Consider the following 144179-nt stretch of genomic DNA (forward strand, 5'->3'; position numbering starts at 1 on the left):
ATACTATCATTCTACCGCCTATGCTAGGCTTTTAGACATGATGCGAACTGATACCTCCAAATCCTGGGTACACATTGCGCGAGACTCTTCCTCTTGTTCTCTAATAGTACTCCCCTGGCTGGTAGGCACTCCACGCTCTACCTCTCCCACATTGTCTTTCACGGCCCACCATACTTTTGCGATACTAGCGTCCATTAGCCGTCACACCTCTCTTATTGACCCTAAAGGCCCCGTTGTCCCAATTACTGATCATCCGCGTTTCGCTCCAGGACACTTCCCCTCTTCTTTTCTCCAAGGCACGAAAACTCACCCACTCAGGTTCTGTCATGTCCTCTCAGGATCCTCCCTCACACCTCTTTCTACTGTTGGAGACTCCCAACCCATCAGCACGAAACTCTTTTGAATACCTACAACTCCAGAACTTCTACTCTTCTATACACAAGACCCACACACTAACCTCTCGCCATTCAAACAGTTATGCACGGCCCCAATAGCGATATTTAGAAATATATCAACTATATACAAGTAACTACTTCATCAACGCTCTTCACACCTCCCTCCCTTCTGCCAAGCCTGGGAACGTGATTTTGGTATACACCTCACCCCCTCTCAGTGGAACAGGAGCTTCCTTGTGACGGGCATCCCTGTACCAAATTGCCCTGAATCTCTCCTATTATTTGTGCTTGACCTTAACATCCCTGCCTATAAGAACTCACTTCTTAAGTACATGATTCAAGCAGCAAAAGCAGTTATTTCATGACACTGGAAATCCCCCTCCCCACCCTCACTAGAGGAATGGTTCGAGGAGAACACTTTGTATCAGCGAATAGAAGACCTAATTATCCTAACCCCCCTCAGACTCCTCGAGATTTCTGAAAACCTGGAGTTCATGGGACACGTTTCGCTCCTCAGAGACATTCCAGAACCTGCAGATGTGAGTCATGTGAGGTAGAGAGCTTTCTACCTCTCTCTACCGCCCCCCCACCCCCCCTTTGGCTTCCCCTCTCCTACCTTCTTTTTGTTTCTTTTCCTCTACTTTCTTTTTTCCTTTTAAGTCACTCAATCAGTTGTTATGTTTTATATTTGATCATTTGCCCTCATCCATGCTTGTTGCATGGTTTGGTACTTTTGGATGCAGGAGGCTATATATGTGTTCACTCTTATTATATGTCTATACCAAGATTGTATTATTTGCTGATGAAAAGAAAATACTATACTAAAAACCCCAATAAAATACTTAAATGAGAAAAAATGTAATAAAAACCTTAGAAAAAAAAAATCTACATTTTCTTTGCATCACCATTTTCTGACAGCCACAACTTCTTTATATTTTGGTCAACAGAGCTGTATTTGTTTTTTTGCGGAACAAACTGTAGTTGTATTGGTACTATTTATTGTAGTATGTATAACTTTTTTGATCATTTTTATTCAATTTGGGGGGGGGGGGGGGTGTAAGGTGACTAATAAATGGTGAATCGTGTGGTTTTCTTTCCGTTACAGCATTCACCAGGAATGAAAATTTTCTAAATATTTTACTAGTTCAGACATACCTAATATGTTTATTTTTTTTATATTTCATATATTTTTATTTGGTGTTTTTTTTAAAAACTTTTTATTTAACAACTACAGGGAGTGCAGAATTATTAGGCAAGTTATATTTTTGAGGATTAATTTTATTATTGAACAACAACCATGTTCTCAATGAACCCAAAAAACTCATTAATATCAAAGCTGAATATTTTTGGAAGTAGTTTTTAGTTTGTTTTTAGTTTTAGCTATTTTAGGGGGATATCTGTGTGTGCAGGTGACTATTACTGTGCATAATTATTAGGTAACTTAACAAAAAACAAATATATACCCATTTCAATTATTTATTTTTACCAGTGAAACCAATATAACATCTCAACATTCACAAATATACATTTCTGACATTCAAAAACAAAACAAAAACAAATCAGTGACCAATATAGCCACCTATCTTTGCAAGGACACTCAAAAGCCTGCCATCCATGGATTCTGGCAGTGTTTTGATCTGTTCACCATCAACATTGCGTGCAGCAGCAACCACAGCCTCCCAGACACTGTTCAGAGAGGTGCACTGTTTTCCCTCCTTGTAAATCTCACATTTGATGATGGACCACAGGTTCTCAATGGGGTTCAGATCAGGTGAACAAGGAGGCCATGTCATTAGATTTTCTTCTTTTATACCCTTTCTTGCCAGCCACGCTGTGGAGTACTTGGACGCGTGTGATGGAGCATTGTCCTACATGAAAATCATGTTTTTCTTGAAGGATGCAGACTTCTTCCTGTACCACTGCTTGAAGGTGTCTTCCAGAAACTGGCAGTAGGACTGGGAGTTGAGCTTGACTCCATCCTCAACCCGAAAAGGCCCCACAAGCTCATCTTTGATGATACCAGCCCAAACCAGTACTCCACCTCCACCTTGCTGGCGTCTGAGTCGGACTGGAGCTCTCTGCCCTTTACCAATCCAGCCACGGGCCCATCCATCTGGCCCATCAAGACTCACTCTCATTTCATCAGTCCATAAAACCTTAGAAAAATCAGTCTTGAGATATTTCTTGGCCCAGTCTTGACGTTTCAGCTTGTGTGTCTTGTTCAGTGGTGGTCGTCTTTCAGCCTTTCTTACCTTGGCCATGTCTCTGAGTATTGCACACCTTGTGCTTTTGGGCACTCCAGTGATGTTGCAGCTCTGAAATATGGCCAAACTGGTGGCAAGTGGCATCTTGGCAGCTGCACGCTTGACTTTTCTCAGTTCATGGGCAGTTATTTTGTGCCTTGGTTTTTCCACACGCTTCTTGCGACCCTGTTGACTATTTTGAATGAACCGCTTGATTGTTCGATGATCACGCTTCAGAAGCTTTGCAATTTTAAGAGTGCTGCATCCCTCTGCAAGATATCTCACTATTTTTGACTTTTCTGAGCCTGTCAAGTCCTTCTTTTGACCCATTTTGCCAAAGGAAAGGAAGTTGCCTAATAATTATGCACACCTAATATAGGGTGTTGATGTCATTAGACCACACCCCTTCTCATTACAGAGATGCACATCACCTAATATGCTTAATTGGTAGTAGGCTTTCGAGCCTATACAGCTTGGAGTAAGACAAAATGCATAAAGAGGATGATGTGGTCAAAATACTCATTTGCCTAATAATTCTGCACGCAGTGTATTAGCCCCCTTAGAGGGCTAGAACCTGGGATCAATTGATACATTCTCTTATTCACTCTAATAGAGATCTATTAGGATGAATAGGATTTTGTTGTGTTGTCATGGTTACTGATCAGATCAATTTCACTGCAGGGGCTCCGATTGGAAGGCAGAGGGATCCGCATCCCTCTGCCTTACCATAGATGCCATGATTGGTGTTGATTGCAGCATCTGAGAGGTTAAATGACAGGGTTTGGCATGATTGCTGTTCCCCGTCATTGAGGCCGGGTGCCTGTTGTATTATACAGCCAGCACTCACTGCGTAATGAGCAGGCTCCAGGCAGCAGCCCGTTCCATACAATTGCAGGTGCACAATGCCGTACATGTACGGCATTATGCGTTAAGGAGTTGTGCACTGGTTTTTTATATTGATGATTTATCCTCAGGATAAGTCATCAATATCTGATCGGCGGGGTCCAACTCCCAGCACCACCGACAATCAGCTGTTTCAGTTTGTGAGTGCCGCCTCCTCTTCATTACACTACTTGTTGCCTCCCCTGTATCGGTGGCACGGTGTAATTACAAGTACTCTCTTCATTCAAGTGAATGGAGCGAGCACTGGTAATTACACTCACTTCCAAGACAACGGAATCTGAGGCCAAAAGAAGGAAGTGAGGCCATAAACCACCAGGGGTTCGTCAACTGGCCAACACACTACAATTCGGCCATTAACTCTTTGAAACACTTAGCATGAATATAAGAAACACACAGTCTATTATAAATGTACAATTGTCACACGCTTGAAAAAAAAACAATAACTGAAAAACGCCACTCCAAAAACACATGAATTGTACAAGTTTTTTTTACAAGCCATAAACATAATAAAACAACATTTATTTAAATGTCCTGCAAAACAGGGGCTTTTCAACTTTTTAGGCTCACTTGCACAAAAATTTTGCAACATTTTCGGGCATTTTTTACACCACTCATTCCAGGTTTGAGTAGTGGGTGGGAAAGGGTGCATGGTTCACTATGTTAATTACGTTCACTCCAAATATATTGCTGCAACAAAGTCAAACGCACTCCTGTAGGGTGCTACCCCATGTAGCTGGATGGGATTTATACATCACACAGAAACGGCCCTTTTCAGATGTATGGAACGGATTTTTCAGTCTGTAACAAATTTGGCATGTGTGAATACACCCTAATAGTCCAAAGCTGCAAATGACTACAAGATGCAGTGTATTTTCAAAGGTGCTAAACTAGAGCTCAGATGAGAGCATTAATTTCATTAAATATTTTCTTTCCATGATCTTCAGATGCTTTGATCACATTGTTTGTGCTGGCACAGATATTCTCAGCAAGAGCTAAGCTGCTGCTTCATGGGTGGCCGGCGGTGACTGGGAAGAAGCTGAAGATGTTAAAAATGGTTTATGATCAGAGGAGGTATTCTGAGCTGAACACAACACTAGAAGCTTTGAATAGATCAATGTCTCAGACAGGTCCAAATTCACGATCAGCCACCATGCCAATGTCTCCTAATATAATAACCCCGTGGCTCATGCCTGCCTTGTCTTTCATGGTCCTGGGCTGGCTGTACTGACCACTTAGGTTCTATATGACAAAGATTTGGCAGACTAACCAGCAGTAGCTTCCACACTGTGCTGGTTGTGTCTATAACCTGCTAATACATAAGCAACTCCTCTTCACGTGGCCAGAAGAAAGTGGTCAAAAGAAAATATCCTGATCACGTCAACCTGAGGGTGCATTCACACGTCAGTATTTTTACCTTTCCAGATAAACGTTCCTGTTTTTTGCGGATCCGAAAATCTGGATGACATGAGGATGCTTTTAGCATGTCATCCGCATTTTTGACAGATCCATTGACTAGAATGGGATGACGGAACGCAAAATCGGACAAATAGTAGGACAGGGTATATTTTTTTTCCAGGATCCGAATAACGGAACGGAATCACGGAATCGGAGAGCACCATTAGTGCTGTCCGATTATTTGCGGATTCCATTGAAAATGAATGGATCCGCATAACGTTCCGTTTTTAATCGGAACGGATGCAGAACACCAAAACGGACGTGTGAATGGACCCTGAATCTGATGGAAAACTCAGCTTTGTGTGCCTGCATGGGTTGCCTACTTGCAAGGAAGCGCCAAATCGGTAGAAGCTTCTGTATTTGGAGCATATAAGTCAAAAGCATGGATAGATTTCCCCTCCTCACTCCAAAATCTTACCAATATGTAAACTGGGTAAAGATAGTAAGTTAAAAGGGTTATCCTAGAAATGATAATGATTACCTATCCTCATTATCACGTTGGCGGGGGTCCAAATCCCAGCACCCCCGCCGATTAGCTGTTTCATGAAGCCGCGGCGCTCACTGGAGCTCTGGTGAGTGCTGTGTTTGGTATTGCAGTTCAACCCCATTAACTTAAATAGCGCTGCGCTGTGCCTAGGCCATGTGACCGATGCACAATGACATCACTGAGTGCCGCGGTCGCTTCCTAAGACATAGAGTGCCCACTTAACAGTGTCTGTACCCTCCCCTCGATTGAGATTGGGGTTTAATATGCTGGAGTAAACCCGATTGAAGGTAGGCCATTAAAGCATATTTACGCCCGTTAAGGTGTAGCTTTGTGCCATAACCGACACCAGTTACTGGTGCAAGTTATGGTAAATCTGTTTGTATGATGGCGACCACACACCCTCATCTATACTCCATCCACCTACTGCATCACTTTTCAAAAGTGATAAGAGAAGCACAGAATGGCAATTAATTGGCACAAATGTGGCTTGCGCCTAAAGGTTCCCCTTTTATTGACATAAAACTGGCATGCAGCCATTGATACATTACCCAGATTGCCTGCAGCGGCATAACCTGAAGCTCTTGGGCCCCAAATGCTAAATCTGTAGCCACACCGGTGATATGTGAAAGAAGGTTTTGGGACTCCAAAGACACCATGGCCTGGGTAGGACCACTGATAGCGTGGAGCTTTACCTCCGTTAAATCCTATGTGCTCCTTTTTTACAGTGATGAACCCATTCTTTACAGTAAACTGACCTTTCAGGAAGTTAAGTGGCAGCTTGTGACAACTTAACAAGCTAATTGATGTCATTATATTCGGCATGGCATAACAGAGCTGAAGCTGGGAGGGAAATATCCATATAATTGGTAGCTTAAGCACAGGTCTTATATAAGTTAAGTGCCCCCATCCTAATAGCGCTTTCTTCAAATACAGGTCAAACACTCTGAATACTGGCAAGATTAGTACCAGGGACCACAGTCGAGATGAGCTGAGGGCAGCTAATTGCTGCTACTGGATATACAGAGGAGCAGGGGTCAGATGCTGCTCATTCCACTTTCTGTTCAGTGCTCCATGGGGTCTTAGCTAATTATGGTGCAAGGCTCCAGTCTGGACCCCAGCTTCTCTACTTGGCGCAGAGACATACAGCAGACATTACACATGCTGCCAGCAGTTTACACTAACATCATGACATCTCCCTATTCTCATGTTTCAATCACAAAGATATATAGTCCAGAAAGGGGAGTTAATAAAAGCTGGTCTATAACACGACAGGGAATTTTAGTACAGGAGCGCTTATTTTCTGCCTACGGAACAGTAGCAGTCACGAAGAGTCTGTTATTAGAAGTGTCAAATTCTGTAGCTGAAAAAACACAGGCACGTAGATTGTATTATTAGCTCTGCGCCCAAGTAAGCAGACTCCACTCCAGATTATACTAGTCGGCAATAACCTGGTTAGTTAGGCTACACAGATAAATACATGAAAGCCAAGTTTAGTTTTGTTTTTTTCTTTTCAAGTTCAAATCAAGTTTTATCATGACCCCTTAGTGATCACTAATACGCCTTTTTACTGACGTAAACAAAGGGGGTTTTAGCTAAACAGCTGGCTTTAATCAATCATTACATGTACTTAAAATGGTGCATTAAAAACTATAACTTGTCCTGCAAAAAATAAGACCTCATACAAGTACATTGATGAAAAAACAAAAAAGTAATAGCTCTTAGAATGCAATTTTTTTAAAATGTGCGTGGTCACTAAGGGTTTGTCCAGCTTAAAAACAGTTTTCAGCAACCCCCCCCTCCTACTTTCTTCCGCCAAGGATGGGCTGGCCATAGACCTTTCCCGGTGGGCCGATGTCCAGGGGGCAGCCTAGGCCCTCGACACGGCCGGCCAGTAGAAGTTTTTTCGGGATGTATTTTGTGATGGACTGTGGTATTTGGCTCAGTTGGGGTGGTATAATGTGCCACAATATGGTATTGCTGGACCAGACTACAAAATGGGGCCACTTTTAGTATATATATATATTTTTTTTTCCAGGGCCACTTTCAGTTCCTAGTCTGGTTTCTTGCTTGTCAACTTCAAGAGAGGATGGGGTCCACAGGATAGGCCATCAATATCTGATCGTCGGTGGTCCGAGACCTTGCATCCCCACTGATCAGCTGTTTCAGAGCAGCTCTGGAACTACACAGATCTGTCCATTGTGTAGTGGATGGAGCTGGTAATTGTAGTGCTACTCCCATTAACTACACAATGGATGGAGCTACTCTGGAGCACCTGATCACAGGGTGCCAATCCTGGACAACCCTTTTAAGCTCTAGGTGGGCAGAGATTACGTTTAGTTTTTACGAATACACTGGACTCAAAACACTGATTTTAATATCAGATGAGAAAATGTTCAAAGGATCTATACAGCCATAATGACCTGGATTTTTAAAGTGAAGTCACCGGGTGCTGAAGTAAGTCCTAGCTTTTAATGTATTGCTCAGTGCAGAGATCCAAACTGCCTCTGGACACCAACACAAAAAATGTGCAGTGGGAGCTTTATGAAATGGTTTCAATGATTGAACAGATGCACAAAAGCCTAAGGTCCCTTGCAGAAGAGCGTGCTCGGATGCGTTGCGAATGCGTTCAGTGAAAAATGCACGATTTTGCAGGCAAAGTCATTCAGTTTTGCCTGCGATCGCGTTCAGTTGTTTAGTTTTTATAGCGCGGGTAACAATGTGTTTTGATGCGTTTTGCACGCGCATGATGAAAAAAAACTAAATGTATACAAACAACATCTCTTAGCAACCAACCGTATCAAACGCATCGTATCCGCACTTTCTTGGGGATGCGATTTTCACGCAGCTCCATTCACTTCTATGGGGCCAGCTTTGCGTGAAAATCGCATAATATAGAACATGCTGCTATTTTCACGCAACGCACAAGTGATGCGTGAAAACCAACGCACATGTACACAGCCCCATTGAAATTAATGGGTCCAGGTTCCGTGCAGGCGCAATGCGTTCATGCATTGCACCCACGCCGAATACTCGCTCGTGTGAAAGGGGCTTAAGATCTCCATGTACAATGCTAATTAAAGGCTGGAATGGTAAAGAAAACACTGCTACTGGACTGAAGTGATGAATCGGGATTTACTATTTGGCAGATCAATGGATAATCTGGGTTTGGTGGATGCCCAGAGCACACTACCTACCTGAATGTATACCACCTGCTGTATAAATTTGGTTTTGGAAGGATAGTGTTAGGAGATTGCTTTTTGGGGGTTGGGGCTAGGTCCCTTATTTCCAGTAGAGTATCTGTAGTGTCCCACTCCAGTTAGATGGGAACACTCCAAATTGCTGTTTCATTTCATGCCATTTGATGCATTTCCTTTGTCACAGCTGCTAAGAGTCCTATTTCAGGCTGGTGAATGCATTAGATACGTCCAACACTAGAGGTCTCTGTAACACCATTTATATAGGTCAGCCACAGGAAGTTAGTGGGAGAGTTTAGGAGTGAAGAGTTAGGAGGAGAGGAGACAGACTTGTCTCTGTTTTCCTGGGCCTAGCCCAGGGTACCATACTACTGCCTGCAACCTTTGTAGTCCAAGACTAGGACTTACTGATCCTCTACTGTAATACCCTTTCCAGGGGTTAAGAGCATAATTACAGCATCTTGTGCAACCTTTTCAAAGAATGGAGCAGAGAGTTTGCCTGCCATGAGGGAGACCGCCCTTGGGTTGCCAAATTACTGATACACTGAATATTGCTGAATTGCTAAGTGCAGAATAGAACTTACAGAGGATCCAAACTATTAATGAAAGGCTGAGTAACCAGAGCAAGATCAGGAACCAAGTACAGTAAGATAATCACTCCTATACAGTTGAGCTGGAACCTACATACACCACCTCACTGAGCCCGTTATTAGGATTTACAGCTTTACCATCCATATTTATGACAAAGTGCTGCTATTGGACGATACTTATTGCAAGACTACAATTTACAAGTAAAGTTCCTATTTGGTTCAACTACTGCCTCTCTCATCATTCAACTATCTCCTAATTGCACCTTACAGTGCTGGCGTTACGAACAACACAGGGGCCCAGTCACCAAAGCACCCTAAGCAAACCCACTACCATCAAGGGCACATAGACTTCCATCTGGCTGGTGTTCCCTGCAACAGAGTGCCCCCGGAGGATTTTGTGCTGTCTTCCCTTCCACTGCAAGGCCGTCCAAAGGAGCTACGGCAAAAGGAAGTACAACTACTACACCCATTCGGCACACCGTTACACTCGCATATCGCCCTTGTGGTCTGGCACGTTGTATATCGTTGATTCTTCAGCATAGAAAGATATTTTACACTATTGTATGCTTCTAACAATGTGGCAACTGTTTGGACAAGGCCCTTACCAGTTACAGCATGACTGATCTCCTATGCACAAAGCAAAGTTTATGAAAACATGGTGTGATGAGTTTGTTGTGGAGGAACTCAAGTGGCTGCACAAAGCCCTGACCTCAACCCCATCCAACACCTTTGGGATGAATCTGAACACAGACCACAAGCCAGGCCTTCTCATCCTAGAACAGTGTCTAACCTCACAAACACTCCTTTTGCTGAATGGGCATAAATTCCCACAGACACACCAAAATCTTTTGGGAAGCCTTCCCACAAGCGTAGAAGCTATATTGAGGGAGCCCTAACTTCATATTAACTCATGATTAATGTAATAATAATAATGTATATATATAAGGGCTAGAACAGCCCTGTACCTCACGTGGATCCATTGCTCCCTTTTAAATACAAACTCACACTAAGTGGCATCACACTGCTTCATCCACAAAGACACATGCAAACATTGGAAACATGGGTTAATCTGAATTGCATTACTGGCATACTTACTATTCATGAAAATTAGAAGCTCATTGTCCACATTTTTTTTTAAATCAAAATTGTATCGGGCCCATCTACCAATGGCAAGGTGGCTTCTGCAGATGGGCCCTAGACTGTCAGTCTTGCTTCTTCTGGGCCTAGGCCTACAAAATTCAGGCTAAAACAGGCGTAGAAAATGGTAAATGAGACAGGTCTGCCGGCCCGTCCCCTTCCACGCCCCCAATTTTAGGCCCGGCATGAGCGGGGCGAAGTCGCAGATAGCAGCGCAACTAACCATTGTCAATCAGCGCATGTTATTTTTCCATGAAATGTAAATGAAATAATATAGGGAGAAAAATTATTTCATTGAAGCTAGGCATGGTTCACACTACTGTTTTTCTTTGCCCTGATGACAGACTGGAGAAACCAATATCAAACTCTTGACATCTGTTTGGTAAAAGCGGTTTACCCTACTGCAATGACTGGTTGCCGCAGGCAAGGAGTTTTCAGGAGGTTGTGACAATCCTTTGCGCATAAGGAGAGACATAAAAGAAGCTACTGAATGTGGCTATGTCTCAAAATCCCAGGTCTGAGGCGAGATCTCTCAATTCATGTGCCTACTCACACCAAGTTATTTTTCATTTCGTCTCTGTTTGTCTTTCTTATTGATGAACAGGAAGTTATCGTTGTCATTTTACAAATCTAGTCAAAAGCCGCAGCTGGTACTGGTCAAAGTTTTTACAGGTCACATCCTTCCTGGTTGAATCAGTGCTGATGCTGCAGTGATCACAGGACTTTACATATTAATTGTTTAAGATGCTGAAGTTATTTTAGCTTTCCATACACTGGTATCTAGCGTTTACTCAACTTTGAGAATGTTAAGGGCTATAGTGAAGGGGTATTCTGGGCTTTAAAAATTAAATGGCCTATTTTAGGATACGCCATCAATATCTTGATCATGAGGTCTGTTCCAGGGCTGCAGTCTCTTTATTGATTACATTGGTCCAGACACTGGTACATACTGCAGGATGCCACAATTGTAGCAGTAGCTAAGGGTTTGCAACTTTGCCCAAACCATTTGCCCCCCTTTAAGTCTTCTAATATATAAAAACCTAATATTTTGACCTGTACAACTCCTTTCCCATAACGGCCCATCTCGTCATTTCCTGCTGCTCTTTGTAAATCTACCAGATGTTCATGATGACAGGCCACAGTCGTTATGTGATGGGGTATCAAAGTTTTGGAGATGTTCAAAGCAAAACATTTCTTTGGGATGCAGTTGTGAAGAAACTTATACTGTGAGCTCTGAATGGGACAGCAAGTGATGATAATGTCTGTGAAGCGCTGCGGAATAGAGTAGTGCTATATAAGTGCATAAAATAAATAAAGTGCAGAAAATGGTGCATATTTAGGCCTCATGAACACGGCCGTTGCCTGGACATGCCCAAATTGCTGCCTGCAAACAAATATACAGGCACCAGCCATGAACACACCAATTCACAGATGCGGACCCGTTCAAGTGAAGCAGCGGTGCGGAACGGAAACACTACGGAGTTCTTCCGTGGGGTTTCTGTCCGTGCCTCCGCACAAAAAAAAAAAAGAACATATGTGGACAGATCACGGACCAATTCAAGTTAAACGGTTCTGCATCCGTCTGCAGCATCTGCACGGATTGTGCCTGTGCATTGGGGAACGCAAATTGCTGACCCCAATGCACGGAACACATTTGTGTGCATGAGGCCTTATGCAGTGTTTGGTGCGGATTTTCTGTTTATTAAAAAAAAAAAACATGTACATGTAAACGTGAGCGGTCAACTATCATTCACTTTGCTGCTACTGTATTACTCTGCATAATCCGGACGTGCACCCAATTTTGCCAGTTTCAGAAAGAGTGCTGTGGTCTATTAGTTTTGAAATTACTGAAGATTATTCCACCACTGAACCACGTGCACCATCTCTGGATTTTCCTAAATGTCGTTCCTCAACTCGAATACGCAACGCGACAATAGTGGAGTGTTCTCGGAGGAGGACACAAGAAGAATAACCTCTTCTGTCACAGCTTCAAATGAGTTCCTATCTAATACCAACCCGAGGGTATCTGTGAACTCGTTAGAAAAAACGTACAGAAAATCGATTTCTTTGGAGCTATACATGGTCACCTTGGCGGAGTATTATAAGAAGAAAATCATACCACGAGGCCTCTAATCTACGACCAACTCTCTTTTCAGAAGACCCTGAGTTCTATCTTCAATTTGAGAGGATACTTAATGAAGCATCATTTGACATTATTCTTTTAACTTTGGAGTGCTAGCAAGGAGATCAAGAAGACAAAGGAGAAAATTACAGTTCTGGAACAAAATTTGTTCCAGGAAGTATCTACGGAAGAAGCAACATCTATCCGAAGCAACCTTACCCAAAAGAATAACCATTTTAGACGTAATTTAGAAGAACGTAAAAAAATAAAAATTTCCAGAGATATCCAGGATTGTACCACAAATCAGGTCTACCGTACGGTTCCCCAGAACTATCCCACCTCAGGTACTGCCACTGTACAAACCTCGGGCTCATCAAGTGCCAGCGACGTTGATTTTTTTAGACAGAGGTACTGTCAGAAACAGAGGTAGAGGCCGCCAAGGAGGGCGGGGAAGAAGCATAGGAAGGAGGACAGAATTACCGTTCGCAATCACAGGAACCGATCCAGACCAGATCAACATACAGGAATTAAGCAGGTATCCCACATATTCCGAGGACCTAACTATTAATTTGTCAAATAAATTCCTCACGACGGATGAAGTTTCTGCCCTGAACCTAGGATTAGGCTTCGTCCCGACTAATTTTACGAATCCTTACTTATTGGATAAAGAAATGTCACGATTTTTTCGCTCTATCAGATTACGGGCATATCTAGACATTGAGAAACCCTCCTGGATGAACGACCAACAACCTACATCCTCACCATTTCAAGAATGGACCAAGAGATGCAGACCACCAAGCAAGTATATGCCACCAAAGAAATATGATATGGTGGAGAAATACATATCGAAGGTCCAATATGATTTGAACAGTCTTGAGAAAAAGATGTCTCCTAAAAAGGGGAGATATCATTTGTCTAAGGGACAACAATAAGCTTTAAAAAAAAAAAAAATGTATCTGCTGACAGAAGCATAGTGATAAAGCCGGCGGATAAAGGCTCGGGGGTTGTAATAATGGACCGTACTAATTACAAAAATGAAATCATGGGACAACTCAGGAATCATGGGACTTATCTACCCCTAGATCATGATCCCACCAGGGAGTTCCTCACTGAATTATCCGAGATTGTAGGGAATGCCCATACAAATTGAATTCTTACCACAAAGATGGTGGAATATTTGACTCCACAACATCCCCGCATACCTGTAATCTATACCCTACCTAAGGTCCACAAAAACAGGGAAAACCCCCCTGGTAGGCCCATCGTTTCAGGTTGTGACTCTGTGTTCCAATCAGCAGCTAAAATGCTCGATAACCTCCTCAGACCCTATGCCCAAAATGGTAAATCCTTCATCCAGGATACTATGGATTTCCTTAAGAAAATCCAAAAGGTTAACTTAGGCGGCAATTACCCTTTTTTAGTCACTATGGACGTAACCAGTCTGTATACCAACATCCCCACGGATGCAGGTATTAAGTGTGTTAAAATCTCTCTACAACAGCAGGCGGAATTCTCTCTAATTGGACAAGAATTTATTTTGTCCCTTTTATCCTTTGTCCTCAAACAGAATAATTTTTAGTTTGAGGATCAATTTTATCTACAAATAGCCGGGACAGCGATGGGTTGTAATGTAGCGCCCACGTTTGCTGTTATTTACATAAATATTTTGGAGGAAAAAGTGGTCTATCCCCATGCCATTTTCAATGAATATGTTTGTTGTTGGGTTCGATACATTGACTGTTTTGCATCTGGCAGGGTACACAGGAAGACCTTCTCGCCTTCCATCAGGTTATCAATTCCAGCGTTTCCTCCATCTCTCTCTCTCTGAACTTCAGTCGGTCGGAAATCTCTTTCCTGGATGTCTGCCTCAAGGTAAGAGACAATATTATTACAACTGACCTATACACAAAACAGACGGACAAAAATAGCTTCCTCGGGTTTAACAGCTTTCATCCCCCGGGCCTCATTTGGTCGTTACCACAATCACAATTCATGAGTTAAGCGTATTGTCTCAGACCCATCCATTGTTGAAGCTAGATTGAATGAAATGTCACAAAAATTCCTTGCGAGGGTTTTCCGGCCCATATCCTTCGTACACACACTCAAAGTAGCAGATATTCCAAGAGGTAATTTGCCGACGCCTAAATCACTAACTAAAAAACCTATTCAGAAACGTATCCCGTGTTACAACATTTTCACAGAGTATGGACATTAAAAAGATTGTGTATAAACACGGACACATCCTGACTAGCAATTTCCCCAATATTTTCCATGAAATGCCACTGATGTCCTATAAGAGGGGTAAAAATATCAGGGATATGCTTGTTAAATCGGACCTTGGGACTAGTAAGGTCAACACTATTCAGACCACCATCATAGGCTCCTCCATTAGAGGCACATATCCATGTCTCTCATGTGCTCAATGTAGTATTGTCACTAAGGGCCCGACCTTTACCCATCCCACTTCAGGGAAAACCTAATATCCAGGGTCACTTTTCATGCCAAACTAATTATGTGATCTACCTAATCAAATGCCCTTGTGGCCTTGGTTATGTGGGCCAGACCATTCAAAAAAATTAAAATAAATCAAGGAGCGCATTTGTCAGAATAAGTCAAATATTTGGACTAAAAAGAATAACGCCCTCCTAGTTGAGCATTTTATTTTACAAAAACATGCCATTAGCCAACTACGGTTTCAAGTGATTGACTGGATTCCTCCCCCGACAAGAGAAGGTGACCGTCAAGTGTTGTTACGAGAGAGAGATTATGTGGATTCGCAACCTATTGGATTCGATAGGGATTATCTTTTGGATGAATAATGTTGTTAATACCCCTTTGAGAATCTCTAATGTTTGTTATCTTGTAATTTTTTTTCCTTCTCTTTTTTTACCTTGTAAGACCGGAACCGTCCAGTAGCGGGTGGAGACATCCGCCAGGCACGTTCTACGGTCCATCTGCTATGACCCCCAGCACCCTATGCGTCTCATATGGGTGACCTATTGTCTATTACGGATGTAAAGTACAATGCAAGTGTGGTGCGATGCATTTGTTATATCTACCTAAACATATCTATGGTTCTTTGTTAATTGGGGATAGTTCTTTGATTTATATATGGCTATTCTGTCACTCTCTATTCATTAGGACTATTTAGTCACTTTCTACTTCTTTATACACAGCTATATGATAGATCCCCTTTGGTCCCCTTACTTTGCCATCTTCCAAGATGTCTGCTGATAGATTATCTTTGTTTTGATTATCTTTGTTTTGCGCATGCGCCATTATGTGACGTTCGCGTCACTGTTTCCACTTGTACTGGCGCTGCAGTAGCGCTCTTTTTCTCTTACTCAGCGCTTGCTTATTGGGGCCATAAAGTTAATTACGCCGATCAGTGCGTTTTATATCCTTTTTTGGGCCCTTTTCTAGCTGACCAGACGGCGCGATTATGTGACGTGTGCGTCACACATCTAATTTGCATGCACGCTTACACGCCCACTGAGATAGTCCAGCAGGATGGAATACTTCCTGTGTGCCAAGCCTCACTTTCTAATGGTTCCGCCCACTTGGGAGGACATGTGACGTCTGGCCACCAATTAAGGACCCCTGAAATGGTATTTAATATGGCGCCCCGCATTGTGCCGGCAACACTTGGTATGTGGTCCTGTTAGTGGTAAGTGTTTGAGCCTATGGCTCCACCATACTATTCTTATTTCTACTATAGGGCATTATGTACAGTGTTTGCTCTTCTCTATAGCTGTAATGCTTTCCACTGTTGCTTTTGAAACTCTTCCACTATTGCCTCTGCCACCTGTTTAGGTGGCTATCACTTTCAGCCTGTCCGCAGTCATTTAATATGGTACTTGGATCAAATCCTTGATGGTCTCCATCACATATCTGATCTGACTATCATACCACACTTACTTACTATTTGCATGGGCTGTAGTTTGGATATTTTTATTCACTCCAGCCCCATGTTAATGTATTGTTCATATGCCATGAAGCATGTCATCATGTATATGTTATGTAACATGTCATGTCTTGTACAACTAATCATGTCTATTTAAACATTATATATGGCTTTGTTTTATGTATAAATCATGTTCATATTGTATACGAATCATGTAAAAGTGGTATTTTAGTAATATTAATGCACATCTTACAGATATGTCAATTTATTATTTTTCTGTCAGCCTGATGAAGGGCTTATGTTAGCCCGAAACGTTGCAAGCAACTTGTGTACCACTGTACCTGGCTGAAATGATATGAAATAAAATTATCACGTATCATCATCACGGAGTGCTGTCTAAAAATGTGTGTGATATCTACAGTTCTTGGTGGCGCTATAGAACATAATCCGGACGTGCACCCAATTTTGACTGTTTCAGAAAGCGTGCTGTGGTCTATTAGTTTTGAAATTACTGTATTACTCTGCTGTTTTTCCTGCACGAAATCCACACCGAAAAATCAACTCGTAATCTGCATAGTGTAGACATCTTAAAAGGGGTGGTTTAGTCTTAAGCAACGTTTAATTACTGGTATGACTATAGTTGTTTGTTTCTGTTCCTTACAATTTGGAAGATCTCTGCTTGCCGTCAGTATTAAAGTTTAATCATTCAGTAATGAGGTTTTCCAATTTTCCATATCATTTATTCTTTATGACCTGTCATGTGATAGGCACAAAGATGCAGGACTCATGACAACACAGACTCCAACTAAACTGTAACAAGCCCTGCATCAGTGTGATCATATTGAATCTGCTGGTAATTTCAACCTTTGCCCCATTTAGAGATAGGATCATTTCCAGAGTTAAGTTTCATTCACACGTCCATGTTCAAATCCGTGAGAAGGTGGTCAGTGATGCATCCGTGCTAAAACACTGATGTCTGAATACACGCATTGAAATGAATGGGGATGTGTGCTGTCTGTGGAGAACACGTACAGAACACGTCTGTCGAACACAGGTGTGTGAATGGGGCTTTAGGTGATAGAATGCTGAATAACTAAAGGATGGGATGTGAGGCGCTGTACATGTTTTGTGCAATGCACATGGACAGAAAACCAAACAACAGGAATTTCCCCACAAACTAAGTTTATTATAATTTATATATTAATCCAGTTCGGAACCAATGAACACATAAACTTGTAGTATATCTCAAAGGAGTGTAGATAAGCATAGTTGTGGACACCACACAGTCCAAACCCTGCGTATAACTGAAGACACGGTTATTACCTAAACTAAAAAAACAGAACAAGCACCAAGCTGATAAGTCTACACGATAAAGCTTTGCCACCCCAAGGACTATATACTACATAGTAAGATCACATGGAACAGAGTTCAGGCCAGCTGACCGATTCCACAGAACAGGCACGTGAATCAAAATATCCATACAAAATATATATATATATAAATATATCTATCTCTATATACTGGGAGTGTAAACGTATATTGGAAAGTGTAAACTGGCATAAGAAGATCTAACGTCTCTTTAAAAAGCGTAGATTCTGAACCTGGCCAGCCAAGTCCATACCTTGGGTGACAGAAAGGTAACTGAACATGCTGCTCTGCTAAACGACATCCTTACAAGTCTCTAACGTAACTTCTTTAATCAACCTCAAATTTATACAGTTTCTATTTTTCAGATCCATTGATTTCTAGTCAAATGTCTCAGCTAACACAGGCAGATAGGAGACATGACAGATTGCTGACCTTACAAGGCCGGGCTTACAGAAACAGCTGTTTCCGTAGCTTCCATTGTAGTGAATAGGAGCGCCGGACAGCTTGGCTGTTTCCGTAAACCCAGCCACCTAAGGCCGTTTCCGTAAACCCAGCCACCTAAGGCCGTTTCCGTAAACCCAGCTACCTAAGGCCGGCAAGATGGAACAAAGCCTTTAAGAAAAAAAGAAAAATTACCTAGATAAAAAAGTTAAATAACCCTGTAAATGCGGTGCCTTACTTAAAGGGGTTGTACTGGATTAGAAAAACACAGCTCCTTTCTTCCAGTTGTGGTTGGGTCTTAACCTGCAGCTCAGTCTCACTGACATGAAATGAACGGTGCTAAGCTGCAGTACTATACACAATCTGTGGACAGGTATGGCATCATTTAAGCAGACATTTTTCTAATCCTGTACAACCAATGCAGATCACTGCCTGAATCCAGGGTAGCATTCACAACATGGCCGGCTTCAGAACTTCAATCTCAAATCATTCAGTGCTGGCACAATGTGCACAAAATGAGCTGGTAATGGCACCATGTACTGTACAGAAATCTGATGTAGGAGAAGCAGACTGTCCCACGGCATTATCAGGAGCTCATTAAAGCTGCTGGGGAAGGACGATCTGGAGAATACCACAGGCTGGAATTTGGGACCAGTACACGAAAAGTTATGGAAAGTATTCACAGAGTTACTGAACTTTTTATGCAGATTATATCTAAACTGGTGCTTAAAAGTTGCACATAGTCTTTCAAACACTATAAGAAGCCTTTCAGCGGGAACCTCCATTTTCAACTTCACAGGCCCCTAAGACTTATTTAGTTGCTGCTGTAATACATATAAAATTATTCACATTGCCTTGTATTTTCCACTACATTACTATCCAGCCTGCCAGTGTCCACACTCTGCCTCACCAGAGCCCAGTACTCAGTCTCTCTTATTCGACACTTACAACATATCTTCCATCTTTGACACTTGCTCGTCTTTCTTCATATCCTTAGGTCTCATCTTCTATCAACTTTGATTGGCCACTTCCATGTTCCTTCACAACCAACATTGCCATTACCCTCTCAAAATCTAACGTTCACATCCTCCTACCTCACTTTCCCTTTTCTCTATCGTATTCATACTTCTCTTATTACATACGTTAACTTTCCAGCCCCTATCCAGTGTATATCTCATTCCACACTTGTGTATGCAGTGTGTGGGTATCAACTTCCACCATGATTATAATGTGTAAGGTGTCCTGCAATAGCTTTATTGCCCACTACCCCACCAAATCATAGACTGTTCATTGATGGGATATCAGCAGACAAGTTCTTGTCGCATGTGTATGATCTGTAGTAATGCATCTTGTACATCTGCATCCATATGACCCTGTGAAAAAAAAAAAACAACAATGCTTTATCATCAGTAACTCAAAGGACTGTATGTCACACAATATAATGCATGCCTGACACATAATATGTAAGCAAGGTTTCCATTTTACTATGTGACACGGACACAAGGAACACATTATAATCTGTTTCCTCTGCTTACCTGCACCGCATTCAGAAGATGTGCACGATAGATGGAAATAATCTCCTGGTGTCTCCGATGCGTCTCCTGTAACAAATAATTATGGTGACATAAGGATTACAGATAGAAGAAGCTACTAGACACAAGAACATGTAAAGCTGACCAAAAATATATAAAAAATAAATAAATGTTTTAACCATTGTATTTGTGAGTTACAAAAACCAGCCGGGGAAATCTGAGTAATTAGAGGTGGCGGGCGGGCCGGGGGATAGTCTTCTTTCAAAATCCCCATCCCTTGGCCACAGTGGAGAGCAGTTACAAAGAGCTTCTCTCACTCTGCCTTATTTAGGCTACTTTCACACTGGCGTTTTGGCTTTCCGTTTGCGAGATCCGTTCAGGGCTCTTAAAAGTGGTCCAAAACGGATCAGTTTTGCCCTAATGTATTCTGAATGGAAAAGGATCCGCTCAGAATGCATCAGTTTTGCCTCCGTTCAGTCACCATTCCGCTCTGGAGGCGGACACCAAAACGCTGCCTGCAGCGTTTTTTTTGCTGTTCGCCTGACGAAGCTGAGCCAAACGGCCTGGCACACAATGTAAGTCAATGGGGACGGATCCGTTTTCTCGGACACAATAGAAAACGGATCCGTCCACATTGACTTTAAATGGAGTTCATGATGGATGACATAATGCAACCGGATCCGTTCATGACGGATGCATGCGGTTGTATTATTGTAACGGAAGCGTTTTTGCAGATCCATGACGGATCCGCAAAAAAAGCTAGTGTGAAAGTAGCCTTAGCTGAATGGGCAATGTGTAATGCTTAATTTCTCCTGTGGTGGTGCTCCAGGAAAATTAAACACTTACTCCCTACAAATTACAGCTGGTTGCTGGGGTCCCAGCAGGGGGAACACTTTGGAATCTGTTTATTGTAAAGAGGCCCCACTAACATGTAGGGATTTTTCAAAGCAGGCTATCCATTTTACTATGAGATTTAATGATAAGAGTCATATTATAGAACTTACGTCTAATTGGCACTGTAGAGACCTGATCTGATTCTGCAGGGCCTCCTCAGACTGCATCTTCTCAGGGAGCAGGGACAAACTGTGCTTCAACCTGTCCACATCATTAAGGAGAGATTGGATCTGGCCACAGGGGAAGAAACAGAACATCAAACTCTTGCAATTTAATATTCATTTTAACATTTTATAATTTTTTTTCCCATAAAGGTTTTCATAATTTTAACAGGATATCGTAAGCGATACATGTAAAAATGTATTGACTCCATTACCTCGGAAACCATTTGACGTACATTTAACATCACTACTATGTGCTCCTAGCATAGCAAGTGTATACTTTAATAGGAACATATAATATGCCTAGAAATTTCCTTCCTCACCTGCTTGTCTTTGCTTTCCAGATCTTCTGCTGATCGCTGGATGTTCTCCTTCAGTCCCTCGATTGTAGACAACGATTGTTTGTGCCTCTCCATGAGTTTACCGATCTCTTGTTCTTGACTGCTGCTCTTTTGCCTTAACTTCTCGCTCTGACGCAGAGCCTCTTGAAGGTCCTGAGCTGCTCGTTTGCTGTCCTCTCTGAACCTGTTGCTGGCCTCCTCAAGCTGAGCCACTCTCTGTTCAAGAGCTGTCCTAATCACACTAAAATCGGATTTTTCCCTATTGCTGTAACGCTCCAGTTCTTCTAGATTTTGATGTGCCTTCTTTAATTCCTCATGAAGTCTATTCATCTCCTGCTCAGCCGTCCGCCATTTCTCCTCTTTTTCCCTTAACTTCAGTTCTGCTGCTGCAGCACTCCTCTGCCAGACCTCCTTTTCTTTGGCGTGCTGGGTGTTGGAAACAGAACCGGCTTTCAGGTTCTCCAGTTCTTGTTCTAAGTTTCGGACTTTTTCTTGCATCTTCTCAAATAAGTTTACTTTGGCTTCAAGCTCAGCCTCTAGAATTGCCTTAGTGTTCTTCAATGTGGATTGCAAGTCATTATGTCTTTCTATAGGAATGTATTGACTGCTGAGACTTTCCTGCATTTCCTTGAGTTTCATTGTGGCCTCGAGATTATCTTTCTGCAACGCAACATGTATCTCTTTGGAGTCTTTCTGTGACTTCTGTAACTGCTGTAAGCAGCATCGCAGTTCCTCCAACTCAGCAAGCATTGCACTTTCTTCTCCCTTTCGAGACATACGTTCTTCAGCAAGGCTACGTTCCGCAATCTCTAGGTCTTTCTTAAGATTTAAAGTTTCCTGCTTCTGCTTGGAGAGATCATCTCGTGTTGCCTGAGTTATGAGATGTTGTTTCTGTAGCTCAGACTCCATCTCATTCCTTATTGTCTGGAAGTCTTTCTCCTTTTCCCTGATGCTGGTCAGAGGAGCATATTTTTCAGTAATGCAGTGCTGCAATGTGTCTAATTCGGCTCTCTGTTCTTTGAGCGCTGCCTGTAGCTTCCCAGCCTCCTCTTTTTCCCGCTTATAACTGGCATGTGCCTGCAAATACTGTTGCTCAATCTGTTTGTTGCATTTCTGCAGCTCTGCCACTTTCTCAGCATGTTCCTTTTGCGTCACATAATCAGAACCCAACTGTTTCTTCGTATTCTGCAGCAGTGTCTGCAATTCTGCTCGGGTAGTGGCCTCCTTGGCTGCTTGATCACGCAATTCTGCACTCTTCTCCGTCTCACACTTCAGCTTTTCTTGCATTTCAGTTTGCTTTGCAACCTCATTCTTCAGCTGTTTCTGCAAGTCAGACTTCAGTGCAGACTCTCTGTCGAGCTGTGCTTGCAACGCTGTTTGCTTAGCAACAAGTCTCTCTAGCTCTGTCCGGACCATTGTCATGTCTTTTGTCTCACTTTCCAGCTGTTTCCTGATCGAGGCCACCTCGACTTTAGATTTCTCTAACTCTGCAGTCAGTGAAGCCGAAGTCTGCAAATGTGTAGTCAGGGGTATGTGGTTTTCTCGTAGATTAACATTTTCTGCCAGAAAAGCGTTTGCTTTCTTTGCCGCCTCTTCACATTTCTTTGACATGTCTGCCAGCTGCTTCTCCAGTTCTCTGATCCGTAGCTGCTTATCATTCATATTTTTCTCATGCTCTTCTCGAGGTGTAGTGGATGACTGGAGAAGCATCATACCCTCCTTCAATGTTTTCCTCTCCTCTAGCAACCTCCCCTGCTCCTGCTCTGCCTTCCTGTGACTTGCCTCAGACTCTGCTAATTTCTGACTCAGGAGAGCAATGGTTTCCTCGCAGGCTCTCTTGGTCTCTGCGTGCAGTTGTGCTGGGACATGTTGACTTCTTAGCTCTCCTTTTAACTCTTCAATTTGTCTTTGCAGAAGAATCTTCTCAGTCTGCAGCTTTTCAGCTTCCCTACTGAGAATGCTATTCTTTACCTTAAGTTCATCCAACTCCTTCTTGAGCATGTCCCACTTTGCCTCTGACCTCCTCTTTTCTTTATTAGCATTTTCAAGATCATCCCTAACCTTGGTCAGCTCCTGCTTAGCCTCTTCCAAGCTCCGTGACTTTTCATTTACGTCATTTGTCAGAAGACATCTCATGTTCTCAAACTTGTCTGTGGTGACAGCAAGAGCCAGTTGCTCTCCAGCCTCCTGGGCCCTTCGTTCTGCGCGTTCTTTTTCTTCCTCACACACAGCTAGCCCATCCTGTAGGCACCGATTCTCCTTACGCATGCGTCCATCTTCTCTGCGCAGCTCCTGCACCAGAAGCTCATTGTGCCGCAGCTGGTTGCGTAGCTTCCCAACTTCAGCAGATGCGCCTTCATATTTGCTTTTCATCTCTCTCAGCTGTTCCTGTAATTCCTCTGCACGAGAGGAGCCATTCAGAGCTTCTTGCGTTAGGTGATCTTTCAGTGCCAGGAAATGTGTTTGCATCTGCTTCACTTTACTTTCAGAGTCCAGCATGCGCTTCTGGACATCACGCAGCGCTTCTTCTAGCTGACGGATCTGCTTGTCTGAATCAGCTTTAATCCGATCTCTCTCAGATACTAGAGCTACACACTCTGAAGATCTCCTTGAAAGCTCCTGCTGCAGCCTCAACGTCTCCTCCCTGGCCATTTCATAGTATCTGCGGATGGTTTCTATTTCGTGGCGCTGGTCAGCATTTTCCCCAGGAAGTTCCAGAGGTCGCAGCTGAGACCTGGCCGGCAGGTGAGCTGCAAGCTAAAAGAGTAATAGAGATACAACGTGTAAATACAGTGGCCAACACTCATTTATACTGTCTAATAGATAGTGTAACCTTAGACCACAGTCTAAAACTCTGCCGGATTTATCAAAGTGGTGATGTCACATGCCAAATCTTGTGCACCTCTAGACTGGCACATTTTCTGGTGCTCTGTTGCATAAAAAGTACATTTTTGGACGCGTCGGAAAAGGCATCTAAAACCATTAAGAATTGTCATTTTGATAAATTAATTACCATGAGGGATATTCATTAATTTCATATAAAAGTAAACAAAAGTTGTCACACAACTTATCATTTATCTGTCAAATAGTAGCCGTGTACAAATAATCCCACCAGCAACAGACTAAAAACTGTGACTTGGGAGTCAGTTTAAAAAATAAAAAAAAATGACTCCCTTGTCCTTGAGAACAATGGAAAATGATCGGCCAAATTCAGCAAATCATGCCATAAAAATGCAGTTTCGTGTGACTACATCAGAGAATTTTCTAGCATAGCAAATTGCATTTTTGGCAGACAAGAGTTTGCCATTGGCCATTGAAAATAGTTGTTCATGATAGTTTTTCAAACGGCAGTCGGTCGAATCTTTCTGGCCAACTTTTATCACTTGTGTGGCCAGCAAAAAAAGGGGTTGTCCAGCTTTTACTAAGTGATGGCCTATCCTCAGGATAGGCCATTATTAGCCGATTGGTGGCGGTCTAACACTTCGCATCCTTGTTGATAGCTGTGCTGAAAGTCAATAGGAGCAGTGCTGCAGTGATCAACTGTCTACTACACAGATCACAGCCCTATGTACTTCCAGCACCAGAGGAAAAAAAGAGACAATGAAGCAGCACTCTGCAAATCAGATTTGCAGAGTGCTGCTGCATTGTCTCTTTTTTTTCCTCTAGGTCTTTGCCATGGCAGCGTGCACCTGCACACTGGGAGGTGCTGACTGACCCCTTTTTTTTTTTTGCAGACTTCCAGCACCAGAGCTACACCCAGTTCGGATGTGGGGTGTTGGGACTCCTGCCAATCAGCTAATGATGGCCTATCCTTAGGATAATCCATTGTTTAGTAAAAGCTGGACAACCACTTTAATGAATAATGTGGAAGGATAACTACAAGAAGCACTGTAGGTTCCAATCAAAATCCTTTAAAAATTAAGCAATCGAAAAAGAACGATTAAGGAATAAAAATTGTGAAGTATCTAGCTAATAAATCAAATATCTCCCAACTCCAGCATAACATCTTTGTATGAAATTGGCTGTAATATACAAGCTATATATTGTAACCAGGAGGCTGAGTCCATCTAAACTTAAAGGGGTTCTCCGGGCTTTTAATATTGATGACCTATCCTCAGGATAGCCCGGAGAACCTCTGTAAAAGGGCATGATTACATAATGACTACCATTTATCCCACTCCAGTTTTTTTTTTAACACATTTCCAAGGACTACCATTATGCTGTCAGAAAACAAACAGTTGTCATTAAACATTCCTTCCTTCACTCCTCACCTGTGGATCAGCGCTAAGAACAAGATTTTGCTTCATTACTAGGTCTTCTCTACCTAGAACACAAATAAAGAATTAGAGAAGGAGGATTACATGAGGACTACCAGTATGCTGGGCGTACAAGCAAATACTCACCATTGCTGAAAGGGCTGTTAGGGGCAGAGGAATTTTTCTGCTGGAACAAAGTTAGAAAAACCTGTCAGTTAAATACCATTTTTTAAGTTTGCCCTTTTAGATTTATACCTCTTAACTACCATTGCCTTTCCCACAGCCATCTGACCTAGCTGGTCCTATTACCAGCTTAGAAAATGGTAAATAAAAAAGGCTGACCTCTGCCTACGATACCAAAATGATCAGCTTTGTTATAGAAAACAGACTGTCGGCAGATGAGAACCATTTGGCCCATCTAGTCTGCCCAATATACTGAATACTATGAATAGCCCCTGGCCCTATCTTATATGAAGGATGGCCTTATGCCTATCCCATGCATGCTTAAACTCCTTCACTGTATTTGCAGCTACCACTTCTGCAGGAAGGCTATTCCATGCATCCACTACTCTCTCAGTAAAGTAATACTTCCTGATATTACTTTTAAACCTTTGCCCCTCTAATTTAAAACTATGTCCTCTTGTATTCAAACAAAAAAAATGCCTAATGTTTAGATTATTATTAGATTAATATTGTCACGTGGGTTTTTGAGTATATCGCTATTCAGAATAAGTGACTTTTAAAAATACCTTTAATGGTGATACAGTGGGTATAGGTATGTAAATACCGACAGTGAGTACTACAATTTCAAAAGGTTATATATAAATTTCTTTTGACAGGGGAGTAGTAACCCCTAACTGAGAACATGTGCTAGTGATACAAAAACTATTAATAGACTTACGGTGGTTCGAGGATCAAAATTGAAAATTATTATATAAGTACGATAGGGTCTGAGGAAAAAAGGGCAGGGCAGACTGGATGCTTACCCTAAATGCCCTAAATACTGCTCAGCCCAGGGTAACCCCCTGATGGTGGAGGTTCCCTGTCCCCGAACCTATACCTGTCAACTCCCTAGTTTGACCCTAGCCAGGGAATAATGATAGGTAAACAACAATAATATCAAGATATAACAGGGGAAAAGGCAGGTGGCTCAGGTGATCAGAGTCACCACCCGTCCTCTCCGAGATTCAAATAAACATATACAGAAAGAAGGAGTGGGGAGGGATCCAGATACTCAGGAAATCACCAATCCTCTCAGATAAATAATACGCACGTTTTAAAATATGCACATCTTGTTACACAGACCTCAACGCGTTTCACCTGTATAGAATCAGGCTCATCAGGAGGTAGGTAGAAAAGGACAGAGTCCAGTAAAGATACAGATGTGACCAATGATAGCGTTAATATAGATGGAACGATACTTAGCTATAGATGTTCATAGGAGGAGGCGTAGATATAGTATTACCAGATGGCAAGATAGCTACATCAATACGTGATACCTGAAAAAAGTGTATATACAAAAGGGACACTTCAGTATAGATTAACATTACTCACAGCTCTATAAATAACTCTTGCAGATTCAAGTAGCATAAAGAACTTACATGGTGTTGATGCTGGCCATTGGCTCCCCCAGTAGCCTGCTTTGGGCCCAGGTGGAGTGCAAGTGGAAATAAAACCCATTTATAGGGTCTGATAAATGCGTCCGGACGCCGGAAACCACTTCCGGTCTCCTGGAGCGCATGGTGAAACGCACCAAGCTTCCGGCCAGCGTCACTTCCGGTGCCATGGAACGCATCGTGAGCCGCATAGGGCCCGATGCCGGCACCGGAAGATAACAAGGGCCATGTTAACCATGCAGAAGTGAACGCATGGGGATTAATAAAGGGGCCAGTAGGTATAAGCTGAGGGCCCGGGTGGAGTGCCAGTAGAGATAAATATCCATTTATGATGTCTAAAAAATGCGTCCGGACGTCAGAAAACACTTCCGGTCTCCTGGAGCGCATGGTGGAACGCACAGGACTTCCGCAGGCCGGAAGTGGTTTCCGTGCGCTCCAGGAGACCGGAAGTGGTTTCCGGCGTCCGGACGCATTTATCAGACCCTATAAATGGGTTTTATTTCCACTTGCACTCCACCTGGGCCCAAAGCAGGCTACTGGGGGAGCCAATGGCCAGCATCAACACCATGTAAGTTCTTTATGCTACTTGAATCTGCAAGAGTTATTTATAGAGCTGTGAGTAATGTTAATATATACTGAAGTGTCCCTTTGTATATACACTTTTTTCAGGTATCACGTATTGATGTAGCTATCTTGCCATCTGGTAATACTATATCTACGCCTCCTCCTATGAACATCTATAGCTAAGTATCGTTCCATCTATATTAACGCTATCATTGGTCACATCTGTATCTTTACTGGACTCTGTCCTTTTCTACCTACCTCCTGATGAGCCTGATTCTATACAGGTGAAACGCGTTGAGGTCTGTGTAACAAGATGTGCATATTTTAAAACGTGCGTATTATTTATCTGAGAGGATTGGTGATTTCCTGAGTATCTGGATCCCTCCCCACTCCTTCTTTCTGTATATGTTTATTTGAATCTCGGAGAGGACGGGTGGTGACTCTGATCACCTGAGCCACCTGCCTTTTCCCCTGTTATATCTTGATATTATTGTTGTTTACCTATCATTATTCCCTGGCTAGGGTCAAACTAGGGAGTTGACAGGTATAGGTTCGGGGACAGGGAACCTCCACCATCAGGGGGTTACCCTGGGCTGAGCAGTATTTAGGGCATTTAGGGTAAGCATCCAGTCTGCCCTGCCCTTTTTTCCTCAGACCCTATCGTACTTATATAATAATTTTCGATTTTGATCCTCGAACCACCGTAAGTCTATTAATAGTTTTTGTATCACTAGCACATGTTCTCAGTTAGGGGTTACTACTCCCCTGTCAAAAGAAATTTATATATAACCTTTTGAAATTGTAGTACTCACTGTCGGTATTTACATACCTATACCCACTGTATCACCATTAAAGGTATTTTTAAAAGTCACTTATTCTGAATAGCGATATGTCCTCTTGTAGCAGTTTTTCTTCTTTTAAATATTCTCTCCTCTTTTACCTTGTTGATTCCCTTTATGTATTTAGCAGTTTCTATCATATCTCCTCTGTCTCGTCTTTCTTCCAAGCTATACATGTTAAGGTCCTTTAATCTTTCCTGGTAAGTTTTGTCCTGCAATCCATGTACCAGTTTAGTAGCTCTTCTCTGAACTCTCTCCAAAGTATCAATAATATTATATTGATTAGTTATTAATGTGTGACATTGTAATTAGTTTAATAGTGTATAATATTACAATTTAGTCCATAGACAACTCCATGTACTACTGTTCCTGAGATCTCTCATTGGGGACTGCATTGCTATTGCAAGCGGATCAGAAAGCTCCTATGCCATACACGCTGAATTAGCTGCAATAACACAGAGGATCCATGTAACAACAACATTTACTTCCGCATGTCCGACACCTGTCAGATTCAGATTAACCATTTACACACACAGACTGAGTGTAAAATTTGAAGTCAGTTTGCCATACTTTGTGCCAAATTTATAAAATGTCACGTTGCTTGCTTAAATTTGGAGCATCTTTAAACCTAACCTAACCATTTGGAGCATCTTTAAATCTAACCCTACTGGGATGGCTTTGGGACTTTTACGGTGAAATCTGGAGTGAAACTCATTAACATAGATAACCACATCCACTTTTCAAAACTGGAGAGAGTGGTGTAAAAATGAAAAAAAAAAAAAAAAAAGGCTAAACATATTTGAGATCGTAACCTCAAAAAGTCGCTGTTTTGTGGACTTTTTGAAGACAGAATTATGGAGCGCAAGGCTTGATCATTCAACCTTCTATATCAATTCTCGCCACCAGCCAGCACCAGCTCACCTCATAATATCTCAGTTTCCCTCGCAGGTTCTCCATAGTTCGCAGGCTCTCCTCAAGTTCCTTTTCCTTCGCTTCCAATAGTGACTTCAGCTCCTCTTTCTAATATTTTAATATTGGAGATGGAAAAAAAAAAATATATAAAAAATGTTCAGTGATGTGCAAGTAAAAAGGTATCATGATTTATTCTACACCCCAAACATAATGCTACCTCATTCTCCAGGTCATCAGTCATCATCTGCTCCTGCAATATGAAGTAAATTTAAGTCTCCTTGTACGATACAATAGGCCAGTTCCTTTTCTTTATTGCTCACGGCTCTCGGACACAGACCCGAACTGGAAACCCCACCTAGTTCCCTGCATACAGTCCACCCTGCCCCCCCAATCCAGCTATTTCCTGTCTCCGGTGCACTTGTTCATAGCTTTTATTCCCCTCTTGCTCCTGTTTTTCTATGTTAAAGAGAGTATTGTAACATTAATTCTCCATTTTCAGTATATCTCTGAATGGCATTTGCAATACAGTTAATGCCATGACAGTACTTCTGCTCTGAACACATCTCATCATAGACACACACCCATGACGCTGTATAAACTGACAATTTAATAAGCTATTATAAAATGCCTTACACACACCTGACAATGAATGCTAATTATACACTAGAAGCCTTATTCAGATGGCCGTCTATCTGCCCGGTTATAAATGACTGGGAGACACTGGACCCCACCTGGCCGAGCTGGTGCTGTAAGCCCCCCACTTTATCCAGCAGTGCTCTGTGCTCATGCTGTATTTTTCTCAGTCTATCACGGAGATCTTCATTTTCATTTTCTAAGTCCTAAAGGAGGAATGGTGAAGAGGATTGAAGCATTTTACCATCTCAGCATGTCCACGTATCATTGCCAATAATGGGAATAACAGGCTCACACACATACCTGTGCCTGATCTTTTGATTTTACGGAGGAATCTTCCTTGGAACTCTGCTTTGCCCATTTCTGAGGAAAGGACACACACAGAACCATTTATAGACCGTGCCAGTCATAGCAAGAATGCCAAAAACACATTAACTGTAGGACTTTTATTCTAAAATGCAAGCTCCCTCCCATAACATCTGACCAGCTTAGAGTCCCATCACTGTCAATGGTTTGTGGAAGTCACAGGTTGTGTGGGAACGAACAAATGGCTGACATTAATAAGAGAAGAGTGGAAACTGCCTGATTTATTCCATTTTGGATAGAGTTCATGCACTAGAGACAGGGTAATGTCAAGTTATTGGCATGCCGTAAGAGGAAACTTGCAATTATGCTACGATGGATCATGACTTTATATATTTAACATACATGCAGTAACACCATGAGGTAAACTGCAAAAAAAAAAAAAAATTCCATCCAGGCAGTGTTCCATCAGCCTGACAGAATTGAATGGAGGACAGACATACTCCTACCACTCCAATCAGAGAGGGGGCTAGGAGAACCAGTGTTCTCAGGATAGCTGAGGACTGATGGTCAGACACCCCCACGCCCCTCGTGTGGAGAGGACCCCTTTTATGATTCACTGCTTTACAATCCTCAAGGTACACAAAATTTAACAGACTAATAAAACCTAATATACAAGGTTCAACCTATCATAAAGAGTGTCTATGGCCATTCACTCACATGTACGTCACTGTTTCTGGAGTTTGTCAGAACAAGAAATGGAAATTAAATTAGTGATCAGAGGGCAGACATTTTCCTGGACATCCAGTCATTAACAGTTGAAAAACTCTACACCGCTCCCTGCCCAAAATGGATCATGGTGTACTAAATAACAGGAATTATTCTAATGCATAAGCAAAAGATACATTTTAGGTTTTGCGTTACCACCACTACCAAAGGAAGAGGGGGAGGAAGGTGTAGAAGAAACAAACACTAGGACTTTTTGTTCTTGATAGCAAAACCCAACGCCTTAATGTGGTGGCCAGTTTAATCTTTGCAGAGGAATGTGATTCAGTAATTTTAATGTTTTAAAATGAAATGTTCTTTGAAGGGGGTTTTCCAATCCGACAAAGTGATGTTATATCACTGTAATATGTCCCCCACACAGTGGGTGGCCAAGCGTCATGCAAAACAGGTGAAAAAACATTGGAGAACACAGCGGTGCTGCAGCCACTTCATTTTCCTAATTGGTGGAGTCCCAGAGGTCAAAGAATCACTAATCATAAAATGATGATTTGAGCTAGCGATATGGCATCACTTTATCAGGAGGGAATAGCCTTTTTAGGTTACACTCAGATATAATGAGCTTTGTAAAAAAAATTCAATAGCACTCACAGAGCGTAAAGAAACCATGCTTCTTACAGGTTCTGGCCCTGTGGGAATATACAAAACAGGTTAAGATTACACTTCTGGATAATAATCCCATAGGCAAGAAATTACAACCACCAGAGAGAAGATCACCTCGTGGAGAGCTCTCAACTGCGGTCCTGATAAGAGACAAGATCTCCAGGTTGTCCCCAATTCTGCTATAATAGGTACAGTCATGTCCCAAAGAGTCGACCAGTGTAACGTCAGCCCCTGCTCTCAGCAGGATTTCCACAGCTTCCCGGCATCCGTACTCACAGCCCAGCATGAGCGGAGTCCTAAGGGATGGAGAAAGTATCAACGCATGTACAGCCCCTCAATAGCAAGTCTCAGTAAATAAATACATATACCAGGGGGATACTATATCTCCTTATGGAGGGCAACTAGTTAGCATGAGGAGACTCGTAGGCCATACATGCTCCCCTGGAATTCTGGGAAGAAGGGATGCAAATTAGCTCTTAACAAGCTCTGCCTCTTATGCTACCAGATAAGTTAAAGTGCAACCTTTTAAACAGGCCTTGAGACATGACTTAGATAATTAAGCCAGCACCTCATCTGCTGTTTCAGGGTAATCACTCTTCATTAGGGTGCCTTCACATGTGGCAGAATTTCTGCGACTGCAAATCCGTTCCAGAACAGATTCTGACACAATCCCCAACGCTCTGCGTGAACGAGGCCTTCGTGTACAGCAGAGAAAACTTGCTCAACCAGGTTAGAGTCATAAGTCATGATTCGGGGGATTGTTTATCCCCTTATGGAGCTAGCCGGCATGAGGAGTGTTATAGGCCAGGCAACGCTCCTCTGGTATTCTGGGAAGAGGGTATGCAAATCAACTCTTAACAAGCTGAGCCTCTAATGCCACACTGACCAGGCACTCTCCATAAGGAGATCTAGTATCCCCCAAATCCTGACCTAGGCTTCTCACCCAGTTAAGCCAGTGCTCTTTGCTGGAGACTGATGAGGGGCAATCACCTCAAAACAGCTGTCTGCAGATGAGATGCTGGTCTCAAGGCCTGTATAAAAGGTTGAACTTATGACAGCTACCTTACATCTGGTGGCATTAGAAGCTCAGCTTAAGATCTGCGTTGCATACCTTCTTCCTTGAATATATACACACACAATTATGCTAAAATCTCAAGATACCACTTACTTGTTCTGTTTGTCCCGGGAATTTATATCGGCGCCTTTCTCTATCAGCAGTTGGCATATAGCTGGGCGACACATCTGTGTGGCCAATGCCAGTGGGGTCCTCCCATCCTAGAGTACAGAAAAAGAAAAACTGGAGGTAACTACCATTCCAATCCTTGACTTACAGAAAACTAAACAGAGCCGCAACACTGAGTGAGGTGTTGGAAACCAGATCAACGATGGAGGAAACATCCTCTGCGTTTGGAGGAAAGAAGGTTTGTAGACAAACATAGAAGAGGATCTTTCCGGTAAGAGCGGTGAGACTATGGAACTCTCTGCCTGAGGAGGTGGTGATGGTGAGTACAATAAAGGAATTCAAGTGGGGCCTGGATGTATTTCTGGAGTGTAATAATATTACAGGCTATAGCTACTAGAGAGGGGTCGTTGATCCAGGGAGTTATTCCGATTGCCTGATTGGAGTCGGGAAGGAATTTTTTATTCCCCTAAAGTGAGGAAAATTGGCTTCTACCTCACAGGGTTTTTTTGCCTTCCTCTGGATCAACTTGCAGGATGACAGGCCGAACTGGATGGACAGATGTCTTTTTTCGGCCTTATGTACTATGTTACTATATGTAACGATGTAGAATGTAAAGCTGAAATTCTCACCAAGTCTTTGGCATTTACCGAAGCCCCATGATCGCACAGAAGCTGCGCACTGGAACAGCAATCAGACATGGCTGCACAGAAGAAAACACCACAGATTCAGACATTGGCGACAGATAACGGGCGGGAGACACTGATCAGACATTTCAGCACTCTCCTCTCACCTGCATCGTGCAGCGCTGTCCTGCCTTGTAGATCCACATTCTCGGTTGGACAGTTAAACTGGGGATAAAAACACAAAACTAAATACAATTATTGTATTCACATATTCGCATAAAAGATCTTCCCCTCATCAGAAAATATTAACCATTATAGACCTAAAGGGTCTGTGTCATTCAGCAATGTGTAAAGGGCACCTGTCAGCAGATTTGTACCTATGACACTGGCTGACCTGTTACATGTGCGCTTGGCAGCTGAAGACATCTGTGTTGGTCCCATGTTCATATGTGCCCACATTGCTGATAAAAAAAATGAAGTTTTAATATATGCAAATTGGCCTCTAGGAGCAACAGGGGCGTTGCCGTTACACCTAGAGGCTCTGCTCTCTCTGCATCTGTCGCGCTGTCTGAGCTTTGACAGGGTCAGGCAGTGAGAATGTCTGGCCCTGTCGTCAATCAAAATGGAGAGGGCACGGTAGTTGTAGAGAGAGCAGAGCCTCTAGGTGTAATGACAACGCCCCTGTTGCTCCTAGAGGCTCATTTACATGTAGTAAAACATCATTTTCCTCAGCAATGCGGACACATATGAACATGGGACCAACACAGATGTCTTCAGCTGCCAAGTGCACATGTAACAGGTCAGTCAGTGTCATAGGTACAAATCTGCTGACAGGTGCCCTTTAATATCCTACCTAGGCACGAGGGTCACATAGCACCCACTATCATGCCCATAGGATTGCTGCAATGTGTGGAACCCTACGTGACCTATTGCAGAACATGTATCTAAGGGTACCTTCACACTAGCGTTTTTGTTTTTCCGGTATTAAGTCCTGTCACAGGAGCTCAATACCAGAAAAAAACCTGATCAGTTTTATCCTAATGCATTCTGAATGGAGGGCATTCCGTTCAGAAGGCATCAGTTCAGTCCCTCTTACGTTTTTTGGACGGAGAAAATACCGCAGCATGCTGCAGTTTCATCTCCGGACAAAATTCCTTAACATTTGCCGGAATGCCGGATCCGGCATTAATTTCCATTGAAATGTACTAGTGCCGGATTAAAAGGGAACCTGTCACCTCTACTATGCTACCCTCAATGAGCGTTTCTAAATGTTCATTGTGTTACCCATAACATATAAATTACACTTTTAATTTCATTTGCAGACGAATTCAATAAGTATTATGCATTTTTGTCATATCTTACTTGTGTGACCAGAGAAGAGTTAGATTTTCAAGCTCTGACTCATCTCAGGTTAATTTGCATATGTATCAAATCGTTTTTTCACACAATAAAAGCACACAGAGCTATGGGGACTGGATATTGCGGATGTGCTAGCGGCCATCTAGCAACCCATGTCCTCAGCTCTATACACAAAAAAACAGGTGACAGGTTCCCTTTAAGTGTTCTGGCAAAACAGATGCGATTTTTTTTCCAGATGACACCGGAGAGACGGATCCGGTATTTCAATGTATTTGTCAGACGGATCCGCATCCCGATCCGCCTGACAAACGCCATCCGTTTGCGACGGAACTGCCTGCCGGAATCCTCTGCCACAAGTGTGAAAGTACGCTAAGGCAGGATACTGTCTCTCCTTAAGGAGGCCAGCTGTATAAGGAGAGTTTTTAGCAGTGCTTCATGGTATGGAGACTTATTGGCTGGAGATCCCTCTTTGCAGAACATTTACCAGTAGCTTCCATGTGCACTCGAAACGCAAATTTCAATTAAAAAAGAAATTTCACATTATAATAATTCGTTTGGGAGTTTCCTACGGTAATTTTTTCATTACCGTGCTGAGCAGCCCGAGGCATTTCTAACCTGTTTTACGTGGACAACCGTCTATAATTAAGTGGAGAATACCGGGCGTCCTGACTGAACTTCCTAGACAGACCTCTTTGTTTCAACTGCACTAACTATGTATAGCCGAAAGACTGTGTAAACTTTTAAAGGGGTCTTGTCCTTGGTAATTGAAAACCACTGGAGGCCAAGGTGCGATGCAAACATCCACAAGTTAGCCCTAAACCTCCATAAACATTACCCTACATACAATTTGTGTTTCAAATGCAATTATTTTTTAATATTTAAAGGGCTTGTGCCAAGTTTTGAAGTTATAATAGGAGAAAACGAATTGGTTGTTAGAGGTCAAACCAACGAGACCCTGACTGATCCTAAGAACAGGGTCTTGTTCCCCTGATGTGATGTGCCTTGATTGGATGATACAGCTGTCACTCAGTAGAGGGGAGGGGCTGTGAAACAACTCAATGCATTGAGCCATTCACAGAGAAGCCCCACCCCTGGGCACTTGCAGCAGCTGAATCTGGCAGAATAAATCTCCATATTCACACTACTTCTGGTAATAAAAGTTCTACAAGCAATGTTTGTACTGCTCTCTCCAGCTCCTAGCTACTGCTGTCAGCAGTTTATCATGGTCGAAACTGAAAATAGACTCCCTTTAAGTAGTTTCAACTTGATTAAAATCTTTCCCTAAGAAGATCCAACAGAAAGACACATCATCCATCTTGGTGCTGTGCCACCTACCTGCAGAAGCTTCTGCAGACAAAGGGAGTGTCCATACTTTGCTGACAGATGCAAGGCATTTCTCCCTGACAGTAGAAAGAAAACAGAAATAGATGAAGATAACATGTGAGAAATGCAGGATTTTCACGCCCCAGCTATACAACAGTTCTAGGGTGGCAGAAGGAGCAGTTAAAGGGCAGCCGTCATCAGCGACCCCTCTATCCGACTGGAACGGAGCGCCGGAACAACAAAAGAAAAAACAGCATTTTAGAGTTATGATGCTTATTTGCATATTTAGAAAAAGTCTATGGTGCAATGAGGGTGTCACCATTGCTCTTGTTGCACCCAAGCTCTGCTCCTCTGTGGCAGCACCTCCCTTGCTGCTTTGCCGCTGCCTGGCCCTGTCAGTCAAAGGAGCCAGGGAGGAGCTGGTCACAGAAATGAGGAGCTTGGGTGCTACAAGAGCAAAGGTGACACCTTCATTGCACCAAAGCCTAATTTGCATATTACCAGCGTTTTAACCTGGTGAACCACAGCTATGTGTCTATGTTTGATAGGGAGGTCGCTGGTGACAGATTACCTTTAAATAAAATGACTAGGGGAGGACCTAGCTTGCCTGTTCTCAACTGCAAGCCAGTTGGTTGGGAAGGTATCTGCCAAAGCAAGCTGCACCCCAGCTAGACCAAAAACTGCCTGAGCTCCATTAGCACTCGAGGACATGAACAGACATGTCATCTCTAATGGTGCATTTAAAGGCCCAGTCACAACATACCTGCAGCATCAGGGGCTGTAAGATCGACCCCATGTAGGAGGACGGCATTCAGACATTCCAGGTGACCCTTCGAAGCAACAACATGGAATCTGAAAATAGGCAAAAAATACAATTCAAAAAAGCTACACAACAGTCGATAAAACCTGATGATGCAAATAAGTGCTCCTCCGCTCCCATGATGAAATATCTGTCAATGAGGATGTACGCGGCTTTCAAGCCATTAAAAAGAAACAAAAACATAGGTATACATCCTGCCCAGGCTTATGGGCTTGGCCAGCGAACGTGACTTTGAAATGAGTAATGCATGTGTCAGAACAAACTATGTAGGACACCTACACACAGGTCTAGAGCCAGCCATACAAAGGAAAGCTGTGCATGTCCATCTCCCCCGACTCCCCCATAAGCAATCATACTCGGCAGATTGCACATGTCTATCACTGGTGAAAGGTGCCCAGCAGTTACTTGTCTGCCACAGGACAGGGCATGTGAAAATCCAACTCACCCCATCCATCTTTCCTCCGGACATGTTCGGGGGTCTGAAGTAGAATTGCTGCTTCCTCATTCTCTCTTCAGAGGCTAAATGCAGCACATCTGGCTTAAAGGGGTTGTCCGGGCTTTTATTACTGATGACCTATCCTCAGGATAGGCACCCCGCGGATCACGGCTTGCGCAGTGTCCACATGCAGTCAACCTTCTCTCTTCCTGTCCACTGCGGCTTTGCCATAGACATACAGCAGCGGACAGGAAGACGGCACATGCGCACTGCGCGTGCGCCGCCTCATACTGCTGATCAGTGGGGTGCCTATCCTGAGGATAGGTCAATAGTAAAAGCCCGGACAACCCCTTTAAAGAGGACCTGTCGTCTCTCCTGACTTGTCTGTTTTAGTAACTACTTTCAATAATTCTGGAGAATCGTTTATGACTGTGTTGTACTGCTCTTCTTATTCCTGCTAGAAGTGTATGGATAAAAAGGTACAGATGGGTGTTACCAGTTGAGGGCATGTCCCTGCTAGTGTTGAACGAATTGGGTTTAGATTGCTGTATCCGAACCAGATTAGTTTGAAAACTTTGTTAACAATATAGCCTCCTTCCTACTGTAAAATGTACAAGTTCTGTGGAGGTCTTTGCGAACTTGCAGCAAATATCGCAAGACTTGCTACGATAAAACACTTTGTTTATTCGCATAAATTACACAGTGTCAAAATGCAAAGCTAAACTCGACTTCGTTCATGAGGCAGGAAGCAGAGTTCAGCTTTGGGATTTTGACACTAATTTATGTGAATAAACGAAGCGTCACGTCAGATATGCGAGACGAAGCAAGTCTTGAGATATTTTCCGCAAAGGCCTCTGCAGAGCCCATGCATTTTACGGTAGGACAGAGGCTATATTGTTAATGAAGTTTTCGAACGAATCGGATTCTGCCAGACTGTGCAGGGACACACTCCAACTGGTAACTCCCATCTGTACCTTGATCCATAAACTTGTAGAAAGAATAGAAGAATAATGGCAAAACAGTCATAAGAATAAATGGCCCAGAATTGTCATTTCATATTCTTACGGAATACAATTGATTACTAAGAGAAATGTGTCAGGACCTCTTAAAAGTCTCTTTACAAGGTCCAATTATTAGGAGTGAACTTTAGTAAGAGGAAACGCTCATGGATCAGGTGAAATCATAGTTTCTGGGCAGCAGATTGTCCCATGTACGCAGCGATCTGCTCCACCAAAACAACAAATCTGTGTGGAGATGAACAATCGCTGAAGCATGTAAATACAGTTCTCATCTCCTCTGACGAGCAAGCAATGATCAGGAACAAACTGTTCATTCCCAATAATTGCCGGAACAGTGAGCCCATGTAAAGGGGCCTTTATGTTAGGTGCTGCCACATTATGATCACCAGCACCATATACAACAATGTGGAGCATGAGTCTACCAACTGATTTTCTTTAGCTGCTGCTCATGGGTTAAATGATCAGATTTACACCTTTCTGCTGCCACTGCCAAACATTCATGTCTCCATAAATGGCCAAGACATTCACGCTAGCAAGCAAACGTTAGGAAGACAAAGAAAATATTCTTTGGCAGAACTCGATACCCTGGCAAGAAGGTAAATGTGACTTTCTATAGAATTCAGGCGAGTCCATGGATAAATAAGTGTGCCACCAGGGAGACATAGATTTATGAAACTGTCTTAAAGGGGTTCTCGGGGATTTTGATATTGATGACCTATCCTCATGATAGGTCAAATATCTGATCTGTAGGGGCCCGACTCCTGGGACCAACACCGATCAGCTGTTTGAAGAGTCCATGGCACTCTGGTGAGTGGTGCAGCCTCTTCCTAGGCCAGTGATGTCATTTACATTGGTTACATGGCCGAGGTGCAGCTCAGTTTTACTCAAGTGAATGGCGGGGAGATGCGCTACTAAGCACAGCCGCTATCTAATGTACTTTGTGAGCTGTGAGGAGGCCACGGTGCTCACCAGAGATCCAAGGACCGCCGTGGCTTCCTCAAACAGTTGATCGCCAGGGGCACTGGGAGTTGGACCCATGCTGACCTCATACTGGTGACCTATCCTGATAGGCCATCAATATGAAAATCCTAGAGAACCCCCTTAAGGAAGTCAGCCAATTACACAGCAGCTTTCAATTCATATTCTGCCTTGGTAAAATTGTGTTGTGATTGGTTAGAAGGGGCAAGAAAGACAGTTTTTAATGAAAACAGTTAAATCGCCCCTCGTCTCTCCTGCCAATGCCCCTCTCAAAAGTTCTACCACCACACTGTTCATGAATTATCTTCTCTGAGGACCAGATGTATTCACCATCCTATCGGCATTTCTGTACTAGAGGTGAATATGCCAGACCTAAAATGAGACTGTGTACAGTCTGGTCATCTCTACTTAGCATGTGTGAATTGGGCTTAAACTTTACTAGGCAGGCAGTTTTGTGGCCATCTTTGTTATGTTTGCAAAAATTACAGTGTATTTTTTCACTGTTTTGCAGTAAAGGACGTGTAATTGAGACCTTAAAGACATTGTCACATGAAAAATATTGTACAGTTTTCAAACCAGCACCTGGATCTGAAAACTTTTGTAACGGCATGTAATTAAAAATTTTGTATAGCCGCTGAGTTATTCAATAAAATGCATCTGTGTAGCGCCACCTGCTGTTTGTTGTTCTTATTTCTTTGTCCTGCTCACTGAGATGGCCGCACATGCTCAGTTTCATCCTTCAACTGCCTCCTGAGCTTTGATAGGGCGAGAGCTTCAGAAGAAAGACACGCCCCCTGAGAAAGGACACTCCCCTTGAGCTGCCAGCTTGATATAAAAGTAGCAGAACAATTGGAACAATGAATGGGGAGATCTCTGGATCCATGTGAGGTACAGGGCAGGTTCTAGCTTTGTTAGAAAGATATTGTCATGATCATTTTTTACATGAATCCTAGGACGCCCTAATGAATATCTACAACCTAAGCACTCCAGCTTCCACTGCCGTTCCCTTCTAAAAGTTTATTTCTATTTTTCCCCACACAAAGAATGTTTGCACATTACATATATTTTGAGGTAGGCCTGACCTACTCTTTTCCTTGCACATCTTTTTCCTGGTTTTCTTTTCACCAGGAAACAATTTCCAGTGCAGTCTCGTGCTTCATAAGTCTGTGCAGCATAAAAAGGCAGTTTGCTGTACAGCAGGTAGACCCCTTTGGAATAAGTAAAACTGCATCCAATGTTGGTCTCCCAGACAAAAGCTCAAACAATACTAACGACACGATTGGTAGTAGAACTTACGCTGAGCGTCCTTCCAGGTCCAGCTTACTGGGACTGACGCCCTTCTTGTTAAGAGTGTGTGAGATTTTATCGACATCTCCCCTCTCAGCCGATCTCATCAAGCGGTCATCATATTTATTCCAGTCAGCAGTTTGCTAGAAAACGGAAAGAAAATATTAGATTCAATATTATCAGACAATAAATATGTGCTATACAATAATTCTAAGAGGACAACCGAACAAACAAGTCACTGGGATGGATGGTAATGATCATTAGGCCTCAGGCACACGACCGTATGTATTTTGCAGTCCCTTCAGCAGTCACATGAGATGTTTGGCGGGACAAGACGATGATCTAATGTATATCAGGGTGTTCTAAATATAAAGCCTGCTCACTGAATTGCCTGGGCTTTTTAGGAAACCTGAAATTGCCCCAGATTTAGTTTCCAGAAGTAATTCCATTCTTATTAGAGAACTGATTTTAAGCAAGGGGTGATCAAGACACTCTAGAGATCCGTCTGTAGGGCCACTCCAGCAGCCAAGATGATTTTTTTTTTTATTTTTTTTTTTTAAGGGTACAGGCATTTTAAAGACCTCAGTAGGAAACACTTCAAAAAGTGGTAGATTTCTAAGCATAGTCACTAGGCTCTTGGAACTTTTCCCTTCACCTGGCTTTTGACATGTAAATAACTCCCATTTCATAGTCCGCTTTGTCTCCACCATCTCAAAGATGCCTGAGGAAGAGACCTGAATAGTCTTGAAAGCTTGCAATTTCTTCATCTTTTCAGTTACCAACCACTGAGGAATCTCATTTTTCATCTTCAGGGAACATAACTAGTAATCCCAAAAAGTAAAAACGAATAAACCCCCCCTCAAATACTTTCACACTAGCGTTTTTCTTTTCCGGCATAGAGTTACGTCCTAGGGGCTCAATACCGGAAAAGAACTGATCAGTAATCTGTTCAGGATGCATCAGGATGTCTTCAGTTCAGTTATTTTGACTGATCAGGCAAAAAGATAAAACCGTAGCATGCTACGGTTTTATCTCCGGCGGAAAAAACTGAAGACTTGCCTGAATGCCGGCATCCGGCATTTTTCCCCATAGCAATGTATTAGTGCATTTAAAATACTGGAATGCCGGATACGTCCTTCCGGTCTGCGCATGCGCAGATCGGTAAAAAAAGATACAAGACGGATCCAGATACGTCTGTCCGCATGACAAGCGGAGAGACGGATCAGTTCTTGCAATGCATTTGTGAGACGGATCCGGATGCGTCTCACAAATGCTTTCAGTCACACCCAGATCGGTGGATCCGACGACGGAACTGCTTGCCGGATCACACTGCCGCAAGTGTGAAAGTAGCCCAACTCTCCAAATATCAAAAGTTTGTCAGGAAGGTTAGTGGTGGACAAGAATAGTCACAATTATGTGAAGAGATGTTCACACATCTTCACTTTATATTACTGGGTATTGACAGTTTATCAATTACTTCACGTCAGATTACACAACCTCAGCTTATGTTTGTCATCACACCCAAAATCTACTTGTGGGCAAACAACTGTCAGAAGTGGTCTAGATGCTTCCAATGTAATGAATCACGTACTGAAATGGCCTTCTCCGTGTCATAACAAAAAGAAAAAAGCTCCACGAGATTGATCTGCTTCATTAAGGGTACATGCACACGGTCAGGATTCATGTGCGGAGCATCCGCACTGAAATCCGCAGGTGTTCGCAGGCAAATCTGTGCGGTCAATCCGCATCAATTCGTGCAGATTTTCCGCATGCAGATTTTACTAAGTGAATGAAGAAAATCCTGTCAGGAAAAATAAAATAAATTTACATGCTGCGGATTTTAAAATCCGCACCGCAGATCAAAATCTGTGCGGAAAAAAATCTGCATCGTGTGCACTGAGAATTTCTAATTCTCATAGAATAAAATGTACTTGACCTACAGTGCAGATTTTCCGCACGCAATCCTGATCGTGTGCATTTCTTAAAGCTCACAAAGGCCACAATACAAGCAGATTTTACAGCCACGAAGCCCAGCCAGGGTTCCGGATGATCCAAGGCTAGTCAGGAGCTCCAGGTAATGCAACCGCAATACACAATGTGTGCAATTGCTCTCCTTCTGAAGAATTCTGAAGACATGCTAAGGTAATGATTTTGGCTCAATATTAAATAAAAGAAAATCAAATGATATAAGAATATCAATCTGATCATGGCTGACAGAGAAACATGAGGCCGGCAGAACAAGAGCATATAAAAACAGAAACAAACACTTGGCAGCGCACCATCATGGCTTTAAAATAATACTAATGTACCTAAATAATGTTTAAATAATTCCAACGTACATAAAAATAAAAATAATGGATCATTCCCGTTATAAGGCTACTTTCACATCTGCGCTTTTTGCTGGATCCATCATGGATCAGCAAAAACGCTTCCACTAGCATAATACAACCAGCTGCATCCGTTATGAATGGATCCGGTTGTATTATCTCTAAAATAGCCATGGCAATGCAAATCAATGGTGCTGGATCAGTTTTCTCGGACACCAAAGAAAACTAATCCGGCGCCCATTGACTTACATTGGTTTTAGTGCCCGGATCAGTTTGCTTTTGTGCCCGAGAAAACGGATCCAGCACCATCGACTTACATTGTGTGTCATGACTGATCCGTCTTCTCCGCATCCCATGTCTAGCATGGGAACGCAATCCCACAAATATGTCACAATTACAGTTACGCTCCATACGTTTGGAACAGTCGTCCTCTGACTTTATTGACCTGCATTGCTAGCTAGTCTAAGTGGCCTTGCCCGCACAAAAAGATTGCATATTAAATTAATACAAGCTAAAGAGCTGACAATAGAAGCCAATTAACAATATGACTTTGTACTGTATATAGATAGGAGTTACCCACATGACGGTAGCATTGTGGTCCGCACCAGACCTCCCCCCCCACCATACAGGTGCATTGCTCTGCCAATAATGCCCTGGCCACAATACAATAGGAAAAGTGCCTGATTCTCTTTCAGTGGGCACATAACTGTATATATAGCTGGGGTATTGCGCTGGAATATTCCCACTATACACATTGAAGGAGACACCACTACTAATTAAAATGAAGAGACTAAAAAGGTGGTGATTAATGAGAAAAACTTCACACAATGTCTCAGTACACAACCCATTCACATCGAAGACAATACTCCCACACACAGAGTTGCTAAGTGCCCCAAGAAAGGCGCTATTCTGGTCACTGCAGACATACTACTTGGTGCTATTGTAATACGGGAAGTATCACATCTCGGACGGACTTACCTTGTGCTTGGAAGAACAGGTAAACCAGGGTGTCATCCTGGTCCTCCCAAGCTTCAAAGCAGAGTAAGCAGGTTACAAGGTGATTGCTGGGAGCCCACACTGGTGCACCGCACCGTCGGCACCTGTTCAGGTCCTGAACGCAGTATGCCAACATCCATCTGCCCTAAGGATAGGTGCCCCCCCTCCTGCCCAGAGACAGGGGAGCGCAAGCAGTCATATCCCAGTCATTTCTTGCCTGCTTCCTCGTCTCTGTGGGACTTGGAAGTTCTTTGTGATGTTAGGTCCCCCTCCTCCGCCTCAGCACTGCGCCCCTCGCTCTACTCTTGGAGGATCAGCTCTTCACACAAATAGTGGCTTCTCCTAAATCGCGCCCCTTGTAAACACGGTGTCTCTGGCCTCTGTCCCAGGGGGAGGGCTGCTCTATTTTTTGCCTTGGAGGAGGTTAACAGCTGAGATAGTGAGGAGGATCTGTACACACATGCCCTGCATTCCCATGCACTGAGCCATCCGGCCGGCCTCATAACTCAGGGCAGAGAGCATTAGAATAACAATTACAGCATTGACACCAGGCTTTGCGGTACAATGGCTAAATGTCCCTGTCACCGACTGAATGACAGCTCTTGTATGTCCCTCAACATCAGACGGATATTATATTTTAAGGGAATGTATATACTTAAAAGGAGACACTGCGTTCACACATGGCTTACCTGGCCCACTTTATACTTGGGACCCAACCACAATCAACTAATTATACAAAGTACTGGACATTTAGCACCAGATTATTGACTTTCCATGTAAGGAAAAGCTCTGGGTTGCCACTGGACTAGAGATGAGGGAATCCATTCTAAAATGTAGAAATTTAAACCAAATTTATCTAAAAGTGCAGATTCTACCAGACCAGACTTGTGTGTCAAGAGGAGAAGAGAGACAAAACTAGAGAGACTTTTCTCTCTTACAATTTAGGTCTAATTTAACAAATCAGACAAGTCCGACCAAAACGGACCAAGATTGATTTTTAAGAACTTTACTAATCTCTACATTGGCACTAAGGGTCCATTCACACGGATCCGCAAAACACCGGGTCTGCACCCCAATAGAAATACCTATTCTTGTCCACAGCTGTCCAGAAATTTCTGGGCAGTTAGCATCCCAAACCATTTCCAAGTGGGACCATGGGCAGAACTACTCTGGTTGGCCCTCATCTGCACCTGCTATAGCATTTTGGCACACAACCTGAAAAACACCTAGGTGAAACAGGTACACATTTAACAAAAATTGATAAATAGGCAGCTCACTGGATGAGACAAGCATGAGACCCACTGACCACCGGCTAACTGGACACTAACAATGACTATTAGGCTCGAGACACGAAACTCATTTTCCACCAGGCACTACTAACTCATTTTTATAAACTTTATCATCACACATCCACAGTTATGTTAAAATGGTTAAAAATGAAGCAAATGGGTTAAGGAAAAATAAAAAATGAAAGTAGTGTCCATCCCAAACTTTGTCAATAAAACCCATCAAATACAGTTCTAGCCCTGCCACCCCAAATCCACTGGATACACAAAAAGGATAACCAGCAGAATATGGAGGAAAAATTCTGGGATTTTTTTGTACCACTGCCGATTGGTGTCTCTTTTGGGGCTCCATCACTTGATGACAACAGTGAGTAGGCAGTGGAAACCTTGATGGAGCACAAGGTGGTCCTCCGGCACCATATACATATACATATATATATATATATATATATATACATACATACATATACACACACACACATACACACACACACACAGCAGATCTAGTACAATGTCATGGCTTCTGTTTTGAACAGAAGCCATGGGATCTCATGTGAACATAGACTTATATGATCAGCTTGTTCTACAGGAACATAGGTCCACGGCAGCAATGATGTCCTGCACTTCACACGACCGGCCAAACGAGAGGAAAACCTCCCCCAACATTACAGCTTTATCTTAAATAGTGTATATCTGCAAGTACCGGAAACAGTTATTCCTTCATTTCCAGAGCCCGACTGGAAAAATATCCTCCTCCAGATTTCTTGACTGCTGAGCTGAAGTGTAAATTATAAGGATGTTCTGGGAACCTTCACCAGCCACAAATCCCAATATGGAGTATGGTTAAACTAGACAGCGGCTATGCACATTGTCTTCAGCTCATGGATCTGTGCTTGGTCCCCATAATGACGTAGTTTTACAGATCTGCATATCCAATCGATTCATACCACAATGATAAGGTCCTGTGCCGGCCATTCATAAAATATCACTGTGTCCCAGTCATCACAGCAAATAGAGGAAAAAGAATTCCAAAAGTATATGGCAATGTTTTTAAAGGGGTTATCCTGGTAAAGATAACGATGACTTATCCTCAGGATAGGTCATCATCACATCAGTGGTGTCCAAGTCCCAGAACCTCCACCGATCAGCTGCTTCAGGGAGCCGGCGCGCTCACCGGAGCTCGGGTAAGCGATGCCGGATCCCAGCATCGTATAGTGGCAGTGTTTGGTACTGCAGCTCAGCCACATTGACTTGAATGGGGCTGAGCTGCAACTAGGCCATGTGACCGATGTACAGTGATGAAGAGGCCTCTAACATCTGATCAGAGGGGGTCCCGGGTGTCACACCCCCTTAAGCCTGATACTAATGCCCTATCCTGAGGACAAGTCAAATATATTTTCCTGGATAACCCCTTTGAGTTATTTTTAACACATTAAAACTTTTGAAAATCTATTCTGGACACCCCATTAATGCCCATTACAGACGAGCAAATCTAGTCATTCATCATATAGAATTATTGAGAAGTGAGAGGCCATCCTCTCTCCTCCTGCTTGATTGACAAAGCTGGACATCTTGCCTGGTCCTGTCAATCTCACGCCTGGGCCGCTGCTCCACTGTAGCGGCGTAAGCGCAGAGGCTCTGCAGATGCCATCGCAGCAGCAATTGTGTATATGCCGCTACACTTCCGCGTAGCATCACATGTACAGTCACTGCTATGGTATCAGCCTGTGAGCTTATCCCGGTACACGGAGGCAGCGGCACAGGCGCAAGATATCCGGCCCTGTCAAAGAGGAGGAGGAGGGAGCCTCTCGCCGCTCAATAGTTCTGCCTCAATCAATTCTCTCACCTCTACTGCCTATTACGTAATATACCACATTTAGAGTGCTTCCACACCCGGCGGTTTTCTGTACTTTAGCCTTTTTTGCAGTAAAAACACCACCCCACAGATGAAGGTCTAAGGCAAATATGAAATGCAGGACACACAAGTTTTTTTTTTTCTATTGGCATTTTTATCAATTAGGAGGCATTTTTTGTCTTTCCGGCTTTCCCTAAAACAAGCAGCATGCTGCGGTTCTTGGCTTTTTTTACACAAACCTTCTCTTTGGGGGGGGGGGGGGAAGACATTAAAAAATTGCTAGTGGGCTAACACATGGTTTGCTAAAATAAAAAAATAAATAAAAAAAACACCTGAAAAAAAAAAAACATAGCAAAATACATGTGACCAAAGAACATGGCATGCGGTTATTCTGGTGTATTTACAGCTCAGTGTAAAATTGTACATGTAAAGACCTCTCATTATCTTCTTAAAGAACCAGTCTGCCCTCCTCGCAGCCAAGCAGAAGGCATACACAAGGTATACCGCCATATAGTCCACATCCGACACACAACAGAAGGAGTGCGTGTCAAACTATTTTCTTTGTCCCTGAAGTGTCAATTTCTGCTCACGATATGAACCCAGGCATCATCTCATTTTTCTACTTCTGAATCTTCCTATACCCGAGCCCCAGAGACAGGCAATGGCGCATTTCACTGGCTAGATTTTAGCTTTACAAAAAGACACCAGAGAGCCCCTTTCAGGGGGCACAAAAAGAAGAAGTGAAAGGATCCAGAGACGCGCCGTGAATACCAAGCATATATAACGTACATGAATATTAATGCTCTCTTCCCCCGGGCCAATGTTTGACAATAACGTCACCTTTTTTGTCACTAAAATATTATTTCCATTCAGCAAGCGTGAGAAAAATGAAAGCTGGGAGACCGGGACGCCGCGGGTGAATGGACATTGTGCTGCGGTGGAAGTGGACAGAGCGAATACAGACGACAGGGAGGACTGCTCTGCCAATCACCATCCCCCCTCCCAAAATCTCTGCGGTGGAACAATAGGCACTACATGGTCTGATAAAAAGAAAAAATAAATAAATCAGATTAAAGAGCCAGGAAACCGCAGCAGTAATTCCCATGGCCCCAGAACAGGCTACTCCTCTGTACCGCTACACAGAAGTGAGCGTACAAAGCCAGATCCATCATGGAAACATCACGTGGAAGACATTTTGTGAAATAGTTTAAGAAACAGCACAAAGCAGGAACCGATCGATCTATAAAGCCGCAAGATGTTCACGAAACTAGCGGGTGCTGCACTTACCATCTGTCAGCTGAAGCACATGTCTGTTTGGCGACTCCATGGTGCTGATGGCGTCCAGACTGATAGATTTTACGGATACTTCAACAAACTAGTGTCAAATCCACAGACTGAACAGAACAGGTCGACAAAGTTAGACGTTTGGTAGTTACAACACTTAAAGTCAGGAGCCGAAATTCAACGCCCGATCATTTTAATCTCAAGGGAAGCAAGCTGCCAGCAGGTGTCTATCCAGCTTAGGGTGGATTTACACGTATCAATGAGCATAGATTGTCAGCAAGAAGCGTTCCTACTGCTCGTTCAGTGGAGGAGAAGCTCTGCATTTACAGGCGACCATCACCTCCACAGTATGAGAACGAGCGATGGCCGTCCTCATACAGCTGCATTGTTTCTGGGCAGCAGATCGCTGTTCAGACCACACCATCTGCTGCCCAGAAACTACAATTTAGGCGCCTGCAAGAAAGACAGGATCACCCGATGAATAAGCATTTCTCTCGTTCATCTTTTGATCTGCTGCAGCTTTACACGGGCAACGTTGGTTCCCGATAAACTGCCCGTCTAAGGGTCCATTCACACATCCGTGTGTGTTTTGTGGATCCACAAGACACAGAAACCGGCAATGTGCGTTCTGCCTTTTGCAGACCGCACATCGCCGGCACTAATAGAATATGCCTATTCTTGTCCGCTATTGCGGACAAGAATAGGACATGTTCTATTTTCTTCGGGATCGGAATTGCGGGTCCGCAATGAATAGGTCCGCAGTTTCGTTCCGCAAAGTGCGGAACGGAATTGCGGATGTGTGAATGGAACCTAAATCCACCTTTTACTCTCCTTTCCCCACAAAGGACACATGCACACTCCGCGGAGGGGAGCGTGCATGTGTACAAGGGAGGAGGATGGGAAGAATAGTTGTTGGCCACCAGGGGCGGACTGGGAACCTAAAGTGGTCCTGGAAAAAATACTAAAAGTTTTGTATTCGTGTCAAAATTGATGGAAAGCAGAGCCAGCAATACCATATTGTGGCACATTATACCACCCCAACAGAGCCAGATAGCACAGTGCATCACAAAATACATCCCGAAAAACTCCCAATGACCGGCATGAGGGCTCAGGCGACCCCCTGAGCATCGGCCCACCGGGAAATTTCCCTGTAAGGTCTATGGCCAATCCGCCCCTGTTGGCCACCAACTTATGAAGGTGTAAGGGCACATTTAATTCAGGAGGACTTTGCAATGGAAATGTGACATCAGAAAATGGCTTATTGATTAAATCACTTTTGTTAAAACCTTTTTTTATTTTTAGATTTTTCATTTTTTTTTATTCTCCATGTCAATATCTATAATTAAAAAAGTATAAAATCCTGCAATTTTCGCACAGGCAGTTAGGTCTAATAGGTCATGATTTCCTGTTCTGTACAGGTAACTTCTCAGTATCCATTATCATCACAGTTAGGATTAAAATGACAAGTAACACCTCTGTATAGATAAGACACCACAGCTTATCAGCTCCCTCCTTACCTCTGCACAGGTCACAATACATGCCTAGGAAACAGTCCCATAGAAGTCAATGGGGTCCACTCCTGACCATTGTGTCAATGGTCCATGTAGCTGCCCAGTGTGAAAACTGTTGGATTTTATATATATTATACATTTTTTATGAATTTTTTTAAGTATAGATAACAATGGAAATTTTTTTTAAAAAAGACATTCACCCCAAAAAAAAAATCCATTTTGACATTACCACAATCACTGGCCATGGTGGTGACAGATTCTCCTGCCCTCTGCACTTTGACTTTAGGAGAAGTCAGGACCAGGTATGATGACATTTTCACTGCCTGGTCCTGTCAATCAAAGTGCAGGGGGGGGGCAGTAGAGCAGAGAGAGCTGACCCTCTAGGTGTAAGGCTGGGTTCACACTTGAGCGTTTTACAGCGCGTTCAAACGCGCTGTAAAACGCTCAACACATGAAAACCAATGCTTCCCTATGGCCCTGGTTCTCACTTGAGCGTTTTACGAAAAACGCCCTACGCTCAAAAAAGTTCTTGAGCTTCTTTGGGGCGTTTTGTCCCGCGTTTGCAGCCATAGGACACTGCTGTTAATCACACAAACGCGCGTAATACGCGTGTTGACTATGGACAAAAACGAGCGACACAAACGCGCGTTAAACGCGCATATCAAATACGCTCAGGTCTGAACCCAGCCTAATGGTAACACCCCTGTTGCTCCTAAAGACTCATTTGCATATAATAAAACAGCAATGAGGACACATATGAACACGGGACCAACACAGATGCCTTCAGCTGCAAAGTGCACATGTAACAGGTCAGTCAGTGTCATAGGTACAAATCTGCTGACAGATGCCTTTAACTCCTTTGTAGGACTTAGACCCTGGCACAGTGTTCTGGCTTCTATTAAGAACAAAAGTCACTCCACAAATGTGAACAGAGCCTTATTAGTGGAGAAGAGTCTATGCATGTGTATTTTATTCTCAAACGTTAATGAACAAAAGTTAAACTTAGGAGAAATACTGGGGGGGATTCACAAGAGATGACGGCTGTAGCCTGCCAGGCAGAAGGGGCACAGGGCCCGGCACATGACTGACTTAGGGCTCAAGCACGTATTCCCCCCCCCCCCCCCCCATGTCCGTTTGGTTCGGCAAACGGGCCGCAGAATAACCGTTCACTTCAACGAGTCCGCAAAAAATATAGAACATGTCATATTCTTGTCCATTTAGAGGCATTGTTACGGTAGATCTGCAAAAGAAACGGATGCAATACAGACGTCATCCGTATATTATTATTTTTTTGCGGATCTGTGTTCTGCGGACCACAAAATACATACATCCGTGTGCATCAGCCCTTAATGGGCAACTCCTCAATTATTTTCTTAGTCTTTCTTACATAACTTCTTCCAGTATTTTTGTCCCCAACTCCTGAACATTACTTGGGCAACTAAGAAACAAAACTGTCCATCAGTACAAGAGAACCAGTCAGCTCTCCCAACGTGCGTTTCAGTAAATACTGTTCTATAATGTCCTTTGTGAATTGTACCGTACCTCTGTTATTCTCCCAAGAAATGTATAAATTGGTGTTACCATTTGCTTTCTCAAAGAGAGAGGTCTCCCTACACAGTTCGCACTGATTGGACTAGGTCAGAGCGTGCACGGACACCCCCCAAGTGGTAACATCCAGTTGTCAAATTATTTTAAATGTTCAGTAGGAATAATAGAGAACCAGCACAACACAGATTTAAGAGAACATGCTCCAAGAGATGTTAGAATATGGTGGAAATACTTATTTACTAAATCAATATGACCTCAATGACACACAACCCTCTTTTCCACACATAGGTCCCCAATAAAACTATCCTCGGTAACCAATTGGTAAGTTCTGAAGCAAAAACGCAATTTATAGAAGAAAATATATCTGATAACTCAACTGGAGTAGCAGGGTGGCTACACTTGTCTATGATGACAGCCATAGATCAGGGGCATCTTTAAAAAGACTGCCTTATAAATAAAATAACAGAGGCGCATCTGACTGACAGCCGTCCTGATTTACAGCAGACAGTCTATAACTGCCCAGCGTCACCAAATGTCTCGTCTCAGAACAGACTGGAAATATCATTTCTTTTGGGCACCTCGAAGCTCCGAATAAACTTCAAGAGCGCGGAGAGGTATAAAAAGACACTGTGTTTAAAGGTCCCACAAGGTGACACATTAGAGAGCATTACCGGGGACACACAGCAGGAATGTCCCAGGAATCTGCCCTCGCTGGAAAGCTTTTTCTGGTTTTCTGACCTCTTCCAGACAATCTAAACCCGGCTGTGCTCCAGGCCGGTGGTCTGAGGGGCTAACTGCCGGAGCAGCATGCCGAGGTCGTGAAGTGCTGTTCAATAAAATGCCAGGAGCATCATACATCAAGCCGATTTATATCAGTGGATTTATACATTATATATTTTTAAAAAATTTTGCGCGTATCACAGCCAGGGCTCGCGCACACCGGCGTATCACAGCCAGGGCTCGCGCACACCGGCGTATCACAGCCAGGGCTCGCGCACACCGGCGTATCACAGCCAGGGCTCGCGCACACCGGCGCATCACAGCCAGGGCTCGCGCACACCGGCGTATCACAGCCAGGGCTCGCGCACACCGGCGTATCACAGCCAGGGCTCGCGCACACCGGCGTATCACAGCCAGGGCTCGCGCACACCGGCGTATCACAGCCAGGGCTCGCGCACACTGGCGCATCACAGCCAGGGCTCGCGCACACCGGCGCATCACAGGCAGGGCTCGCGCACACCGGCGCATCACAGCCAGGGCTCGCGCACACCGGCGCATCACAGCCAGGGCAGAGATACCGCGCCTGTGCACTGCCTCGCTGGAGCATGCGCACTATGATGCACCGGCAAACACCACATTGCCGCTGGTATCGCGCTGTTCACAGGCGCATGCGCAGTAATTAAAGCGATGCTGTGCCAAAAATGGGCATCGCAGTGTGTATGCCCCGGCCCGGCGAGGCAAGGTGCAGGATCTAGGCCGGACCGAAGAATGACGCAAGAGTATAGGAGGGCAGGCATAGGCAGTAGCTGCGGCGGGGACACAATGAAAAAAGGCAGAGCAGCCTGGGCTCCAACACAGTGAACGTCGCCCCTGGGCCCCCCGAGTGCTCATTTGCATATGAATTAAACGTAGTTTTTCCAGCTTCTGCAAGTCTAAAGAAAATAACAAAAGGTACCATTACATTCATGTATAGGTGTGCTACAGAGCCATGTAAGCACTGTATTTGGCCATATGGAGGTGACAAACTCCCTTTAATATAAGATTTCACATGACAAACTAGGTACTTTAGCAATTTACCACCTGGTACAAAATGCTCCTGGTGTTTATTCCGTATAGTAATATGCATGTCCACCTAACAAGGTGGTCGCATATGCTCGGTTTCCTCTTTCTACTGCCACCAGCCAGATCTGCTGTAAGAAGCTGTGACAGTTACGGCTCTTTCACGTAAGCAAGTTTTCTACCTGGATGCGATGCGTCTAGTGAACGCATAGCATTCGGACCGAATCCTGACCCTTTCATTTCTGTAGATCTGTGCACATGAGCGTCGTTTTTCACGCATCATCTCTGCATTCAGGAAAAATCTATATTGTGCATTTATCACGTAGCCCTGGCCCCATAAAACTGAATGAAAGGCATCTGGATGCGATGCATTTTTCACTCATTGTTGCTGGGCGATGGAGATTGTTATTCTTCAGTTTTTTTACCACACACATAAAAAACATGCAATTCGGATGGGGAAGAGAAAAAAAAAAAAAAAACGCACACTGAACGCGATTTCAGACAAAACGGATTGAACTTGTGTGAAAACGCATTGGTTTTGTCCTGAACAGATCCTGACAATCCGTATCACTCGTGTGAAAGATACTTTACAGGGAGAGAACCCCCGAGCTCTGAACAGAGACATGTGAAGTGCCCCCAGCTCAGCAGTACGGCTCAGTCATGTGAATGTCTATGCTATGAGACCTGAAGGCAAGTAAGGCGGCTTCGTTCACATCAGCGTTCAGCCTTTCTGTTCTCCTGCTCTGGAGAGGAGACCGATGTCTAATCAGAAGTAGTGCTGAGCGAACTTGTGTTTTCAAGTTCGGGTTATCTAAGAATTCCGTTATGGATTCCGCTACCACAGACCGTAACTTATGGTCCGTGGTAGCGGAATCCATAACTCAAATCTCAGATAACCCGAACCTTGGACGCTGAACTTGAAAACAGAAGTTCGCTCATCCCTAATCAGACGGTCACAGCCATGTATATACTCTACACCTTGCTGCCACCCATGGGAGACGCACACTACAGAAGGGTGCAGCAAGCTCCGACAAGATCCCACAGTAATCAAAGCCAGGGAATAAGAACAGAAACATGGACGCCGCCGTCAATGACACATCCTCCGAGCAAGCAATACATCAAGGCAATAGACATCCTGTATACAAAAAATATAAATAAATGCAGAGGTGCAGACCAAGGTGCCAGCCACAATAACTGGCGTGGTTTTCTTGAAAGCGTGGGAAAGTGCAGATAAATGAGTTGTGCTCAGCACTACAGATATATTAAAAATGTGAGCCACCCGCCACACGCCACACCAGGCACAGAGTGCAAAACTGCAACTTGTGCCGTATCCACACCTGCATATTGGTCCTGGTTATCTGACACTCCGGCACCACAGGTGGTAGACGTAGACCTGAGGTAAAACCTGCTCAAGTTAGAATTTAGGGAGACTTCTATGTCAAAAGTCTCTGCATGGCCACACTCCTAGACGGGTTCCTACACATACAGTTTTATCTTTTTGGCGTTTTTATTTTTTATAAAACTTTTTTTATTATTTTTTTGGGGGGGGGGGGGGGGGACGTAGACAAAAATGCCATTTTGGGGGGAAAAAATAATGCAAATAATGCAAGTGAAAAAAAACTACACAAAAAACACCCTCATTTTGTTGCATGTTTCATAATTTCCTACTGATCGCTAACATCATCAAATTTTTTTAAAAAAAAATTGATATACAGTTGTGTTCAAAATAATAGCAGTCAGACATCACTAACCTGATCAATCACTGTTTTTGGTAGAAATGATACTTCTACATGGCAAATAATTTACTAGCAGGTGTAGTAGAGTAATAGAAATCCAACAGACCCAACAGTCATGACCTGAATGCTGCTGATTCTGTGTAAATTCTTTGAAAAACAGGTGGCAATTATTGCACATGCTGGTTACAGTGCATTTCTCTTTGAAATTCTGAGGCAAATGGGTGGTTCCAGACATTGTTCAGAAGAACAGCGTACCTTGATTAACAAGTTGATTGGAGAGGGGAAAACATATAAAGAAGTGCAGAAAATGATAGGCTGCTCAGCTAAGGGCTCTTTCACACTTGCGTTCTTGTCTTCCGGCATAGAGTTCCGTCGTCGGGGCTCTATGCCGGAAGAATCCTGATCAGGATTATCCTAATGCATTCTGAATGGAGAGAAATCCGTTCAGGATGCATCAGGATGTCTTCAGTTCCGGAACGGAACGTTTTTTGGCCGGAGAAAATACCGCAGCATGCTGCGCTTTTTGCTCCGGCCAAAAATCCGGAACACTTGCCGCAAGGCCGGATCCGGAATTAATGCCCATTGAAAAGCATTGATCCGGATCCGGCCTTAAGCTAAACGTCGTTTCGGCGCATTGCCGGAGCCGACATTTAGCTTTTTCAGAGTGGTTACCATGGCTGCCGGGACGCTAAAGTCCTGGCAGCCATGGTAAAGTGTAGCGGGGAGCGGGGGAGCAGTATACTTACCGTCCGTGCGGCTCCCCGGGCGCTCCAGAGTGACGTCAGGGCGCCCCAAGCGCATGGATCATGTGATCACATGGATCACGTCATCCATGCGCATGGGGCGCTCTGACGTCACTCTGGAGCGCCCCGGGAGCCGCACGGACTGTAAGTATGCTGCTCCCCCGCTCCCCACTACTACTATGGCAACCAGGACTTTAATAGCGTCCTGGGTGCCATAGTAACACTGAACGCATTTGGAAGACGGTTCCGTCTTCAAATGCTTTCAGTACACTTGCGTTTTTCCGGATCCGGCGTGTAATTCCGGCAAGTGGAGTACACGCCGGATCCGGACAACGCAAGTGTGAAAGAGGCCTAAAATGATCACAAATGCTTTAAAATGGCAACCAAAACCTGAAAGACGTGGAAGAAGGTGAAAAACTAACATTAAAATGGATAGAAGAATAGCCAAAATGGCAAGGACTCAGCCAACAATCAGCTCCAGGAAGATCAAAGAAGGTCTAAAGTTACCTGTGAGTACTGTTACAATTAGAAGACGCCTATGTGAAGCCAAGCTATCTGCAAGAAGCCCCCGCAAAGTCCTACTGTGGAAAAATAGACATGTTCTGAAGAGGTTACAATTTTCCAAAGAGCACATTGACCGGCCTAAAGAGACATTCTGTGGACTGATGAAAGTAAGATTTTTCTTTTTGGGTCTAGTGGCCGGAGACAGTTTGTCAGACGACCCCCAAACACTGAATTCAAGCCACAGTACACTGTGAAGACAGTGAAGCATGGTGGAGCAAGCATCATGATATGGGGATGTTTCTCATACTACGGTGTTGGCCCTATTTATCGCATACCAGGGATCATGGATCAGTTTGAATACATCAGAATACTTGAAGAGGTCATGCTGCCTTATGCTGAAGAGGAAATGCCCTTGAAATGAGTGTTCCAACAAGACAACGACCCCAAACACACCAGTAAACGTGCAACATCTTGGTTCCAGACCAACAAGATTGACGTTATGGAGTGGCCAGCCCAATCCCCAGATCTTAATCCAATAGAAAACTTGTGGGGCGACATAAAAAAATGCAGTTTGAGGCAAAACCAAGAAATAGAGAAGAACTGTGGAATGTAGTCCAATCATCCCGGGCTGGAATACCTGTTCACAGGGGCCACAAGTTGGTTGACTCCATGCAACACAGATGTACAGCAGTTCTCAGAAACAGCGGTTATACAACTAAATATTAGTTAAAGGGGTTCTGCACTTTGTTTAAACTGATGAGCTATCCTCTGGCTAGATCATCAGCATCTGACCGGCGGGGGTCCGACACCCGGGACCCCCGCTATCCAGAGGATAGATCAGTTAAAACAAACTGTAGAACCCCTTTAAGAGATTCAAAGGAAAGCTAAATCTTCAAACATTTTTCAGTTTATATAGTGAATGTTTGGGTTTGTAAAGAAGAATACAAACACTGGTATTATTTTGAACAGTCTAATATTCACTTTTCTTAAATTATTGTTTTTTTAGAGGGACAACACAAATTTGATTTGGAATAGAATGTGTATTGTTCCCAATGCATTTGTGTGTATGGAAATAAAAGCTATTAGAAGGATTTTGAGCTTTATTAACTTTTTTTTTTTTTTAAACACTGCAATTATTTTGAACACAACTGTTTGATAGAGATTTTATATATATATATATATCTCTATCTCTAATTTATTTTTATTTTTTTATACACACACACACACTTTGTGGCCCACTGGCATTCTCCATCAGACCTCAGATCAGACATAAGATAAATAAAACATCTCCTGTTCCGGATGGAGCTGTCATGTTGCAGATGCAGCGCTCTTCCTGCACTCACCGCTCCCTGGTCTTCTGGCGGCTCCATGCTGCACCGTGATCTGACGTTGCACAGTGTTAGGTCATAGTGCACACCTACATGCACCACGTCCTGATGCTACACGTAGTCAGGACACAGCACGGAGCCCAGAAGAAGAAAGGTGTGTACTGCCAGCAGCACTACACTCACCATCCCCTGCATACTAATGAGGGATTCCATTATGGGAACATGCCTTAGTATTCGCTTTATAAGACACACTGCCATTTTCCCCCCACTTTAGGGGAAGGTGCGCACAATACAGTAATACATTTTTACCACTGCCTGTAGTTGCAAGTTCTCTGCTTCCTTCTGATCCTCAGCTGTGTCATGTGACTGATACAGCGTCTTATGTGTGGACAGGAAGTTTCCTTATTCATTCTTATGTGATTGGCACTGAGGCTGTCAAAGAAATGAATAAAGAAACTGACTTCCTATCCACACACAAGACGCTGTGTCAGTTGGAGATCAGAGTGTTGGTCACATAACACAGCTGAGGAGCAGATACCTCACAGCTACAGTCACTGGTAAAAAATTACTTTCACAACAATTTACATCCTGTGTAGGTGTAAATTAGGTAAAATTTAGGTCAGGTATAAGTTACATCCCATGCCACCCACTCCCTTTCCCACTTATTTTTTGAAGAGTGCTAAGCACAGCGCAAAACAAGAAAAAAAAAAAAAATGCACATTTTTGAGCACGTAGAACTTATGCCAAAATGTACAACTTGTTGATACTAGAAAACTGGCATAAGGGGTTTCAAAATGAGCCACAATGTGGGAAACCAGCCTGATGCAAATGTTGTCTATTTTGAGTAACTCTCACTACACATAATACAGCCTTCCTGTAACAATCGTTCAGTATAAAACCCTGGCATTATCTACTAGACACGATGGAACATTATACAGCACCATCTAGTGGTCAGCTGGTAAACGACGGTTACAGATGGGAACAACATCAGCGCTGAATACAGTACAATGACTCAAATATTTATGGACTATAAACACAGGCGTCCACTTACAAAACATTTTTAAAGGTGGAATTTGGACTACTACTTTTTAAATTTAGAGGAGGAGGGTCTTCTGGCTGTATTCTTCAGACCTTTGGATGCTTCTACTTTCACTATAAGGGCTCACGAACACAGCCGTTTCGTGCATTGGGGACTGCAATTTGCTGTCCCCAGTGCACGGGCACCACCCATTCAACTTGATCCGTCGGCACCACACAAAAAAAAAAAACAGAACATGTCCTATTTTTTATAGTGCGGCGGAACGGAGAGAAACCCTGTAGTCCTCCCACGCCTCTGTTCCGCACTGCAATTTACGGATTGCAGACCCATTCAAGTGAATAGGTCTGCATCAGTGATGCGGTGCAAAAACGGCCGGGGCCGATCTATTGCGGACCCTCCGTTTCTGGTCCATAATACGGGCCTGGCCGGCACACATGAGCCCTGTACCAGAAGTTTTAAGAAATAGAATGCCGTGATACTGCAATCCCCTTCCTCTCTAAAAATTGCCTTCTCCCCAGGGTTCCACCCCCAAGTGTTTGCTGAAGTTTTCTTATCCCTAAAGTAGAAGGAGACAGTCAGGATTCCTTCCAGGAATTTAACTGTAGTCCTCATAGGAGTCTGGCTTCAAAAGCATCAGCTGTTTCCATATCTCCCACTGACTTGTATGAAAGACAGTGAGAACTTTCTCTGAGATGTGTTCATCGCCCAATTTAGTCCGATATCAGGGCAGAAACATGGACAATAACCTCTCATCCAGCTGACAGCTGGTCCTCCCAGCACATACATGGCTGGTTTGGTGCGTTCTCAATGAGGAGAGGTGAGTAAGCCACCACCAGACACTTCTCCCAGGAGAACAAAGGCTCGGACATGGCAGAATTTATTTTTCTGCTGACCTCATTTTTATGGGCACCTTAAAGGGGGTTGTCGGGGATTTCTATATTGAGGGCCTATCCTCAGGATCACACACCCTGCACTCCTGCTGATCAGTTACTGCAGTGCTGCTCCTATTCACAATGAAGCCACTTTAGAACAGGTGATCACTGGGGGTACAGGAAGTTGGACCCTTCTGATCGTATATCGATGGCTTGGGCTGAGTGTATTTTGCTTTTGCATCATTTTTTTCACAAGTATATGTTAAATGCGGGACACAAATGTAATGTGAACAGCTCCTACGACTGGTGTGTAGTACATAGTCCATCAGATGCTTGTGTAAAATGGGCCAAGTTCATTATAAGGGGTGGCCGGAAACAGCCGTGTGCTTGTCCTATGGAGCTGAATGGAGAGGTGGACACGTTTCTGCCGCTCCATTCAAACAGAGGAAAATAGGATCCTGGTTCTTGTCATTAGCAAGGGCCCCAGAGGTCAGTCCCCTGCTAGTCAGACACTTACCTCTATCCTGTGGATAGGGAATATGTTTTTGTAATGGGACAATCCCTTTAAGAGGTGCACACCTTGTCATAATTTTATCTCAGGAGGTCAGGAAATGGCATAGATATCAGGAGTCATTTATAGCAGTTACCTGGCAATGGTAAATCCATTGCCCGCGTCAGCTCTGACCAATTGTCCCCTATGTTGTACGGCTTAGGTTTGTAATTTTGCATATTATTTTTTAATTTCAATAAGAAAAAAGTGGTTTATATAGGTTTAATCCATTAGGCAGCAAAGAAACTATTTCTAGGGATGATGCGATTCTCTGTGTAGAGATGCAGGGAATATATAGGGCAGCACTCCATGGGAATACACCAGAAAAAAGAAAGGTCTATAGTGCCACCTATAGGTGGTTACCCTGCAAGTCAAATTTAGATTTAATGAGCCTTGACAAATTGCTTTAGTTATCAACCCAACCAGAGCCGCCTCTCTGCTCCCCATCAGTACAGAGAAGGGTTTCTGCATTCTGATCTGTATTACATTCAGGCCAGGGACAGAAATGGTAAAAAAAAAAAAAAAAAAAAAAAAAAAAGTGTTTTATTGCACAGATGTAGCAAAAAGTAAAAAAACAAACAAAAAAAAAAACGTATTTAGTATCACTGTAATCGTACTGACCCAGAGAATAAAGATATTATGTTATTTATGACAAAAGATGAATGCCGCAAAATTTATAATGTAATAACTCAGCGGCAGTATTGCTGTTTCTCCCCCATAAGGCCAAAAACAGGCTGGTCACTAAGTGGTTAAAAATATTTTAAACATAAAAACTAAATATTTGTACTTACCGTAAAATCTGTTTCTCTCCGTTCATTGGGGGACACAGGCATTGCCCATGGGTATAGCTGTTGCCACTAGGAGTCAGACACTAAGCACAAAAGGTGTGAGCTCCTCCCTTCAGCTATACCCTTCCTACAAGGACTAAGCTAAATCAGAGGCAAGACCCCCCAAAAAAAAAAAAAGAAGATTTTACGGTAAGTACAAAAATCGTATTTTCTCATCCCTATCATTGGGAGACACAGGCTTTGACTATGGGATGTTACAGAGCAGTCCCAAGGGTGGGCATAAACAAGAACCCTCCTGCCAATCAGAGAACCGCCGTCTGCAAAACTATGCCCCAGAGAAGCATCAGAAGACTCAAAAGGTGTGAACTCTAAATGTGAAAAAGGTGTGCCGCCTTGCATACCTGAAGGGCCGAAGCCCCATGATGCACTGCCCAAGAGGCCTCCACTGCCCGAGCAGAATGAGCAGTAACCCAGAAGGGTGGGGCCCAGTCACTGACACGGTACGCTTCCACAATGGCCAAACGAATCCATCGGGAAATGGAAGTTTTAGATGCAGCCAGACCTAGTCTCGGCCCCTCTGGAATGACGAACAGGGAATCCGTCCTCTGGAAAGATGATGTCTGTGACAGATAGATGCGAATGGCTCATACCAAATCCAGAGTGTTGAGCTGGTCAGGACAAAATTAACCACCTCAGCCCCTATGGCTTAAACACCCTGAAAGACCAGGCCACTTTTTACACTTCTGACCTACACTACTTTCACCGTTTATTGCTCGGTCGTGCAACTTACCACCCAAATGAATTTTACCTCCTTTTCTTCTCACTAATAGAGCTTTCATTTGGTGGTATTTCATTGCTGCTGACATTTTTACTTTTTTTTGTTATTAATCAAAATTTAACGATTTTTTTTGCAAAAAAATGACATTTTTCACTTTCAGTTGTAAAATTTTGCAAAAAAAACGAGATCCATATATAAATTTTGCTCTAAATTTATTGTTCTACATGTCTTTGATAAAAAAAAATGTTTGGGTAAAAAAAAATTGGTTTGGGTAAAAGTTATAGCGTTTACAAACTATGGTACAAAAATGTGAATTTCCGCTTTTTGAAGCAGCTCTGACTTTCTGAGCACCTGTCATGTTTCCTGAGGTTCTACAATGCCCAGACAGTACAAACACCCCACAAATGACCCCATTTCGGAAAGTAGACACCCTAAGGTATTCGCTGATGGGCATAGTGAGTTCATAGAACTTTTTATTTTTTGTCACAAGTTAGCGGAAAATTATTTTTTTTTTTTGTTTTTTTTTTCTTACAAAGTCTCATATTCCACTAACTTGTGACAAAAAATAAAAACTTCCATGAACTCACTATGCCCATCAGCGAATACCTTGGGGTGTCTTCTTTCCAAAATGGGGTCACTTGTGAGGTAGTTATACTGCCCTGGCATTCTAGGGGCCCAAATGTGTGGTAAGGAGTTTGAAATCAAATTCTGTAAAAAATGCCCTGTGAAATCCGAAAGGTGCTCTTTGGAATGTGGGCCCCTTTGCCCACCTAGGCTGCAAAAAAGTGTCACACATGTGGTATCTCAGTACTCAGGAGAAGTTGGGGAATGTGTTTTGGGGTGTCATTTTACATATACCCATGCTGGGTGAGAGAAATATCTTGGCAAAAGACAACTTTGTATAAAAAAAATGGGAAAAGTTGTCTTTTGCCAAGATATTTCTCTCACCCAGCATGGGTATATGTAAAATGACACCCCAAAACACATTCCCCAACTTCTCCTGAATACGGAGATACCAGATGTGTGACACTTTTTTGCAGCTTAGGTGGGCAAAGGGGCCCACATTCCAAAGAGCACCTTTCGGATTTCACAGGTCATTTTTTACAGAATTTGATTTCAAACTCCTTACCACACATTTGGGCCCCTAGAATGCCAGGGCAGTATAACTACCCCACAAGTGACCCCATTATGGAAAGAAGACACCCCAAGGTATTCCGTGAGGGGCATGGAGAGTTCCTAGAATTTTTTATTTTTTGTCACAAGTTAGTGGAAAATGATGATTTTTTTTTTTTTTTTTTTTACAAAGTCTCATATTCCACTAACTTGTGACAAAAAATAAAAACCTCCATGAACTCACTATGCCCATCAGCGAATACCTTGGGGTGTCTTCTTTCCAAAATGGGGTCACTTGTGGGGTAGTTATACTGCCCTGGCATTCTAGGGGACCAAATGTGTGGTAAGGAGTTTGAAATCAAATTCTGTAAAAAATGACCAGTGAAATCCGAAAGGTGCTCTTTGGAATATGGGCCCCTTTGCCCACCTAGGCTGCAAAAAAGTGCCACACATGTGGTATCGCCGTACTCAGGAGAAGTTGGGGAATGTGTTTTGGGGTGTCATTTTACATATACCCATGCTGGGTGAGATAAATATCTTGGTCAAATGCCAACTTTGTATAAAAAAAATGGGAAAAGTTGTCTTTTGCCAAGATATTTCTCTCACCCAGCATGGGTATATGTAAAATGACACCCCAAAACACATTCCCCAACTTCTCCTGAGTACGGCGATACCAGATGTGTGACACTTTTTTGAAGCCTAGATGCGCAAAGGGGCCCACATTCCTTTTAGGAGGGCATTTTTAGACATTTGGATCCCAGACTTCTTCTCACGCTTTAGGGCCCCTAGAATGCCAGGGCAGTATAAATACCCCACATGTGACCCCATTTTGGAAAGAAGACACCCCAGGGTATTCAATGAGGGGCATGGAGAGTTCATAGAAATATTTTTTTTTTTGGCACAAGTTAGCGGAAATTGATTTTATTTATTTTTTTCTCACAAAGTCTCCCTTTCCGCTAACTTGGGACAAAAATTTCAATCTTTCATGGACTCAATATGCCCCTCACGGAATACCTGGGGGTGTCTTATTTCCGAAATGGGGTCACATGTGGGGTATTTATACTGCCCTGGCATTCTAGGGGCCCTAAAGCGTGAGAAGAAGTCTGGAATATAAATCTCTAAAAATTTTTACGCATTTGGATTCCGTGAGGGGTATGGTGAGTTCATGTGAGATTTTATTTTTTGACACAAGTTAGTGGAATATGAGACTTTGTAGGAAAAAAAAAAAAAATTCCGCTAACTTGGGCCAAAAAAAATGTCTGAATGGAGCCTTACAGGGGGGTGATCAATGACAGGGGGGTGATCAATGACAGGGGGGTGATCAATGACAGGGGGGGTGATCAATGACAGGGGGGGTGATCAATGACAGGGGGGGTGATCAATGACAGGGGGGGTGATCAATGACAGGGGGGGTGATCAGGGAGTCTATATGGGGTGATCACCCCCCTGTCATTGATCACCCCCCTATAAGGCTCCATTCAGATGTCCGTATGTGTTTTGCGGATTCGATCCATGTATCCGTGGATCCGTAAAAATCATACGGACATCTGAATGCAGCCTGACAGGGGGGGGTGATCAATGACAGGGGGGTGATCAATGACAGGGAGGGTGATCAATGACAGGGGGGGTGATCAATGACAGGGGGGGTGATCAATGACAGGGGGGGTGATCAATGACAGGGGGGGGTGATCAATGACAGGGGGGGGTGATCAATGACAGGGGGGGGTGATCAATGACAGGGGGGGGGGGTGATCAATGACAGGGGGGGGGGGGGTGATCAATGACAGGGGGGGGGGGTGATCAATGACAGGGGGGGGGGTGATCAATGACAGGGGGGGGGGGGTGATCAATGACAGGGGGGGGGGGGTGATCAATGACAGGGGGGGGTGATCAGGGAGTCTATATGGGGTGATCACCACAGTCATTGATCACGCCCCTGTAAGGCTCCATTCAGACGTCCGTATGCGTTTTTGCGGATCCGATCCATCTATCAGTGGATCCGTAAAAATCATGCGGACGTCTGAATGGAGCTTTACAGGGGGGTGATCAATGACGGGGGGTGATCAGGGAGTCTATATGGGGTGATCAGGGGTGATCAAGGGTGAATAAGGGGTTAATAAGTGACAGGGAGGGGGGGTGTAGTGTAGTGGTGCTTGGTGCAACATATTACTGAGCTACCTGTGTCCTCTGGTGGTCGATCCAAACAAAGGGGACCACCAGAGGACCAGGTAGCAGGTATATTAGACGCTGTTATCAAAACAGCGTCTAATATACCTGTTAGGGGTTAAAAAAATCACATCTCCAGCCTGCCAGCGAACGATCGCCGCTGGCAGGCTGGAGATCCACTCTCTTACCTTCCGTTCCTGTGAGCGCGCGCGCCTGTGTGCGCGCGTTCACAGGAAATCTCGCGTCTCGCGAGAGGACGCGCCGGCGCGTCCAGGAGGAATGAATCAACCACCTCCAGGACGCGTCTGTGCGTACAGCGGTCCGGAGGTGGTTAAAGGGGTTGTCCGGGATCAAACTTTTTTTTAAAACATCTTACTCACCTTTAGTAGCCAAGTCTATGTTCCCAAGGTGGTTTGAGGTATCTTTTACACTGGAGCATGGCTCCTACAGCCCCCCCTCTTTGTTATTAATATAATGGCCGCCTTTCCCCTCCTCTCACCTAATTACACAGGGTGGGACTCTGCACTCAGGGACTGTCACTCACTCTGGGTCGCTTGAATCACTCTCTGCCTGGAGTCTGGACTTCAGTTCTGCATCTTCTTTCTTGCTCCGGCTACTGGGCTGGCTCTGCACTCACTGCCTTTCCTGCCTGGAAGGTGGGCGGAGCCGTTCGCGAACTGCCGTGCATGCCCCGTCCCCTCTCCCCTCCTCACTGCTCTGCAGCCGGACTCTGTGTGAAGACGCTGGCGGCTCACTTCACTGGGGGGGGGGGGGGGCATTTTAGTTGGGGGGGCACAGCATGATGTAGGGGGGGCCGTGGCCCCCTCTGGCCCCCCCTGGCAACGCACAGCTTGCGCAACCTCCTGCAGAGAGGTCTGAACCACAGAAAGTAAAGCCAAGTTCCGCTGAAAAAGAATGGAAAGAGACAAAACTTGCCCTTTGAGGGAGCCGAGAGCCATCCCCAAGTCCATGCCCGACTGCAGGAATAACTAGAGTCGCGGCAACAAGAAATGAATGAGAGACAGCTGGTGACGCTCGCACCAACTAAAGTAGGACTTCCAGGTCCAGTGGTAGATTGGGAAGACAACGGCTTTCTGGCACGAATCATGGTCTGGACAACAGCATCTGAGAAACCCCAAGCCATTAGCCGTTAAATGTAGAGACCCTAAATTCAGGTGGAAGATCGGTCCCTGCGACAAGAGGTCCTCCTGAAGACGCAAGGGTTCGTCGGCGAGGAGGGCGACTAGAGATGCGTGCCACACTTGGTATGGCCAATCGAGGGCCACGAGAATGACGGGCAGACCTTCGGACCTGATCTTCCGGAGGAGAGACGCGGAATGAGAGGAAGAGGAGGAAACATGTAAGGAAACCTGAACTGACTCCACAGAATCACGCCAGGGCCATGGGTTCCTTGGACCGCGCGAACAAGTTCTCGACCTTGTGGTTGAAGCAGGAGGCCATGAGAACCATGTCCAACCAACCCCATCGCTCACAGATGGCTAGAAAAACTTGCGGATGAAGAGCCTATTCACCGGGAACGGCTGAGGAAGTCGGCGATCCAGTGGTCCACGCCAGGGATGTGAACTGCCGGCAGCACTGGAACATGGCTCTCCGACCAGCTGAGAATCAGAGCCGTTTCCGCCATGGCTGCCGGGCTCTGGGTGCCGCCCTGGTGATTGAGGTACGCCACAGCCGTGGATTTGTCAGACTGAACTCGAACCGGACGCCCCTGGAGATGGCCGGTCCAATGCAGCAGAGAGACTAATCACTCTCAATTCCAGAATGTTGATTTGGAGGGAGCGCTCCTCGCGTGACTACACACCTTGAACAGATAGATTTCCCCTCTCTCCCACCGTCCAACGGAGAGGAAGGAAAGAGTGGCCCGACGTCAGCATTGGGGGAAACCAACCAACACCTGAGGGCACGGCGAGTCGACGCAGAGAGACGTATGGGCTGATCCAGGGAGACTGGCGAACGGTCCCAATTGGTTAGAATGGCTCGCTGAAGAGTCCTGTTATGAAACTGAGCATAGGGAACTGCTTAGAAGGCAGAGACCATGTGACCCAGAGCCCACATGCAGTCACGAATGGGAAGTGGAAGGTGCCGCAACAAGGGGAGAATCTGAAGACAGAGTGGATAGCTTCTCCAGGGGCAAGAGAACCTTGGCCTGAAAGCTGCAGAGTAACATGCCCAGAAAGGTAAGCCGCTGAGATGGATAAAGACATGACTTCTGCCGAATCAGGATCCATCCAAAGCCTTCCAGGGTGTCCAGGACTATGCCTAGGCTGTCCGCCGTTGCCGAGAATGACTGACCCTTTAATCAGGATATCGTCTAAGTAAGGGAACACCACTATAACCCCTGGCATGGAGCAGGGCCATGACCACCGCCAGAACCTTCTTAAAGGCTCTGGGAGCTGTGGCCAGGTCGAACGGGAGGGCCACAAACTGGTAGTGAAAGGGACCCACTGGGAACCGGATACATTTTTAGTGACTGACACAGATGGGAACATGAAGATAAGCGTTCTTGATGTCTATCGAGGACAGGTACTCCCCCGGTTCCATGGACGCAATGACCTTCTCAGGGACTCCAACAGGAATCAGCAGAGCCGAAGGAAGGGGTTGAGTGCCTTGAGGTCCAGAACGGGACAGAACATCCCCTCCTTTTTGGGAACCACAAAGAGATTGGAGTAGAACCCGCGAAAACAGTCTTGCGCAGGAACCGGGACAATCACTCCCTGCCGCAGAAGTGTGTGAATAGCCTGAAAAAAAGGAAATTTGTGGCAGAGGGAGAGGTCGGAGGAGACTAGCGGGAAAACAAATAAATAATAAATCGGGACGGAGGGGAGGACCTGAATTCCAGCTTGTAACCCTCTGCGATGACCTCTCACCCCCAGGCATCCGAGACGTGAGCCAGCCAAACATGACGAAACAGATGAAGCCAGCCGCCCACCCGATCGGATGGCGCTGGAAGCTGCACATCATGCAGAGGTCTTGGGGTTATAGGACTTGGAGCCCTGTTGATGGGGTCGCCAGGAAGGGCGAGGTTTGAAGGAAGGCTTGCAATTCTGATCCGGGGCAGACTTGTCGTTTGGCCGCTTGGGGCTGGAAAAACGACGAAAGGGGCGAAAGAGGTTTATGCTTTTTTGACTTGTTGAAACGAACCCTGTTCTGTGGTAAATGAGTGCTCTTACCAGCTGTAGCATCAGAAATGATCTTGTCCAGGCGTTTGCCAAAAAGTCTGCTGCCGGTAAAGGGGAGGGCTGTTAGGGTCCGCTTTGAAGCATTATCTGCCGCCCAGCAGGAGAGCCATAGGGTACGGAGAATAGCCACCAAACAGGCTGACGAGCGGGCCATAAGCCTGGCCGCGTCCAGAGAGGCTTCACAAATATACACACTGGCATGGGAGAGCTGCAGGGCAATATCGGAAAGTTTCCCCGAGGGGTCTCCCGAGGAGAGACCCTGAAGTAGATTATTTGCCCACTCACCCATAGCTTGGCTTAACCATGTAGGAGGTAAAAACCGGTCGCAGTGCTGTGCCCACTGCTTCAAAAGGAAGATTTTGCAAAAGATTCAAATTTTTTATCCCTGATATCAAAGAAAGCAGTGAAAGAATATCCGCCGTCGGCAAAGTGGTATATTTTGCCAAGCAGGATACTGGCGGGTCAACTATAGGGGAGAACGACCACTTAGTCAAATCCTCCGGAAATGGATAAAGGACGTCTAAGCATTTTGGCAAGGTAAAACGTCTATCAGGAAAATTCCACTCCCTGGAAAGAGGAATCAAAATCCTGGTGGTTGGGGAAACATTTGGGCGAGCGACGGGACCTCTTAAAGGAAAAACCTGAGCCAGCCGATGAGGGTGCGGGGTCCTCAACCTGTAAGGTCTCTATAACCGCTGTAATGAGATTGTCCACCATGGAGGACCGCTTTGAAGACTGACCCTCAGAAGAAACAAAATCCTCATCTGAAAACCTCTCCTCGGAACATGCCTCTTCCACGTCGGACAAGTCGGAGTGAGACTCTCTGGGAGGTGGCGTAGAGACAGAGGAAACGGGAGACGCAGACACCCTTTTGGGGAGGATGGTCTGGCCTGTTTAGCAGGACGGCCGCAATGGGAATGAGCCCCAGGATCCCCAGATAAACGCCCCAGTATTTCCACAATGGCCGGGATAGAAGAACCCGCAGGGAGCCGATGCGGGAGTAGGCTGCAAAGAAGCCGGGGCCTCAATTAGCAGCGGCTCAGGCGGAGCACAGGACCGGAAACGCTGAGAAAGAGGAAGGGCCCTGAGGAGAGGGGGCATTGCGCAGCGGAGGCTTCTCCAGGACCCACCACAGGAAAAAGGCACATGGAGGGAACATGGCCTCCGTGGGGGAATCGCTCAAGGTAACCTGAGAATGGGAGGGAGGAGAAAGGAGGGGAGCACTCTGAGGGCCAGAAATACTCCCGCGTCCAGCGTCTTCTGCCCCTCTGGCTCCAGCAGTATCACTACCTTCGGTGTGCGGCCCCTTGGGGAGGGCTGCTACACCAGAACAGAGGGGACTTATAGTGGGCAGCTGTGGTGATCCGAAGGCTGGTGGGATGCAGAGGCTTTAGGAACCTCTGGCCCTCCTTGACTTCTGGAGACCGGGAAGGAGCAGCAGGCTTGGGGACCCCCTGGTGTCCCTTCTCCTGGGTGGGAGTACAGGCAGCTAGGACTGCCTGAAATCCCACTAGAAGAAAAAAAAAAATATATATATATATATATAAAAGGAAGAAGAACATTCATTTGCAGACCTGCAAAGCAGTGAGGTCTGCCTCCTACAGACACTAAGGGTACTTCCACACTAGCATTTTTCTTTTCCAGCATAGAGTTCTGTCACAGGGGCTCTATACCGGAAAAGAACTGATCAGGCATATCCCCATGCATTCTGAATGGAAAGTAAGCTGTTCAGGATGCATCAGGATGTATTCAGTTGAGTCGTTCTGACTGATCAGGAAAAATATATCTCCGGCGAAAAAAACTAAAGACATGCCTGAATGATCCGGCATTTTTTCCCATAGGAATATATTAGTGCCAGATCCGGCATTCAAAATACCGGATCCGTCCTTCACATGCGCAGACTGGTAAAAATAGATACGAGACGGATCCGTCTGTCCGCATGACAAGCGGAGAGACAGATCCATCCTTCGGATCCGCATCCGGATCCGTCTCACAAATGCTTTCAGTCAGCGGCAGATGGGTGGATCCGGTGGCCAGTTCAGATGACTGAACTGCCCGCCGGATCACACTGCCGCAAGTGTGAAAGTAGCCTAAGCTAAAACGGATTTAGCTTAGAGTACTTTCACACTAGCGTTATTCTTTTCCGGCATAGAGTTCCGTCAAAAGGGCTGAACTGATCAGGCATATCCCAATGCATTCTGAATGGATAGAAATCAGTTTTAGTTTGTATCAGTATGCCTTCAGTTCAGTCACTGTCAGGCATTTTGGCCGGACATAATACAGCAGCATTAATTCCCATTGACTTGCATTAGTGCCGGATCCAGCATTGCAAAACAACTGAAGGACGGATCCGTCTATCCGCATGACAAGCGGAGAGACGGATCCGTTCTTGCAATGCATTTGTAGACTGATCCAGCTACAAATGCTGTCAGTTGTCACACTGATCGGTGGATCCAGCAGGCAGCTCCGACAACGGAACTGCCTGCCGGATCACACTAACGCTAGTGTGAAAGAGTACCCCAAGTCCCTGTAGGAAGGGTATAGCTGGAGGGAAGAGCTTACACCTCTGTGCTTAGTGTCCGCCTCCTAGTGGCAACAGCTATAGCCATGGTCAAGCCTGTGTCCCCCAATGATACGGATGAGAAAATGTGAATTAAACAGGTCATTTTCTGATGTTACAATATTTTTTCTTCTGAGAATGTGTAATTGACAAAAAATGTCACCGGAGAACGACGCAGTAACTAAGGGCTACCCAATATGAGAAGTAGTCTATAAGAGCTTATTTGGTAACCCTGCACTGACCTCTACATCTCCAGTTCTTCCCACTGCATACTGGGATCTAATCTTTTATGTTTCCCATATGTGAGATGCTGGAAATATAATCTGCCTTCCTGCTGTGTTACTTACAACCTCTTTCCAAAAAACACAAAGTCAAGTTGCTCTAAAGAGCCCTGCAGATTCTGCTTTCTGTATGAACACGTCAGTCACTGTGTACACAGCCCAGACCACTGGGTCTCCTGGCGGGCAACCTCCAAAACGGAAACCGCCTGATACTCACCTCACCAATCCCCTGTTGCACTTAATCCGCTGATGCCCGATCTTCCACTCTCTCTACTTCCTGGTCCCATCCTGACACAGGAAGTGCCTGCTCAGCCAATCCCTGCCTGATGCAGATCAACGCTTCAGCCGGTGGTTGGCTGAGCGGCCATTTCCAAGATGGAAGATGGGACCAGGAAGTAGAGATTGTGGGGGTTCAGGCAGCAACGGATCGATAAGGTACAGTTTTTTTTGTTTTATTTTTTTAACTCCCTCTGAGCCATCTGCCACAAAGTGATATATTGTTTTAATAGGACCTTTGAACACCCCTGACTTGTCAGTTTTAGTAAAATGCTAGTATACCCAATGAAACAACAATCCTGAAGCACCAACATTGATTTTCATGCCTGATCAGGTCTGTTCAGTTTTGCAAACCGGACACAAACTCTGCTTGCAGCGATTTTGTGTCCAGCACCAAAACGCAACTGAACTGAAGTGATGCATCCTGATCAGTTGTGTCCCCATTGTCAATGAATGAGGACAAAACTGATCCGCTTAATTCAGGTTTTAAATTCAGGAATTAAGCTACTTTCACACTAGCGTTAATATTTTCCGGTATTGAGATTCGTCATAGCGTCTCCATAATGGAGAAAAATGCTTCCGTTTTGTGATTGTCCCCATTCATTGTCAATGGGGACAAAACGTAACTGAACAGAACGGAATGTTCCAAAATGCATTCCGTTCCGTTCTCATACCGCAGAGCAAACCGCAGCATGCTGCAGTTTGCTTTTTGTCCTGGGATGCAGAGCAAGACAATGGGGACGGATCCGTTTAACTGAAACAATAGAAAACGGTTCCGTACCCCATTGACTTTCAATGGAGTTCATGACGGATCCAGCAAAAAAGCTAGTGTGAAAGTAGCCTTATTAAAACTTTGCATTGTGCCATTCCTCTGTTACTCCTTGTTGAAATGAATGAATACATTGACAAATTGGCGTCACCACTCCCTTGTTTAATAGGAGTGTGGCTACATAGTCTGGCGCTGGCAGCACTGATTGGACAGTGTCAGACTGTGCTGGGAAACAAGTGGTAACACAATGTACAGTCAGGTCCATAAATATTGGGACAGACAATTGTAACATTTTTGGCTCTATACACCACCACAATGGATTTGAAATGAAGCGAACATGATGTGCTTTAACTGCAGACTGTCAGCTTTAATTTGAGGGTATTTACATCCAAATCAGATGAACTGTGTAAGAATTACATCAGTTTGCATATGTGCCTCCCACTTGTTAAGGGACAATTGGCTTCTCAGCTGTTCCATGGCCAGGTGTGTGTTATTCCCTCATTATCCCAATTACAATGAGCAGATAAAAGGTCCAGAGTTCATTTCCAGTCTGCTATTTGCATTTGGAATCTGTTGCTGTCAACTCTCAAGAGGAGATCCAAAGAGCTGTCACTATCAGTGAAGCAAGCCATCATTAGGCTGAAAAAACAAAACAAACCCATCAGAAAGATAGCAAAAACATTAGGCGTGGCCAAAACAACTGTTTGGAACATTCTTAAAAAGAAGGAACGCATCGGTGAGCTCAGCAACACCAAAAGAACCGGAAGACCACGGAAAACAACTGTGGTGGATGACCGAAGAATTCTTTCCCTGGTGAAGAAACACCCTTCACAACAGTTGGCCAGATCAAGAACACTCTCCAGGAGGTAGGTGTATGTGTGTCAAAGTCAACAATCAAGAGACGACTTAACCAGAGGGAATACAGAGGGTTTACCACAAGACGTAAACCATTGGTGAGCCTCAAAAACAGGAAGGCCAGATTAGAGTTTGCCAAACGACATCTAAAAAAGCCTTCACAGTTCTGGAACAACATCCTATGGGCAGATGAGACCAAGATCAACTTGTACCAGAGTGATGGGAAGGGATAAGTATGGAGAAGGAAAGGAACTGCTCATGATCCTAAGCATACCACCTCATCGGTGAAGCATGGTGGCGGTAGTGTCATGGCGTGGGCATGTATGGCTGCCAATGGAACTGGTTCTCTTGTATTTATTGATGATGTGACTGCTGACAAAAGCAGCAGGTTGAATTATGAAGTGTTTCGGGCAATATTATCTGCTCATATTCAGCCAAATGCTTCAGAACTCATTGGACGGCGCTACACAGTGCAGATGGACAATGACCCAAAGCGTACTGCAAAAGCAACCAAAGAGTTTTTTAAGGGAAAGAAGTGGAATGTTATGCAATGGCCAAGTCAATCACCTGACCTGAATCCGATTGAGCATGCATTTCACTTGCTGAAGACAAAACTGAAGGCAAAATGCCCCAAGAACAAGCAGGAACTGAAGACCGTTGCAGTAGAGGCCTGGCAGAGCATCACCAGGGATGAAACCCAGCGCCTGGTGATGTCTATGCGTTCCAGACTTCAGACTGTAATTGACTGCAAAGGATTTGCAACCAAGTATTAAAAAGTGAAAGTTTGATTTATGATTATTATTCTGTCCCATTACTTTTGGTTCCTTAACAAGTGGGAGGCACATATGCAAACTGTTGTAATTCCTACACCGTTCACCTGATTTGGGTGTAAACACCCTCAAATTAAAGCTGACAGTCTGCAGTTAACCTCTTAAGGACACCTGACGTACCGGTACGTCATGTATAGTTCCGATCACCGCCGCTCGGTGATCGTAACCCGGTGCCTGCTCAAATCATTGAGCAGGCACCTTGGGTAAATGCGCGGGGGGGGGGGTGCTGCACCTGAGGGGTTAATTGTGCCTATCATAGCCCCCTGTAAGAGATCAGGTGCTGCCAGGCCCCCCTCCCTCCCCAGTTTTAAATTCATTGGTGGCCAGTGCGGCACCCCCCCTCCCTCCCCAGTATTAAATTCATTGGTGGCCATGTGCCCCCCCCCTCCCCCCCCCCCCCCCCTTCATTGGTGGCAGCGGAGAGTTCCGATCGGAGTCCCAGTTTAATCGCTGGGGCTACGATCGGTTACCATGGCATCCAAGACGCTACTGCAGTCCTGGCTGCCATGGTTACTTAGCAATTTTAGAAGCATTATACTTACCTGCACTTTCTGTGGCCGGGCGCTCCTCCTACTGGTAAGTGAAAGGTCTGTGCTATAAACAATGCGCCGCACAGACCTTTCACTTACCAGTGGGACTCCGATCGGAACTCTCCGCTGCCACCAATGATGGTGAGGGGGGGTGATTTTAAATAGGGGGGGGGGGGGGGGGGGGGGAGAGGCCGCACTGGCCACTAAGGAATTTAATACTGGGGAGGGAGGGGGGGGCCGCACTGGCCACCAATGAATTTAAAACTGGGGAGGGAGGGGGGGGGGCCGCACTGGCCACCAATGAATTTAAAACTGGGGAGGGAGGGGGGTCTGGCCCCTGCCACCTGGCAGCACCTGATCTCTTACAGGGGGGCTATGATACGCACAATTAACCCCTCAGGTGCGGTACCTGAGGGGTTAATTGTGCGGATCACAGCCCCCTGTAAGAGATCGGGTGCTGCCAGGCAGCAGGGGGCCGTTATGTCCACAGTTCTTAGTATATTCTAACTTGAAGCGTCCCCATCACTATGGGAACGCCTCTGTGTTAGAATATACTGTCGGATCTGAGTTTTCACGATCTAACTCAAATTCGATGGTATATTCTAACAGAGGCGTTCCCATGGTGATGGGGACGCTTCAAGTTAAAATATACAATCGGATTGGAGAAAACTCTGATGGTATATTAATAGGGACTCCTGACTTTACATTGAAAGTCAATGGGGGACGGATCCGTTTGAAATTGCTCCATATTGTGTCCACGTCAAACGGATCCGTCCCCTCTAACTTGCATTGCAAGTCAGGACGGATCCATTTGGCTGCGCACGGCCAGGCGGACACCAAAACGCTGCAAGCTGCGTTTTGGTGTCCGCCTCCAGAGCGGAATGGAGATGGAACGGAGCCAAACTGATGCATGCTGAACGGATCCTTATCCATTCAGAATGCATTGGGGATGAACAGATCAGTTCGGGGCCACTTGTGAGAGCCCTCAAACGGATCTCACAAGCGGAACCCCAAACACAAGTGTGAAAGTAGCTTTACTGTGTAGATGTGGTATGTTCTACATTGGTAAAACAGTGCGTAGTTTATTTGAACGTATCCGGGAACATATCCATTCAATTGAGACGGGTAAAGGGGTCCCCCGGTTAATTGATCATATTAGATCTGCACATAATGGTGATGTGTCTGTCCTCAGGTTTGCTGGACTTGAAACCGTACCTCTCGCTTCCAGAGGGGGCGACAGGGGACACGATCTATTGAAAAGAGAAGGAAGCTGGATCATACGCTCCGCAGCCACTGGTCCCTTAGGTTTAAATGAGAAACTGGACATGAGTGTTTTTCTGTGACATCCATTAATATGACTGCTCTGATTATTGCTTTTAATTATATGTGTTACTATGTTTCTGTTCGGCTGACACACCAGGGTGCAGTTACGTCCACTCCATGATGCAGACACCACAATTAGTGCACTTAGTCAGCACCTGTGGTACTACTGGGCGCATAAAAATGCAGTCACTCCTTGCGAGTCAGTCAAACGTGGCCAGATGAAGCGTGGACAACGCGAAACGGCCGTCGCCAGGTAACCTGCGATTGTATTATGTTTTGTATCCCTCCCCTCTGCTGAAATAAAATTTTGCAACGTAAGGTAAGTGCCGCCATTCAATCTTTATTCACTGGATATTTTCATCTTTACCTACATGGCTGAGCACCACTTGTTGCTGCTTCTCAGTGATCACCCAAATACATTTGTGTCTCAGATCCAGATCTAGATCTAGGAATTCTGGGATTTGTAGTGCCACCACTATTCTGTTTGAATTTGATAAAACTGCCACCTTATCCCGTAGTTTCCAAAATGGGGTCAGTTTTATGGAGTTTCTACTCTAGGGGTGCATCAGGGGGGCTTCAAATGGGACATGGTGTCAAAAAAACCAGTCCAGCAAAATCTGCCTTCCAAAAACCACACGGCGCACCTTTCCCTCTACGCCCTACTGTGTGCCCGTACAGTAGTTTACGGCCACATATGGGGTGTTCCTGCAAACTACAGAAACGGGGCAATAAATATAGCATTTTGTTTGGCTGTTAACCCTTGATTTCTTACTGCCAAAAAATTGAAATTCTGAAATTTCATCTCCATTTGGCAATAACTCTTGTGCAACACCTAAAGGGTTAACAAAGTTTGTAAAATCAGTTTTGAATACCTTGAGGGGTGTAGTTTCTAGAATGGGGTCAAGATTTGCTTCTAAACTTCTAAGCCCTGTAACGTCCCCAAAAACTAAAATGTCATTCCCAAAATGATCCAAACATGAAGTAGACATATGGGGAATGTAAAGTACGGTAATAACTATTTTTGGAGGTATTACTATGTATTATAGAAGTAGAGAAATTGAAACTTGGAAATTTGCAATTTTTTCCAAATTTTGGGTAAAATTTGGGAATTTTTTTTTATAAATAAAAATGAATTTTTTTACTTCATTTTACCAGTGTAATGAAGTACAATATGTGACGAAAAAACAATCTCAGAATGGCCTGGATAAGTAAAAGAGTTTTAAATGCCGTGGTCCTTAAGCACATCTTGTTCGTTTCATTTCAAATCCATTGTGGTGGCGTATAGAGCCAAAAATGTTAGAATTGTATCAATGGCCCAATATTTATGGACCTGACTGTATATACATTTTTAGGACGAATAACAGAGGAAGAGTATAACTATTCTTTCGTTCTAACGGCTTATTCACATGTCCATGTCATGATGTAATCCGTGATAGGGTTGTTGCGGGTATCGAAATTTCGATACCCAATCGATACTTTTGTCCCGGTATCGATACGATACCGGGATTTCCGTTTTTTTCGATACTGGGCTGCGCTTCTGCGCAGTCTAGTATCTCTGAACATGAGCACGCTGCTATCGGCGCGCTCATGTTCTCTCTCAGCAGCACGGGGAGAAGGAAGCTGTCCTCCCTCCCCCTGTGCTGCTGCCGCTGCCACCAATGAGAAGAGAGGGGCGGAGGAGGGGCGGCAATGAGAGAGAGGGGCGGAGGAGGGGCGGCAATGAGAAGAGAGGGGGTGGAGGAGGGGGCGGCAATGAGAAGAGAGGGGCGGAGGAGGGGCGGGCGCACTGCGCCACCAATGATAGGATTACTATCGGAGCGATGGGAGGAGACATCAGCTTCACTAGTGGGCGTTCCTTTTCCCTGCGCTGCGATTGGACAGCGCTACAGCCAGGGAGAAGGAACGCCCACTAGTGAAGCTGATGTCTCCTCCCATCGCTCCGATAGTAATCAGCAGCATGTGGAGCAGGAGAGGAGACAGTAATGGGGCACTGCGGGCGAACGGAGCGGCGCCCAGGACTAAATGGTGAGTGCTGAGACATCGCTGGGCGCCGCTCTGTGTGGCCTAATAGTGAAAGTCTGGACTCATATACAGTAGTCAGTCTTTAACACATACAGGAGGCGGGTGCCGGCAGCAGAATCGCATTGCCGGCACCCTGCCCCTGACAGGGAGCTGCGATCAGCGGCAGTTAACTGCCGCTGATCTGCTAGTACCCGCCTCCTGTATAAAGGGGTAAAATCATTGGTGGTGCAGTGTGCCCCCCCCCCCTCAATCCCCCCATCCCATTAAAATCATTGGTGGCACAGTGCGCCGGCCCCTTTCAACCCTCCAGTATTAAAATCATTGGTGGCAGTGGCCACAGGGACCTCTCCACTCCCCCTCATTGGTGGTGCAGTGGCAGCTTCTGATCGGAGCCCCAGCTGTGTAAGCCTGGGGCTCCGATCGGTTACCATGGCAGCCAGGAAGCCCTGGTTGCCATGGTAACATCCCTGATGCTGTGTGCACAAAGCACAGAGCAGCAGGGACAGTGTGGAGTCCTATTCACCCTGATAGAGATCTATCAGGGTGAATAGGAAAAGGGATGAAAGATTCCCAGGTTCTAGCCCCTAAGGGGGGGAAATAGTTATTAAATAAAAAGTGAAAAAAAAACAAAAACACTAAAATATGAAGTATAAATCACCCCCCTTTTCCCAATTTCACATATAAAATATATAAATAAACATATTACATCGCCACGTCAGAAAAGTCCAAACTATTAAAATATAAAAAAAAAAATCTAGGTGGTGAATGCCGGAACAGAAAAAATAAAATAAAAAACTGCGCGATTCGCCATTTTTAAAAATGAGGAATGCACGTGGCTTTTTTTTGTTTATTTTTTTCGCGTGGTATCGAATGGTATCGAGTATCGCAATACTTTTTCATGGTATCGAAACCGAATCAAAAATTTGGTATCGCAACAACTCTAATCCGTGATGAGATGGTCAGTGATTCATCCATGAAAGATCTGTGTTTGGTCCGGGGGTCTTTCTTGCTCTCTCCGTGTGTCATCCGTGATTCAAGGACACTGCACAGATGAAATTTAAATTTCCATACCATAGCATCTCCTCCTATGGTCCTGTGAAACACGGATGAAACTTGGGATGGCATCCTTGTTGCTTCCATGTTTTTCACTGACCCACAGACTACGATGGGTGTAATGGATCTGTGAACACGGACAAATTAGATCATGCTTCTGTGCAAAAACCACGTAGAGCACAGGTCCGTCAATCACTGACATGTGAACGTATTACTTTAACAGATATGGCAGTAGAGAGGACGGCTCCTCTAACATGTTGATCGCTAAATAGAGTAACATTAATTATTTAAAATAAAAAAAAACGATAGCCAATCTGTTCTTTTGTATTAACACTCGCATAAAACATGTCCTTTGCACATATGTGAACATGCTGGTGATCCACAGGTTGCTCATTCATATAACATTATGGAGGAGATTGGCATGTGCAATGCCGGTCTTATTATCGCCTGCACTGCCAGAGGCTGCCCTTAAAGGGGTTCTCTCACTTCAGTAAGTGGCATTTATCATGTAGAGAAAGTTAATACAAGGCACTTACTAATGTATTGTGATTGTCCATATTGCCTCCTTTGCTGGTTAGATTCATTTTTCCATCACATTATACACTGCTAGTTTCCATGGTTATGACCACTCTGCAATCCATCAGTGGTGGTCGTGCTTCCACACTATACGAAAAAGCATACTTTCCTATGGTGTGCAAGTACAGCCACCGCTGAAGCTGGATTGCAGGGTGGTCTGTAACCATGGAAACGAGCAGTGTATAATGTGATGGAAAAATTAATCCAGCCAGCAAAGGAGGCAATATGGACAATCACAATACAATAGTAAGTGGCTTGTATTAACTTTCTCTTCTTACATGATAAATGCCACTTGCTGAAGTGAGACAACCCCTTTAAATTTAGGAATTAGCCCACGTCTCATCATAAATTAGGTGCCATCCTCTGGCAGTCTGTGTGCTCGACTTAAAGGGGTTATCAGATATGTAAAATATCCAACCCCCCCCCATGCGCGGGCATCTTTTATACATTATACTTACCTGCTCCCTGGCCGCCTATGCATCTCCCTGTCACTCGGATAGAAACATCTGGTGACAAGGAGAGCAGCCAATAGCAGGCCGCAACAGGGACAAACCCCCTTGAGGCTGGTCACCGTCACGACCTGCTAATGGCTGCACCCCCCATCGCAGGATGTTTTGATCTGAGTGATGGGGAGATGCAGCGGCGGCCGTGCAGCGATCTGGAGCGATGCGGATGCTAGGGAGCAGGTAAGTATAATGTATACGAGGGGCCTTGGAATTTGGGGGGGGGGGGGATATTTGAGGATATTTATCTCAAATAAAAGCAGGGTGCCCGCGGTAATCCCTCGATTCAGGATGATGAATAAATAATGAAAAAAAATTTGCTATTTATTCACACGTCATGTTGTCACATGATGTGTGAATAAAAAGCACATTTTTTTTTTATCTTTCAAGTAGTGCTGCGGACTAATTATATATATATTTTCTCAATATCAGACTGTAGTCATCATTTATGCCACAAAACTAGCACAAGTGACGATAAATGTGCCAGACCATGTCACACCCATTTTCAGAAACTGCCAAGGCCAGCGTAAAAATGCCAACTGTCCCTAAACTTAGTCACAATGGTGTTAAAAAAAAAAAAAAAAAAAAATCACAAACCCACAGTTTGCACCTTTTTACGCTAGTTTCGGGCATAATACAGGTGAAACTCCAAAAATTTGAATATCGTGCAAAGTTTATTTGTTTCAGTAATGCAACTTAAAGGTGAAACTAATATACAGTTGCAAGAAAAAGTATGTGAACCCTTTGGAATTTTATGGATTTCTGCACAAATTGGTCATAAAATGTCATCTGATCTTCATCTAAGTCACAACAATAGACAATCACAGTCTGCTTAAACTAATAACACACAAAGAATTAAATGTTACCATGTTTTTATTGAACACACCATGTAAACATTTACAGTGCAGGTGGAAAAAGTATGTGAACCCCTAGACTAATGACATCTCCAAGAGCTAATTGGAGTGAGGTGTCAGCCAACTGGAGAACAATCAATGAGATGAGATTGGAGGTGTTGGTTACAGCTGCCCTGCCCTATAAAAAACACACACCAGTTCTGGGTTTGCTTTTCACAAGAAGCATTGCCTGATGTGAATGATGCCTCGCACAAAAGAGCTCTCAGAAGACCTACGATTAAGAACTGTTGACTTACATAAAGCTGGAAAGGGTTATAAAAGTATCTCCAAAAGCCTTGCTGTTCATCAGTCCACGGTAAGACAAATTGTCTATAAATGGAGAAAGTTCAGCACTGCTGCTACTCTCCCTAGGAGTGGCCGTCCTGTAAAGATGACTGCAAGAGCACAACGCAGACTGTTCAATGAGGTGAAGAAGAATCCTAGAGTGTCAGCTAAAGACTTACAAAAGTCTCTGGCATATGCCAACATCCATGTTAGCGAATCTACGATACGTAAAACACTAAACAAGAATGGATTTCATGGGAGGATACCACAGAGGAAGCCACTGCTGTCCAAAAAAAACATTGCTGCACTTTTACAGTTTGCACAAGAGCACCTGGATGTTCCACAGCAGTACTGGCAAAATATTCTGTGGACAGATGAAACCAAAGTTGAGTTGTTTGGAAGAAACACACAACGCTATGTGTGGAGGAAAAGAGGCACAGCACACCAACATCAAAACCTCATCCCAACTGTGAAGTATGGTGGTGGGGGCATCATGGTTTGGGGCTGCTTTGCTGCGTCAGGGTCTGGACGGAATGCTATCATCGAAGGAAAAATGAATTCCCAAGTTTATCAAGACATTTTGCAGGAGAACTTAAGGCCATCTGTCCACCAGCTGAAGCTCAACAGAAGATGGGTGATGCAACAGGACAACGACCCAAAGGATAGAAGTAAATCAACAACAGAATGGCTTAACCAGAAGAAAATACTCCTTCTGGAGTGGCCCAGTCAGAGTCCTGGCCTCAACCCAATTGAGATGCTGTGGCATGACCTCAAGAAAGCGATTCACACCAGACATCCCAAGAATATTGCTGAACTGAAACAGTTCTGTAAAGAGGAATGGTCAAGAATTACTCCTGACCGTTGTGCACATCTGATCTGCAACTACAGGAAACGTTTGGTGGAAGTTATTGCTGCCAAAGGAGGTTCAACCAGTTATTAAATCCAAGGGTTCACATACTTTTTCCACCTGCACTGTTAATGTTTACATGGTGTGTTCAATAAAAACATTGTAACATTTAATTCTTTGTGTGTTATTAGTTTAAGCAGACTGTGATTGTCTATTGTTGTGACTTAGATGAAGATCAGATCACATTTTATGACCAATTTGTGCAGAAATCCATATCATTCCTAAGGGTTCACATACTTTTTTTCTTGCAACTGTATGAGATAGACTCATCACATGCAAAGCGAGATATTTCAAGCCTTTATTTGTTATAATTTGGATGATTATGGCTTACAGCTTATGAAACCCCAAAGTCACAATTTTGAGATACCCTTTGCTCAGGGGGTACGGATTAATTAGCTGACTAGAGTGTGACACTTTGAGCCTAGAATAATGAACCTTTTGACAAAATTCTAATTTTAAGCTGCATTAATGCAATTCCTTTTACTTTGCATTACTGAAATAAATGGACTTTTGCACGATATTTCACCTGTAAAGCAGTATGTGTGTCACACGGTGCCCATGTGTAGCGTTACACAGGCTCTAATAATAACCAGAATGCAGACTGGATGGGACGGTGTGGGCTAGTATTACGTGTATCTCCACGGCCAGTTCCAGCTGGCATTCTGCTATAGAGAGTGCTTCACTTTCTCTAGGTGTAGTCCATCCGCACATTATGCGATACCATAGGCACCATTACTGATACAAGTCGTGTAGGTGAACACTAGGAAGCTGATCCTGCTGGGCTGGTATAACTGGAGCTTTGTGAGGAACGATAAATATCAAAGTGAAAGAGCTAAGTTTTTGTGCAGAACGCTTAGTGGCACTCGCCCCTAGACACCCGCGGCTGCCCTGCTCTTAGGTCACACCTAGTCACTAATTGAACTTATAAGTACAAATCTCACGAGTCCGCATAGGAGAAGACACACGACCTACAGCTCAGCCATCACCAGCTGTCCGAGACAGACATCTCTCTAAATCTGTAGAGTGAAGAACATCCACACACAAATACATTTAGCCCAAATTAGGGCTGCACGATACAGGAATTTTGTGCGATTGCGATAACGATATTTTAAGGGAATTGTGCTAGAGGTCTATTGGCACAGTTATGGAGGGGGAGGGGGAATCTGTGGATGGCACAGTTATGGAGGGGGGAGGGGGAATCTGTGGATGGCACAGTTATGGAGGGGGAGGGGGAATCTGTGGATGGCACAGTTATGGAGGGGGAGGGGGAATCTGTGGATGGCACAGTTATGGAGGGGGAGGGGGAATCTGTGGATGGCACAGTTATGGAGGGGGAGGGGGAATCTGTGGATGGCACAGTTATGGAGGGGGAGGGGGAATCTGTGGATGGCACAGTTATGGAGGGGGAGGGGGAATCTGTGGATGGCACAGTTATGGGGGGGAGGGGGAATCTGTGGATGGCAGCGTTATGGAGGGGGAGGGGGAATCTGTGGATGGCACAGTTATGGAGGGGGAGGGGGAATCTGTGGATGGCACAGTTATGGAGGGATGGGGGTCTGTGGATGGCACAGTTATGGAGGGGGAGGGGGAATCTGTGGATGGCACAGTTATGGAGGGGGAGGGGGAATCTGTGGATGGCACAGTTATGGAGGGGGAGGGGGAATCTGTGGATGGCACAGTTATGGAGGGGGAGGGGGAATCTGTGGATGGCACAGTTATGGAGGGGGAGGGGGAATCTGTGGATGGCAGAGTTATGGAGGGGGAGGGGGAATCTGTGGATGGCAGAGTTATGGAGGGGGAGGGGGAATCTGTGGATGGCAGAGTTATGGAGGGGGAGGGGGAATCTGTGGATGGCAGAGTTATGGAGGGGGAGGGGGAATCTGTGGATGGCAGAGTTATGGAGGGGGAGGGGGAATCTGTGGATGGCACAGTTATGGAGGGGGAGGGGGAATCTGTGGATGGCAGAGTTATGGGGGGGGAGGGGGAATCTGTGGATGGCAGAGTTATGGAGGGGGAGGGGGAATCTGTGGATGGCAGAGTTATGGAGGGGGAGGGGGAATCTGTGGATGGCAGAGTTATGGAGGGGGAGGGGGAATCTGTGGATGGCAGAGTTATGGAGGGGGAGGGGGAATCTGTGGATGGCAGAGTTATGGAGGGGGAGGGGGAATCTGTGGATGGCAGAGTTATGGAGGGGGAGGGGGAATCTGTGGATGGCAGAGTTATGGAGGGGGAGGGGGAATCTGTGGATGGCAGCGTTATGGAGGGGGAGGGGGAATCTGTGGATGGCAGAGTTATGGAGGGGGAGGGGGAATCTGTGGATGGCAGAGTTATGGAGGGGGAGGGGGAATCTGTGGATGGCAGAGTTATGGAGGGGGGGGGGGAATCTGTGGATGGCAGAGTTATGGAGGGGGAGGGGGAATCTGTGGATGGCAGAGTTATGGAGGGGGAGGGGGAATCTGTGGATGGCAGAGTTATGGAGGGGGAGGGGGAATCTGTGGATGGCAGAGTTATGGAGGGGGAGGGGGAATCTGTGGATGGCAGCGTTATGGAGGGGGAGGGGGAATCTGTGGATGGCAGCGTTATGGAGGGGGAGGGGGAATCTGTGGATGGCAGAGTTATGGAGGGGGAGGGGGAATCTGTGGATGGCAGAGTTATGGAGGGGGAGGGGGAATCTGTGGATGGCAGAGTTATGGAGGGGGAGGGGGAATCTGTGGATGGCAGAGTTATGGAGGGATGGGGGTCTGTGGATGGCAGCGTTATGGAGGGGGAGGGGGAATCTGTGGATGGCAGCGTTATGGAGGGGGAGGGGGAATCTGTGGATGGCAGAGTTATGGAGGGGGAGGGGGAATCTGTGGATGGCAGCGTTATGGAGGGGGAGGGGGAATCTGTGGATGGCAGAGTTATGGAGGGGGAGGGGGAATCTGTGGATGGCAGAGTTATGGAGGGGGAGGGGGAATCTGTGGATGGCAGAGTTATGGAGGGGAGGGGGAATCTGTGGATGGCAGAGTTATGGAGGGGGAGGGGGAATCTGTGGATGGCAGAGTTATGGAGGGGGAGGGGGAATCTGTGGATGGCAGAGTTATGGAGGGGGAGGGGGAATCTGTGGATGGCAGAGTTATGGAGGGGGAGGGGGAATCTGTGGATGGCAGAGTTATGGAGGGGGAGGGGGAATCTGTGGATGGCAGAGTTATGGAGGGGGAGGGGGAATCTGTGGATGGCAGAGTTATGGAGGGGGAGGGGGAATCTGTGGATGGCAGAGTTATGGAGGGGGAGGGGGAATCTGTGGATGGCAGAGTTATGGAGGGGGAGGGGGAATCTGTGGATGGCAGAGTTATGGAGGGGGAGGGGGAATCTGTGGATGGCAGAGTTATGGAGGGGGAGGGGGAATCTGTGGATGGCAGAGTTATGGAGGGGGAGGGGGAATCTGTGGATGGCAGAGTTATGGAGGGGGAGGGGGAATCTGTGGATGGCAGAGTTATGGAGGGGGAGGGGGAATCTGTGGATGGCAGAGTTATGGAGGGGGAGGGGGAATCTGTGGATGGCACAGTTATGGAGGGGGAGGGGGAATCTGTGGATGGCAGAGTTATGGAGGGGGAGGGGGAATCTGTGGATGGCAGAGTTATGGAGGGGGAGGGGGAATCTGTGGATGGCAGAGTTATGGAGGGGGAGGGGGAATCTGTGGATGGCAGAGTTATGGAGGGGGGAGGGGGAATCTGTGGATGGCAGAGTTATGGAGGGGGAGGGGGAATCTGTGGATGGCAGAGTTATGGAGGGGGAGGGGGAATCTGTGGATGGCAGAGTTATGGAGGGGGAGGGGGAATCTGTGGATGGCAGAGTTATGGAGGGGGAGGGGAATCTGTGGATGGCAGAGTTATGGAGGGGGAGGGGGAATCTGTGGATGGCAGAGTTATGGAGGGGGAGGGGGAAATCTGTGGATGGCAGAGTTATGGAGGGGGAGGGGGAATCTGTGGATGGCAGAGTTATGGAGGGGGAGGGGGAATCTGTGGATGGCAGAGTTATGGAGGGGGGGGGGGAATCTGTGGATGGCAGAGTTATGGAGGGGGAGGGGGAATCTGTGGATGGCAGAGTTATGGAGGGGGGGAGGGGGAATCTGTGGATGGCAGAGTTATGGAGGGGGAGGGGGAATCTGTGGATGGCAGAGTTATGGAGGGGGAGGGGGAATCTGTGGATGGCCAGAGTTATGGAGGGGGAGGGGGGAATCTGTGGATGCAGAGTTATGGAGGGGGAGGGGAATCTGTGGATGGCAGAGTTATGGAGGGGGAGGGGGAATCTGTGGATGGCAGAGTTATGGAGGGGGAGGGGGAATCTGTGGATGGCAGAGTTATGGAGGGGGAGGGGGAATCTGTGGCTGGCAGAGTTATGGAGGGGGAGGGGGAATCTGTGGATGGCAGAGTTATGGAGGGGGAGGGGGAATCTGTGGATGGCAGTGTTATGGAGGGGGAGGGGGAATCTGTGGATGGCAGAGTTATGGAGGGGGGGGGGGGGGGAATCTGTGGATGGCAGAGTTATGGAGGGGGAGGGGGAATCTGTGGATGGCCAGAGTTATGGAGGGGGAGGGGGAATCTGTGGATGGCAGAGTTATGGAGGGGGAGGGGAGAATCTGTGGATGGCAGAGTTATGGAGGGGAGGGGGAATCTGTGGATGCAGAGTTATGGAGGGGGAGGGGGAATCTGTGGATGGCAGAGTTATGGAGGGGGAGGGGGAATCTGTGGATGGCAGAGTTATGGAGGGGGAGGGGGAATCTGTGGATGGCAGAGTTATGGAGGGGGAGGGGGAATCTGTGGATGGCAGAGTTATGGAGGGGGAGGGGGAATCTGTGGATGGCAGAGTTATGGAGGGGGAGGGGGAATCTGTGGATGGCAGAGTTATGGAGGGGGAATCTGTGGATGGCAGAGTTATGGAGGGGGAGGGGGAATCTGTGGATGGCAGAGTTATGGAGGGGGAGGGGGAATCTGTGGATGGCAGAGTTATGGAGGGGGAGGGGGAATCTGTGGATGGCAGAGTTATGGAGGGGGAGGGGGGAATCTGTGGATGGCAGCGTTATGGAGGGGGAGGGGGAATCTGTGGATGGCAGCGTTATGGAGGGGGAGGGGGAATCTGTGGATGGCACAGTTATGGAGGGGGAGGGGGAATCTGTGGATGGCACAGTTATGGAGGGGGAGGGGGAATCTGTGGATGGCACAGTTATGGAGGGGGAGGGGGAATCTGTGGATGGCAGCGTTATGGAGGGGGAGGGGGAATCTGTGGATGGCACAGTTATGGAGGGGGAGGGGGGAATCTGTGGATGGCACAGTTATGGAGGGGGAGGGGGAATCTGTGGATGGCACAGTTATGGAGGGGGAGGGGGAATCTGTGGATGGCACAGTTATGGAGGGGGAGGGGGAATCTGTGGATGGCACAGTTATGGAGGGGGAGGGGGAATCTGTGGATGGCACAGTTATGGAGGGGGAGGGGGAATCTGTGGATGGCACAGTTATGGAGGGGGAGGGGAATCTGTGGATGGCACAGTTATGGAGGGGGAGGGGGAATCTGTGGATGGCACAGTTATGGAGGGGGAGGGGGAAATCTGTGGATGGCACAGTTATGGAGGGGGAGGGGGAATCTGTGGATGGCAACAGTTATGGAGGGGGAGGGGGAATCTGTGGATGGCACAGTTATGGAGGGGGAGGGGGAATCTGTGGATGGCACAGTTATGGAGGGGGAGGGGGAATCTGTGGATGGCACAGTTATGGAGGGGGATGGGGAATCTGTGGATGGCACAGTTATGGAGGGGGATGGGGAATCTGTGGATGGCACAGTTATGGAGGGGGATGGGGAATCTGTGGATGGCACAGTTATGGAGGGGGATGGGGAATCTGTGGATGGCACAGTTATGGAGGGGGATGGGGAATCTGTGGATGGCACAGTTATGGAGGGGGATGGGGAATCTGTGGATGGCACAGTTATGGAGGGGGATGGGGAATCTGTGGATGGCACAGTTATGGAGGGGGATGGGGAATCTGTGGATGGCACAGTTATGGAGGGGGATGGGGGTCTGTGGATGGCACAGTTATGGAGGGGGATGGGGAATCTGTGGATGCACAGTTATGGAGGGGGATGGGGAATCTGTGGATGGCACAGTTATGGAGGGGGATGGGGAATCTGTGGATGGCACAGTTATGGAGGGGGATGGGGAATCTGTGGATGGCACAGTTATGGAGGGGGATGGGGAATCTGTGGATGGCACAGTTATGGAGGGGGATGGGGAATCTGTGGATGGCACAGTTATGGAGGGGGATGGGGAATCTGTGGATGGCACAGTTATGGAGGGGGATGGGGAATCTGTGGATGGCACAGTTATGGAGGGGGATGGGGAATCTGTGGATGGCACAGTTATGGAGGGGGGATGGGGAATCTGTGGATGGCACAGTTATGGAGGGGGATGGGGGAATCTGTGGATGGCACAGTTATGGAGGGGGATGGGGAATCTGTGGATGGCACAGTTATGGAGGGGGATGGGGAATCTGTGGATGGCACAGTTATGGAGGGGGATGGGGAATCTGTGGATGGCACAGTTATGGAGGGGGATGGGGAATCTGTGGATGGCACAGTTATGGAGGGGGATGGGGAATCTGTGGATGGCACAGTTATGGAGGGGGATGGGGAATCTGTGGATGGCACAGTTATGGAGGGGGATGGGGAATCTGTGGATGGCACAGTTATGGAGGGGGATGGGGAATCTGTGGATGGCACAGTTATGGAGGGGATGGGGAATCTGTGGATGGCACAGTTATGGAGGGGGATGGGGAATCTGTGGATGGCACAGTTATGGAGGGGGATGGGGAATCTGTGGATGGCACAGTTATGGAGGGGGAGGGGGAATCTGTGGATGGCACAGTTATGGAGGGGGAATCTGTGGATGGCACTGTTATGGAGGGGGAGGGGGAATCTGTGGATGGCACTGTTATGGAGGGGGAGGGGGAATCTGTGGATGGCACTGTTATGGAGGGGGAGGGGGAATCTGTGGATGGCACTGTTATGGAGGGGGAGGGGGAATCTGTGGATGGCACTGTTATGGAGGGGGAGGGGGGAATCTGTGGATGGCACTGTTATGGAGGGGGAGGGGGATCTGTGGATGGCACTGTTATGGAGGGGGAGGGGGAATCTGTGGATGGCACTGTTATGGAGGGGGAGGGGGAATCTGTGGATGGCACTGTTATGGAGGGATGGGGGTCTGTGGATGGCACTGTTATGGAGGGGGAGGGGGAATCTGTGGATGGCACTGTTATGGAGGGGGAGGGGGGTCTGTGGATGGCACTGTTATGGAGGGGGAGGGGGATCTGTGGATGGCACTGTTATGGAGGGGGAGGGGGATCTGTGGATGGCACTGTTATGGAGGGATGGGGGTCTGTGGATGGCACTGTTATGGAGGGGGAGGGGGAATCTGTGGATGGCACTGTTATGGAGGGGGAGGGGGTCTGTGGATGGCACTGTTATGGAGGGGGAGGGGGTCTGTGGATGGCACTGTTATGGAGGGGGTCTGTGGATGGCACTGTTATGGAGGGGGGGGTCTGTGGATGGCACTGTTATGGAGGGGGTCTGTGGATGGCACTGTTATGGAGGGGGTCTGTGGATGGCACTGTTATGGAGGGGGAGGGGGTCTGTGGATGGCACTGTTATGGAGGGGGTCTGTGGATGGCACTGTTATGGAGGGGGAGGGGGTCTGTGGATGGCACTGTTATGGAGGGGGAGGGGGTCTGTGGATGGCACTGTTATGGAGGGGGGGGGTCTGTGGATGGCACTGTTATGGAGGGGGGGTCTGTGGATGGCACTGTTATGGAGGGGGGGTCTGTGGATGGCACTGTTATGGAAGGAAGGGGGGTCTGTGGATGGCACTGTTATGGAGGGGGGGGGGGGTCTGTGGATGGCACTGTTATGGAGGGGGGGGGGGGTCTGTGGATGACACTGTTATGGAGGGGGGGGGTCTGTGGATGACACTGTTATGAGGGATCACTGTTATGGGGGGGGAGGAATCTCTGGATGACACTTATGGGGGGGGATCTCTGGATGGCACTGTGATGGGGGCAGGGGGAATCTGTGGATGACACATATATAGCATCTTATGCTATGTGCCATCCACAGATTCCTGCCATAAAATAGTGTCCCTGCAGTGTAAAGGGGCTGGGGGACGGCATCTGTATTAGGAATGACAGCGGGGACCGATGCAGTCCCTGTATTCTAATGCACCGGCCCCGCTCACTGTTGTATAATATTATCTAACATGTAGGCTTTGTTAAAATATAATAACCTTGTATAATCCAGCTGTATTACTTACAGTAGGAGAGGAGGGAGGAGGCAGGCTTTATGAATGAAGCAGGCGGTGCATGACTTAGTGAGTGACGCGTCGCCCGCCCGTCCTCCCTCACTTAGCTGTAAGTAATACAGCTGGATTATACAGGATTATATTTTAACAATGCCTACATGTTAGATAATATTATACTACAGTGAGCGGGGCCGGTGCATTAGAATACAGGGACTGCACCAGTCCCCGCTGTCATTCCTAATATAGATGCCGGCCCCCAGCCCCTCCTCCATCTGTGTATAGGTAATCGCAGCATTTTTGGGTCTGCCAAATCGCCATAGCGCAATCGTCAATTATAGCGATACGATTGCTTTGGCGATATATCGTGCATGCCTAGCCCAAATGTAACAGTTAAACACTGTTAAAGCTTTCTCCATTATGAGGAGCAATACAGAGCTGAACAGCCACAGTCAACAATCTGCTGCTGACGGATCTTGGTATTAAAGGGACTCAGTCACCATGAAAATGCAGGCAGCAGGTTATAGAGCAGGAGGAGCTGAGCAGATTGATATATTGTTTTATGGGAAATGATTCAGTAAAGCTGGTAATTTATACATATAAACCTCTGCTCTTTTTAGTCATGTGGGCGGAGACACTCAGTGATTGACAGTGAGTGGAACCGCCCATATGACAGGCATGAAAAGAGCAGAGGTTTAAATTACAAGCTTTACTGAAGTACTTCCCATAAACCTGTACATAAATCTGCTCAGCTCCTCCGGCTCTATAACCTGCTGCCTGCAGCTCATGGTGACTGTTTCCCTTTATATAAACAAACTTCTCTCTCATTTGTATCAATTTCTATTAAATAATTAGAAAATATATACAGAAACTGAAAAAAAATAATTTTTCTTTGTGATGTATTTTATAATTCTCTACAGGCACCAATCTGGCCACGCTGTATGTGGCGCCACCCTAAGTGGCCGTTCACACTGCAGTTCATGGCAGAGATTCCGTGCCAAAAAGCCGTTGGGAGACTATTCAATGGGACACCATGCTCATGCGAGTGCAATTTATTATCCTTTCCTAGCATGGTTGTGACATGTCCTTTTCTTGGAGCAGTCACATAGTCGCCTCCCACTAAAAACGTGCGGTGGATTCCTCCACATCAACGTCCCCTATCAAAAGACATTACAAAGGGAATTACGTTTGCCGAATCGCAAAACTATTGTTAGGAGGAAACTCATTTCGAGCACTACTATACGATATAGTCACACGCACACAATTTGTTACAGAAATTTCAAGGATTGCATTTGTAAAAATTCAAACATATGCTACAAAAACAACCCCATTCTCATGTACGGAACGATGTAAAGGAACCGGCTACGTATGAACATGCCCCAATAAGGCACCAGAATGCAGAATGAGAAGAGCAAGTCACAGACCATCCCACAACATCTACTTCAGCTGAATAGGACGCCATCTATTTCAGTGGTAGCTGAATGTAGATTTATATCCATTTACACATCTGCATCCTATATAAATCCCCACGTACCTGCATCCTACAGAAATCCATATGCAGAAACGGATATACCTGCATCCTGTACAAATCCATACATAGAAATGGTGGCTGTTCTTCTCCCTTCTAACCTAGAGACTTTCAACCAGACTTCTATAATTGATATAATCTGAGACCCCCATCTCCCCGAGTAGATTGTAACACTCCAAATATATCCCCGTCTCACTGGAGCTGAAGACAGATCATCTGGCAGGAGATCCACTTTACAGGGACTCCAAAGTGTGTGTAACAGTATGTAAAAATATATATATATATATTATATATATATAAAATCCCGAAAGGATTTGTGACCAAGAAAGGTCCACGGCAAAAAAAAAAAAAAAAAAAATGCATAAATTACATGTAATTTTTGCAACTGAAACTTCTGTGGATTTAAAGGGGTTCTGCAGTTTGTTTTAACTGATTATCTATCCTCTGGATAGATCATCAGCATCTGATCGGCGGGTGTCCGACACCCGGGACCCCCGCCGATCAGCTGTTTGAGAAGGCAGCAGCGCTGGCAGTAACGATGCGGCCTTCTCGCTGTTTACTGCAAGCCCAGTGACGTCACGATTAGTATCAATGGCCTGGGCGCGGCTAAGCTCTGTTCACTTGAATGGAGCTTAGCCGCGCCCAGGCAAGTTGATACAAGTCGTGACAACACTGGGCCTGCGATAAACAGCTGATCGGCGGGAGTCCCAGGTGTCAAACCCCCACCGATCATCTATCCAGAGGATAGATCATCAGTTTAAACAAACTGCAGAACCCCTTTAAACATTGAATAAATATTGGTAGGCCAAAAGCAGGAGCGGAACCTGCAGAGAGAGTAGTAAGCTGCCTGCACACATTGCTAATTACTCAAGTATTTTCAGCAGAAGAGTAATACAGTACCTGCAAAGTGAATGGGATTAGACAAATCTCATGTTCACTTTGCTTTTCTTCCTGTGAGGAAATTGACCCGCCATGCGGATTTCGAAATCTGCAGCTTGTCAATTGTTTGTGCAATTTTTTGTGCGGATATCACCCTTTGCAATGCAAGGGCGAGATCTGTGGAAACGCTGCATCAAAGGCCTCATGCACACAACCGCGGACCGCAAAGCAAGGGGACCCACAGTATGCCCGCCGTCTGCCGACGCGGACCCCATTCAAGTTAATTTGCATCCGACAGTCCGCAGAGGCACGGAAAGAAAACAAACAGAGGCCCTCCACGGGCTTCCGATCTGTGTCTCCGTTCCACACCGCACTGTATCTTCTGGATTACGGTCCCATTCAAGTGAATATGGTGCACACAAGGCCAGTGCCTGTATATTGCAGACCCGCTGTTTGCAGGTTGCAACACGGGCACAGCCATCATACAGTCGTGTGCATGAGCCCAAATCTGCAACCAAAACCAAAACACAGAAATCCGCACAATAATCTGTGTGGTATTTCTGTTTTAAAACCTGCACTCATATGCAGGTACCCTTAGGCTGGGGCCATGTTGGATTTCTTGTGACTACCGCAGCGATCCCATGCATTTCTTCGAGAACATCGCTACTCAGTGATCCTGGCTGCGGCCAGTGTCGCCCACCTGCACACGTTCCAGAGTACATGGGGTTAACAGTACCAGCGACGTGTGAGTAGGCTAATCTCATGTACACTTTACAGATTTTTTTCTGTGCGGATTTCCTAATCCTCAGCATGTCAATTATGTTTGCAGTTTTAGCTGCAGATTTCACATTTTTCAATGGAAGGCTGAGATTTGCAGTAAAACTGCACCAAAAAACGCTGCTAGACACTGCAGATTTCAGTGCAGATAGGCTGCAGAAACACTGAAATTTGCAAGGATCTTATATGCGTTCTCCCGCACTCGTGTGCAGGCGGCCTTAGGGTACCTGCCACTTGCGGCAGAATTTGTGTGTGTAAAATCCGAAGTATTTAGAGTACAGGCAAAGTGGACGAGACTTCAGAAATCCCATCCACACACTAGGGAGAAAAAGCCGCAGCATAAACCAATTTGTGATGCATTATTAGTAGCTGTATTGCAGCGGAAGAACCCCTGTCATGCGCCCGCTGAAAGTACTACATGTGGTCATACCCCAATAGAAAAATTTGCATCTTTGGACCAACCCCTAGCTTTGGCTAACAAATACTGCTTCGTCAAAGTCGCCGTACAGACATATATACACTGCTCAAAAAAATAAAGGGAACACAAAAATAACACATCCTAGATCTGAGTTAATTAAATATTCTTCTGAAATACTTTGTTCTTTACATAGTTGAATGTGCTGACAACAAAATCACACAAAAATTTAAAAATGGTAATCAAATTTTTCAACCCATGGAGGTCTGGATTTGGAGTCACACTCAAAATTAAAGTGGAAAAACACACTACAGGTTGATCCAACTTTGATGTAATGTCCTTAAAACAAGTCCAAATGAGGCTCAGTAGTGTGTGTGGCCTCCACGTGCCTGTATGACCTCCCTACACCGCCTGTGCATGCTCCTGATGAGGTGGCGGACGGTCTCCTGAGGGATCTCCTCCCAGACCTGGACTAAAGCATCTGCCAATCCTTGACAGTCTGTGGTGCAACATGACGTTGGTGGATAGAGCGAGACATGATGTCCCAGATGTGCTCAATTGGATTCAGGTCTGGGGAATGGGCGGGCCAGTCCATAGCATCAATGCCTTCGTCTTGCAGGAACTGCTGACACACTCCAGCCACATGAGGTCTAGCATTGTCTTGCATTAGGAGGAACCCAGGGCCAACCGCACCAGCATATGGTCTCACAAGGGGTCTGAGGATCTCATCTCGGTACCTAATGGCAGTCAGGCTACCTCTGGCGAGCACATGGAGGGCTGTGCGGCCCTCCAAAGAAATGCCACCCCACACCATTACTGACCCAATGCCAAACCGGTCATGCTGGAGGATGTTGCAGGCAGCAGAACGTTCTCCACGGCATCTCCAGACTCTGTCACGTCTGTCACATGTGCTCAGTGTGAACCTGCTTTCATCTGTGAACAGCACAGGGGGCGCCAGTGGCGAATTTGCCAATCTTGGTGTTCTCTGGCAACTGCCAAACGTCCTGCACGGTGTTGGGCTGTAAGCACAACCCCCACCTGTGGACGTCGGGCCCTCATATCACCCTCATGGAGTCTGTTTCTGACCGTTTGAGCAGACACATGCACATTTGTGGCCTGCTGGAGGTCATTTTGCAGGGCTCTGGCAGTGCTCCTCCTGTTCCTCCTTGCACAAAGGCGGACGTAACGGTCCTGCTGCTGGGTTGTTGTCCTCCTACGGCCTCCTCCATGTCTCCTGATGTACTGGCCGGTCTCCTGGTAGCGCCTCCATGCTCTGGACACTACGCTGACAGACACAGCAAACCTTCTTGCCATAGCTCGCATTGATGTGCCATCCTGGATAAGCTGCACTACCTGAGCCACTTGTGTGGGTTGTAGACTCCGTCTCATGCTACCACTAGAGTGAAAGCACCGCCAGCATTCAAAAGTGACCAAAACATCAGCCAGGAAGCATATGAACTGAGAAGTCACCACCTGCAGAACCACTCCTTTATTGGGGGGGGTCTTGCTAATTGCCTATAATTTCCACCTGTTTATCCCATTTGCACAACAGCATGTGAAATTGATTGTCACTCAGTGTTGCTTCCTAAGTGGACAGTTTGATTTCACAGAAGTGTGATTGACTTGGAGTTACATTGTGTTGTTTAAGTGTTCCCTTTATTTTTTTGAGCAGTGTATATATATTTTTTACTTTGTTTTTCAGTCAACTGCTAAAGGAGTCAAGAATATGTGCGATACACAGTAAACCCCACACCTTAGAAAAATGGCGAATAAAAATAAGTCCCGAGTAATTAATATGAGTAACCTGTCAAAGCAAAAGCGGCATTTAAAATATGAAATGTGACCTTGTAGCTTTCACGCCGTAGGAAACCGATCTAACAGCAACTCCTAATCCTGGAGATCATGTTCTGTCTGCTGATCGTGGCATGTCCGGATCATGACGTAATCCCGGGAAGGGAATGCCAACCCTCTCAGCAATAGCATGGCAAAAATGGCCATGTGTCCCAGCAGTAACAGTACCTGCGAAAGGACACACGGCAAGGTCCACAAGACCAAGACATTAAAGGGGATGTGGCACCAAAATGATGATCTTTCTATAAGTTACAACCAGATAGTAAAATAAAAAGTGTTGCTATTACAGATTTTTTTTTTTTTATTCTATTTCCTAAACAGGATTATGGGGGCGGCCATCTTTTCTGAGTAGTTGTTACCAGCATTTAGAGATATGCTTTACAGCAGCTCCATGGCCATAGACACAAAAGACAGGAGGGGACCTCACTGACTTCTATAGGAGATTTTCTAGACATACTCTGACCTGTGCAGAGGTCAGGAGGGGGTAGATAAGCTGTGATATCACCTATTGTGAATGGTGGATCCTGCGTTATCTATACAGAGCTGATATAAGTTTAGTGGCCAGTGCAAAAACTGCTAGATTTTTCTGTTTTTTATATAGATACATGGAAAATTAAAAACATGAATAATTCTCTAAAAACAATAAGTCATTTTCTGATGCCACCTTCCCCTTAAGAGATCATGTACAAAGCAACAAACAGCCCATTCAGTAAGGCCTCGTGCACACGGCCATTGCTCAGCCGTTCTGTGCATTGGGGACAGCAACTTGAATGGGTCCCTTTCTGGACAAGGGTCGTGTTCGTGGGAGGTCGATCATGTTTTTTTTTTTAAATGGATTCAGAACTGATTGAAAAAACGGATGCTAAGTGTGTGCAATCAGTTTAAATGACGATTATTACTTTTCATTTTTTTATTGCAAGATCATTGCAATTGAAAGTGCTGCAGATTTTTTTTGTTTTTTTGTAGGATGGAAAAGCTCAGACATCTGCATTTTCGCATCCAGTACAAAAAAATAAAACCGACAGAAGTACAACAGACAAAACTAATGGACTTTTGGCATCAGTTTTTTTCTATAGAGCCTGGGTATCAGTTAAAGGGGTTGTGCAGTGCAAAGACATAGGTGACCCATCTTCAGGAGAGGTCATTAATGTCCGATCAGTGAGGCAGTGCAGAGTAACGACAACTGTTTGCCCCACCGAGCTTAGGCTACTTTCACACTGGCGTTTTGGCTTTCCGTTTGCGAGATCCATTTCAGGGCTCTCAAAAGCGGTCCAAAACGGATCAATTTTGCCCTAATGTATTCTGAATGGAAAAGGATCCGCTCAGAATGCATCAGTTTACCTCCGATAAGTCTCCATTTCACTGTGGAGGCGGACACCAAAACGCTGCTTGCAGCGTTTTTCTGTCTTCCTGACGAAGCAGAGTCAAACGGATCCGTTCCGGCACACAATGTAAGTCAATGGGGACGGATCAGTTTTCTATGACACAATAGGAACGGATCAGTCCTCCATTGGACTTTTAATGGTGTTCAAGACAGATCCATCTTGGCTATGTTACAGATAATAAAACTGATCCGTTCTGGACGGATGCATGCGGTTGTATTATCTGAACGGATCCGTCTGTGCAGATCCATGACGGATCCGCACCAAACGCGAGTGTGAAAGTAGCCTTAACAGAAACATGGTGTGAAAGAGCCCTAAGTAGGCTTGGGCCGAATCGGGTTCGGCTTGTTCTAGCCAAACCCGATTTGTTTGAAAATAACGGTAAATAACGCAAGACTTGCTTCGTCTCGCGTCTATGAGGTAACACTTCCTTTATGCACATATAAATTATTTAAAGGTGTAATTATTTAAATCTCATTAAAAGAGCTGGGTTCAGCTTCGGATTTTGGAACAGTAATTTATGTGCATAAACGAACTGTGACATCATAGACACGAGACGATGCAAGTCTCGCGTTATTTGCGGCAAGATTTGCCAGACCTCAGCGGAGTCCATACATTTTAGCGCACTACGGAGGAGATATTGTAAATGAAGTTTTCAAGCGAATCAGTTTCGGATGGAGCACTTCACTTAAAGGGAACCTGTCACCGGGATTTTGTGTATAGAGCCGAGGACATGGGTTGCTAGATGATACATATGCAATTTGATACATATGCAAATGAACCTGAGATGAGTACTATACGTGAGATGGGTCAGGGACAGGACTCATCTCAGGTTAATTTGCATATGTATCAAATCAGTTTTTTTACACAATAAAAGCACACAGAGCTATGGGGACTGGGTATTGCGGATGTGCTAGAGGCCATCTAGCAACCTAGGTCCTCAGCTCTATACCCAAAATCCCGGTGACAGGTTCCCTTTAAGCCTAGCATTCTTTGCATAAGACCTCTTGCACACGAATGTATTTTCTTTCCGTTCTGCTTTTTTTGCGGACCGTAAGCAGAACCATTCATTTTTAATGGGTCTGCAAAAAAACGGAAGGTACTCAGTGTGCATTCAGTTTACGTATTTACATATATACGTTCCGCTAAAAGGTGGAACTTTATGCGGACAATAATAGGACAAGGATAGTACTGTTCTATTAGGGGCCAGCTGTTCCGTTCCGCAAAATACGGAAGGCACACGGACGACATCCGTATATTTTGCGGATACGCTTATTGCAGACTGCAAAATACATACGGCCGTGTGCAAGAGGCCTAAGGCTACGTCTACACGACGACAATAAGTCGCGCAACAGATAGGGCACAACTACACTGCAACATTTGTAGCGCAACATTTTGTTGCACTAATGTCGCGCGACAATTTTTATAATGGCAGTCTATGGTGTCGCACTCCAACATGCTGCGACTGCGACGCAACAGTCGCAGAAAAATCCATCTCGAATGGATTTTCTGCGACTGTTGCGTCGCAGTATGTTGCAGTGCGACACCATAGACTGCCATTATAAAAATTGTCGCGCGACAAATGTCGTCGTGTAGACGTAGCCTAAATGTTACCCATCTACTTTGAATTTTCTAGCCTTGGGGGCATGCATACTGGGAAACAGGGTGTGGAAGAGGGGCTATGCAAAGTTGTGCTACAGGGCCCTATGAGAGACTCCTGCTTTAAAGTCATACGGTTTTTGTACGTTTTGGTATTTAGTGTATCTATGTATGTTAAAAACCTTTAACAGATCTGATTTTAAAAAGTAATATAAAGGTTAGGGTACACTAGACCATTAAACACAGCTCACATTTGCTAATGCGTTTGTGTCTAGATTTATACAGTCCTGATCAAAAGTTTAAGACCACTTGAAAAATGGCAAAAAAAATCATATTTTACATTGTTGGATCTTAACAAGGTTCCAAGTAGAGCTTCAACATGCAACAAGAAGAAATGAGAGTGAGACTAAACATTTTTTGAGCATTCAATTAATTGAAAATAACGATTAAACGGAAACAGGCTGTTTTTCAGCTGATCCAAATGTTTAGGACCACATGTCTTTAAAAGGCCAAATCTGCGCAAAGATGTGGATTCATTGTCATTTTCTGTCAGGTAGTCACACGTTGTGATGACAAAGGCAAAAAAACCTCTCCCTTTTTGAACGTGGTCGGGTTGTTGAACTGCATAAGCAGGGTCTCTCACAGCGCGCCATCACTGCTGAGGTGGGACGCAGTAAGACAGTCATTTGGAATTTCTTAAATGATCCTGAGGGTTATGGAACAAAAAAGTCAAGTGGAAGACCCAAAAAAAATAATTCATCAGCACTGAGCCGGAGGATACAATTGGCTGTCCGTCAAGACACTGGATGATCCTCGACCCAAATTAAGGCCCTTACTGGTGCTGACTGCAGCCCCATAACCATCAGACGGCATCTGAGACTGAAGGGCTTCAAAAACAAAAACGTCTTCAAAGACCTTGTCTCCTTGAACGCCACAGAACTGATCGTTTGGACTTTGCAAGAGAGCACCAAACATGGGACATTCAAAAGGTGGAAGAAAGTTTTATCCTCTGATGAGAAAAAATTTAACCTTGATGGTCCTGATGGTTTCCAACGTTACTGGCATGACAAGCAGATCCCACCTGAGATGTTTTCTACGCACCACAGTGGAGGGGGCGCCATAATGGTCTGGGGTGCTTTTTCCTTCAGTGGAACAATGGAGCTTCAGGAAGTGCAGGGGCGTCAAACGGCCGCTGGCTATGTCCAGATGTTGCAGAGAGCATTCCTCATGACTGAGGGCCCTCGTCTGTGTGGTAACGACTGGGTTTTTCAACAGAACAATGCTACAGTACACAATGCCCGCAGGACAAGGGACTTCTTCCAGGAGAATAACATCACTCTTTTGGCCCATCCTGCACGTTCCCCTGATCTAAATCCAATTGAGAACCTTTGGGGATAGATGGCAAGGGAAGTTTACAAAAATGGACAACAGTTCCAGACAGTAGATGGCCTTTGTGCGGCCGTCTTCACCACTTGGAGAAATGTTCCCACTCACCTCATGGAAACGCTTGCATCAAGCATGCCTAAACAAATTTTTGAAGTGATAAACAATAACAGCGGAGCTACTCATTACTGAGTCCATGTTTGGAAGTTGGATTTCTGTTTTGGGGGGAATTTAGTTTTTTTTTGGAGGTGTAGTCCTAAACTTTTAATCAGCTGAAAAACAGCCTGTTTCAGTTTATTCGTTGTTTTCATTAAATTGAATGCTCAAAAAATGTTTTGTCTCACTCCCATTTCTACTTGTTGCATTTTGAAGCTCTACTTGGAACCTTGTTAAGATCCAGCCATGGTAAATATGATTTTTTGCCATTTTTCAAGTGGTCTTAAACTTTTGATCAGGACTGTATGTAAAATTCAACCAAATTTGGTACAAATAGTATTAGACCTATTTAGTTGGTATCAAATTAATCTATAGTGACTATCCACGATTTATCATCCAGCATGCGCCCTCACGATAAATCTTTAGTGTGACCCTTCCCTCCAATGGGCAGTCTAAGAGTTAATCGGATCCAGCCTAGCCGGATACTGCCGTTTAACGCTGGACCCCATTGACTATAATGAGATCCGGACACTTTCAGGCAATAGTGTTGAGCGAACTTTGTGTTTCAAGTTCGGCGTACAAGGTTATCTAAGAATTCCGTTATGGCTTACGCTACCACAGACCATAACTTATATGGTCCGCGATAGCGGAATCCATAATAGAATGCTTAGATAACCTGAACCTTGTACGCAGAACTTGAAACACAAAGTTCGCTCAACACTATCAGGCAACAGTGCATGCAATGTTTTTTGTCCAGCCGAAGGCCGGCACTTGGCCGGAGAGCAGCCAAATCCCATTATAGTCAATGGGGTCCGACGGTGAATGGCAGTATCCGGCTAGGCTGGGTCTGGTGAACTCTGGCAGGCTGTTCTCTGCAGGAACAGCCTGCCAGATCTGTTTAATACAAGTGTGAATCTACCCTGAGATTACAGTCTACATTTTAGACAATATTAGTAAATTTGCCCCATTATATGGTGGTCAGCGTTCTGACCCCCCCCCCCCCCCCCCCCATTCAGCATTTCTACAGTGAGATCACAGGCTCTTCTAAATATGCAGCATCAGGTGGTTTAACATCTGCATTCAATCAGCTTGTCACAATGAGGAATTTAATCTTGCACAAAAAAAAAAAGGATTCTCAAGAAAAAGCCGACCAGAAAGAATAATAACTCCCACCCCTAGATACACACCCTGCAGCTGGAATCTAAAGAACGCAAGAGGTCCTCAGATGTATGTGGGAGACAGAACCCAGAAAGCGGGCCGAGATTCTGGGATAAACAGATCAACGCAGCACGAGCCTCAAGACGGAAAGTAAGAAGAGGATCCTGGATGCACGTCTCTTCTGGGCAAATAGGGAGAGATACGTCATTAAGATAATAGGAATGGATAATGCACAGCACTACAAATAAAAAAAATATATATATATATATACACACACACACACACACATATACACGACAGAGCAACAGAAAAGCACATACATATCACACGATATATGAAATCCAAGAGAGATAACGCCATGTTTTACCAGTAATTGTAGGAAAGAAGCGACCATACGATGACACACAGCATACTTATGGCTGCACGCCACTGTAGGAACTCTGTTTGCTGCCATACAGGGTTAGGGCTAATGCACACGACCATTGGCTGTTTTGCAACCCGAAAATTGTGGCTCCACAAAACATGGAGGACGTCAGTGTGCACTCCGTATTTTGCCAGATCACGTGAGACGTCAAACCAGCTACACAGAGCGCGCAACACGCAGCGTGAGGAAGCAGGACACCAGAGACTTACACCGGCTGGCGCCTCACTCATACACAGCAGAGATTGGACCGCGGGGCGAGTACAAGCTAATTGCCATGTGGGACGCCACCGACCATAGCAAATACTAAACTTTGGACACTGTATCAATAACCCCTCTGCCGGCATATATTATCTGCTGTACTAACGAGCGCCATATTACCCGACATTGGATTAACCCACCTACAAACAATTTCCACAATTTTTTGCATTTCTATTTTATCTACATTTTTACCAATTTTTATACCCAATACTGTGTTTTACTTTTATTTTACCTTTAATTTTTCACCTATTATTCTTTTTCACCACCATCCCAATATTTTCTCACCATCACTTTGTTCTTATTCCCATGGACATTTACCTTTAAACAACTCGTACTACGAACATATACCTTGAATATCTATTAGATATATGACTTAAATAGACGAACCATCACAACCCATCCTCTACTCCCCAATTTCACTTTTTTTTTTTTTAAAACCACCATTTTAATTGCCAATTGTAATAAATGAATAAATGTACAACCTATATACCATCTACCTTTTATTAATTAACTACTAATAAATATCCTATTAAACCAGATATAGAGTGCCTGCCTATTTTTTTTACTTATTCAATTCCTTTACTTACTAGCGGTTGGGTGAACCACTAGACAGAGCACCACCCCAGGGTGAGATCTGGGAGAGCCACTATTATTCTCTAGTATAAGAGACAGAACTGATTATCGATCACCACTAACACACCCTGCTTATCACTGCTTGTAGTAAACGATACAGGAGAGAACACAGGAGAGGTGAGAACTGATTATCTATCACCACTAGGACATCCTACCAATCACTGTTTATAGTATAAGGACAGGAGAGGTGAGAACTGATTATCTATCACTACTAGAACACCCTATTTATTACCGTTCCCAAGTCCACCCAAAACTAGCTAGCCCTGCCAAGCATCATTTCTCATCAGTTGTTATGCAGTAGCTCTGTCCACAATGTAGTGGACAGGGCTGGTTACGGCAACGGTACTTCCATTAAAGCAAGCAACCAGCTCCGTCCACTACGAAGTGGAGACAGCCATGTAGTTCTGGAGCCAAAGAGACTTGAAAACAGCTGATCTGAGAAGGTGTGGATTATCGGACCCCCGACGAACAGATATTGCGCGGCATATCCGGGATGTCAACAATAGTAACAATCCTGGAATACCCCTTTAAAGCCAACGTGTTATTTATCCTGCATGTCAATGTGCTAAATAAATATTTCTTCGTCTCCTCCCCACAATGGGAATAGAAATGAAGCAATAAATCCTATGACCCAAATTAACAGAAAAAAGGCAACACGTTTTTTTTAAAGGCCTCTTTCACACGAGCGTGACGGATTGGCTCCGGATGCGTTCAGTCAGTTTTGTCTGCGATTGCGCTCAGTTTTTTCCGCGCGCGTGCAATGCGTTTTGATGCGTTTTTCACGCGTGTGATAAAAAACTGAAGGTTTACAAACATCTCTTGGCAACCATCAGTGAAAAACGCATTGCATCCGCTTTTGCTTGCGGATCCAATACGTTTTTCACTGAAGACCCATTCCCTTCTATGGGGCCAGGGCTGCGTGAAAAATGCAGAATAAAGAACATGCTGCAACACAGAACTGATGCGTGAAAAAAAATACAGAGACCCATTGAAATGATTGGGTCGGGATTCAAAGCGGGTGCTACGTGTTCATGTCACGCATTGCACCCACGCGGAAAACTCGCTCGTGTGAAAGAGGCCTAAGGGTTTTGTTTTGAATACTGCAAAAGTAGTAAAACATTAAAAAAAATAATAATAATACATAAATTTGGTATCAGGGTAATCGTACTGAACTGTTGAAAAAAAAAGATAACATGCCATATATCCCACCCAGTCAATTCTGTAAACACAAACCCCCCCCAAAAAAATAAAAATCCAGGAAAGAAAGCAAAATAAGGAGGCAATACAAGTACCACAATGCTTCTCTAAAGGGTTAAAGTATTAATGATCCTTGGTACATCCCCGTTAGAATCTATCAATGACTACTGTGGTAACCTGATAATACTGAGGGAAATGTGACAGCTACTCAGTTTGTTGGGCTCATTCAGACAATCGTATACTTGTGTTCACATCCGTACCGCAATTTTGCAGAATGGATGCGGACCCATTCACTTCAATGCGGCCACAAAATATGCAGACAGCACACCATGCGCCGCCCACATCAGTGGTTCCGTTCCACGGCACAAGCAAAAAGATAGAACATGTAATATTCTTGCCTGCAATCGTGGACAAGAAAAGGCATTTTCTATTATGGCTGATGCCATGTGCTGATAGAGCATGTCCTACCCTTGTCCGGTTTTTGAGGACAAGAATAGGCATTTCTATCATACAGCTGGCCGTTCCGTTCAATGCAGAACACACGGCTGGTATCCATGTTTTGCGAAAGCGCAATTTGCGGACGGCAAAATAGATACGGTCGTCTGAATGAGCTCTTAGGCCGAAGCTACATTTGCCGAACTACAGATACTTTCCTCAGGTTAGGTTCACATCTCCACTAAAGGTAATCCAGTTCTCAGTTCAGGCGCAGAAAGACTACCGTACCCGACACAGCCGGATCCTGATCGACTAGAATGGGATCCGGCGGCTTTTCTGCATAAATGCTGGCTTATGGCTGTACAAATACCGCTGCATGCATCGTCCGGCCGTCCATGCCCCCTAAACTCCAGCTCCTAGCGGAAGTGGTTTTCAGTCATCACGTACACCAGACAGTGAATGCGCAGGCGCTCAGGGCCCTGCCCGTACTATTTCAGAAAGTGGAGAGGGGAGGCATAGAAACGCTAAGTGCGCTTAAATTTAGGAGCAGTGGCGTTCAAAAAAATTGACACAAACTGGGGCCTGCTGGAGTAGGAGGTCCTAATAAATGACCCCCATTAAGCTGTACGCAACTTAGTGCACGCCTGTGGACTGCAGCTATGACTTAATAGTTAAAGGGGTTCTCTAAAACCAGGAACCCCCTTTTGATGGGAGCTTGGCGACTGGCCCTGCATGCTCCTTTCACCTCTGGTTGAGTTCTCCGCTGGGCCAGAAGTGTGACATGTCATCTACACACATCACCCATGTCATGCAAGCCTTAGGCTACTTTCACACCAGCGTTTTTGCTGGATCCGGCAGAGTTCAGCTACTTCAGTTACTGATAATACAACCGTCTGCATCCGTTAAGAACAGATCCAGTTGTATTTTTAGCATAGCCAAGACGGATCCGTCATTAACTCCATTGAAAGTCAATGGGGGACGGATCCATTTTCTATTGTGTCAGAGACAACGGATCCGTCCCCATTGACTTGCATTGTGGGTCATGACGAATCAGTCTTGCTCCGCATCCTATGACGGAAAGGATATCGTAGCATGCTGTGGTTTGCTCTCCGGTATGAGAACGGAACGGAATGCATTTTGGAGCACTCCGTTCTGTTACATTTTGTCCCCATTGACAATGATTGGGGACAAAACGGAAGCGTTTTTCTCCAGTATTGAGACCCTATGACAGATCTCAATACCGGAAAATAGAAACGCTAGTGTGAAAGTAGCCTTAGTCTGCATCTGTGAAATGATTGTTCACAAGCTGTTCATCCATCACCCCGCGTCTGTATCTGTACGGCCACCTCTGACGCATGTTCAAACTACAAAATACGCGTCAGAAAAATCCGACACGCATCTGATGAGAAATCCATGACAGAAATTCGAGACGGATTCTCAGATTTCTGCTGCAGTTTTGTAAGTGGCTCACAACTCCATGCAATGGGGGGTGATCCTCATACAGATACCGCACCAAGAAAGTCACGTGACAGGTCATGTATCTCAATGGTGTCACAATGAGACAGTCACCAAAAAACGCATCCAAGTTGGACTTTTTTGCGACTGTGGCGTTGCAGTATGAAATGTCGCCATGTAGACCTATACTTTTACATCACCCGAATGTAGACTTCATATTCACACGGGGAAAAAAATAATAATAATTATCTGTGGCTGTTTGAACGACAATTGGAATCACTGGGGCACAGATTCGCTGTGGATTCCTGGGATCAATCACTTCTGGAGTTGGATCTTTCCTCTAGCACCGATGTCTTCTATAGGCGCACCCTCCCGCCACTGACAGAAGCGCGTGCATATTTACGGAAGGCTCACCCAATGTCTACACAGCTATATGAATGGCGTCCTGCTGAATGTATACATGTTTATTGGCATCACTGTGGAGAAAACAATTAGGGCAGGCGTTGTCACCTTGACCTGACGCCCGCGTGTCACAGCGATGCTGTATACCCCCTGACGGGCCAGTTAGACCACATTACAAGCAGCACAGTCAGACCTAAAGGAAACTGATTGCCAATCTCCACCCCGCAGAAGATTAGGCTGCCGGCGATGGGCCATCTGAGTCATGGGCACAGCATCCCTCATTATACTGATTGAGACTAATAGGAGGAGAATTATTAACCATTACATGCCCAGTACCACTTTCTTTCATTATAGTAAATTAAATCCTATGGAACTAAAGTGGATACTACAACTCCCAGCATTGCATACCTGTCCACGACTGGGAGCTGTAGTTTCTGAACAGCACCAATCACAGGCTGGACAGATACATTCTTCCTGAGCCCCCTCCTCAAGCATGTGACCCACCCAGCCTGCACTCACTGTGATGGTGACTTCGTGCTTCTTCAGCCTGGATTTTAGACTCTTCATGGCGACGAGCTGCTCCTTTCCTCTTCTCTCTCATACAACTTTTAGCAGGTCCTGCTACCGCAAGCAGCACAAACCGCAGCTCTCCCTGACCTCAGTTCATTGCAGTCCGTCTCCTCTCGTCCCTGCTTCCCGGACTCACTTCCCTCACTTTCCCTGTATTTTCCCATTGGCTCTGGACGGTTCCTCTAACGCCGACCAATCAGATTCTAGCCTTGATGGAGAGTGATTTGCGGCGGACCAATCGGCGGCTTGGTAAAAGTTTGCGGGCGGGACTTCCTCGCAGAACTTTTTCCTCGATTTTGGACACACCTTTCGGCGGGAGAGTGACGTCACGCAGGTGGAGGCTATATAAGGCCGGTTACACGGGGCAGGGTAAGAAATGTTTTGTGGTGGTTCATGTGTGAGGAACGTGGTTACTAGTCTGTGAGCGGTGACTGCATGTAGTCATTGACTTTAGCTCCTTATGTGTTTATCTACAGGTCAGTCATTTGTGTCATAGAATATGGCGCATGTTATGACATTGTGTCATTATAACAAGGGTTGCCTTTGCTTCTTATCTACTTTACACATAAAGCATTTCTTAAAGGGTTAGTCCTGTTCTATATACACTCACCTAAAGAATTATTAGGAACACCTGTTCTATTTCTCATTAATGCAGTTATCTAGTCAACCAATCACATGGCAGTTGCTCCCATGCATTTAGGGGTGTGCTCCTGGTCAAGACAATCTCCTGAACTCCAAACTGAATGTCAGAATGGGAAAGAAAGGTGATTGAAGCAATTTTGAGCGTGGCATGGTTGTTGGTGGCAGACGGGTCGGTCTGAGTATTTCACAATCTGCTCAGTTACTGGGATTTTCACACACAACCATTTCTAGGGTTTACAAAGAATGGTGTGAAAAGGGAAAAACATCCAGTATGCGGCAGTCCTGTGGGCAAAAATGCCTTGTGGATGCTAGAGGTCAGAGGAGAATGGGCCGACTGATTCAAGCTGATAGAAGAGCAACGTTGACTGAAATAACCACTCGTTACAACCGAGGTATGCAGCAAAGCATTTGTGAAGCCACAACACGCACAACCTTGAGGCGGATGGGCTACAACAGCAGAAGACCCCACCGGGTACCACTCATCTCCACTACAAATAGGAAAAAGAGGCTACAATTTGCACGAGCTCACCAAAATTGGACTGTTGAAGATTGGAAAAATGTTGCCTGGTCTGATGAGTCTCGATTTCTGTTGAGACATTCAAATGGTAGAGTCCGAATTTGGGGTAAACAGAATGAGAACATGTATCCATCCTCTGATGGCTACTTCCAGCAGGATAATGCACCATGTCACAAAGCTCGAATCATTACAAATTGGTTTCTTGAACATGACAATGAGTTCACTGTACTAAAATGGCCCCCACAGTCACCAGATCTCAACCCAATAGAGCATCTTTGGGATGTGGTGGAACGGGAGCTTCGTGCCCTGGATGTGCATCCCTCAAATCTCCATCAACTGCAAGATGCTATCCTATCAATATGGGCCAACATTTCTAAAGAATGCTATCAGCACCTTGTTGAATCAATGCCACGTAGAATTAAGGCAGTTCTGAAGGCAAAAGGGGGTCCAACACCGTATTAGTATGGTGTTCCTAATAATTCTTTAGGTGAGTGTAATTATCCCCAATTCACAGGATAGGTGATAACTATTAGATTGGTGGGGGTCCCCCACTGGTCATGAGCAGAGGCATTGCTAGGGTCTCAAAAGATCCGGGGCACAAGCCCCAATAAATATGTTTCTTCCCCCCCCCCACTTTGCTGTACTTGCTACACAGCAGCACTTACCGGTCACATCCAGGGCCTCCAGGTGACATCTCCTCTCTGTCATCATCTTCTCTGTAGATCTTTTCTCTCATCATCTTCTCCACTCGGTCTGGACAACTTCTCTCAGCCGCCTCGTCTCTGCAGAGTGTGACACACAGACATCTTAGCTTCCTCACATTCTATCATTATCCCCCAACTGGAGTGCCCACAGTGTTATCCTGCTGCTTGCACCCCCTATAGCTACACCCCCCCCCCCTCCCAGGGGTGTAGCTATAGGGGGTGCAGAAGTAGCAGTCGCTACCGGGCCCAGGAGCCTGAAGGGGCCCAAAGACCCTTGTGCCGCATAAGAAGACACACAAAGCACTGAGGGAAGGGGGGCCCAAGCTGAACTCTTGCACCGTGGCCCATGAGCCTTTAGTTACGCCCCTGCCCCCCCCCCCCAATACCCCCAAATACTATCCTGAAGAAACATTACTGCCCCCCATAGTAATAGTGCTCCTCATAGTCCCACCAATAGTAATTCCCTTCTAGAATGCCCTCATTAGTATCACTGCCCCAACCGTGATAATGCTCCTCAACAATGCCCCCATTATTAGAAGAGCCCTCCCATATTAATAATACCCTCACAGAGTCCACAGTAGAAATAAGGCCCCCTATTGTTCCCCCAGTGGTAATAAAGCTCCCTACAGACCCCTCAGTAGTAATAAGGCCCCCATAGTGCGCTTAGTAGTAATAAGACGGATCTATAAGACCCTCCTATAGAGCCCCCAGTAGTAATAAGAACGCCTATAATGTCCCCTGGATCTGCAGTGCCCCCTGCAGTTATAATCCTCCCTCTACCATATAGTCCCATGTAAATAACATCACCTCCTCCCCAGCCACCTCCAACGCACAATCCCATGTAAACATCACCCCCTAAGGCTACTTTCACACTTGCGTTCGTGCGGATCTGTCCTGTACTTGTACAGGACGGATCCGCACCGATAATACAAACTAATGCACCTGTTCAGGACCGATTCGTTTGTATTAGATTTGAATTTCTAAGTCCCAATACGGATCCATCCTGACTTACATTGAAAGTCAATGGGGGACGGATTTGTTTACAATTGCACCATTTTGTGTCAATGCAAATGGATCCGTCCCCATTGACTTACATTGTAAGTCAGGACGGATCCGTTTGGCTCCGCAAGGCCATGCGGACACAAAAACGCTGCTTGCAGCATTTTGGGGTCCGCGTCCAAAACGGAACAGGGGGCCATACGGAGCCGAACGAATGCATTCTGAATGGATCTGCATCCATTCAGAATGCATTGGGGTTAAACTGATGCATTTGGGGCTGCTTGTGAGAGCCTTGAAACGGATCTCACAAGCGGATCCCCAAACGCAAGTGTGAACGTAGCCTAAACATTAAGGTCCATGTACATAAACATCATTCCCCCCCCACCATCCACTTTCAACATACAGTCCCATGTAAATAACATCACCCCCTCCCCCAGCCACCTCAAGCACACAGTTCCATGTCAATTACATCCCTCTCTTCAGCCCTAACATACATCCCAGTTAAATAACTACAACTCCCAGCATTGCTCTGCCTCTCCCTTCACTTACTTTTTCTCATGTACAGACATCACCATTAGGCTCCTTCTCCTCTTCACTCCGGTCCGTGATGTCACCACAGGTCCTTCATCTCTTCCCAGTGTATTAGATTCAATTGTATTGCCGTTCTAGCAGGCAGGACATTCGGGGCATGGGACAAAACATCTGGGGCCCAAGGCCCTGAATGTTTTAACCTAGCGACGCCCCTGGTCATGAGAAGGTGAGCCCTGTACCCTGTTGAGTCCCTAAAATAAACAGAGTGGCCAGTCAGGCATGCGCTTAGCCGCTCCATTCATTTCTATGGGCGTTCCAGAGATAGAATAGCGCTGCAATGATAGAGGTTGAAGTTTTACACTTGGATGCTCCCCTAGGCCATGCAGTGATAAGAGGACACACCCTTTCTTCCCTTGAGGTGCACTTTCGTTCTGGGGCCCTCTGCCTGGTGGCAGTGGAGGTGCCCTTGGTGTAAATAGGTTTTGGGGTGCAAGGCATGGGTCCCATATGTTCAGAGAGGTTCAGTACCACCAATGATGAGGCCTGTGTTTCAATAACGTTACTGGCAACTTCAGCAGTTGGAGTTGTTGCGATACCAATTTTTTTATTCGGTTTCGATACCATGAAAAAGTATTGCGATACTCGATACCATTCGATACCACGCGGGAAAAAAAACACCAAAAAAGCCACGTGCTTTCCGCATTTAAAAAAATGGCTTTTATTTTATTTTTTCTGTTCCGGGCGTTCACCGCATAGATTTTTTTAAATATTTTAATAGTTTGGACTTTCCTGACGTGGCGATATGTAATATGTTTATTATTTATACATTTTATATGTGAAATTGGGAAAAGGGGGTGATTCATACTTAATAGTTTGGTGGGGTTTTTTTTTTCCTTTTTTTACATTTTTTATTTAATAACTATTTCCCCCCTTAGGGGCCATAACCTGGGATCTTTCATCCCTTGTCCTATTCACCCCGATAGATCTCTATCAGGGTGAATAGGACTTCACACTGTCCCTGCTGCCCTGTGCTCTGTGCACACAGCATCAGGGATGTTACCATGGCAGCCAGTGCTTCAGTAGCGTCCTGGCTGTCATGGTAACCGATCGGAGCCCCAGGCTTACACAGCTGGGGCTCCGATCAGAAGCTGCCGCTGCACCACCAATGAGGGGGAGGGGAGAGGACCCTGTGGCCACTGCCACCAATGATTTTAACCACCTCAGCCCCCCTAGCTTAAACACCCTTAATGACCAGGCCACTTTTTACACTTGTGACCTACCCTACTTTCACCGTTTATTGCTCGGTCATGCAACTTACCACCCAAATGAATTTTACCTCCTTTTCTTCTCACTAATAGAGCTTTCATTTGGTGGTATTTCATTGCTGCTGACATTTTTACTTTTTTTGTTATTAATCGAAATTTAACTATTTTTTTGCAAAAAAAGTGAAATTTTTCACTTTCAGTTGTAAAATTTTGCAAAAAAAACGAGATCCATATATAAATTTTTCTCTAAATTTATTGTTCTACATGTCTTTGATAAAAAAAAAATGTTTGGGTAAAAAAAAATGGTTTGGGTAAAAGTTATAGCGTTTACAAACTATTTTTGAAGCAGCTCTGACTTTCTGAGCACCTGTCATGTTTCCTGAGGTTCTACAATGGCCAGACAGTACAAACACCCCACAAATGACCCCATTTCGGAAAGTAGACACCCTAAGGTATTCGCTGATGGGCATAGTGAGTTCATAGAACTTTTTATTTTTTGTCACAAGTTAGCGGAAAATGATGATTCTTTTTTTAATTTTTTTTTTCTTACAAAGTCTCATATTCCACTAACTTGTGACAAAAAATAAAAACTTCTATGAACTCACTATGCCCATCAGCGAATACCTTGGGGTGTCTTCTTTTCAAAATGGGGTCACTTGTGGGGTAGTTATACTGCCCTGGCATTCTAGGGGCCCAAATGTGTGGTAAGTAGTTTGAAATCAAAATCTGTAAAAAATGGCCAGTGAAATCCGAAAGGTGCTCTTTGGAATGTGGGCCCCTTTGCCCACCTAGGCTGCAAAAAAGTGTCACACATGTGGTATGTCCGTTCTCAGGAGAAGTTGGGCAATGTGTTTTGGGGTGTCATTTTACATATACCCATGCTGGGTGAGATAAATATCTTGGTCAAATGCCAACTTTGTATAAAAAAAATGGGAAAAGTTGTCTTTTGCCGAGATATTTCTCTCACCCAGCATGGGTATATGTAAAATGACACCCCAAAACACATTCCCCAACTTCTCCTGAGTACGGCGATACCACATGTGTGACACTTTTTTGCAGCCTAGGTGGGCAAAGGGGCCCACATTCCAAAGAGCACCTTTCGGATTTCACCGGCCATTTTTTGCAGATTTTGATTTCAAACTACTTACCACACATTTGGGCCCCTAGAATGCCAGGGCAGTATAAATACCCCACATGTGACCCCATTTTGGAAAGAAGACACCCCAAGGTATTCAATGAGGGGCATGGCGAGTACATAGAATTTTTTTTTGGCACAAGTTAGCGGAAATTGATTTTATTTATTTTTTTCTCACAAAGTCTCCCTTTCCGCTAACTTGGGACAAAAATTTCAATCTTTCATGGACTCAATATGCCCCTCAGCGAATACCTTGGGGTCTCTTCTTTCCGAAATGGGGTCACATGTGGGGTATTTATACTGCCCTGACATTCTAGGGGCCCTAAAGCGTGAGAAGAAGTCTGGAATATAAATGTCTAAAAATTTTTACGCATTTGGACTCCGTGAGGGGTATGGTGAGTTCATGTGAGATTTTATTTTTTGACACAAGTTAGTGGAAAAAAAAATAATTTCCGCTAACTTGGGCCAAAAAAATGTCTGAATGGAGCCTTACAGAGGGGTGATCAATGACAGGGGGGTGATCAGGGAGTCTATATGGGGTGATCACCCCCCTGTCATTGATCACCCCCCTGTAAGTCTCCATTCAGACGTCCGTATGTGTTTTGCGGATCCGATCCATGTATCAGTGGATCCGTAAAAATCATACGGACGTCTGAATGCAGCCTTACAGGGGGGGTGATCAATGACAGGGGGGTGATCAGGGAGTCTATATGGGGTGATCACCCCCCTGTCATTGATCACCCCCCTATAAGGCTCCATTCAGACGCCTGTATGTGTTTTGCGGATCCGATTCATGTATCCGTGGATCCGTAAAAAACATACGGAGATCTGAATGCAGCCTTACAGGGGGGTGATCAATGACAGGGGGGTGATCAATGACAGGGGGGTGATCAGGGAGTCTATATGGGGTGATCACCCCCGTCATTGATCACCCCCCTGTAAGGCTCCATTCAGACGTCCGTATGCGTTTTGCGGATCCGATCCATGTATCAGTGGATCTGTAAAAATCATACGGACATCTGAATGGAGCCTTACAGGGGGGTGATCAATGACAGGGGGGTGATCAGGGAGTCTATATGGGGTGATCAGGGGTTCATAAGGGGTTAATAAGTGACAGGGGGGGGGTGTAGTGTAGTGGTGTTTGGTGCTACTTTACTGAGCTACCTGTGTCCTCTGGTGGTCGAGCCAAAGAAAAGGGACCACCAGAGGACCAGGTAGCAGGTATATTAGACGCTGTTATCAAAACAGCGTCTAATATACCTGTTAGGGGTTAAAAAAATCGCATCTCCAGCCTGCCAGCGAACGATCGCCGCTGGCAGGCTGGAGATCCACTCGCTTACCTTCCGATCCTGTGAACGCGCGCGCCTGTGTGCACGCGTTCACAGGAAATCTCGCGTCTCGCGAGATGACGCATATATGCGTGACTCTGCGCAGGGCTGCCGCCTCCGGAACGCGATCCTGCGTTAGGCGGTCCGGAGGCGGTTAATACTGGGGGGTTGAGAGGGGCCGGCGCACTGTGCCACCAATAATTTAATGGGATGGGGAGTTGAGGGGGGGTCACACTGCACCACCAATGATAATTACCCCTTAATACAGGAGGCGGGTACTGGCAGATCAGTGGCAGTTAACCCCTCAGGTGCTGCACCTGAGGGGTTAACTGCCGCTGATCGCAGCTCCCTGTCAGAGGCAGGGTGCCGGCAATGCGATTCTGCTGCCGGCATCCGCCTCCTGTATTATGTGTTAAAGACGTGGGTCCAGACTTTCAGTATTAGGCTACACAGAGCAGCGCCCAGCGATGTCCCAGCACTTACTATTAGTCCTGGGCGCCGCTCCGTTCGACCTGCAGTGCCCCCATTACTGTCTCCTCTCCTGCTCCATATCATGCTAATTATTATTGGAGCGATGGGGAGGAGACATCAGCTTCACTAGTGGGCGTTCCTTCTCCCTGGCTGTAGCGCTGCCCAATCGCAGCGCAGGAAGAAGGAACGCCCACTAGTGAAGCTGATGTCTCCTAGAGACAGTAATGGGGGCACTGCGTGCGAACGGAGCGGCGCCCAGGAATAATGGTGAGTGCTGGGACATCGCTGGGCGCCGCTCTGTGTAGGAAAAGTCGTATCATTGGTGGCGCAGTGCGCCCGCCCCTCCTCCGCCCCTCTCTTCTCATTGGTGGCAGCACAGGGAAAAGGGAGCACTGCTTCCTTCTCCCCGTGCTGCTGAGAGAACATGAGCGGGCTGAGCAGTGCGCTGACTGCGCTCATGTTCAGAGATACTAGACTGCGCAGCAGCGCAGCCCAGTATCGAAAAAATGGAAATCCCGGTATCGTATCGATACCGGGACAAAAGTATTGATTGGGTATCAAAATTTCGATACCCGCAACAACCCTATTCACAACTACATGTGTTAGCAGAGGTAGGTACAGTGAATATCACACGTGTTAGCAGAGGTAGGTACTAGGGTTGTTTCGATACCAAAATATCGATTCGGTTTCAATACCATAAAAAAGTATTGCGATACTCGATACCATTCGATACCACGCAAAAAAAAAATAAAAAATTCACAAAAAGCCACGTGCATTCCGCATTTTATGAAACGTCCGGCCTATAATCGAACAGTCCTATCCTATTTTTTTGGGGGGACAAGGTGACAAAAAAAATATATGGCGAATTCTTTTACGGCATTCACCGCATAGGAAATTTTTCAAATATTTTAATAGTTTGGACTTTTTGGATGTGGCGATATGTAATATGTTTATTTATTTATTGTTTATATATTTTATATGTAAAATTGGTAAAGGGGGTGATTTATACTTAATATTTTGTTGTGTTTTTTTTTTTTTACTTCCTATTTAATAACTACTTCCCCCCTTAGGGGCTAGAGCCTGGGATCTTTTCATCCCTTGTCCTATTCCCCCTAATAGATCTCTATCAGGGTGAATAGGACTTCACACTCTCCCTGCTGCCCTGTGCATAGTGCACACAGCAGCAGGGAGCTGACCATGGCAGCCAGGGCTTCAGTAGCATCCTGGCTGCCATGGTAACCGATTGGAGCCCCAGGATTACACTGCTGGGGCTCCGATCAGACGCTGCCACTGCACCACCAATGAGGAGGAGGCGAGGGGACCCTGTGGCCACTGCTACCAATGATTTTAATACTGGGGGGAGGGATTATAATACTAGGAAGGGGGAGGGCGCACTGCGCCACCAATGATAATTAACATTTAATACAAATACAGCTGGCGCCAGAAACACATTGCCGGCACCTAACCTCTGACAGGGCGCTGCGATCAGCGGCAGTTAACCCCTCAGGTGCGGCACCTGAGGGGTTAATTGCCGCGGACGCAGCGCTCTGTCAGAGGTCAGGTGCTGGCAATGTGTTTCTGCCACCTGTTTTTGTAATGTATTAAACATTAGTTATCATTGGTGGCGCAGTGTGCCCTCCCCTCCTCTTCGTTCCCATTGGTGGCAGCAGCAGCACAGGGGGAGGGAGAGACTGCTTCCTTCTCCCCATGCTGCTGAGGGAACATGGCTGCGCTGACAGCAGCACAATGCATATTCTCTGATACTGGGCTGTGCAGTAGCGCAGAGGTAGGTACAGTTCACAACTACACGTGTTAGCAGAGGTAGGTACAGTTCACAACTACACGTGTTAGCAGAGGTAGGTACAGTTCACAACTACACGTGTTAGCAGAGGTAGGTACAGAGGCTGTGTTTGGGGGGTGCAGCTGATATAGACATTCCCTCTGAGACCCCTCTTTACAGGTACCTTGTGCAATCTTCTCAACTTAGCCAAAGAGGTGCAGTCAGGGTCGGACGTGTCCACTGGCCAACAGGTGTGGCCCCTAAGCAGGGGTAGGTCCCCATTCTCCCCACCCATGCTCAGGTAGACTGTTCTACATATAAATAGGCAGCATCTCAACCAGTCTATGTACAGTGTATATTTAACCAGCTACCCATTTTATTACTGAACATGCATGTGGCCGAGGTGACTTCTAGGCAAGGAGGCAGGTCAACCAGTATAATTCCCCAGGGACCTATCTTCTCGTGGACACCCAAAATCAGTCATCTACCCGCCACTGTGTGAGCATCTGTTCAAGGCAAGATGGGGATAAGTTAATATAACCGGAATACCCGTTTATAGGGGTGGGACCCCTCCTAATCAGCTGTTTGAGAAGGCCGTGGTGTTGCCTCCTCGCAGTTTACCACAGCGCCATCCATTAGATAGCGTTTATTTTTGGTATTGCAGCTCAGTGCTTTTCATTTGAATGGGACTGTGCAGCACTTGGGCCAGTGTAGGGTAAGATGCGAGGAGCTGGATGACTGATGACCTATCTGCTTAGCTTTGTTTTCATGACTGTGGGTGTTGTGTGCCCATATGCCATACATGACTACTGCAGCCGATCACTGCCCAATATACAGGCGCATCACCGCTGCAGCTGAGGGTAGGATAGGATCAGCGTTTCTGGAATCGAGGGGGGTCGAAATAAAAGCTCCATTCATGTGAATAAGGTTGTCTCTGCAGCAAGCACATGACATTCTACAAGCCCCATTCAAATTATAGACTTCTCAAAATGCACTGCACCTTTGGGTTTCATTGGCTCTGCTTGGGGGTGCTCCAGGGTGCGGAGTACAGATCCAACATGCAGTACTTTGTATGGATCGGTACTCTACCATACTGGTAAAGGTGAGCAAAATTGATTAGTGTTGAGCGAACTTGTGTTTTCAAGTTCAGCGTTCGGGTTATCTAAGAATTCCGTTATGGATTCCACCACCAAGGACCATACGGAGTAACTCTTATAGGCTTCCATGGTGCATGCCGTCATGCCGATATGGTCCGTGGTAGCGGAATCCATAACGCGATTCTACGATAACCCGAACCAGTACGCCGAACGTAAAACACAAGTTCTCTCCACACTAGAATTGATGATTCCCAAAGGTGCAGAGCGCTCTGAGAAGCCCTACTGCACATTCATGGTTTCAGCAGAGGCTTAGGTCCCCATTAATGGAATAGTCACAGAAATTTCTGCAACATATTTGCCACATCTGAATTCGTCCTAAACAGTCACTAGGGGAGATTTATGAAAACCGGTGTAAAGGAAAGCTGGCTTAGTTGCCCATAGCAACCAGTCCCTTTGCAAAATGAAAGGTGGAATCTGATTGGTTGCTATGGGCAACTAATCCAGTTTTCCTTCACACTAGTTTTGATAAATCTCCACAACTGTCCTTTCAACAAACTTTCCATAAATTAATAGCAGATGTGAGAAGTTTTCTGATATACAGTACAGACCAAAAGTTTGGACACACCTTCTCATTCAAAGAGTTTTCTTTATTTTCATGACTTTGAAAATTGTAGATTCACACTGAAGGCATCAAAACTATGAATTAACACATGTGGAATTATATACATAACAAACAAGTGTGAAACAACTGAAAATATGTCATATTCTAGGTTCTTCAAAGTAGCCACCTTTTGCTTTGATTACTGCTTTGCACACTCTTGGCATTCTCTTGATGAGCTTCAAGAGGTAGTCCCCTGAAATGGTTTTCACTTCACAGGTGTGCCCTGTCAGGTTTAATAAGTGGGATTTCTTGCCTTATAAATGCGGTTGGGACCATCAGTTGCGTTAAGGGGAAGTCAGGTGGATACACAGCTGATAGTCCTACTGAATAGACTGTTAGAATTTGTATTATGGCAAGAAAAAAGCAGCTAAGTAAAGAAAAACGAGTGGCCATCATTACTTTAAGAAATGAAGGTCAGTCAGTCAGCCGAAAAATTGGGAAAACGTTGAAAGTAAGGGCTATTTGACCATGAAGGAGAGTGATGGGGTGCTGCGCCAGATGACCTGGCCTCCACAGTCACCGGACCTGAACCCAATCTTGGGGTGAGCTGGACCGCAGAGTGAAGGCAAAAGGGCCAACAAGTGCTAAGCATCTCTGTTTGAAGACCATTTCAGGGGACTACCTCTTGAGGCTCATCAAGAGAATGCCAAGAGTGTGCAAAGCAGTAATCAAAGCAAAAGGTGGCTACTTTGAAGAACCTAGAATGTGACATATTTTCAGTTGTTTCACACTTGTTTGTTATGTATATAATTCCACATGTGTTAATTCATAGTTTTGATGCCTTCATAGTCATAAAAATAAAGAAAACTCTTTGAATGAGAAGGTGTGTCCAAACTTTTGGTCTGTACTGTAAATTATTGGAGAAAAACGTCTCTTTCTCCACTTATCAGTCAATTCTTCTTCTCCCTTGCATTGATCATTCACCCTCAATTCTCAGATAAAATCTGTCTTCGGAGAGGAAGAGATGAGATGTATTTTAAGCTTTTCTGAGGGATTAGGTTACAGCTGCTGCCTATAGAAGCCCATGGTGAGAAGAGGAGAAAATAAGCTTGCAGTGAATGTTCACACGTGTCAGAGTTGACATGGATTTTGACGTTGATTCTGCACCAAAATCCACATTGAGGCTACATGCACACAAATGTATTTTGTTTCCGTGTCTGTACTGGTTTTTTTTTGCTGATAGGATGTGGACCCATTCATTTCAATAGGTCCGCAAAAAATGCGGACAGCACACCGTGTGCTGTCCGCATCCATATGTCCATTTCTTAGCGCAGCAAAAAATATAAAGCATGTCCTATTCTTGTCCGTTTTGCAGTCAATGATAGGCATTGTTACAATGGATCCGCAAAAAAATGGATTCAATACAGATGCCAAAAGGGCGGACCGCAAAACACATACAGCTGTGTGAATGTAGCCTGAGTCTGACAGTAATTTGCATTCCATACATCCTGAATGGGGTTTCCACAATTCTGTCACTGAAAATTTCCCTGCAGAAAGAAAAATCCACAAGAATAAGTAGGGTGCTACTTCTGCGGATTCCACACAGAAAAGCCGCTAATCTTTGTTGGACCTGTGGCATTTCACACTGCAGGTCTAGCGCAAAAATCCAAGTCCGGGTTCAGACCTGAACTCGGATATACCTCCATTTTCACCCAGGCAGCCCCCCTGACTTGAGCATCTGAGCAGTTCATGCTCCGATGCTCTCCTTTGCCCTTCGCTAAATCGAGCAGGGCAAAGGCATTTTCCAAGTGATTTATGTCACACTTCCTGATAAGTACCAGTACAATCTGCATTGACACCCGTGCTGGATTCACAGCTACACTACTTAGTACAGCTGTATAATGTCCACCATGCTGCTGCCTCTGAGCGTCTTCTACAGAGAGATAGGGGAGCAGGATCTCCTCATCTCTACATGCTGTGTATGGGCAGATATTGCAGCTAGTCTCTGCCCACTATCTCAGGGAATGCCAACAGCTAGACATAGTGTGCAAATGGGAAACTGGTAATAAATGCAAATTGCAAGTGATCTAATGGCCAACAACTATGCTTTAATCAGGGGCACCAAACAACGAGAATGAACTGAGATTAGACGGGTGTATCATCAAAAATAAATCCTTTATTGAATAAATAACATATATAGACGAGAACGTGAGACAACAGATAAAAACTGGCTACATCTGAGGAGGCATATCAGCACAAGTGAAACATAAAGGGGAGGGATGGAGTACAAGAACGGAGGCAGAGAAAGAGAGTACAATACCTTACTAAATTCTGCATGTACTTCTGTAACCACAATTACTCAGTATATGGGGGCAAAAAAAAAACTAAAAATACTAAGGTGCAAATGATAAAACACCACATCAATAAATGGTTACAGACTACACCGCAACGTATGGATATGTAATAGTTCCAAAAGATGTATGGGAACATACAACAGCCAAGAGAAAATTAAAGTGCAAGTGCATAGAGAGTCACCACATCAATGGTCCAATATCACAATGGAAACTGTGGTGACAACTTAGAACTCCATATACATAAAGATATGGCTCAGGTGCACGGCAACATCCACCTATGGATAACCCAAGTGGGTATAGCTAAGCACCAGAGCCAGTAAACACATCCCCAAAAATCCACAAGAGCATTACATATCTACATACCCATAGTATGGGGATATACACCTCAGGAGAGCCACGTAACCCCGACGCGCGTTTCGGCGGATGCCTTCCTCCAGAGGCATCCGCCTCCAGAGGAAGGCATCCGCTGAAACGCGCGCCGCTTTACTGGCTAGGGCAGCGCTAAAACCCTCCCATCAGTGCCGGTGAGGTCACCGGGCTTCTTGGCAGACCCATGGAGAGCCCGGTTCGTCACAGGAACTCTTGAAAATGCCTTTGCCCTGCTCGATTTAGCGAAGGGCAAAGGAGAGCATCGGAGCATGAACTGCTCCGATGCTCAAGTCAGGGGGGCTGCCTGGGTGAAAATGGAGGTATATCCGAGTTCAGCTCTGAACCCGGACAACCCCTTTAAAGGGTTCTAGGAATAAACTATAAGTGGCCCCAATGTTGTAGGTGGGTCCAAATTGGCGGAAGGCAGGGCAACACAAGTAGATGGGACCAATACAAGTTGTTAGGGTCAGCAATACTGTAGTGTAGCACAGATTGCCCTCCTACAGAACCAAATACCATACATAGTGCAGCACAAAATACCTCCTGAGAAAAGCTGAGCCTCTGTGGTGGCCATTAACAGCTGCCAGGGTCTGTCCTCCATCAATTGTCTCTAATATGGATATGGAGCAGGGGGCTTAGGACATGAGATACAGTCACAGCACTAAACCAGCCCTACCTTCAGCCTGCTACCTGGACTTCCTTTAATAATGATGCCTATAGTTCTCCCAGTAGTATGTACCCGGCCAGCGGCAGTGACGAGGGCTCAGATGGCCCACCGGGGAAATTCCCTGTTGGGTCTATGGCCAATCCTCCCCTGACTAGTGCACCTATAGTAAATCAGCCCCACAGTTTCCAAAAAATGTTCCTAGAACTGCTTCTAATTATAACCACCAATGCAGGAAAAAACACACCAAATCCACAACTTTTTTTTTTCTGCATGGTGTGATTAGCATTTAAGAACATTCACTGACTGCAAGCAGTAATCTTGAAAATGGTGCATATTAGTTTAGAAAACTGCAACGATTCATTATACTTTACTGCTAGAAAGTGCACTTTGTATGTGCCCTGCTCAGAACCGCATGACCATGTCTAGGGCGTCTTTCGTGCGCCCACTAAGGCAGGCAGGGTAACGGGGTCTGTCCTAATTCTATAATTCCCAGAAGAATAGGAGACCAGATCAATCCAGTAATCCTCATTTCACGCCACAGGTCAGACAAATGTTTAACTTGGGGTTTTGGTTTCTGGGAAGGCGATAAAAGAAAACGACATAATTGATTGCAGAAGAGGAAACAGTGCGGTTGAATAACAGCAGGTAAAAAAACAAAAGGATTGAGGCAGCAGAAGCCACAGAACCGACATTGTGGTATGAACGGAATGCGAGTCATTGTTATGGTAATGAGGAGCCAGGCTTGCCTGTTTGTTCTATGTGTGGTCACAGGTAAGTAACGAGCAGTAGTATTATTCTTTCTCATATACATTATACGTTATGGAGCCTGCTTGGACCAGCTTAAGGCCTAAATTCACAGCTGCATAGTTTGTATCGGTATTACTAAGCCAAAAGCAAGAGTAGAACCTACACAGGGAAGTTTAATTAAACTGTTTGCACGTCTTGAATGTTTTGGACCCACTTTTGGTTTTGGTTTACAAAGACTGATGTAAAAAACGCACACAGTGACACCCTATTCCTTGGGCCATGATTGGTATTGCATCTCATCCTCATACACTGTGGTACTTCACATTTTCACTCAGAGGTCGCAATAACGCCTGTACAAGCGTCATAGACGCCTGTTCAGGTCATTTTACTCCCTGGAAAAAGACTCATGCGTATATTTTTACGCATGGTCTTTTTCTAGTCAGGAGTGCTGTATCAGAAGCTGCCAGGTCCTGTAACGTTACATTTCCCTACTTCATGAGATTTCCCTACCTCCTAATTTCCTGTCTCACCGGAAATGACGTGTGGAGGCGTTCCTTAGTTTTGACGATCTGGGCATGCGCAAAAGGACAGTTTAGGGAAAATCTCACTGCGGAATTCAGCAGCACACCGGGACACTGCGCATGCGCATTAGAGCCGAAGTAGGAAAATATTACGGCCCATTGCGCAAGCGCGGATAACTCCTGAAAAATCCATCCGATCTCCGCGCCTGCGCAGTGTGGGGGTAGGGAAAAATCACATCCAAGTAAGCGCCGAGGGTAGTATAAATATCCATTTCGCAAGCGCTGCTAACCCTTTGCTGGAGCTATATGAGAATTTTCCCTAAACTGTCCTTTTGCGCATGCGCAGATCATCAAAACTAAGGAACGCCTCCACACGTCATTTCCGGTGCGACAGGAAATTAGGAGGTAGGGAAATCTCACGAAGTAGGGTAATGTAACGTTACACCGGCACACATGAAGCCCCGCCATTTACAGACATCTCTCTCTCACCAGGAGCAGCTCCAGAGAGTCTGTACTAAACACTACATTGTGGTTACAGGACCTGTGGTGATGTCACTGTCATGTGATCAGCCATGTGTGTAGGAGGAGTTCGGGGAACACAGGCTCCGTGTAGGACTGTGCTGGTGAAGAATGCAGAGGTACTTTATGTATGGAAGGTGTGTATAAAGCAAGGCTATGTCAGTGTAACCAGTGCATTGTGCAGTTTTCTGAGTGCAATGTACACACGGTAGTTCTATCTGTGTAATGGACATGTAGCAGAGCTGTGTGTGCAATGTGTATATAGTAAACTATCTGTGTAATAGCCATATGGGTGTGTATGTAATATGTATATAGTAGAGGCATGTGGGCGCTGTGTATGGCAGCGTCATGTGGGTGCTTTGTATGGCAGCGTCATGTGGGCGCTGTGTATGGCAGCGTCATGTGGGCGCTGTGTATGGCAGCGTCAGGTGGGCACTGTGTATGGCAGCGTCATGTTAGCCCTGTATTTGGCAGCGTCAGGTGGGCCCTGTGTATGGCAGTGTAAGGTGGGCGCTGTGTATGGCAGCGTCATGTGGGCCTTGTGTATGGCAGAGTCAGGTGGGCCCTGTGTATGGCAGCGTCAGGTGGGCCCTGTGTATGGCAGCGTCATGTGGGCCCTGTGTATGGCAGCATCATGTGGGCGCTGTGTATGTCAGCATCATGTGGGCGCTGTGTATGTCAGCATCAGGTGGGCGCTGTGTATGGCAGCGTCAGGTGGGCCCTGTGTATGGCAGCGTCAGGTGGGCCCTGTGTATGGCAGCGTCAGGTGGGCGCTGTATATGGCAGCAGTGGTCTTATGTTTAGTGTATGATGTTGGATAAATGTAAAATTGTCTACATTTATTTCTGCATGGGAGACTAGCAATGGTTCTCTGCAGAAAATATCAGCCTCATGCCTATGCATTATATATTTGAATTACCGCAAAATTCGTACTCCTCCTTGGCTAAAAATACTCCTTAAAAATTGTTGAGGAGTATTTTTACTCTTGTGGAAAAAATGTAGTGCGACCTCTGTTTCCACTAATATAAAGAAAGGTAGATCATCAGTTTAAAAGGGTTATCCTGGGAAAGATAATGATGACGTCCTCTGGATAGGTCATTATCATATCAGTGGGGTCCACCGTAGGTCTGGTGAGCGATGCAGGCTCCCGGCAGCTTTCCATACATCGTATAGTGGCACTGTTTGGTACTGCAACTCGGCCCCATTGACTTAAATCGGGTTGAGCTGCAACTAGGCCAAGTGACCAATGTAAAATTATGTCACTGGCCTAGGAGGAGGCTACGGCGCTCAAGGTCTCTTCTAACAGCTGATCGGTGGAGGTCCCGAGTGTTGCACAAGTAGTCTGGACCAGCAATACCATAGTGCTGCACAAAATATCACTCCAACAGAACAAAATGCCACAATGCACCACAAAACACTGCCCAGAAGCTGCCCCTCTGTGGTAGCCAGCACCATACAGGGGAATACAGCTCTACATACCGCTTACATTCAGTAATGTCTCCTATTATGTAGAAGTTCTCATTCCTCATCTTCTCCATTCAGCCCAGACTGCCATGACAATTTCTGAGGACAGCAATACAATTGAATTCACGAGGACACCTGTGGCCACCAGCCTGATACATATTTGGCAGATCTTTATGTACCCTGCTCAAAAGTAGGTCTCACAGGCAGCCCCCTGGTATTTGGCCCACCGGGAATCTTCCCTGCACAATCTATTGCCAGTCCACCCCTGTACAAGTGGCTGAAACACTATGGCTTTTCTGCAGCAGAATTGTAGTGCATACAGTAGCAGCACAATGTATGATAGTGTAACAGCGGCTGCTGTGCGCCGCTGTTGCCCTGCTTACCGCTGCGATCCCGGGCGCCGTGTTCAGCGGTGATTTGCAGCCGGTGCTTCCCATTCACCGCTGCAGTCCTGGGCTCTGTCTGTGTGGGTGCTGTTGTTCTGGGATCCGCTCCACAATTTGCTCTCAGCCCTGGCCACAGAATGCTTGCTGCCTGTTTCCTGCACCACTTCCTTAACGGCCGGCGCTCGTCACTTCCTGGTCTTTATGGGTTAGAGCAGTGGTGCCCAACCATTTTTCGTCTGAGGGCCGCGCTAGACTTGGTATAAATTTTGCGGGCCGGAACCAGGTAGCTTTGCCAGAAAGAAATGCAAACGCTGTGAGGGGGCACATGTGAGCATTACTACTGTGAAGAGGGCGCATATCTGGCATAACTACTGTGAGGGGGCACATATCTGGGCATAACTACTGTGAGGGGGCACATATCAGGGTATAACTACTGTGAGGAGGGCACATATAAGGGCATAACTACTGTGAAGAGGGCACATATCAGGGCATAACTACTGTGAGGGGGCACGAGTGAGCATTACTACTGTGAAGAGGGCACATATCTGGCATAACTACTGTGAAGAGGGCACATATCTGGGCATAACTACTGTGAGGGGGCACATATCAGGGTATAACTACTGTGAGGAGGGCACATATCTGGGCATAACTACTGTGAGGGGGCACATATCTGGGCATAACTACTGTAAGGGGACACATCTGGGCATAACTACTGTGAGGGGGCATGTGTGAGCATTACGTCTGTGAAGAGGGCACATATCTTGGCATTATTACTGTGAGGGGGCACATATCTGGGCATAACAACTGTAAGGGGGCATGTGTGAGCATTACGTCTGTGAAGAGGGCACACATCTTGGCATTATTACTGTGAGGGGGCACATATCTGGGCATACCTACTGTGAGGGGGCATGTGTGACCAATACTACTGTGAAGAGGGCACATATCTTGGCATTATTACTGTGAGGGGGCACTGCACTACATACATTACACACATGTATACATCACATACTGCGCTGTGACCTTCTTCTGCAGGTCTACCTGGATGTCTGGTCTTTAGGCTTCAGTCAGATCCTCCCCCGCCATGCTTGTGCCGTGTGCCCGACACCACCAGGAACTGGCCCCTCCTCCTTTCATCTCCCGCCGGCTTCTCCTACAGCAGGGCGCTCTATCGCTCCAGTGCCCGCCCAATCTTACCAATCAGGGACGTAGGCTAGAAATGACTGGGCCCCATAGCAAAAGATTTTATGGGCCCTCCCTCCCAGATCTCCCACCCCCACATACAGTCAGGTCCATAAATATCCACATCCAAATCAGGTGAACGGTGTAGGAATTACAACAGTTTGCATATGTGCCTCCCACTTGTTAAGGAACCAAAAGTAATGGGACAGAATAATAATCATAAATCAAACTTTCACTTTTTAATACTTGGTTGCAAATCCTTTGCAGTCAATTACAGCCTGAAGTCTGGAACGCATAGACATCACTAGACGCTGGGTTTCATCCCTGGTGATGTTCTGCCAGGCCTCTACTGCAACTGTCTTCAGTTCCTGCTTGTTCTTGGGGCATTTTCCCTTCAGTTTTGTCTTCAGCAAGTGAAATACATACTCAATCGGATTCAGGTCATCTGCACTGTGAAGCGCCGTGCAATGAGTTCTGAAGCATTTGGCTGAATATGAGCAGATAATATTGCCCGAAACACTTCAAATTCATCCTGCTGCTTTTGTCAGCAGTCACATCATCAATAAATACAAGAGAACCAGTTCCATTGGCAGCCATACATGCCCACGCCATGACACTATCACTACCATGCTTCACTGATGAGGTGGTATGCTTAGGATCATGAGCAGTTACTTTCCTTCTCCATATTCTTCTCTTTCCATCACTCTGGTACAAGTTGATCTTGGTCTCATCTGTCCATAGGATGTTGTTCCAGAACTGTGAAGGCTTTTTTAGATGTCGTTTGGCAAACTCTAATCTGGCCTTCCTGTTTTTGAGGCTCACCAATGGTTTACATCTTGTGGTGAACCCTCTGTATTCACTCTGGTGAAGTCTTCTCTTGATTATTGACTTTGACAAACATACACCTACCTCCTGGAGAGTGTTCTTAATCTGGCCAACTGTTGTGAAGGGTGTTTTCTTCACCAGGGAAATCTTCGGTTATCTACCACAGTTGCTTTCTGTGGTCTTCCGGGTCTTTTGGTGTTGCTGAGCTCACCGATGCGTTCCTTCTTTTTAAGAATGTTCCAAACAGTTGTTTTGGCCACGCCTAATGTTTTTGCTATCTTTCTGATGGGTTTGTTTTGTTTTTTCAGCCTAATGATGGCTTGCTTCACTGATAGTGACAGCTCTTTGGATCTCATCTTGAGAGTTGACAGGAACAGATTCCAAATGCAAATAGCACATTTGAAATGAACTCTGGACCTTTTATCTGCTCATTGTAATTGGGATAATGAGGGAATAACACACACCTGGCCATGGAACAGCTGAGAAGCCAATTGTCCCATTACTTTTGGTTCCTTTACAAGTGGGAGGCACATATGCAAACTGTTGTAATTCCTACACCGTTCACCTGATTTGGATGTAAATACCCTCAAATTAAAGCTGACAGTCTGCAGTTAAAGCACATCTTGTTTGTTTAATTTTAAATCCATTGTGGTGGTGTACAGGGTGGGCCATTTATATGGATACACCTTAATAAAATGGGAATGGTTGGTGATATTAACTTCCTGTTTTTGGCACATTAGTATATGTGAGGGGGGAAACTTTTCAAGATGGGTGGTGACCATGGCGGCCATTTTGAAGTCGGCCATTTTGAATCCAACTTTTGTTTTTTCAATAGGAAGAGGGTCATGTGACACATCAAACTTATTGGGAATTTCACAAGAAAAACAATGGTGTTATAAAATGTGTTCAATGTGCTGCCCATTGTGTTGGATTGTCAATGCAACCCTCTTCTCCCACTCTTCACACACTGATAGCAACACCGCAGGAGAAATGCTAGCACAGGCTTCCAGTATCCGTAGTTTCAGGTGCTGCACATCTCGTATCATCTGAAGGCAGTCGTCTATGCTGTGAAGATACGAGATGTGCAGCACCTGAAACTACGGATACTGGAAGCCTGTGCTAGCATTTCTCCTGCGGTGTTGCTATCAGTGTGTGAAGAGTGGGAGAAGAGGGTTGCATTGACAATCCAACACAATGGGCAGCACATTGAACACATTTTATAAGTGGTCAGATACTTGTAAATAACTCATGAAAGAATAAAGTTACGTTAAAACCAAGCACACCATTGTTTTTCTTGTGAAATTCCCAATAAGTTTGATGTGTCACATGACCCTCTTCCTATTGAAAAAACAAAAGTTGGATTCAAAATGGCCGACTTCAAAATGGCCGCCATGGTCACCACCCATCTTGAAAAGTTTCCCCCCTCACATATACTAATGTGCCACAAACAGGAAGTTAATATCACCAACCATTCCCATTTTATTAAGGTGTATCCATATAAATGGCCCACCCTGTATAGAGCCAAAAATGTTAGAATTGTGTCGATGTCCCAATAGTTATGGACCTGACTGTACCTATCGGACCTCCCACCCCTTCCAGAGCTCCCACCCAAACACCCCTCCAGGACCTCCCACCCCAACATCCTCACACCCCTCCCTAGATCCCCATAAGTGTCATCCACAGATCCCCCCATAAGTGTCATCCACAGATCCCCCCATAAGTGTCATCCACAGATCCCCCCATAAGTGTCATCCACAGATCCCCCCATAAGTGTCATCCACAGATCCCCCCATAAGTGTTATCCACAGATCCCCCCCATAAGTGTCATCCACAGATCCCCCCTCAGTGTCATCCACAGATCCCCCCCATAAGTGTCATCCACAGATCCCCCCCATAAGTGTCATCCACAGATCCCCCCCTCAGTGTCATCCACAGATCCCCCCCTCAGTGTCATCCACAGATCCCCCCCTCAGTGTCATCCACAGATCCCCCCCTCAGTGTCATCCACAGATATCCCCCTCAGTGTCATCCACAGATATCCCCCTCAGTGTCATCCACAGATATCCCCCTCAGTGTCATCCACAGATATCCCCCTCAGTGTCATCCACAGATATCCCCCTCAGTGTCATCCACAGATATCCCCCTCAGTGTCATCCACAGATCTCCTCCCCACCCAGAGCCGCTTCCTAGCTAATTTAGTCACTGCACTTGCCTCTGTATAATTGAAGAGAAGCGCCGTAATCTCGCACAGGTGCACTGGCAGAGGCCAGGAAGACGGTGCATGCGCACTTCGATGCCTCTGCCAGTGCGCCTGTGCGAGATTACGGCGCTTCTCTTCAATTTCACAGAGGCAAGTGCAGTGAATAAATTAGCTAGGAGGCAGCGCTGGGCGGGGAGATTGCAGGCACAGGCAGCATCGCTTTGCTGCCTGTTCCGTTCGCAGCGCACCCTGCGCTGATAAAGTCCTGTTACTGCTCGGGCCGCATGACACGGCTTTGCGGGCCGCATTTGGCCCACGGGCCGTAGGTTGGGCATCACTGGGTTAGATCATGTGACCTCACTGACCTATCCTAGCCCTCCTGCGCATATATAAGTGGCTCAGCCCCCTTCCCAGATGCCTTAGTGTCAAGGTCCTTGTGTCCTGCTAAGGTTCCTGTTTTCCGCTAGTGTTCCTGACTCGTATCTGTATTCCTGGACTTTGCTACCTGTTAGATCACTATCTGCTTGCCTTGACTCTCCTGTTGCCAACCCGGATTGCCTGACCTGTACCTGTGCCACCTGCCCTGACCTTTTCCCTGTCTGACTACGCCTCTGCCTCATCCTTCGGTCCTGCTCCTCTGGTACCTTTCTCAGGCACCTCCTGGTCCGCTTGGACCAGCTGCCTCGTGTGCCTATCCTCCTCAAGAGGTAGCGACCTGGTGTTCCCCTCGGGAAAGTCTATAGCCATCACCAGGGGTACTGTGTAGATCCAGGGGTTCCTGTAGACAACGCCCTTAGAGGAGGTAGGACACGTGGCACAGTGGGTTCATACCCGCTGGTTTGTGACAGTGGGGCCATGGACACCGATGGTCACCCCAAGCCTGTCGTTCAGGAATTGTTACATGAAGTGAGGTGTCAAAGGTAACGTCAGGATGTCATGATGCAGTTCATGCAAAATGTTTCTGCTCGTCTGGATGCCATCTCTTCTCCAGCTACTGCAGGGTCGCCAGCCGCTGCTACTCCTTCAATACCCATACCAATGAATCCGGATTTGTGTGCCTCTGGTGTGCAACTCCCTCTGCCTTTCCGCTATGGTGGAAATCCAAAAACCTGTAGTGGATTCCTGAACCAGTGCCTGATCCACTTTGAGTTGCATGGGCAGAGGTTTCCCACCGAGCGGTCCAAGGTCGCTTTCATTGTGTCCCTGCTGTCTGAGGAGGTCTTTGCTTGGGCAAATCCTATTTGGGAACATGGAGGTCCAGAGACCACTAATCTGCAGTATTTCCTGGCTACCTTCCAGCTGGTCTTTGAAGAGCCCGGCCGCACGTCCTCCGCAGCATCAGCTCTGCTGCTTCTACGACAGGGTTCCTCGTCTGTGGGTCAGTACGCCATCCAGTTTCGTACCCTGGCTGCCGAACTTGCATGGAACAATGAGGCTCAACTGGCGGTGTTCTGGGAGGGCCTTTCTGACCGGATTAACGATGAATTAGCTGGTCGCGACCATCCGTCTACACTGAATGACCTGATCACCTTGGCTACAAGGATAGATATACGATTCAGGGAACGTTCTAAGGAGGTCACATGCACCAGAAGACCACCTCGTTTGGCTCCATCCTTCCAGAGACTGGTTCTTCCTCTAGTGTCCACCCCATCTAAAGAGCCCATGCAAATAGAGCGCCTTCGATTGTCTGACCAGGAACGTTTACGCCGCAAAGCAGAGAACCTGTGTCTGTATTGTGGAGGCAAGGCCTACTTTGTGCGTAATTGTCCACAGAAGCCAGAAAACCCCAATGTCTAGGATCAGTTGGAGAGGTGGTCCTAGACAAAGAGAAGTCCTCTCCGAAACTTTCAGTTCCGGTGACTCTCTCTCAGAAGGGAGTCACACTGTCTGTGCCTGCATTCTTGAACTCTGGGTCAGCCGGTAACTTCGAAAAATAACTTGAAATAAAGGGGTAACCTTAAAACTTAACTTTTAATAGTCAATCCTAATATAGTAGGCCCATAGCATATAAACAAGTTAAAATATGCATGCATAGGTGACTATGCATAAACCGAATGGTGAAAGTATAAGCAAGTGTGCAGTTATACAATAATGCTCCGAGGTCGAGTTAGAAAAACAGGAATATAAATTAAGAGGGAGACAGATACTGGGTCTCTTCCCCTATAATTCCCTGTATCTAACTCTCATTTCAACCCTCTCTGCATGTCCCTGGGTGTCCCTTTCTATTGCGGCGATGACTGCCCAGCTTCGTCAGGGAAAACACACAGCAAGGGTACATACATATGATTCCAAAGGCTCGTCCCGACGCGTTTCAATGGCACTCAGCCAAATCACCAGGGAACAGATAATTCCACAAACAACAATAGTAGCCAAGTAATCAAGAATTCAGGTCACTTAAAGGGAACCTGTCACCCCCAACAAACATCCCAAGCCGGCAGCAGTGCCTTAGAGTAGCCAGCAGCATGGTTGTAACGATCATTTTCTTCCTGCAGGCAGATGAAGCAAAAGCTGTAAAAACATTCTTTAATCCCCTGCCGGCGCGCTTCTCTAGTCAGGCTTGAAGTCACGGTAACCACGCCCCCTTCGCTGTGACTGACATCGCTTATGCACGACAGTTCGGCTGGCTTTGCCCAACTGCCGGCTGTCAGTCACAGGGGGCGTGGTTACCGTGACTTGAAGCAAGGAGGCCGCTGCCTCCATGACTTCAAGCCTGACTAGAGAAGCGCGCCGGCAGGGGATTAAAGAACGTTTTTACAGCTTTTGCTTCATCTGCCTGCAGGAAGAAAATGATCATTGTAAACATGCTGCTGGCTACTCTCAGGTACTGCTGCCGGCTTGGGATGTTTGTTGGAGGTGACAGGTTCCCTTTAACGGCTTAATAAGATAATCAAACACACAAAATAGCGGTAATAACAAAATACTTAGCTCTTCATGTGCTGATGTACTGTAATGATCGGCGTCACGCAAAGGGAGGGAAATGGGAAGGCCCTGTCCAAGGGAGAGGGAAAGGTGGTGACCCCTGACTCACCTTGCGGCTGGCACCTGACTGCCCTGACGTCCCTAGACGGGTTCCTCACCCGTACGCCGATCACGTGCCTAAACCCTGGCTTTTCCTAAGATGAGCCCTATGTAGTGAACGGGGCGGTGGGATCACTAGTCCGCACCACTGACACTAAGAGGAAAACACCAAGGAGAGGACAGACAATACAGACAAACATATAATCCCAGGTGGGCGACAACAGCAGACCACCAAGGCCCAACAGGGATCCGGAGGGTAACGCTCTGGAACAACAACCAGGGAACACAGTTACACAGCTCCAGTGGGTCAGTATAGAAGTCCAGGCAGGAAGCTCTATATCTGGCAACCAGAGAAGTGGGAGATGGGAATATAAGGAGGTTGGGATTGCTGGACAAGAAACAGCTGAGGAGGAGAAGCTACGGATCCCTGAGTGAGCCAAAAAGGATTGCAAGGCAAACCCAGAAAGCTACCATTACGAAATAGCACTGTCTTTGTACATCGAACGCGCAGCCACCCGCTGCAACTTCCTGACCCCGGGTATAACGGAGTCAGACGTGGCTCTTGACACCCTCGTGACATGTACATGGCCCAGCTACAGTCCCATCCAAGGTCACTGCCACACGCAGGATGGGACTGTAGCTGGGCCATGGACATCAGCACATGGAGAGCTAAGTATTTTATTGGAAGCAATTCATTACCGCTATTTTGTGTGTTTGTTTGTCTTATTAAGCCGTTAAGCGACCTGAACTTTTGATTACTTGGCTACTATTGTTGTTTGTGGATTTATCTGTCCCCTGATGATTTGGCTGAGTGCCATTGAAACGCGTCGGGACGAGCCTTTGGAATCATATGTATGTACCCTTGCTATGTGTTTTCCCTGATGAAGCTGGGCAGTCATCGCCACATCAAAAAGGGACACCCAGGGACATGCAGAAAGGGTTGAAATGAGAGTTAGATACAGGGAATTATAGGGGAAGAGACCCAGTATCTGTCTCCCTCTTAAAGAGGACCTTTCACTTGTAAAAACAATGTGAACTAAGTATGCTGACATATAGAGCGGCGCCCGGGGATCTCACTGCACTTACTATTATCCCCGGGCGCTGCTCCGTTCTCCTTTGCTCTGTAAGTTATAGTAGGCGGTGTCTGCCCTTGTCCTGTGGGCGTCTCCTTCTCCTAGGCTGTAGTGCTGGGCAATCGCAGCGCACAGCTCACAGCCTGGGAGTTTTTTTTCTCCCAGGCTGTGAGCTGTGCGCTGCGATTGGCCAGCGCTACAGCCTAGGAGAAGGAGACGCCCACAGGACAAGAGAAGACACCGCCTACTATAACTTACAGAGCAAAGGTACCGGAGGGCATAACTGGAGAACGGAGCGGCGCCCAGGGATAATAGTAAGTGCAGTGAGATCCCCGGGCGCCGCTCTATATGTCAGCTTACTTAGTTCACATTGTTTTTACAAGTGAAAGGTCCTCTTTAATTTATATTCCTGTTTTTCTAACTCGCCCTTGGAGCATTATTGTATAACTGCACACTTGCTTATACTTTCACTATTCGGTTTATGCATGGTCACCCATGCATGCATGTTTTAACTGGTTTATATGCTATGGGCCTATTATATTAGGATTGACTATTAAAAGTTAAGTTTTGTGGTTACCCCTTTATTTCGAGTTATTTTTCACAATTAATTATTGGGTGCCGTAATATGACAAATTATTGACTGGTATACATCCCGGTTATTTAAAAAATTTCAGCCGGTAACTTAATTCAGCAAGCTCTGGTCCATCAGTACCGGCTTCCTACCATCCGTCTAGAACGGCCTCTGTCAGTGGCTTCCATAAATGGACTGCCACTTCCCGAACCTGTGCTTTTTGTTACTATGCCCCTTAAATTGCAAATAGGGGTTCTGCATTCAGAGGTGATCTCCTTCTATGTGCTGCCAGCGTATGGTTAGCATTCGTCTTCCCTGACTGCGTCAGGACACTCAAGTTCTGGACTGGCACTCTGGTCAGATTCTGCGTTGGGGATCATCCTGCAAGTCCACCTGCTTATCAGAGGTCTGACCTGCTTCCTTGCCTACTTTACCTGTAGACCTGCCTGGACTTACGCAGCAGTATGCCAGTTTTGCATATGTATTCAGTAAGAAAGAAGCCGAGTGTCACAAATCAGCGGGTGTGAACCCACTGTGCCATGAGTCCCACCTCCTCTAAGGGCATTGTCTAAGTGAACCCCTCGATTCTTTACAGTACCCCTGATGTTGGGGATAGACTATCCTGAGGGTAACACTAGGTCGTTACCTCTTGAGGAGGATATGCACATGAGGCAGCTTGTCCAAACGGATCAGGAGGTACCGGAGAAAGGTATCAGAAGAATATGCGATGTCAGCAGGCAAGGTCGTTACCACGAGCAACAGTGCAGGACCAAAGGATGAGGCAGAAGCGTAGTCAGACAGGCAAAAGGTCAGGGCAGGCGGTACAGGTCAGGCAATCCGAGTCGGCAACAGGAGAGTCAAGGCAAACAGGCAGGGATCAGATGGGTAGCAGAATCCAGAAACACAAGTATGAGTCAGGAAAACAAGTGGTTATCAGGAAACTTAGCAGGACACAAGGACCTTGACACTGAGGCATCTGGGAAGGGGGCTGAGCCACTTATTTATGCACAGGAGGGCTAGAATAGGTCAGCGAGGTCACATGACCCAAGCCAGAAAGCCCAGGAAGTGATAAGCGCCGGCCCTTAAGGAAGTGCAGCAGGAACAAACAGCAAGCATGCTGAGAGCAAACTGTGGAGCGGATCCAGAACAACAGCACCCACACAGACAGATCCCAGGACTGCAGCGGTGAAATGGGAAGCACCAACTGCAGCTCACCGCTGAACACGGTGCACGGAACCGCTACAGTAAGCAGGGGAACAGCGGCGCACAGTAGCCACTGTTATATCGAGACCCTGCCTCCACATCGTCATTATGATTGTTCGATTGACCTTCTGCCACTCCTCCTCGTGGTTGAATCTACCCACTCTTACTTCCTGAGACACAAGCGATGTCTGATTACATCAAGGAGAATCTCGAGAGGGGGTTTATCCGGAAATCTACTTCACCAGCCGGTGCTGGGTTCTTCTTTGTGCAGAAGAAATATGGATCCTTATGGCCCTGTATCGACTATCGAGGTCTGAATAAGGCCACAGTCAAGAATCGATACCCTCTTCTGCTAATCCCTGTACTCTTTGACAGGATCTGGGGAGCTAAGGCCTTCACAAAATTTGACCTACGCAGCGCATACAACCTTATCTGCATTCGAAAGGGCGATGAGTGAAAGACTGCTTTCAACACTTGTGATGGACACTACAAGTATCTCGTTATGCCCTTCGGTCTGTGCAATGCTCCAGCAGTATTCTAGGAGTTGGTAAAGGATATCTTCCGGGACCTGCTCTATGTCTGCGTGATAGTGTACCTGGACGATATACTGATCTATTCTCCAGATTTGACCACTCACCGGAAGCATGTACGTTTGGTTTTACATCGGTTGAGAGAGAATCGACTTTATGCGAAACTCGAGAAATGCATCTTTGAAAAATATACCGTACCGTTCCTCGGATACATAATCTCGAATGCCGGGTTGCAGATGGCTCCTGAAAATTTGAATGCAGTAATGGACTGGTCCCGCCCACAGGATCTTTGTGCTATACAGCACTTCCTTGGATTTGCTAATTTCTATCATCAGTTCATCCCGACCTTTTCATCTCTTACATCTCAGATCTCCGCTCTTACTAAGAAAGTGGTGAATGCCAGAGACTGGACTCCTGAGGCGGTGGCCGCCTTAGTCCAATTAAAAAGGTCCTTTGCTTCTGCACCTGTTCTGCGTCATCCTGATGTATCCTGCCATTTCTTTTTAGAAGTCCTCCATAGGAGCCGGTGCTGTTTTTCTACAAGGGCAAGGTGTTTACATGTGGATTTTTCTACAAGCTCTTCTCCCCTGCTAAAAGGAATTACTGTATAGGAGACAGAGAGCTTCTGGCCTTAAAACTTGCCTTGGAGTGGTATTATCTATTGTTGGAGGGGGCCCAGCATCCAGTGATAATCTTTACCGACCACAAGAACCTTACATATCTGCAGACAGCCCAGCGTCTGAACCCTTGCCAAGCCAGATGGGCACTCTTCTTCTCCGGTTTTGATTTTGAGCTTCGCTTTCGCCCGGCCGATAAGAACATCAAGGCGGATGCTGTCTCGGTCATTTGATTTCTCCAACCAGCAGGAGGAGCCCCAGTACATTGTAGATCCTGCTTGCTTGATCACAGTGGCTCCTGTCCTGGTAAAAGACATCCCTCCCGGGAAGACATTTGTGCCATCTGCCAAAAAAAAACGTATTCCAGCTTGGGGGCACAACTCCAAACTGGCTAGTCATCCAGGGATCCGCAAGACCACAGAACTTTTGTCTTGCCACTCCTAGTGGCCCACAATGTCTAAGGATGTGCGTGATTATGTGTCTGCCTGCACTGTCTGTGCTCAGAAAAAAGTCTCCAGGACCAAACCACCCGGGCTGTTGTTACCTCTTCCTGTTCCTGATGCCCCATGGCAACACATTGCCATGGACTTTGTTACAGATCTGCCCTCTTCTGCAGGATGTACAGCTATCTGGGTAGTCGTGGACCGCTTCTCCAAGATGGCGCACTTCATTTCTTTGGCTGGACTGCCCTCAGCTGCTGAAGTTGCTAAACTGTTCGTGAGACACATATTCCGCTTGCATGGTCTACCTTGCCATATTGTTTCCGATCACGGAGTCCAGTTTACCGCTAAGCTCTGGAGAGCTCTTTGCCGGCTGCTCGAAATTGAGCTGGACTTCTCTTCTCTAGTGAGTCTACTGGATCCTCTCCATTCTTTGTTGTTTATGGACAACACCCTCGTACTCCTCTCCCTGTTCCTTCATTTTATGGGGTACCAGCTGCGGATTCCTCTTGTAGGGATTTTTTGAAGATTTGGCGTGACACCAAGGACTGCATCTACAAAGCGATGACCCGCATTAAAGCGAATGCAGACAAGAGAAGAATAAAACCGCCTCAGTTCTCGTCTGGAAATAAGGTATGGCTCTCTCCTAAAAACATCCGCTTAAGGGTTCCCAGTTTCAAGTTTTCTCCTAGGTTCCTTGGACCCTTTGGAGTATTGAGGAGGATCAACGAAGTGACATATAAGTTAAGTCTGCCTCTCTCTCTGCGTATTCCTAATGCCTTCCACATGTCCTTGCTAAAACCAGTAGTCCTTAATCGCTTCTCGACGGCTCCTTCTACTCCAAGCCCGGTATCTGAAGATCCTGACGAGACATTTGAGGTCAAAGACATCCTGGACATCAAGAAGCGTGGTAAGAAGACCTACTATCTCGTGGACTGGAAGGGCTTTGGTCCTGAGGAGAGGTCTTGGGAACCAGAGGAAAACATTCATGCTCCGAGCCTGATTGAAAAGTTTCTGTCTCGTCGTGGACTCAAGAAGAGGGGGCATAAGGGGGGGTACTGTAACAGCGGCTGCTGTGCACCACTGTTCCCCTGCTTACCGCCACTGTCCTGGGTGCCGTGTTCAGCGGCGATCTGCGGCCGGTGCTTCCCATTCACCACTGCAGTCCTAGGCTCTGTCTGTGTGGGTGCTGTTGTTCTGGGATCCACTCCACAGTTTGCTCTCAGCCCTGGCCACAGTATGCTTGCTGCTTGTTCCTGCAGCACTTCCTTAAGGGCCGGCGCACGTCACTTCCTGCGCTTTATGGGTTAGGTCATGTGACCTCGCTGACCTATTCTAGCCCTCCTGTGTATATATAAGTGGCTCAGCCCCCTTCCCAAATGCCTCAGTGTCAAGGTCCTTGTGTCCTGCTAAGGTTCCTGCTTTCCACTAGTGTTTCTGTGTTCCTGACTCGTATCTGTATTCCTGGACTCTGCTACTTGTTAAATCCCTATCTGCTTGCCTGTTGCCAACCTGGATTGCCTGACCTGTACCTATGCCACCTGCCCTAACCTTTTCCCTGTCTGACTACGCCTCTGCCTCATCCTTCGGTCCTGCACCTCTGGTACCTTTCTCAGGCACCTCCTGGTCCGCCTTGACCAGCTGCCTCGTGTGCCTATCCTCCTCAAGAGGTAGCGACCTGGTGTTCCCCTTGGGAAAGTCTATCCCCACCATTAGGGGTACTGTGAAGATCCAGGAGTTCACTTAGACAACGCCCTTAGAGGAGGTAGGACACGTGGCACAGTGGGTTCACACCCGCTGGTTCGTGACAGATAGTTAAAAAAAATGTCACCCACACACTGCAGAAAGTGTCCAGAGCAGATTCCACACATACCTTGGCCTGCATTGCGGATTTTAAATCCAGAGCATGTTTGAAATCCATGCAGATTTCAACCTTTGCAAATCTGAGAGTGCAATCTGAGGCAAGCCCTGCTAGGAATTTTTCAATAAAATCTGCACCATTTGCTGCAGAATTTCCTGCAGCAGATTTTCTTTTGCATACCCTAAGGCTCAATTCACACCTGAGCGTTTCTGAGACGCGCGTTTTACGCGCATATTTATCGCGCGTTTTACGCGCGTTTTTTTGCGCGTTTTTTGCAATAGTAAACGCGCGTTTGACGCGCGTTTGACGCGCGTTTGTGTGATTGACTGCAGTGTTGTCCAATGAGCAAATATCCCTGTCTATCTGAAGTTTGGCCAATCATAGGTCATTGTAGGTGTGCAATTCCATGTGTGTTGGTAGAGTGTGTGGTTTGAAGTCATGGAATGCTTTAGACGGCGACGTGTTGCGGCACTTGTTGCAGCTATCGAACTGGAACGCTTGAGGAGAAGGCGGGACAGCGGGCGACGCTTCTGGGTCCACCCTGTCATTGCCAATAGACAGGAGAGGGGCCAGTTCTGGGCACTGTATGCGAAACTCCGTGGCCATGAGGACAAGTTTTTTGACTATACCAGGATGTACATCCCCAGGTTAGTACGTATATGTTGTTGCAATGTATTTTCAATGGTTAAGCTAAGTGTTTTGTGCTTTTTGTATTGGTAACCCTGAGCATTTTATTGTTTCCCAGCTTTGACGAGCTCCTGGTGCTGTTGTCCCCTCATTTGCAGCGTCAGGACACCTTCATGCGGGACTGCATCCCACCAGTGGAAAGACTGGTCATTACTTTGCGGTAAGTCGCCTATTATTGTGGCAATTTTACCCATTTGCAGTGTGTTGTGCCAGGATCTGAGTTTCGCCGTGTTTCTCTTGTTGTTTGGGATGTATGAGTGTTTGTGCGGGGGGTATGTGATGTGTATGTTGACAACGTGTGGCATACATATCCCATACATGCATCATGTATACACATTTGCCCATGTTTTACCCCTCACTTTCCAAAAATACTCCAAACATTTCCTTCCATTTTTTTTCGTTGGTGAATGTATTAACATCATACATTTCAAAATTAAACAAAGGAGCAACTTTTTGGTATCAACATAAACATATTACAAAGCATTTTCTACAGATGTGACCGTTTTGGTCACCCAAACCCTTGAGGCCGAGAATTTGCCTCTTCTCCTTTTCACAGGGTTTCATATTGAGGGCCGGAAAACTCTGCCTCGGGATCCCGCCGTGTCTCTCGGGCTCCGCGAGACTGATTGGCGGGTGGCATTTCAGTGGTGGTTGAGGTGCTTGGGCCCGTGCTTGAACAGGGATATGTGTAGGATGTGTGTTGTGTCTGCCATGTGTCATGAGGGTGTTGTATATTACTTTGTGTGTATGTGTGTGCTGGGTATGTGTGAGGGTGTTGTTGTGCTTGTTGGGGATGTTGTGGGCCATATTGTGGCCCATATTGGGGGCAATATTGTGGCCCATATTGGTGCCCATATAGTGCTGGCTGCTGTGGGGCCTGCTGTGGGGCCTGCTGTGGGGCCTGCAGTGGGGCCTGCAGTGGGGCCTGCAGTGGGGCCTGCAGTGGGGCCTGCAGTGGGGCAGTGCTAGATGTTGCGATCTCGTAAGGCATGCAATATTTGTCTATGGTCTTCGTCAACTCATCCCTTAGTTTTGTGACCATATTTCGGGGCACATGAAGCATTTTCTCCTCTAGACTGAGGAGAAAATAGGCATCCGAAGAAAGTTTGGGCACAGGATGTGCCAGGGCATCCAGGCAGCCTATTAGCCTGTCCTGTTGCCTCTCAGTTCTCCTCCTTTTTTGTCTGGGCTGCTGACTTGCTTCTGGGACGGCTGGGCCAGGCTGCAAGGGGCTCACCAAACTCGGAGTGGGTGGGGGGCCTGGAGGACTCATTGGCCCCATAGATGGTCCGGGCTCACTGTCCATTGTTGTGCCCTCGTCCTCTTCTTCGTCAACTCGCGCCTGGCTGGGTTCCCAGCTACTATCGGTGCTGTGAAGTGGAAAATCAAGGTAAGTATGTTCCCCATATGAAATTGAATGTATGTCATGTCATACCACAGCCTCTCCTCAATGTGTATGGCCTTGACTCACCTCCGCATTTCCGTGCATGGAATCAAAAAAGACAGCTGCTGTGCATGCACGTAAGTGGAGCGTGCGCCTGGGGACGATCCGCTCCTCTGCTCCCTTTGTTTGCGCCTATGGCGGATAAAGGCGTCTTTGAGGCTTTTCCATTTCCCTTTCATTGTGGTGACTTCGGAAAAAAAAAAACACAAATTAATAATGTCTCTTTATTTTCTTACATTTGTTTCAGATATTTAGCTACCGGACAGTCATTGACCAGTCTACACTTCGCCTTTCTCATCGGGAAGTCCACAGCCAGTATGGTCGTCCGGGAAACCTGCGTGGCAATTTGGGACGTCCTTCATCCTGCTGTGATGGCCCAACCACAGAAGGAGGATTGGCTGCAAATTGCGGCTAATTTTTTAGAATACTGCAATTTCCCAAACTGTGTCGGCGCAATAGATGGCAAACACATCCGCGTTCAGAAGCCCATCAGGAGCGGGAGTCAATTTTTTAATTATAAAAAATATTTCTCGTTTGTTCTTTTTGCGGTGTGTGATGCAAACTATTGCTTCAGGTACATTGACGTGGGGTCCTACGGCAGCAGCTCAGACTCAGCTGTTTTCGGCCATTCTGCCTTTGGCCAAATGCTCAATAATAATGAGATGGACCTCCCGGGGAACACCACACTGCCTGGGACCACTTATCCGGCTATGCCCTTTGTTTTTGTGGGGGACGAGGCGTTTGCGCTGGGGGAGCATGTGATGAGGCCGTACTCCAGCCGGGGACTCTCCATTGATAGGCGGGTATTTAATTACCGGCTGACAAGGGCACGCAGGGTGGTGGAGTGCGCCTTCGGCATTTTAGCAAACAAATGGCGCTTTCTCCATTCTCCGATTAATTTAAAATTGGACACCGCCATCTCGGCCGTGAAGGCAGCGTGTGCTCTGCATAATTTTGTACGTGTACGGGATGGCTTTAATTTTGAAGATTCCCTCAGCCATTCCTTGGAGAGTCCTAATCCGAGCGGTGTGCGTGGGAGCAGACACGGTGTGGCTGTCCGGGACCACTTCACCGAATATTTTGTATCACCACATGGGGCGTTACCCTGGCAATGGGAAGCCATCTAAGTTTATGTTAATTTATATTTTTCGTCTGAAAAGAGTGTTTCAATTGGAATTTATTTTGCATTTTGGTGGTTTATTACTATGCCTAAATGACCAAATTTGAAAAGCACTTTTGTGTTTTTTTTTTTTTTCACCTATATAGTGCCCCTTGTGGATGCCCCTATAGTGGCCATCAATAGTCGTCTGTTAACACTGGTAAAAAATGTTGGCGAAAACATGTGTCCCATTTAAGTGCCCCATACTCGGCCAGTAGAATATAAGCCCATGTGGGCAAAAGAACGGATTCCATCAAGGTGCCCAATACTGCCACGTTATAAACAGAAGCACCTAAAATATGCCAGCCCACCCCTAGCCCACAATCTGTGGATTTGGAAAATGGACACAATATCAATAACAACTTAGGATTCCAATCCCTCAACCCAAAATTAGGGCTACATTTCAAAATGCCACTACATTGGCGGAGCGCAGTCTGCCACAAGACAGTGGAACCACTGCAAATTGAACATACTGGGCCATTGCATTGTACCAGAATGTGGGGGAGGGTGAACCAGGACAGTACTAAAAACTAAAGGGCTGAGGGGACACTATACAACATGTAATGTGCACATCATTCTTTGTAAACTAAGGCCACTGAGTGTCCATATACAAGAACAGGGATGGTGATGCTGCGTCGTTCTCTCACTGTTGCTAAAATCCCACTCCATGCACAGGCTCCAGCAAGTAAAATACAGCCCAGCATTTGTGGAGGTGGCGTTTGACAACAGCTGGAGGGCTGCAGGTAGAGCTGGCCAGGGCTATTACATATAGTTGGTACACCACTGCACACAAGGAGTTTACTTTTCACATTACAACACACATGGAAATACCTTTTCCCTTTTTCACTGTCTTTGTGAAAGTTGCCCAATCTGGCCAGATTCTTTTACCAATATCCTCCCAGGCCTGCTGCCTGCTGCTCCTAATTTTATAGTTGGCATCCTGTGTGTCATATAGGCAGCGTTTGCCTTGCACCAGCCTGATCAGGGTCTCAGTGTCACATCCAGACTCCTCCATGCTGGCTTCTCTCCAAAACTGTGCTTTGCACCTGGTGTTGTGCCTTTTCCAGCATGTTGCAAAATCATAAACGCGCGTTCGAACGCGCGTTTTCGGTGTAAAAAACGCGCTAAATACAAGCGTTGCGCGTTCCCATTGAAGTCTATTGGGCCAAAACGCGCGACAAGCGCCCAAAAAAACGCTACAGAACTTGTGTGAGCGTCGGGCGTTTTACAGCGCGTAGGAACGCGCTGTAAAACGCCCAGGTGAGAACCATTCCCATAGGGAAGCATTGGTTTCTCCTTGTTGTGCGTTTTACAGCGCGTAGGAACGCGCTGTAAAACGCTCAGGTGTGAATTGAGCCTAAAGCAGCGGTTCTCAACCTGGGGGTCGATCGGCCCTTTCCGGGGGGGTCGCCCGCACAACGGCAGCGGCCCCTTATCCTCGCGCACAGGAAGTGATGTCCTATCACTGCCTGTGCTTGAAGGAGCCTGACGTCTGGACGGGTAAGTCGGGCCGCCTGTCTGCTGAGGTCTGAGTTTTTTCGTTAATGACACCGCCGCTGAGCACCACTGCCACCAATGATTTAATTGAGCCTGGCTAATTTTATTTTAATTATTTGGCTGAGCAAGGCTTAATTTATTTGGGGGGACATGAAGCACCGCTGATTTATTTATTTGGGGGACCCTGAGCACTTCTGATTTATTTATTTGGGGGACCCTGAGCAAAATTGATTTATTTATTTGGGGGGGGACCTGAAGCACCGCTGATTTATTTATTTGGGGGACCCTGAGCACTTCTGATTTATTTATTTGGGGGAAACCTGATGCACCGCTGATTTATTTATTTGGGGGAGACCTGAAGCCTCGCTGATTTATTTATTTGGGGGACCCTGAGCACTTCTGATTTATTTATTTGGGGGGGACTTGAAGCACCACTGATTTATTTATTTGAGGGGTACCCTGAGCACCACTGATTTTTTTTTTATTTTTTTTGGGGGGGGGGTACTGTGAGCACCACTGAGTTATTTATTTGAGGGGTACTGTGCGCACCACTGATTTATTTTTTACGGGGTATTTGTTGTTTATTATTTATTTTAAAGTTATTTATTTGGTTTACAAATATTTTGTATTTATGCTAAAGTTCTGTGGTTATGAATGAATACTTGTGTATTTGAATTAACATTTGGTGTATTGGTGTCTGTGCGTGTTTTTGGTGGGTCATCATAACAGTAGCAAAATTAGTTATGACGTAGCAAGGAAAAAAAATTAATGGTTGGGGGTCACCCCAACATGAGGAACTGTATTAAGGGGTCACGGCTTTAGAAAGGTTGAGAACCACTGCCCTAAAGGCTGCCAGAACAAGCTGTATATACAGCTGGAGGTCCATACTGCCATCTCTACAAAATGTTCACGATGGAGTAAAATATTTAAATAAATAATACTCACCCTATGATCCCCTGCTGCTTCCATTTCAATGTTTTCCCGTCCCCTACTGGTCTCTGTGCTTCCTGATTTTTCTTAACACGGACGTGTGATGATGCAGCCAATCACTGGCTATAGTGGGTCATTGCTGTTGTTTCAACAAACTTTGCATAAATTAATAGTTCAAGTGGATAAAAGAAATGTAGTAACACATCTTACTCAAGAAGAATACCGCTTATTTCACTTATGAACCATTTTTTCTCCT

At 45.8% G+C, this 144179-nt stretch overlaps 1 protein-coding gene across 5 annotated transcripts; it reads right to left on the reverse strand.

Moving 5' to 3' along the window:
- Positions 1–17595: 17595 nt before the first annotated feature.
- On the reverse strand, positions 17596–106745 carry UACA (uveal autoantigen with coiled-coil domains and ankyrin repeats). 5 transcript variants are annotated; one of them, XM_040414346.1, is made up of 20 exons: positions 106542–106745; positions 40714–40847; positions 36928–37016; positions 36177–36241; positions 33650–33707; positions 33489–33559; positions 32845–32951; positions 31791–31972; positions 31665–31702; positions 30291–30350; positions 30086–30193; positions 29572–29604; positions 29364–29462; positions 25571–25607; positions 25439–25491; positions 21150–23924; positions 20776–20895; positions 19775–19840; positions 18385–19612; positions 17596–18328 (listed from the first exon to the last, which is right to left on the reverse strand). In XM_040414346.1, the coding sequence occupies exons 1-19, from the start codon at positions 106587–106589 to the stop codon at positions 19541–19543; spliced, it is 4215 nt and encodes a 1404-aa protein (XP_040270280.1). In that variant the 5' UTR covers positions 106590–106745; the 3' UTR covers positions 17596–18328; positions 18385–19540. The 5 variants fall into 5 exon arrangements, with proteins under 5 accessions (XP_040270280.1, XP_040270279.1, XP_040270281.1 ...); XM_040414345.1 differs by having other exon boundaries at positions 25571–25610; XM_040414347.1 differs by lacking the exon at positions 106542–106745 and adding an exon at positions 44010–44425 and having other exon boundaries at positions 25571–25610.
- Positions 106746–144179: the final 37434 nt, after the last annotated feature.

Source organism: Bufo bufo, chromosome 1, assembly GCF_905171765.1.
Source record: "Bufo bufo chromosome 1, aBufBuf1.1, whole genome shotgun sequence".
Classification (NCBI taxonomy): Eukaryota; Metazoa; Chordata; class Amphibia; order Anura; family Bufonidae; genus Bufo; species Bufo bufo.

Coding starts and splice junctions, on each gene's coding strand:
- UACA (XM_040414345.1), bottom strand. CDS start 106,589: ATGAAGAGTCTAAAATCCAGGCTGAAGAAGCACGAAGTCACCATCACA. Junction 31,973..32,844: donor TCCCGGGACAAACAGAACAA/GTAAGTGGTATC, acceptor TCCATCCCTTAG/GACTCCGCTCATGCTGGGCT. Junction 25,611..29,363: donor GGAAACTGAGATATTATGAG/GTGAGCTGGTGC, acceptor ACTTTGTTCCAG/CAGAAAAATTCCTCTGCCCC.